Here is a 144,179-nt window from a genome sequence, read left to right as displayed (position 1 = left end):
GATAGATGAAATAACAGATACAAGACTAGTTGTTTTGTTATTCAAACTATGGTAAAGTCAGTATCATTAAAAAGCCTAACTCCAACCCACTCTAAAATGTTTCTTTGCTGATAAGAATGACTCGTGCAATAGTTAATAAAGATGACAAGCTCTTTGCAAGAGACACTCCCTGTTCGTTCATATTTATGATAGTAATTGTGATATCCCAGCCTGATTAATAAAGTTTGTGCTTCACTTTATCTCTCAGAAAAGATTCCAACAGATTCAACCAGCCAGAGTCTCTAGCAAGTATACAAATTGTTTTATCCATGGCAGAGACATGTTCAGATACAGAACTTGCCTGTATTTACTAGCAGCAATAAGAAAGAACTTGGAGGTGCAGGGTGCAACACAACTGAGTTATATAGGAAAGCATAAGGTAATCATGCAGACTATGTCTGGTCAGAAGAATAGTTCTAATAGATCTCTTTAGTCATTTAAGAGGAACACAGCAAGTTTATGAACTACAAACAATCAGAGTGATTCTTTAGTTCAGATTGCAATCATACCCCTATATCATAAAAGTAGGGTGCTCAGAGAATCACAGGCTACTGTCACTGTACCCTGCAATTTTTTGTTGCTAATTTTGTTTTGTTTTTCCTGTTTGCTAAAAATCTCTAGGTTTCTTCAATAACCAGCTGGTGCTGTGCTATGGCCACTCTATCCAGCACAATTTATAAGTCACACTATGTCTCTGAGTCTATCCCAGTGAATAAAGAGGAAAGGAGAGGGTGAACAGTAAAAATCTTCAATGCACAATTATACAAGATGTTCAGACTTTCCTAGATTTTGTTGTGCACCATATGTGAAGCAAGGACCTGCAGACAGAGCTGCCTTATCAAAGCTAACATTGCAACCCTCAGAAAAGATGTCACAGCTGTCCAGTCTAACCTAGGGGAAGACTAATGCAATTATGTCAAGGTATACTGAGGAACCCTTGGTGCTATAAATAATAATAAAGGGTAAATAATAAAAAAATAAAACAGAAACCCCAGAAGTGAGATGTTTTAAATGAAAGGTGATGCTCTGTGAACTTAACACACTGGCCCTTTAGCCTTTCTGTTAACAAGGTAATCTGATTGCCATTGATTTTTTTCACCTCTGTTACTAAGAAGGTGATGGAATGGTGTCCACACAGATGTATTGAATCAGATACTAAACAAAGAGCAACATAAAGAACAATTATCAGCAGCCTTGCCTTCAGCTTGCTGATTATGACATTACTGAAAAGACAAGGTCTGGGTGACTTAAACCAAAAGGAAAAAAAAAGCTGAAGAGGAGAGGGAGGAAACTGATACACGTTTACCATCTGTCTGGGTACAGACAGTTCTTTGCCTTTACCAAAATATGTATTTCCCCTTTGCAGCTCGATAGGTGTCAGAGTGTGATCTAGCTAATTAGTTTGATCATGTTACAGAAAAAAAATAGCACAGAGGCAAGGGCTAAGCAGTAGCTCACGTGTTTTATCCTACCTAGAAAATTCTGTATGGAGAATTTTGTGTTTATGGTTCTGTCTGCCTGAGTATTACTGGGCTTAATTATTGTCTGTGTGATCTTTACGCAGATTTTCCTAAGGGCTTGGGAATACAGAGGCTGCTATAAGGTTCAGAGTAACTCAATAGGCTATTAATAGGCACATATATATCCATGTTTGAATGACGTATGGAGGAATGGTTGGCCAGATTCTCACAGGGTATAAAATGAGAAAACACCATGCATCCACATAGCTCTATTGATTTCAGAGCAGTTGGGCCAATTTACACAGGCTGAGAATCAGGACTGGATAATAGGAAAACTAATGCTGTAAACTCTAACCTTGTGGTATTAGATTTCAGTTTGTCCAAATGGCACAGGCTGTTCAACTTGCATTTCTAGCTGCACAGTTTTACCTGATCCAGCCTGTCTAAACAGTACAGACAAGTAGCTCTGGTGCTTGGCTGCCTTTATGTACTAGCAAAAGTAATGACGCCTAGTATGTAGTATTATTATTTTATGACATCAGCATAGTATGACATTTTCTCAAGGGCAGCCCATATCCCTTGCCCTCCTCCATATTGGCAACCATCACTAATTGACTGTGAAAGTGGAGAATTCAATGGTTTAAGATGATCTCTTCTCTGAACTCCAAAACAGTTTGTGGATGGAAATCAGCTGAAGCAAAACATTGGTTCAATTACACTGTCAAGGGATATAGCTCCTGTACGACAAAGAGGTAAACACTTAAAGGAGCCAATCCACTACTATGTATCACTGATATTATCGTTCTATTTCAGATGTGAGAATCATATGAATTAATAAAAGCTGGCACTGACATGACCTAACCAAAATAAACCATGATGAGCTTCTATTGCTGTAAGGAATGAGTGTTACATGTTTGGTCTGGATAACACCCCAGCACTCTCGCTCACAAGGGTTAGCAACTTCCCCTGTCCAGCTGAGGGTACCATTCAAACTGTGTCATTCACTGAGAATAAGACACACAATTTTGCCCTTGATGTTAAATCAAAGGGCTAAATTGTGTTCTTTCTTAGGTTTAACAAAATTTTCTCATCTCATTCCCTTCATTGGTTTACTCAGGGCATAAAGCATTGCCTAATATGAATAAGAAAGAGAATATACTTGTGTATTCAGTGTCCATGAACCTCTGACTGTGTTTTTTACTGTGTAATAACTGTTGACGTCTCCCAAAGACAGCCTAAAGGACAGGTGTATAAACTGTAAGAATCCAAATGGACATACCTTAAATAGGACCTCATGGTGCTTAGTCTAGTCCCACTGAACCCTAATTATTGAAGCATATTTGCTTTTGCTTCTAAGGGCAAGAGCTGGTTGACCAGGTACGGATGAGACAATATTTAACAACAATTTACTATGTCTTAAGCATGCTGTGGAGTTATCTTCTTGACAGCTGAATAGTATCTAGTGGAAAATAAAGTTGCACATTTTCTCATCACTGAGGAAAAGATTTGGCATCTGTTAATCAACCTGAAATGGTTAGTTGTTTCTTCAGCCTGGGGAAGAAAATGAAGCTTCTTCTAGCATGCATGTGCAGCTAACCAAGAGCTCAGTGTTTTAACATCCTGATCACCCACCACAGAAATTAATTCGATGTTGGTCCTGAGGTTAAGGGTAGAAAACATCGGTTGGGAATTATGCTAAACTATTTTGTAGAGCAAATCATCACATATACAGGTGAATGAATGCCCCTGTGTTAGCTTCTTTCACACCTCCCAAATCAAACACAAACTCTTTCACAGAAAGTTCACCTTTGATATGAGTGTAAGGACCAAGGTTGCAGCCAACGTCCTTACCTCAACATGTCGAAGGGCATAACATTATCAGCAGCTGCAGACAGGAAGAGACATAAAATGATGGAAAAAAGCTTTTGCCCTTTATAAAGGAGACCTAGAGAGTTCTAGAAAGTTTGTAGCACAGGATACTGTAGGAGACTGCATCTTCATCCAGAACTGCAGGAATTTTTTTGATTTGTTTTTTAGAGACTCTTCTTTTGGATACAGGAAAATTGTTATCTTTTCTCCCAGAGCTGAAACACATCTTAGTATAAGAAAATATATGAAGAGCTGAGAGAGTGATCAGAGCTCCACTAGAGTTATTTTATCACATAGGAACGGAAAAGTTATGGCTGATTTCAGAGGGCAACAGCCCAGGACATAAACTTTATTTTGAAACACAGAGGAAAATAGAATACAAATTACTATTCCTAGTAAGTTACTCACAAGGGAAGAATTCCATACTACATACCCTTCTGAACACCCGTGGAAAGACAACAGGCTACAATGAAGTTTAAAAAAAAGATGATCTCATACCTGAAATAATCTGGAGACTCCAGAAAATTACTGGAACTATCACATGTATAAACTGCTAAAATCTCAGACTGAAAGTCTCTGAACTTCAGCTTGTCCACATGCCACTGCAGACACCAGAGGTTGTGGGACAAGTAAACAGCCATAATTTGCTTAGTTGGCAAAAGCATAAATGGAGATTTTGCCAAGTGATGACTATTTGAACATTGTTCAGTGAAATGGACTATTTGCTTGGATCACGAAAATATTCAGAACTGGATTTCACTTGAAGGTCAGATAATTCCCAACAGTTTCTCAGTCAAAGGAACTTTTCCCATAAATACTGAGGGATCCATCCTCTGGATAAGAAATGAACTTAAAACAAAGAACTATACAGTGAATAATTGAAAAAATCCTTGCCTGTAACTCCAGTTCCATAAACTGGGACCTGAATTTCCAGCTGAGAACTGTTTAGAAATTGAGAAAACAAGACTTTTATCAGAAAGTTTTGCTTAGGGCGTTGATTAAACATTTTTCCTGATTTCCTTCACTTAACTCCCAGCTTCTGGCTGTGGCCAGAGGCATAATTATTGTAATTAAGGCTGGTTATTGGATCCAACCCAAGATGTAAGAGGATATACCATGTATAAATATATAGTTCTTCTTAATTGTCTTCTATTTAAGAATTTCAAGGTGCTTTAAATTTAATCTTATAGCACTTTGGTGAAATGGCTATTATAATCTTAGTTGGACAAATAAAGAAACTGAGGTAGAGACAAGATTTATGTATGGTCACAACGGAGATATGAAATAAATCAGGCACTGGAAATGAGCTTCCTATCATATAGACTTGTCCTTGTTCTTTTTCCATTAGCATGGCTATTTTCTCAAACTTTTCAGCTCATCACCAACAGATTAAAGTGATTTGGGGAATCATCCAAGTCTCTGGACGTGACTTCCAACTAAAACAAGGACAATAAGTATAACGAGGCCAAACTTTTACTGACACCCAAAACTCAGCATTGGACTTCATTTCATTCAGGAAGGAGGTGACACTGGGAGAAATGTGGGCAGAAGATGAGAAAAATAAATAAAGTACCAGAATGGAAAGGAGAACCTGACCAGAGATAAATGATTCCTCTCCTGAGATGTGTTTTTGTTTTATCGCAATGACCTTTCAGAGGAAAGATGAAGCCAGCCTCAGGTAAAAAGAAATAGCCACATTTCATCTACGGTTAGCCTTCGCGACCTCTGAACTCTGCTTTTCTATCTGAACCTATTTCCATGCACCATTTCTCCTCACCACAGATAAGAGACTTCCAAGTGCCAGAAAGAAACTTAGAGCTTTCACACAAAGGTTAGCAAGCAGGCATGACTACTCTTTAATTTGGGAAATTATCCCCCCTTGATTTTTAAAATATCGCCCCTCCTGTGTGCCACAGGAATCTTATAAACAATGCAGGAACAATCGTGACACACTGCATATTTAAACGTGAGAACACGTGCATACCTGTGCGTACGTGTGCGTGCACACGCGTGTGTGTATGTATGTTTGTATAGCATATCTCATTATCGTATCATCACTTTTCAGCTATCTCTACACAAGAGTCAAGGGGTTTGGGAGCACACACAAAAAAAGAGAGATTTCTAAGAGAGCAGGAGATTGGGCTGGGGTCATCCGAAAGGGTAATTATTGTTAAATGTCAGGTTAACTCTGAAGGCCTCAGCTCATCCAACTGAGAGCAGATTAGCCCAGATGGAGACATTTTCAACACGGTTCTGTCTGACCAATCAGCGACAGCTGGGATTAACCAAATACCTTCTCTCATCTGCTTGCTCACAGAAAGGTCAGTTTCTGCTCATTGCTTCCCTTTTAAGATGTGCCTTTTTTTTTTTCCGTTCTTTTCTTTTTTTTTATTTGTGGTGGCTATATGCAGGAAATCAGGGTCCTTTTATCAGCAAATTAAATATTCAACATCTAAAACCCACTTTTTTTTTAAGAATCAACTTCATTCACTTTCAAGAGCTCTTTTATCTTTTCTTTTCCTTTTTTTTTTTTTTTTTTGTAATGCTGCATACAGATAGATAAAATATATATGTAGCTATCAGCCCCTCAGCCTGTGCAAAGTGATGTTGCTTCATGGACTTCACTGAAGGTATATTGATTTCTACCCACTGAGAATTTGGCCCGGTATTTCAGTATCGTTGGATGACTGCTACAGGACATGGATTATTTTTTCTTGTTCTTTTCTTCTTTTGCCTTCCTTTCTAAAAAGTAGTATTTGGTAATTTTATTCTCAGCATTCATCTATTTAAGAGCTACAGTTTATGTCTTCTATCTAAGGGGGAAAAAACCAACAACCCCAACAACAAGAAGTTAAAACAAAACAAAGAACTCTCCCTGAAACCAGCCCTGGAGTGCTTTAAAAACTAATCGTCTTTTATGTACAGCCTCTTTTCCCAGACAGTTTAAATAAGTGCAAACATAAAACTCAGTGATAAAATGAACAGAAACTGAAACAAAAATCACCCTCAGAATGTATTTCCCAATAATTTGTCTTCAGATCCCTACAAAGTTCTTCCATGCCTTAATTATTTGATTAAGAGCGAGATCCTTTTTGTCTCTTTTTAATTCTGTTTCTGGCTTTCTGATGTGGGTTTTAGGCAGAAATATCAATAGCCAAACGATCTGAAAATTTTACTGGCTTGAGTGTCACTTACACTAAGACACCTATGTAACAGTCTGATAGTACAAAGGGGCCTTTAAGAAGCACATAATCACATTTACATCACCTTTAAGATTTTTTTTTCCTTTCTATTTCTAGGAGTCTGTAAAAAGGACTCAGTGGGAAAGAATATTTGGCTTTATACAAATTATTATAGTGAGAACCTGATCCTGATCACTGATTATGCTTTGGTATTGATTTTTCAAGTGAAGTGATCTGACCCTGGAAGAAAGGGAACATTTCCTCATAGGGTAGAAATGCTTTCCACTTCTGAGGGACCTCAGTGTAGAAATTACAGGGAGTGCTGGGCACCAGACAGGAACAACACTTGATAACTTTTGCTCAGGGTATTTGCATTAGCAGAACAAAGCCTGGTGAAAAAAGGTGAGAAGAGGAGAAGAGGAAATTGAGAAATGGATCATTGGAAAACCATTTCTGAAAACAAAATGAACAAAATTACGGTTTAACATCTGAACAGAAGTTGGAGAGATTCTCACATTTAGGATATGTATAGTAGAATTGGAGAAGGACCTGCAAGACACACTGAGACAGCTGGGCAAACAGACTGACTGAGAAAGTGGTTTATCAAGTGTTTTGCTTCTGTGGTTCCAAGGAACTTCCAAGTTCCTCTGACTTGGGCTGGAACTAGAACCTAAAATATGAAAATAATGAAATAAGACTCCTAGTCTGGAAACTGCAGTCTAACTCGGTATTCTTCAGAGATATGAAATGCACAGATAAAATCTCAGTAATCATTAGGGACTGAATCATGCCCTTGAACACAGACCCCTATAGGGGCACAAAGAAATGAAAGATCCAAAGCTTACCTTCCTCATAAACTGTCCAGACTTTGTGTCCAGACACAGACAGAAATACCTGTCATGAACACATGCCATGATGGAGCAGGGGCTGTACCTTCATCCCCAGCATACATCCAGTGGAACAGAAAGGAGCAGCTAGGGAGGAATACAACATGACCAGCTCAAATTTTTTCCCTCTAATGTGCATGAGGTTGCACTCACCCATCTTATCTTCTAGTTTAAAAGGACTATTACTACAATATTAATGGGAAGGAATGAAGTAAATAACTCAAATTTACAAAGCAGGTTAACTGCAGAACCAAGTCCTGATTTCCCTTATCCATTACTGTTTGGCTTATGAATATCACTGGTTCTCTGCCTGCCACAGCACAGTGCTTCCCTTTGCAGCATATATCCTTCAGTCAAGCAGGTAATATCATCAAAATCAATTATTATTTCAATTAAATAGCCCTGCCCATCATCACCACAAATTAAATGGAACTACTATTCAAGTTGAAACCATTTATTCATTTAAAACATGTCCACCATTACTCTATCTGCCAAGCCTTAGAGCTCTACCATGAGTTTGTATCTAGATGCAGTTGGGCTTTCTCCTTCTTCCTTAAATATAAGGCCCTAACAGGCATCAATTACCTGTGAATAATGCTAAGTTTTTACTACTCAGGCACTTCCACATATCAACCTGTATTGTACTATAATGACACAAAACTGTTTCTATAGTAAATATCATTTTACTCCCGATCATTTTATGGATAGGAACAGAAAAGCAAAGGGTGAAATGATTTGCCCGGTGGAAAATAGTAGGTCAGTGGCAGCTTTCAGAGCAGAACCCAGGTGTCTGGCATCGTAGGCTACTCGTCTACCCATTGAACCACACTAATTCCCAAGAAGAGCTCAGCCTTGTTATTTTTAAGCTCACTGTCCTACACAGCTGCTCTTGCACTTCTTACACTGTGCTTCTAGGAAATTAACATATTTAACAACATGTCACATACAAAAATTAAATGCCTTTGATAATCATTTGAATCAGGCATACAGGGAGACCAAATTCTTTTTAGTATTCAGAGCAAAGCATCTTATCAGAGATCTACTTAAAATATAACACAGCTTCTTTATGTAATTGTATTAATTTAATAAGCCACCGTTTCAATAGCAGGGGATTTTTTTCCCAGAATCCTGACAAGAAAAAAAAAAAAACTGAGAAAGCTTTTAGTAAACTTAGAAAGAGAAGAAACAAAATTAATCTGAATGTCAGACTCAAAAATGCAAAAAGCAAATCAGTTTATGTGTAAATCAAGTAGACTCATACTTGAAACTAAATTCTAATCTACAGATTTTTTGTTTCATGTACACTAAAACATATCTATCTATTATAGACATATAGATATATCTCAAGTCAAGCAGAGAAGATTCAGTGAGGTTACGAAAACAAGATTCCACAGGAAACAGCTGAGCTCTATTCTGTTTTCCAAACCTCCCAAGTTGTAAGGTTGTTTAAGAAAATCATATTAATTTACTGCAGAGTTAATTTAATAAATGAAAGTATTTGAGCAACTGACCTTAGTGTGAATATAAATCATGGTGTTTGAATTCACATGGAGCAGGAACAGACTCCACCACAGATTATTTACAAAAGCGTAGGATGAACTTTGGGGTACAACATGCAACTGGACTGTAGTGTGTCATACCCTGTACTGTACATCTTGCCTTGCCCAAGGTATATTCTAGTCCAACTTAGCGCATACGAGTCTTGCTCAGCACTACTTTGCCTGTTACATCTGAGGGGAAAGAAAGGGTCTTCTGTATAAACAATCTGGTTATAACACTGTTAGTACTTTACTCACGATAAAAAGTGATGATCGATGTATAACCAAGGTAAAACACATGTAAACAAAATGTAGGCAATACAGAATATTAATGTGTCTATGATCAGTCCAGGACAAAACCAGACAGATGCTACTGTGTAAGTGCAAATCATGATTTGCTACCAATTTTTTTATTTATTTTAATAACACTTCTTCTTAATTGCAGGGCAGACTTGATATGGGAAACTAAAGATATGCCTTGACAAAATCTTTGGAAACCGAAGCACACCAACATGAAACATCTCCACAAGGTCAAGCTTGTCTCTTTCAACCCATATATAAAAATATTTTTGATCCAGATTCTGTCATCTAGCTACCATATTGCATGAGAAAGCTGAAGAAAAAGTATGAAGTAGTCATTAAATGGGTATTACAATTTTTATCATTTTAACAACAGACTTAAATCATAATCTAGGATCTTCCTGTTCATGGAATTATATCAGAAAAGCAGACTAATGAATCAGAAGTAACTGTATATAATTTAAAATAGAAAATATTTTCTGTGCAAGAATTTTGTGCCTTGGCGTGTCTAGAAGAGGTATATCTTAGCCATCTAAACCAAAAGTCTCCCAGTACTAAATAGTTAATATTTATAGGTAACTTTGCAATCATTGCTATCAACAGACAAAAAGCTACAATAATCCGATTGCCATCACTTTAACCAAAGCCCGTGTCGTAAACCTTGTAATTTTCTGCTGTCATGCTCAGGCACTTTCAACACATTTAAATTAGAAAGGACTATGCTAATTTTGCTTCATAGCCAGGGTAATTGTTGTAAGACATAATTATCTTTTTTTTTTTTAAAGGATCGTTTTATTCTCCAGAGTTGTTTAAATTCAGTCTCAGTTACTGCTCGTCCTTTCATCCCTACACTGCATTCTGGCTCCCACCTCCATTAAATTATTCTTTTCATCTTCGTTAGCTGGAGACAACTTAACCCTCCTTTCTGATGGACATTTCAGGCCCTGGCATAACTCTATTAAAAGCAGGAAAGTATGCTAAGGACAAATCTAGTTCTTTGTTTCCTTCTGACCTTTCTGAAGAGTCATCAGAAGGTTTGACATGTTAAGTCATCTTTGATGTCAATTTAAAGTTATAGCCCAACATACAGCCTTCTTGGGTATTGATACAGCAGAGCTTTGCCCTTATATGAACAAAGAGTTTAAGTTTGATGATATAAAAATACAACTAAGCACAAAGAGAATACATGAACTTTCCACCAGAATAAAGGCCACTGGACAGGGCACTCACTACAGCTTATTTCCAAGTCTTTTAGACCAGGATCTTAGTAAGAGTTTCAGCTGCAGAAGCAAACAAGAGACATAGATGGTAAGTCCAGCTAGCAGACGTGTGACTCTGTTAATTGGTCAAGTCTGCTCTATCACCTGCTCAACCCATTGGCAGGTACAACAAATCAGAGCTGCCTTACAAACCGCTGCCTTGTGCTGCTGCTGAGAATATCGTATGGTATGTCCTTACAGCAAGTAAATCGACTGCTCCCTTGTTATCAGTGGTTGTTCCAGGGCACCTGGAGCTAGAGCTAAAGGAAACAGTCCTGAATGAAAATACCAGTGATACTAGTTACTGATTAAATGCTGGGAAGTGAATGGAAGCATTGTTTGTGGTCCAGGTGGACTGACATTGGCACCATGACATCTTCTGATGCCAAATGGAAGACCTGAGCACAAAAAGGAGAAACATTTAGGCTTGATGCCAGCAGACCTTGGCAAGTCATATACTCTTCCGAGCATGTCAGCAAGTCAGTTCCTGGGCATGTTAAAAGGCGTGCCTCAGTAATTGAGAATCTGATGCCTCATCGGAGCTTCAAATGTCTCCTGTGGGGTTGGTCTGAAGAGTTTCCAGTAGACAGATTTTTCTTTCCCTTACATGCTTTTTCTCTACTAGAAGTTCAATAGTATAGCAGGGCAAAAAGGGAAGAAATCTCTAGCAACAAAGGTTCGGGTCTATTGTCTATTATAGCAGTGATTGTCACCACACATCAGTTGTCACAGATAGGACTCATTAAGGAACACATTCTCTGTGTTATCGTATTGGTCCAAATGAGGTAGTAAAGAGGCAGTGCAGTTACCTGACCACAGGGTTAACCTCTTCTCCTTGTGTCCGTGGAACAAAAAGTTGGTTTGGGGGTTTATGGCAGAATAACTTTTTGCCCCATTCTTTAGCATACACCTACAGGACCTGATTTGTAAATGTAGGACTTGACTGTCAGCATTGTTGTCCCCATGATAACCCCAGTGCTTCTTTTTCTTGTGTCTTTTTATACTATCATGTCTTTCTGAAAAAAAAGTTTCCACACTTTATTCAGGGAAGTGGAGGGAGTGTCTGTTCTGTTCTGTGTATGTTCCCATACTGGTTTTGTCATCATGGCATCTGAACACTTTCTAGTTAGCAACATGATTATCACCTATCTCATACCTGTTTACTTTTTTTTCCTCTCCCCAAGGAAAGACATTTAGGCAGCAGAGTAGCATTGCTGGACTCAAACCTCATTTTATTGTCAAAGCAATCAATTCTGCTTGCCTATAATGAAATGATAACTAAATAATCACTAATTCAATTGATGAGAGTCAAATCTGCTTGCACTATTCAAATATATTTGTACTAATATATAGCTAGTGAATAGCTATGACAGAAAACTTCTCTTAATTACATTAAGGATAACTCTGTTGATTTCCCTAGAATGACTGGACCTTTACAAAAGAATCAAACTGAGCTTTTTAACTGCTGTTCCTTTACCATATCATGACATCCTTAGGGGTATGCCTACAGCTGCAGTCAAGTGAACCACATGGCCCTTGAATATCTCTGCATGTTACTGATCAGCTGATGAAGGAACCAGGATCTTCAGTCCCTGCAGTTTTATTTCTTGTTCACATTTGCACAGAGCTTAGATTCTTGAATGGGGAGAATTACAAAAATCATCTGCCTAAATGACAAACTAAAATATCTTGGGATATTCATCCATGCCAGCATTGGCTGAGAAAAAGAATACTAATGAAGGAGAATGTTTCTAATTAGAAACCTCTAACAGTGTCCTGGGATGAACGAGGAGTGAAAATTGTTTCCCTGGAAGCTGAACTCAGATGTTTTGTTTACGTACACACACGTGTATACACGCACTCACACACACACTTCATTTTCAAATGCCACAAGTCATTTATATCACTGTTAATGACTCTGATGAGTTACATGTGCAGTCACTGCTCCAGGCTGTGTCTCCATGTTCATATGGCATTAGGGGTTAAGTTAATTCCTACTGCAGTTTTCATGCTGGAAATGCCCAGGGTTAGGCAGAGATGGCTGGGACCAGCAGAAGTACTGGACCTTATAAAGCTGAATCAAGCAGCAGACCTTGTCATCTGTTCAGTTGCAACTGCCACTTGGAAGTGCTTGCAGAAAGCCAGGCCCCATATTAAGGTTCAGCACTTACTCCTCTGCTCAGCAGGAAAAGCTGATGGTGTTACTGGTAAACTTGGACTTCTCATGAGAAATAGAGAAAGATTTTACAACAGCCATCAAAAGGTCAATCAGATCATTTCTGCAGTGGCCTGAAAATATAGCCTCATGGCAATATTCCTGTTCCAAAAGAGCTTCTTCTGTATTCTGGAGAAAGTAACAGGTTTTGTTCCCCTTCACTCAACACTGAGATGCCCATTGTAAGATAAAAGTCATCAGTGAAGCACAGACTGAGCAAGCTGTAAGTCACTGCAGAGGTGTGTAACTGGAGACAGTCACATTTTCTTCCATCTCAACTCCCCGCTTCCTCTCTTCAACTGCACCTTGATCCCCAGTGTTGTGTTATGCCAGAGCACCCGGGGAGTATCTGTTTATGGACATTTATCAAGCAGCAAATAAACCCGCATGTTATTTGTAAGCATGGCATTTTCAAGAGGTATCCTTGGTTGTTTAACAACATGCAGTGTTTTTGTAACTGCAGAAAAGGTCCTATGGGCCATTAAGCAATCATTTATTGGTTAAATATCTCCATTCCCAGTAATGAATTGATATTTTGTAAGAACAAACATTTCCCTTCAGTTTAATTTTCAGATTTGGAGGTCACAATGGTGTGTACTCTGGAGAGGGAATAAAGTCTGGGACCATGACATTAATACACTCCCAACTTTTATTTCTTTTGCCAACTGTGACTAGACCTCCAGTACATTAATTTCCCTGCTTTTCTTAGGCCTCTAGCCTCTCAAGGAGACATACATGTGTCTTCACTATTCCTCTTGTCTGTTTAACTCACTTACCACTGATTTTTTACTTACCATGAGATAAACATTGAATTCCTTTAATTGGGTGTTATAATTTCTGCCCTTACAAATTCTTGAGTATAGGACAGCCACAAGGTTAGTTTGCTGTATAGTTTTCTGTTGTTTTGTTTAGTTCTGTTTAATTGAAGAATTACAGTCCTGGATTAATAGTCCTGGAAAATTTATTCCCTTGTTTGTTCCGCCACAGGGACTCATACAGATTTTGCAAAAGTGTCTTAAGAATAAATCATGCTTTTCAGTGCAGGCTTTTTTTTTCACTTTTCTGAAGAATGTGCCTTTGAGGATGAGGAAATAGTTTCTGTAACCCCTATAATCCTTCTTTTCTCTTAGAATACTCTGGATCTAGCCAGTGTCAGTGACTCTGATTTTTTTGACCCCAGTGGACTTCATGCTCTGCACTTTTCCAGGAGCACCTCAGACTGTTTCATTGACTTGAACAAAGTATTTTTAGCCTCATGCTGCAAGTGGTAAATCTGAAGTATGAAGATCTGAAGTGCTGTAGGCCGCATGGCTGAGGAGAGAACATGAATGAGGAGGGAACATGAATGAGCATGGGCCAGATCCGTGGCACAATGTCTGGCCCAACACAGCATGGATGAGTCAAAAGACCCAATCTGAGACCTGATTAAGGACCATGTTACCAGCTTCCCCTCAACCCCATAAAGTTATGATCTAATTTTTTATATTTTGCAATGAATGGGATCATTAAAAAGATTAAGGAAAATGTGGTCGATTGGGCAAAGCAGGTAGCTTTGATTCTATCCTTGGCTCTACCACTTAGTTTCTGGGATGGCCTCTGGCAAGTCTTTTTGTCTTTTTTCTCCCTCAGATGGTTAATTTACAGTCTCTTTTTTAGCCTGAAGGCACAGTGGGGCAGTGACAGCCTCTGCAAAATGTTAGTCCAGTTCCTAGCATGATGGCTCACTGCATAGAGGAAAAACTATGAGGCACAACCATAATATTATTTTTATTCTACTATTCATTACATTCACTGTAAGCACCCTTGCAGCCCTTCATTATTGCTTTTACAGAAGAATGAGAAAACAAGTCCTGGAATATTCACAGGGTTTGTAGCTATATATTTGTAATTTGCTGAGCTGGAAGGAATAGTTAAGGCAGATGTGCGTTACATGGATGTGAATATGACCCCACTAGTCCTTGCTATTAAAGGCCATCCAATCTCTAGCAAGGAAGAGTGAGTCCAATTTGATACAATTGCTGCTAGAGTCAGTGGAGATGGGCCAGGTCTTTGTAGAATCTACATACTCCTGGATGCCCACTCTTTACTGGCATACACAAGGACAGAGCCTGCAAACACAGCAGAGAACAGAAGCAGCTCCATCACTTCAGAGAAATCCAGTGTCATAGCCACAAGGGCCTTATGTCGAGGCCAAAGTGGAGTAACTCAAGGTTGATAACTGCATAAGAGTGAGACATCTGGTACCAACACCATCCCCACCTCTTCCCAGTACATTTGGCACGTGATTCTGGAGCCTGGGTGCAAGACAGAGTGACTGGGAGCAGGGCAGAGTCCCTGCCAGGTCCTGGGCGCACACAGCCTTCTCTATGCAAGCACAGCTGGGTCAGAAAGCATTGAGGCAGCCAGCACAAAGGAAACATCTCCTAGTTATCAGCTGCCAGCAGTGACCCAGCATGTTGGAAAAGGGTGTCACAAAAAAAGGACCTACACCCAGATGAGCTCTTAATAAGCAAGTGCAAATCCAGAGTAAATAGACCAATGGAGCTGTGTAGAGGTGGCACTACCTTAACTCATTGGTTCTTTACTCAAAAGTTATTTTGCTGCACAAACGAGCATCAGGAAGACCACCTATTGATTCGCTTTCTTCCCTCTAGACACTTACAATCTATCAAGCATGGAGAGCAAAAGAGAGAGCAAAAGAGAGAGAATGAATCCACACTGTGGCACAGCAGAAGTCGCTTCATCCGTGTGCCAGAGAGAAACTCTTTTTTCTACCTTGCTCGGCAAGGGACATTTCCTGCATTGGGGCAACACATCTGAATAAATCCTCTTCTCCCTATTAAGTCATCGGAAGGGGCAAGAGCCTGTTTCAGCCTCCCCGCTTGGATTTAACCTCAATGGGTTAACTTCATAAAACTGCAGCTCTTTATTCCAGCCTGCGATTTCCCATCATACTTTAGGACCAGCGAACCGTCCCTTCATTGATGGCACCTTTTGGCTTCACAATAGAAGCCAATTTGTTAGAATTCTTCACAGGTCAGGGGCTGCGTGAAGATGTGGAGGGCGCAGCAGTGGCCGCTGGAAAATGAAGTTGTATTCGCTTGGCAAATTATACGTCTGCTGCACTTTATGGGCCTTGATTTCCTTTCCCCTCTCCCTGCCTCTCCCTTTCCACCCCCCTCCCTTCAGCCCCTCCCTTATTCTCTCTTTCTTTTTTTTAAATCGGAGAAGCGTGTATGTGAGCTATCGTCACATATCCAGTTAATGTAGGTTAATAGATTGATTCCAGTGACACGGATCATAATGAACAGTAAATTGTTTTATCTCTTAAGTCTTATTTGGTCAGCCAGGAAAACATATGAGGTAATATGGCTTGGACTAAATGGACCGTATAATAGATCTCCCTCTAAAGAATAAGGACAGGGGTGACAGCGCCTCTTATGATTAATGAAAATAATAATGGTCCTGAAATTGAAATTTTTCTAATTTTTTTTCCTTCTTCTCTCTTGGCTGCCACCAAAAACTTCAGCCAGCAGATGATTTGTGCACAATAACCACCTCTGACTTCTTCCTCAACTCCTAATACAAGTTTAGGGAGTGCTGGGGAGGGAGAGTTGAAGAAGGATGGATGGTTGCGTACATTTCTAAGAGCTTGGCTCAGCAGTAGAGTAGCATATAAACACAAACTGTTTGCTTTTAACCCTGGATTTGAAGCAGATGCTTTCAGGTTCTTGTGACTTGCCCAAATACAGGATTTCCAAACGGGTCCAAAGGAGCTGAGGCTGGAACATCCACATCATTAAGGTGCTTTGAAAATACCAGAATAAAATCTTAAAGCTTCAGACACTTCTGCTTGTTTATTTATGCAGGAGCCCCTTCCGTTATTGCTTATGTCCAACATTCAGAATGATTTGTCATTGTTAATGAATATTTACACTTGTTCAGTGTCGGTGCTGTTTGCCATAATAAATGTATAAGAAGGTTAGTTCCACAGCTGAAGAAACAGGTTTGGGCAGAATCAGGCCTTCTACAGACCAGTAAAGTCAAGTTTTTTCTTAAGGGTTTCACCAAAGTGCTTCCATTTGGCTCAAAATAACTTTCAAATAATACTTACGAGCATTTATCTTGAACAGCATCAGATGACCTGGCAAACAACACGAGACCTCTGTCACTTATAGACAGATAATCTTTATCTAGCAACTATTAATAAGAATGGGGAGAACAAATCCGAATGGGATCAGTAAGGTATGTGCACAAGTATCAAACACCATAACACAGCATGACCAGAAGAGTCATTCAGTGGCACTGGAGAACATTTGTGCAGGTGTGTGCGCAATTCCCTTGTCTCTTCCAGTAAAGCCATAGGTGAACAGAAATACAGCACTGAATATAAATTTAATCTTCAGTCCTTTCTCCAGGAAATCCATATAAATTAAAACAAAAGCAAGGATCTAGAGAACTGTCCCGTAGAGCATCCTCCTAAATGAGCATGGCAATATGAATCAGTGTAGGTATGGCCAGTTACAGCCAGATCTGGATTTTGCACCACTTCACTACTTTTTATGGTGCTTATCTTTTTTTCTTTCTTTTTTTTTATTTTTTTGTAACTTAATTCTTTTTAAGACTATAACAAACAACAGTAAGTGCCTTGTCCCTTTTATTCCCCTTTTATCTTTGTGCTTTATGGCTTCCTTGTTGTATCTGTTTTCATTCTTATAGGATCAATAAAAGGTTTGTAACATTGCAAAGTTTTGGAAACCAGAAATTGCACTTAGGGAGTGGGATAATAGGGATTGTTTCCTGATGCTTCTGCAGAGAAGAAACAGTTGCATCCTTTTTTTTTCCTTCTTTTTTTTTCATCTTCCAATATCTAATCTCAATATCTGCAGTCATGCTTTTGAGTTTTACACTGGCTGTCAGCAGGCAATCAGTTCAGATGTTCAGCTCCTTTGGATTAACATCAAGCTCTGCAGTTTGGGTATATTAGCAGCAGGGTCAATCACGGCAGCAGGAAGCAGTCTGTGCAATAAAAAAAAAAAAAAAAAAAAAAAAAGAATAAAAGGAACCCTCTGAACTTCAAGAGTCTGGAAAACCCAAACTGAGACTAAACTTCATAAATATCCCTAATCTCTGGTTTAGAAGCCAGGATTGTTTATGATTCATGGCATTTGATGACATTTAACAGCATGCAACCCATTACAGCCCTTAAGTCATTACACAACACGGCAGAAAATGTCATCAGGTGCCACAACAACAAGGCAGGTTATTGAAGGAGCAGGGTTCAGTTCAGATTAGTTCAGACTTCTGACGGATGCTAGCCTAGTTCCAGACTGAACCCAAATTCTGCTTGTCAGGCTTATCTCTCTCACAGATCATCCTTGCTTCTCTTTATGTTGTACAACTTACTCCCCCATGGCTCAAAATTCAAATTCCCAGCTTCTGGTGGAGTACTGGGAAAAATAATGATTATTCTTATCCATGGATTGCATTTATTTTTCTAAGAAGAGCTGGGGTCAGTCTGGATACTCTCTGAATATGCAGAGGGTTACTTACATCTGACATTATGTCTTAGTGATCTGACACCTCAAAATGCTTCTGCTGGTCCCCACTGGCACACCAGGTCTGAGAAGATACAACTTCCAGTGGTGAAATCAAAGTGTTAGGCATTGGTAAGGGAACCCACAGGGTTAGTGAGCTGCAGCAATGTGTGTGAATAATGTGCTTCATAGCCATGTTTCAGGGCACTACAATTAACCTTAATAAAGTTACCAGCATCTGGAAACAAATGGGGCGTTAAAAATCTGTATGAAATATTTAGCTGGAGATCTTCTCATAGTGAGTGGAGTGTGACATGCCAAGTCCTAATCCTCTGCACCAGGGGAGAATTTCCTCCAAGATAAGGAAAGTTTCAGATTGCTAGGAATAAACTGGAATAGGTAGAAACAGAAAGAGTTTTTATGGTCCTGTGCTGATTTGAAGAGCCAGCTTCAGAAAATATCACCTGTATTTCTTAAATTTGAACTTGAATAACAAGATGTGATGACTACCAAGGTCAAAGTCCACACCATCCAGAAAGCTGAGAAGTGCCTGTACCTTTTTGCATACCTTTAGTGCCTAAACCCTATCAACCTTTCAAATCAGAGCAGAAATTTCAGAAAAGTGCTGTGGAGCAGTCTGAGGACCTCACTTTCCAAATGTTGCTGATGTCTTCATTTCCAGTGTTAAAAACATGTGAAGCATCCACAGAAGGGCAGGAGAGTGAGCATTAAGGGTAAGTAGATGGTGACCAAAGGAGACAATGAATCTCTGCAGCCTGAGAAAACTTTGGCTGTTAGATGTCGTTTTGTGTTTCCATTTGATTTATCTGAGCCAATTTAGACTCCTTGTACCTAATTACAACCTATCTTTTAGAAGCTTTTAAGTGGCCTAAAGTTACATACAGTAAGACACAAAGGCAACATTTTAATCTGTTGATATTGTGTCTTGTCTAGTCAAAAATACAGCAGTCATATACAATTAGCTTATTTATCTTGGGGAAGTCTTGGGGTGTAGATATTTGATTCAATGTATATATCATGCATAATAATAATATACATGCATCATGTGCATGTGAATATCCCTTCCTTTAATAGTGAGAAGAGGTGGGTATATATACACATTTACACATAACACAGCACAGCATTATTTTGTCTCTTATGGAAGAAAAAAAGATATTAAAAAATCCAATGACTGATTTTGCTTCTTGAACCAAGTCAAATATTTTCTTGTCAGTATGCTCATAACTTCAGACTGCAGAGGTCATGGCCTTGACTTTCTCCTTCAGATGGTTTGTGAGTGGAATGTCCTTGAGATTAAGGTTCCCTTTGTTTTCCTTGGGAGGGGCTTTGCTTACACTGGCAAGCATCTAAGACATGCCAAGGTCCTCCAGACTCTGTTTATTAGATTTTTATCTTCTTATCAGAGTCTTCCTCCTTAAATCATGTCAGCATTTTACCACTCTTCAGGGATTCCTGGTGTTTTATTGTCTCTGAACTGCTTGGGGGGTGGGGGTGAAGGAAGATATCCTAGCAAAAATAACATTTATATAATGGCAGAGATGGGGAAGATTCCACTGTCTCCTTAAAATTCTCATCCTGACCAAAGTTACCGATAACTGGCAAATTCTGTGGATTTAATTAAATCTGTATTTAAACAAACTCCCATTGATTTTGTTGAGAGTTTTGTGCCTGGTGAAGGACTTCATAATTTGGTCTGGCATTCCTGCTCAACTCTGACATGAGAAAAACCCAACACAGTTGGTTACTGTCATTATATTGTTTTTCTTGGCAAAAAGTGGAATGTCTTTTTGTTATTATTTTCAGATTAAAAGGTACATTGTGACTTAATGTGATAATACTAATATATATTCAATCTACTGGATTCAATTTCTACTAAAATCAGCCAAATCTATCATTAGAGTCACATAAGTCTACGTATAATTAGAGTTTAATGTGTGTATACAGATATATACTCTAAAAGGTATGCATCTCTATTTTATCTTAAATTAAAAATCTTAAAGACCTCTATAAATCTTAATGTATAGCTCCTCCCAGATGCTCTGGAGTAAAACAATTATGAAAAAAATCCTTTTCCCAAGGTCTCAGCCTGGGAGTGAATAAATCCTTATCACACACAAAGCAAGAGTGGGTCATCTCTAGCTTGAGTGCTTTATATGGTGCAGGGGAATGTAAATGATTCATGATAAAGACATAAGCAAATCACAGTTTGTGCTACATGTGCCTACAGATTAACAGCAGTTGGATCTCAAACAGTTTGAAAGCACATGAGCCTGTGGTGTGAAGTTGAAGGCTCACTTTGAGTTCCAAGATGTTGGTGAAGAAGTTAACCCTTTTGAGAAGATGACCTGGAATAGAAAACCAAAGAGAAAATTCAGCCACTGGTTCAAAATATAGGAACAGGTCCCCACACAGTGTAAAAACAACATATCATCATTAAAGCATCAGCCTGTTGGCATCAGTTAAAGATGTGCTCAATCTGGTAATATAGCAATAGCCATATTATATGCATAGACAGACAGACCAAATTTGTACTAGTCTTTGAAATATATTCATCTTGGGATTGCTGTCACACTTTGTCAGGAGAATGAATCAGTGGGACTGTTCATACTTTTCTGCTTTAGGTAACTATTCTTTTGATAATGAATTTTTAATGATAATTGCTCTTCTAAGGAGAGCATTTTCCACCCTTGTTAAAGCAATACTTTCTTGTGGAAATGTGCTTTACATTAATGCTTCAAGACTGGTGTACTTTTCCAATTGATAAAGATCTCGGTGAAGGACAGACCTGAAAATTTGGGATAAGTGTCTAAGACACAGAAGATAAAAATTAATTGCAAAGAAAGATGTATGAGGTGTTAGTTCTGATGCTCTCTACAACATGTGAGAATAACTTTTTTAGTCCTAATGCTAAACCTTACCTCAGCTAACCTGCTATATTTCATAAAATGAGTGAGAAAATATCCTTTTAACCATCTTTTATGCAGATAGTGTAAATCTTCAAAATAGGTCCGGTTCAGGGACAACCATAAATCAGATCATTCCATGGTTTGATAACAGAATCATTGACCATTTAAAAATAAAGTCTTTACGAACTCAACCCAGTTAATGTCAAAGTTACATATACTTGCTTTACTTTTACAAAGAAAATTTAGCATTTCTTCAGCATTAGGTCTGGGAGAGTCTTTTTACCAGCAATAACCAGTGAAGCTATGGTTAAAACAAACCCCATTTTGCAAAGCTATTCAGTCACTAGGAGAAGTCCTAGACATGCAAGACCACATGCTCAGCCAATCTTGCAGGAACACATTTATGCTTACTGTGCTGTCCTGAGGAGTAACAAATGCCTGCCAGAGCTACGTGAAGGAGGAACTCACATTTTTAAGGAAGTAAATACAACTGCAAACCAACAAACACCAGTGGGATGAGGTTTTGTCATTCCTGAAACAGAAATAATGGATGGAAAGTTCTGAGCCATGCAAGGGGGCCAGTGCTGCTTGTAACTACCTGATTGTGATGGCTCCAGGTTATTGGCTCAGCTGTGCTGCAAAAGCAAACTGGGTATGTATGCAAGGTCCAGTCCTCAGCTACAGATTTGATCCAGAATCAGCAGGACTGGGAAGGGAAAAGGGGGAGTGCAACCATGCATGTGGGCAGATCTCTGTGGAAGTGTGAGCATGAAAGACTGCATCACAAATTCAGAAACATGGTGCTACTAAACTAATCTAGCAACTGAGAAAATGTTAGGATTGTTTTGGCTTTCATTTACTGTAAAGAGCTTAAACGATAGAGAGGAATTAGTGTTCACTGAGTTCCCTCCATTGACATTGCTTCACAAGAAGGTGCCCTCTGTATATAACTTGAGGAAGTGTAAATATTTTACCTGCAAGTAGTTTCATGACAGTTAGAGCCATGTGCAGGAATTGTTGCAGCATGTGCCTGAGATGTGACTCTCTCAGTGAAAGTCTATTTACAGGATATAGCATGTGATTTTAATTGCAAGTATGTTCCTTCTTCCTTTTAAATTCCTCATGCTTTCACATATACCATTAAAAGATTGTCATATGAGCTTTCTGTGCACTCTTTGGCATGTCTTCCAGAATGAGAGGAGAAAAAAACCTCCCTGTTAGTACCAACAAAATCACATACCAAAAATGAGAAACAGATAAGACAGCAGATTCAGCATGAAGCAGATAAAAGGAGATCCAGACTCTTGGGCCTTCCACACTCCACTCATTCTTTTACAGGCTTGGTTTTGTTCTCCCTCTTTTCTCTGGGATTACCTTCATGATCTGACCTCACCTCCAAAAGTTGGGTGTTTGGCTCCATTACCTAGGAAAGCTGGGGAAAGGACTGAGCAAAGGATGAGGGATTCAGGAAGGGTGTTGGTGGCTTTAGCACTCACCTTTGAGAGGGCAAGTATCTTTCTAGGGACTGTGGGCAGCTAAGCATTGCCTACGAAAGTGCAGAGGGAACAATAGCGCAGGTTTCAAGGCGTTAGGCTTAATAACACTCAATAATTCAGGCTTTCAGATTTATGTGCACCATATAAGCAAGCTCAAAATGATTTTACTATTAAAAAAATTGACTGTATTTTTAACGAGCTCACTGTATATTTCAGTGGGAAACATTCACAGTCCCCTCATTCCTGTTTCAGGATGGCGGTATTTCACTAACTGTCTCTTTAAAAAGAGACTCATGCTGGAACAAATGATGAAAAAAGGCAAACAAAGAATTGCATAACTACAATTTGAGTTTTGCCAGTAATTTATGACAGTGTCCGCTAGTTTTGTACTTCTTTTGCCTTTGAATGTAGTTTATTTCTTAGCCAGAATTGTTTCTGGCCTTGATGAAACTTACAACAAAGTTCTAGTTCATTTTTGTAGGACAATTTATAGACAGGAATCTCAAGGAAAAAATATATAAGGAATGTGATATTTGCCTTAGAGTAGATAAAAACCTCTCAAACAACCCTGACACCATAATTTCTGCATGTCAGTGGCTATCCACATTGTACCTAATCCTTGTCATGAAAATGTCTTAGTGGATATAAGGAACAAAAAAATTAATCTAAGACACAATGTCCCACTAAGGAATCAGATCCAAACTCCCCTAAAAGTTGAGAGGACTTTGGTGTGGGCAACCACAAAACTGAGGTGCTGAGTTCAGCCACAAGGTTACAATTTATATTCAGAACCACATAAATTTTCTGTTCAGGAGTGAAAAAAAGATAATCTCACATGTTGTTCTCCTGAAATAAAAAAATGATCTCATTAAAAAAGTCATCATGATTTGACCCTGTGTGATGTGCAAAAGTAATAGTTGAGGGTCAGAGTCCATTCCATGATGAGTATGATCCTGTATTTTTGGCATAATTTGAATAGTACTTTCCTACTTGCTTTGCATTGTACCTTTCCCATGTGATAACGCCTTTTAGACTGTCAGAACTAACTGGAAAGTAAGGGACAGATCGACCTCACTAGCATCAGCACAGTCTGGCCTTGAAAAAACAATGAACAAACTTTTCCAATTGGCAGGCTAGGTTTGAAGAATTGTCACATTTCATTTTTCTCAATCTTCCTCTGTGCTCCGAGTTGATGTAGGAAGAGTCTAGAGGTTTCCAGCCTAAAATAACTCCTTCATAAGCAGTTGTATAAGAAGAAAATCTTCATAAATATTAATAACTCCGTACACACACATTTTATGTAATTGCTTTTATTTGTGCTATTGAGAATGCTACACATCATGGCAAATAGTCTGACGGGAGACCTGACATCTTTCAGGTAAATGACAAGAGTTGGAAAACCTGCTGAAGAATCACTATATTGTACTCTAGAAGTCATACATCATGTATGCTCCACCATGCATACCAGTAAAAACACAGATGTCTTCTTCAGTGCTTGTTCAGAGTGAGGAGCTTTCACTGGATTTGAAGGGGAGCTTCATATTGCTCCTGTAATGCATCTCTGCTTTAAACGTCTCTTGTTTCCAAAATCATGTGTGAGCAGAAAGTTCAGAAAGCTACATTCTCTCAGTGGTAGTAAATTGTGAGTCTGTTTGCTTAAACCTACTTGCTGGGATTAGCTCTGTCCTACTTTGTACGTTCTGGATTGAAGGTTAGACAAGGGTCAAGTAGGCGATTTCAACACTATCTGATACAGGCTTACCCTCTCCAGTAAAAGGAAAGCCTTTCAGCCAACCCAGTCTAATGCTTCCATCTCAAACTCCGCTTTGTTTTGTTTGTATGTGTAAGGAGGTTTGAGGGCAGGAGGGCACAATTTTAAACCCCAATTCACAATTCCATAACATCCATCATTATCTGTCTATGTGAGACTATTATTGCCTTGCTTACAAAGCCCACTGTTCAAATACACCCAATTCCCCAGAAAAGACCATGTTCAACTGGACTGTTCCATTGTTGAAATCTTTCTAACTTTTTCACCCATGTGCACACTTATTGTTACAGGAAAGACCAATACTCTTACCTTAGCCTGGGATTATCTAAATTTCCTCCAAAATCTGGAGCATAAAACCCACTGAAATGTGGTAGGGAATAGACATGCAAGTCTCAATTAAATAACCCTCTCCAATTTTTTAAAGACCAAACCTCACCCTCATATTTGAATCAAACATTGATTTGGTGCCGGTGAAGGAAGATTGACTAAGAGCACCACGATCCACCCTCTAGCTGGAAGCTTTAAGGGATGGATAGGCAGACAGGTAGTCAGACAGAAACACTGACCTTTCCCCCTCACTCATTTAAGACTCAGATATAAGTCCCACTATAAAGAAACTATGCAAAATGAAGAGGTCATAAAGAATTAATAATTATGGCCTTAAATTTTATTAGACCATTTCTTTGGCCTGAAAATACCAATGGGTCAAAGTGTGCTTTTTAAAATATAAAAATTAACTTTTATTCAAGAGACAGAGATAAAACTTGCAGTTCTGAGGTATATTTTCTTATTAAGGTTCTTCTTCAGGTATGCTCAGGAAAACACAGTGAATGTGAAACTTCCTATTCCCATAGTCTACACAAAGCAAATTCTCCATGGATGTGTTCAGGTTCACACTAGGCACCATGGAAACTAAAGCTGTGCTTTGAACCCCCAATGTCAGCTCCCCACTCCAAGTCCTCAGCCTCATTTCTCTCATGGCTTCATTTAGATGCCATTTCCTTTTGAACAGGTTACAATTTCCAGTTGGTGGGGGGAACGTCAACCTTAAATACATTGTCCTGCAATTTAGATTCCTTCTTATTCACAAAAAAAAAAAAAAAAAAAAAAAAAAAAAAAAAGAAAGTGAAGGAAAAGAAATTAAAAGAAAAAGGAAAAGAAGCACAACTTTCATAGGCCAGGAAGATCAAAAACATACAAGCTACCTCTTTGGAGGTCAACCTGAAAAGATAGACTGGTCCTCAGAGTAATGTGGTGGCCCCTCAACATTTATAGCATGTAGTTGCTGAGGGAGAGAATTGAATTCTGACCTTCCTAATTCAGCAACAGAGGTAAGAAGAAGTCTCCAGCACAGTGAAATTACACAGCACATAAAGGAACTCCCCCTTCAACATTATTTATTTGGGTGAACTCTGTATCACAAAAAAAGGCTAGAGCATGCTTATTTTGCAAAGGGATCATTTTGTCCAGTTCCAAAGCAAGCACATTAGAAGAATTCCACATACCCTTCATAATAAATCCACCCAAGGCCCAGCACCCACTTGCTGTTGTCTACAGCGGTTTTTTATTTATTTAACCACCAAAAAAAAATTGCACACATAATGAGACAATGTCCTTCTCCTACGAGAGGAGAGTTCAATAGTTTAATTTTTGTTAACCAAAATCCCTTGTACTAAGGTAAATTACATTGCATTTTCTATTACTAGCTCTGTTAATTGTCAAGCAATAAGAGTTTATGCACTCATCCAAAGCAGCAGAGAATTTCCCATAATGTTACAAAATAAAACCTGACAAAGCACAATAATCTTTAGTTTATTGATGTGCTACTAGGCTGTGGAAAGCATCAGATCTGTAATGTGCTTTTGGTTAGGAAATTGGGGCCTAGAAAGATATATTGGGAATGGCACAGGTTCCAAGAATATATATACATATCCATGTGTGTGCATAAACTAGGGTGTTTTTTCTAAGGAAAATGATGAAAGACTTTAACATCTACAGTAAAGGTTTTAAGACTGAAAGAATAGCAAACAGAGTGTAAAAAGGGTGTCAATGCAAATAGAACTTGTTAGCTAATAGTGCTTCATGTAAATAGTATTTAAAGACAATGTGAAAACCAAGTAAGGGCAACATTTAGTACCTTGGATAGGATATTAGTCATTTCACTATGTCCAGGTTGCCCCTAACGTCTGAAGTTAGTTGTGTCTAACAGTCCTGAAAGAACATCTATCCACGTGTACATGTGTGCACCCAAAACCTGCCTGGCTTTAACTACACAGCCTCACTTCACTGAAGGCTAGAAAAACTTTTGGGAAGGTTGCAAGTATGATTTTAAAGCTATATTAAAAATAGGTGATGATTTGGGAAGCTCAGATTTGAGCCTGAAAGAAAACCAAAACAACAAACCCATGAACTTTGAATTCCTTCTTTTTGTAGTGTGCTGTGTACTTATGGGCGTTAGGAAGAATATAAAAGACAAGGGCTAAACCAGAAGCATACAGAGTCTTTGCATGAAGACAGGGGCTTGGTCAAGCCATAGTTTGAACACTGACAAACTAGGAGCCAAGTATCTGTGGCTGGCAGCATACTCAGGCTTGGTTTGTGGTATTGCAGTCCAACGGCGTCTGGTCATCTGCAGTCATACAGAGTCAGCTCACACCTACAAAAGACCATGTAGACATACCATTAGGGGAGGTTCTGCCCTTCTTTCATGCCCTCTTTCAGGATCTTTCTCAGGTATGAGATTGCAAAGTGCAGGCTGCTTCTGACTCTCAAAGCCTGGATCCATCATTTGTTTTTTTTTCTAGTCTTGATAGAACATATTTATGTCAAGGACAACAAAACAGGGTTTTTTTTCCATTTTCATAGGAAAGAATTAAAGGGTACTTGTTTTCTATATCTGCCATGGTTTGGTGAACAACTGATTATGAATTAGGAGGTTCTTAGTAATGCAGAAGTAGCTAAAATTTTAACTTTTCCTGTATATTTTCCAGTGAGAACCATCATGGCTCTTGCCCTTTAACAGGCAATGATGGAGGATGATCATGTACATTTCTGCTTCTCAAAGCATTTATTTTAATTACAAGGGATTATAAACAAATAGGGAGAGGGAAGAGATGGGGGGGGTGGTGTCAGCTCTATTGTCCTGATTTTGCATTTAGAAAATAGAAGAGAAACAGAGAGAGAGAGATTCTCTACTTTGCAATAAAAGATGGCAAGGTGATAAATTAGTGCTCTCAACTGAAATTGATTACTTTGTGTTCCTATCCAGTTCATATGGCAGCAACACAGATGCTCTGAAACACGGTAATGACACATTGGAGAAATCCTATCAGGTTGGCCTGGTGGAACATTTTTCCCTTTCCCACCTCCCCCTGGCTCAAAGGATAAACCACCATGTGCTCTGCCTACACAAGGGAAAGTTACACACACTCAACATCTCCAAGACTCCCTCTTGGAAACTCTTCAGCCAACCTAAAGAGCCTAAATGCTAAAATGACGAATGTCAGTGATTTTTTCTCTTTTGTGCCTGGATACAGTTCTAATACTCAGAGGAAGCAGCTTATGTAGCAAAAGGTTGAAGTAACATCTAGTCATCTTAAGGCAATTAAACCTGAGATGGTGCAAACAAAACAAGCAATGGGGCGTGGTTTATCAGCATTTTCATTTGAATTTAGCCTTCCAGGATTCCAGCTGATAAATTCAGAGGGAGTGACGCAATGGGTATTGGGTTTTAAAATAATCATTTGGATTTCTGTAAGGGCTGATCTGCTTCGTAACTACTATTATTTCATCTTTACTAAGCTGGGAATTGACTACTTGCATGGTGTGAGGTTTATGACCATTACGTCCTTCAGTAGAAGAAGGAATCCTGCTCACATGCAACAGGATAGCTCTTAAATAGAAAAAATATCTTGAGAAAAAATGTTGAGCAATTTATTTTTCTCATCTGTCAGACCTCCATGTACTGAATATGTAATTAAGGAAAGGTCCCAACGTGATGGACCAATCAAGAGCTGGAAGATATCAGAATAGCACCCTAAATTTCTACTGTAGATAACTAGGCTCTAGAACTACTGAGAGCAGCTGGAATGAAGGAAGGCCCATGGAGGAATATGAGATTTAGTGTAATTATTCAAACTTATAAATGTCATGAATTTCCAAAGTGATCCCTTTGGTAGAAATGTTCTCTTTGGTGTGAACCTACTCTCTCTTTTCTTCACTTGACTTCAATAGCAATGATCAAATAGAGTCAAGAGCCTTTCTTAGAGAGAAAAAGTCGGCCAAAGGACTGAGTCCTCTTTACCCGCATATATTGCTGTATATACCTTAATGTCCCAGCATTTCTACTGATTTAAATCAGCTCAGGCCTTGTTTCCAAACCCTTTATCCTGGCAAAGGAAGGACAGAAAGCCTTAGACATCTTTGATCGTGAATGTAAAATGCCTAGTAGTCACTGCAACTTGTCCGACCAAGTGGCCTCAAACCAAAGCTGCTCATAAACTTCAAGCAAAGGAGAATCAGAGTTGTCCTTTAAAAGGAAGTCTTTCATTTAGCAGTGACTGTATAATTTAGATGAATGGGGGGAGCCACATAAAATTATACTTACAAAAATTTAAGCAGACTCTTGTTGAGGTAGTTTTCTTACATTTCCCTATATTGTATAAAATAATAAATTATTTGAATAGTTCTATTATCTGTCCTTAACTGAAACGTACAGTGCCTGTCCTAGTTCCTCAAAAAGCTTGTTAATATGCAATCACCTAGTACAACTGCTAAGTTTTTAAAGGTCACCTATGTTTTATTCATAAAGGGTGGTTTTCTGGAGGGAAAAAGGTTACAGTGTCATGTAATATCATATTCTGATAGAGGCTCAACTTCAAAAATGTATTTCCTAACAGTTTGTAGTGAAGAGAGGTAGATTTGTTTGGGAGCTCTTAGTTTGACTGAGATCTGCCATGTTCCGCAAAAAGTTTGCTGGATGGGAGCAGCAGATCATTTTTCAGACATATTTCAAATATTTAGGCATTACCAACGTCTCTCTTGTTTCCTCACTACCCATTTCAGGGCAAGAGTTATAATGGACAAATTGCATTTGTTTATTTCCATTTAAAATAGTATTTTAAATGATAGTAGTGGGAGACTGTGAATAAATTTTGGGACTGGAATTCAGCATAATAAGTGTAGTCTAGTGGAAAAAGCACAAGCCCCAAAATGATGGGTGGCTGTCCAAGCTTTGTCATGAAATTCTGATCTCTGTGGCATCTGTCTCTGTGGTAGGGTTTTTATACCTGCTCTATGACAATGGAATATAGAGTGTTCATAGGTACCTTTATGTTTCACCAGGCCCTGCACATTTCATAATATATTGAGTATTCAGCTTTCATCTGAGAACAGATTCCTAAACCAATGTTACCTCCAACTTATGCCTTAGATGGCAACTGTTGTCTTTATTCTAGAAGACTCAGTTCTGTCTCTAAGGGACAGAGCAGAAAGATACTCTGTAATTCAGCCCAGACCCAGGCTATAAATTAGTTTCTACACTTCCCATGCTGTAGAGGCATTTCTATCTGGGTAAAGATTCGAGCCTCTGTGTCAAGGCTACCTGGCTCAGAAGACCAAAACTGGATTTTGCAGAAATACTGATCCGTAAGATGTAGGAATAAGTGTTACGGTTTCCACAAAGCAGATGCAATAACTTTTGGGGAGGTGTGTGATGGAAGGACATCTTATTTATTTGTCCAAGTGTCCCATATTTGGTTAACCAGCTGATATATGCTCTCCCCTGGGAAGCCCTCACTGAAGGAATTAATTTGTTTTTCTGTATGGATTTTTGTTTGCCACAAAATGGGTGGTATGGCTCACTATTAAAAGCAGTTCATATAGGGAATGTGACCCGAGTGAGTTAATTGGCCTGTTTCAATGAAAAGCTCCTGATTTGAAAGTTCCAGCACTACTGGCAAGGGTGCCAAATTCAGTGAGGTTATGAAAATAAATGTGAACCCTTCAAAACACTTGAAACACAGGCAATTGATGTAATAAACCCATTTTGCTTAGGACAGAGTAAGCTGACTGTTGTTATTCACTCTGTCTCCAGCCGAACTCAGAGCTAAAAGCCACTTTACTTGCTGATCTGTGGATCTGCTGTATTATTAGCATTTTATTCAATTTTGGGAAACGTGACTTTGCATTTGTAAGTGGATGGTGAGGCTCTGCCTTTTCCAAATGGACGAGGTCCTTGGAGTTATTAAATTATTGAGGAAACAGTTTGTCCCAATTTTCAGACCTAACTTGGCTTACTAAACAAATTTCAATGTAAATAAGGTTCTAAATCTATGCATTCATTAGTACTGTTTAACAGCAATGACATTTCTTTGGCAAGAAAGCTTTCTTTGAGAGCCTGTTTAGCCTCAGGTCACTTTAGCTGAGGCCCCAGTGGCGAAGAGAAAGAGAGGAAAAAAAAAGTGTTCATGTCAATAAAAGTTTTGTTTTCACTTTTTCTTTAATGACCCAGTACAAAACTTTAGTTTGGCAACTGATGGAAAGAAGAGGGCCAGAGTAAAGAATGTGTAAGGCAAAATTGTATGGAATCTGGAGAGCAAATAAAGCTTTTTTATGCTATGCTTTTATTTGCCATACCAGAACATCATCTTAGCCGTGACAGAATTGCATCAGTGTGAAGATACAGGCCAAGAAGTGGTAGCTTTGATCAGAATCACTCTCTGAGTGTACACACAGGCAGACATACATACACACACCCAGACAATGGGGAGTAGAGTGGGTTCATGAAGATCAGTGAAGGAAACTTTTCAAGGAGTAGAAAGGATTTGGCTGATAAGCAGCTTACAGGCATAGATATCTACTATGTAGACAGTCTCCTCATGCTCCACTTGAAGTCTGCATATACTCAGGGATCTATGTTTGGAGACTTGCTGTGAGCTCTAAGAGCAATTTCCTATCTCAGAAGATCCCCCATAGAAAACTCAATTATTCTAGATTTCCAATGAATGGGAGAATTTTATCACATTTCTTCATTCCCAAACTTTTGCAGAGTGTGTGTGGTATCACTATAGTCATTGCTGCTGTCATTCTGTCATGTAGCATGCATTACGCATTTTGCAAAACTTCTTTGTCTCTCCAGGTGACTATAAAAGTTGAAATATTATACAAATGGCCACATTTCAGCTTCTTGACTGTGGACTAGGGTAGCCTAGAAAAATAATCTGCTACATATTTCATAAATATACATAGGTATGACTTTTTGGGTCATGGGAGAATAAGTCTTTCTAACATGTGACCCATCACTCAGAAATGCTGAACTTCTGTCTCTTTTACTGTAATACTTGTGTAATCTTTAATTTATTTTTCTTTAAAGCACTGCTTTGGTATGGAAAAGGGGTATTTGCACTCAGACAAGTAACAAGAGACTAGAGGCCAGGTCCACACTGAAAACAAGGCACGCGTGTTCCATCCCTAAAAAAAAAGTCTTGCTTGTAATTTCAGTGTAAATCTGTGTTCATCGGTATCTTTGTGCATCTGGTCTCAAACAGCTAACAATATACATTGCAATATACAAACAAGACAAGAACAAGGATTTGAATTCACATTTATCAAGTACAGACTATCATGTTAACTGCTGGACTAGCCTTCATTTTTGTTATAAGCTAACCTGTTTGAGGGATAGTATTGCTGATTACTAGAGCACTAAGACCTGCAGCATACATGTAGTGTTTGTTTTCAGTCCAGTCCTAGGTTGATGTCTTCTGCCTCTCACCCATGAAAGCAAAAATATTTCAAGCATGAAGTGCAGAAAGTTTTTTTGTCCCTTTATCTTTTCTTTTCTCTTTCTGCTTGAGAAGCCAAATGCAGAGCCTGCGGTTGGCAAGTGATGAAGGAAAAAAAAAGAATGGAAAGATCTCTCCAGGAATGTTTGCTTCCACTATATTTTCTTTCCTATAACTAATTATTCTGGCTGGACAAAAAAATAAAATAAAACACAATAAAGCACAATAAAAACCTGGATGTGTATTGGGTTCCCAAGTTATTTAGGAGCCAAAATTTTAGGTACATGAAGGGTAAGAAGAAATGGTCCTCTTCAGCGCTCAGCCAAAATATCAACATCACACTTGCCAGTTATTCTCCACCATGATTATCTGATTGGCGTATATACTGATAATTCCCATCCTGCTCAGAATGGAGCACGCACACTTCAAACAAACTATTCCCTAGTGCTTGGCTTTATCAGTGACTCAAAACAACTACCGTAAAACACGTCAGCTAAATTTCCCCCCTAGGTATAGCTGTGTCTCAGGTTTTATGTGCCAGCCTCCAGCAGGTCTGAAGGGGAGGAAGAAGGGCGCACTATTTCCAAGCGTTACTATAAGGCTACCAGAGCTCCACTAGCTTCCCATTATTATTCCTCCCTCTCATCTTCTAGAGCTTCTTAGCTATGGCAATGGATGAAACCCTGGAAATGATTAGGAGTTTCATGGTTTTCCACAAATTCAACGTTTTTGCCTCTGTCACCCCGGATCTTCACTCTCTGTCTTTTCCTAATGAAGGACACTAGATTTCTCCAGGTGAGGGAACTGGTGTAACTAGAATTTATTGAAGGTACATATAGCCTTCATTTTCAGGAGTAAGTCTAAGAACTATAAAAGTGGTTAAAATACTTATTGTTTTCATGTATGGGACCTTTAAAATACTTCAACAGGGAAGAGGAGAGGAAATCCAATTAAAAAAACTGTTATTATACCCTTCAGATATTGTTCTCCTCTGTGAAATATGTGTCTAAATATCACAAGAAACATACTTGGATGATATTCTTGACTTAGCTTAAGATATCATGCCTATAGGAGAGTTAATGATGAGGTATTTTGGGACAACTCTGAGTTTTATTTACCTCATGACTCTGAGCAGGTAACCTCCATCAGGGCCCAGCCTTCAGATTTACCACAACTCTTAGCATAAAAAAAACCCACAACCCAAGATTGGGTTGAAGTGTGGATATGTATTAGAAAATTTGAGATAGAAATCCAAATGTAAAAGTGGATCAGGGCTTAGCTGCATGCTCCCACATTTCTGATTGTACTAGAAATCCTGTACTAGCATTATTTCAGCTTCTCTTCATTTATCTGACTGTAGAAAATTTAAATCTTTGAGAAATGTTTTCTTTCAGATGTGTTCCAGGTTTTTATAGACGCTGAGATCAATAAGATCTTCTGTGCCTTAAATGAGCTGTCTGACTGTATCCTATAACGTAAGGGCCACATGCAAGGCACAGCCACACAAAACTCACTAAGTGCATCTTGCCTAAATATCACATGCTGCTCTGTAGTTCTGGACTGTTTTCCAGGATAAAAACATTCAGATAGAAATGGATAAATATGCAGATTCTTATTTCATTCTTACAATTAAAATCTCAAATCGTTCATGACTGCTTTCTGCCCCTTTCCACTTAGCTTTAGGTATTTCAATGTCATGGCATATGTGATTTTCTGTTCTCTGTATATTATTAAAAAAACCCAAAAATCTAAAACAGCCCATACTTTTAAAAAATGGGCTTCTTTAATATGGCAGAAAACCATTCCAATGAAGATGCTGTTTTAAAATCTTTATTAATTATTATCGTGATAGACATTTCCAAGAAATTTCAATTTCAGAAGCCTCTACGGTCAACTAATAACTTATTAAATATTACTCAGTCATTAAATATCTTCAGTTTAAAATGAATATTTAGGGGATAGACATCTGGTAATATGTCTTAATCCTATTTTTAGATTAGATCCTCTTAAGAAATTCCCATATGCTTTTAGATAAAGCTTGAACCTTGCTAATCTTTCTGAATATTCTCTGCCTGCTTCTACGTACACAACAGCCCCTAAAAGCTGTACTTAGGGGTCGTGTTTAGGTTCACATTTCACAAGGTAATTGCACTCCCTCATTTTCATGTGTTTTAGCACTAGAACCACAATAAGGGAGGAGGTGGAAGGAAAAAGCAGGGAGAGTCTAACAATAATGCTTGCCTATTAATGAAATTACTAGAAACGGACTAAAAGTCAGAATCAGAAATAACCCTGACATTAATGGAATGCTTATTTGAATCAACTGGATAGAAAACTGCTCAGTGTGTTGGGACTAACTAACAGATACATCATTAAATTAGTTCCCAGCATTTAAAAAATGTTTGAAGTGATCCCTAGTATAAACCAATGGTGGGTGGTGAGTGTCTTTAGCAATGTTCCTGGATTTTAACAGCATTGCTTTATCTAAATATATTTCTTAGAGTCACAAACCCTAAAAGGTATAAAATAAAGTAGATTGAGATGGATTAGGTTAATTAATGGGTATGAACTGGCCTTTCACCTCAACAATTGTAGACAAGTTCAACCTAAGAGCTTAAATCAGAGTTTGCTGTTCTAAGCTCTAGTAGACATTAATTCACATCATATAATTTGGCAGAGTTGGCCCAGAAATGAACTTGCCATGGATTTGACCCTCCAAGTCAGAGATGGGGCAGCAAACAAAGAAAAAAAAAGGGGGAAAAAAAAGGGGGGAAAAAAAAAAAAGAGAAAACCACAATGTCTCCCAGCTGCTCCCCTGACTTGTGGATAAAACAAGAGCATGTTTTGAGGATTTACCCGCACAGATAGTACATGCTTCTGTGTGGAGATGAACATTGCAGACCCAAAAGGCAAAGCAAAGCACTGAGGGGAGTCGTGGGACGCATTGTGGGGTTTCAGTTGGAGACTTGGTTTTAGGACTCATGGGCTCTTTTGGGGAGACCGTGCCTTAGCAAATGTGTGCTTTGAGCTCATGCCGACAGACTTTGCATGTTCACACAATTTCTCTGCACTTACAGCGATACAAGGACCACAGCTTTACAAACATCAGCACATTGCATAGGCAGTCAGACAGGAGTTACAGCATCAGACTAATTTCTCTGCTCTTATTTGCATGCCTGCAGCTCTGCAGGGGGTCGCACACATAGAAATGGAAGAGAAATAGATAAAATGCATTAATCCTTTTGTTTTGTTTTTATTATCTACCTGGAATTCAGGCATGAAACCAGCAGATCATTATTCACTGATAACTACACAGGCAATAGCAAACTGTTCCATGAATAAATCTTTAGCCTGAATAAAGCAACGGCAGTCGTAATACACATTTAATGGATTTATCAGTTTTACATTAAATGCCTTTTATTTGAAAGAGCCAATTAATTTCATAGATGTTCCCTTTAGGTCTAAGCAGCACAGTTTATGGTGGCGTCCTGCCGCAGACAGGTTCACCTGGGGAACACCATGCGTTTGCATGTATACATGAGCATCCATCATGTTTATTTGACTATAATAAGCAAATATAGTGAACACCACCCCAGGAAAAGCAAACATCGGAGCCTGTCTGTCTTTCACTTTCCTTCCTGGTGCCCCACTTGACCTCTGGCGATGCAGACCAGCAGCAGCACCAAGCCCAGAGCGCCTCGCAGTGTGGCAGCAGCTCTGCAGAATGGGCTGGTAGGAATCAGATTGCTGTGAACAGCTGAGTGGCAGACGGATTTAAGGGAAGCCCTCTGTCAAAAACCAGGCCAGAAGAATAAGATGAAGCACTCCTCTAGGCCTGCAGGACCACAGCAGTTATTAGCGAATATTTGTATATTTGGCAGCAGGATTATTGTTTCACGGCTAATGTGACTTTTTTTTTTCCAGCTCAGTGTGGCTGTAATATACATCACAGCCTTTTCATGAAGGTTATGGTTTAAAAAGAAAAAAAAAAAATGAAAAAGAATGTGGTGTTCTAAAAATAGGTTCGTGCATTTGGAATTGCGTTCAGAGACCAGCAACCACTGATACCATCACAGCCTGACTGCTTTTAACTTTTCACATGCTGTAGGCTCTGTGTGCAAGCCACCTGGAGCAAATATCCTCTATTTATATGGATTTGGGATACACAATAACAACAAAGGGAAAATATGCAGGGGACTGACAATATCTGGATCATTACTGCAGTTAAATCTGTCAAAAATACGTTGCTTAAATAAATTTTGTCAGAAAATGGGGCTGGGCAAGGAACAAAGCCATGTACAAATTAGTTATTTCCCAGTCTTACTTTTCCATCTAGCTCTGCTAAATAGTTCATGCATTAATAAGGCTCTTGAGTTCTTTCAGTACTTTCAATAGGACCTGCACCTTAGAGGGAATTTCGGTATGAAATTCTGTTAACTTGCTGTTCTTTAACCAATTTGAATTGAATTCAGCCAATTACTGTTTCACAGTTCAGTTAATACTTCTTTAGCTCTCTTGTATTTATTTACTATAATTCTGTACATAACTAAGTCTATTTTTGTTTTTGTCTCACTGCATTTTCTCTACATCTTTTCCACTCACGATAGGGTTCACAGATGGCTGTGAACCTTGTGCTGTCCTAGAAAGGAAGGTTTCCCCAAAGTCAGTCTATGCATGGGGAAAGATGAAGTCTGCAAAAGCAGAAAAGGTTGTGCGATTGGGAGACCAAATATGCAGAGGTTTCATGCTGTCACCAACTCTGAATAAATGCATTACCAGAGAGAAGACATTCCCCTGCCTCATTACACAGTGCTCCTGCTGATCAAAAGAAAGGTAGGAAGATATTATCAATGTATGAAGCCACTCTGCCCTTTCCCCTCCCCTTTTTTTATTTAGCATGTCTCTTCCAGTTTGCTGAAATTCTCTAATTGACATGGCTTACTATTTACTAGTTTTGCAAAACACAAGCTAAATTTGTACTGGTAGGATTTTGCATTCCTTGCCTCAGGAGAAAAAAAAAAAAAAAAAGTGAAAAGACCAAACAGACAAACCATCATAACCCAAGTTCAGCTCAGGTGAACACAGAAATCCAGGTCAAAATCTTGTTCCACTAGGCTCTACAGTATAATCAGGGTAGAAAGGTCCTAAAATACTCAGATTATTCCATTTTGTATTCCAAGTGAGTGAGCAATTAGAGAAAGCTCCATAATTGCATTAACCAAGCACAAATTTCTTACTAAACCTTTTCATTGGGGACTCTCAACATTCAGTTGCATTGAACTAAGGCTTAGTGGAAGTATTTCCCTTTACAAAGTTAGATCCCTGTCTGGATGAGGTTTTATACTTACCTGACATACAGTCTGGGGTCCATTTGCCACAGTGTGTTAGAGACAAAGCTTCTTAAAGTGGCAACTGGGCTGCATTTTATATAAATACTGTATCTGGCATCTCTAACAAATTTCACAAAGAGTGAATAATCTACATAAGTAGGAATGAGGAACGGGAAAAGCACTGGCTACTGATAGGGACTGCATGGCATGCAAAATTGGGTCACTGACTTCTGGCCTTTGACAGTCTTGAGGTTAGATCTGGCTTACATCACAAGTGAAATGATCATAGGGGTTTTGCTTCAAAAATTAACACTCAGTTTGATTGAGTTTGACAGAAATAGCACACAGATGCCAAGAACCAAGTCAGACAGAACTGGGTTGTTTGGTGGTGCATCTGTTGATGGCAATGCTGCATTCTTTCATTTGCCCTGAGCCAACAAAAAAAAAAAAAAAAAAAATACCTGGTTCTGATCTGTGACATAAGAAACTATTGGGAAAGGACAGCATTTTTGACAGCATCTGCAGCATATAGAATACAAATTGTAAACAGGTTGGTGGGACATAGGAATGAATATACCATTTTTACAAATTAAAGCAAGATTTACTCTCAGATTAGACCAGCTTAAAATCTGCCTGATACAAAAGTCACTTAATCTCACACTGACATTCTACTTGTTAGATATTATCTAGTGAAACTCCAAACCTCAAAGTCCAGCTAGGAGACAAACTTTCAATATTTGTGTGGTCTAAAAATCAGAAAATATCTGGTCCATCAGTCAGAATACATCATTTGTCTGTAAATCAGCAGAAAACTTGGATAAAAAACAGGAGTTCTGTGAGGATTTTAAGTGCATCCTCCTTTTAGCCAGATCCAAATTGCCATCAGGATAAGAAGTTTTTCTCATGGTATTTCAGCCTCCACGTCTGCTCCCAAACAGGAAGTGCTGAAATGTGTACAAATAACTTAATAAAAAATAATTCGAGACACCACAAATAAAGAGAAAAACATTACACTAACTTTCTCATCCTTTAAAATGACTTGAGCTCCATGAGAATGAAATACAAGAAGCTCCCACAGAACAGCTCCCTGTCCCTTCTCATAGAAATACTCAAACGTGACCTTATGGTAGGTTGAGAACATTGTTAATGCTGAAAGAAGGGGTTCAAATCCACTCTGCAGATTTAGTCACAAAGGGTGGAGTTTTTTAGGTTTTTTATTCTTGGGGCCTAGTCCTGAACTCCTGAGTCAAAGGAATAACCATTAGTCGGAGAAAGCTAGCAATGTAACTATATAGAAAAAAACTGGTTCTGGCCTCAGTTGTACTTTGAGAAAATCTGAGAGTTTACAAGATTGGCACTGACTTCCTGAGGAGCTGGGAAAAGTGATCTGCTTATTCCCAGCAAGACTGAAACATTTCATCCAAACAGCAAAAATATAGCTTATTGCTGTAACTACCACACTTCTATTTTACTTAAATGCAGAATACTTTTCATTATGCCAGAACTAATAAAATTCTAGCAAATGTATCACTGTAAGCCTTCAGAGATGGAACCAGTTCTTTTTAGTTTTGGTTTGGTTTATTGCTGGATCACTATTATAATGGGAGATTTCATATACCATAATTCCAAGGAAGGATCTGGCTCGTTTTTTAGGATTTCTTACCAGACAGTAGGTAGGGCCACAATGCCAAAGAGACCCTTAATGACTTCTCCTGTATAATAGACTGGCTATGAATTTAACGGTACATTTGAGATGCAGAGGTGGTGATCAATTTCCTGCTTCTAAACAGGTATGTAGTAAGAATAATTCAGGGGTGACATTCCCTCGTGTGTTTTTGCTGATACACTTCTCAAATCAATTCCAAAAATTGTCCCTGAAATAGTGAAGACTGAACTATCATGTATTCATTTTGCCACGTAGACACTGAAGACAAACAAAAGCACTTGGCTGAAACATGTTATAAGACCCTCAAAGCTCTCCAGAATATCCTGTGAGTCTAAATGAAGGGCTCCACTAAACAAAAACCAAACCCAAAAGAGTTTCTCTTGTGCAAGACAAGGAAATTAATTTGATGCCTTGAGATGCAAAGACAGGACATGGAATAAAAACACAGACCCTGGTTTCTCTTCCTTCTGCAGGGGGTGGAGGCAGAAATCTTCAGGTCCTGGATAGTTGTAGGGATGTCCTCTTTTCTCCTGTCTCTGTGGATGCTCCACTTTTGTCCTGGACTTTGTAGGCCGTGGTTTCAGAGATCAGGAAAGCTGGAGGATTTGGGCTGGCTGGGAATCCTTCTGGTCTGAGGCACTGTCAATGTTCAACATTGCCTGCTCTCCCTACCTAAATCAGCACTGTAATGGTCAGCCCGATTGGGAATGTTTAAGTCAGAATACTCTTCTGATCAAATAATTCCCTTTTTTAAGGAGAGATTTTCCCAAGGAAAGTGTCCACTTTGCCAACAAACAAAGAAACCACAACCCACTGAGGAAATCTAGCCTAATGGAAGAGGCTTGTTAATGGTTCTTATTAATGAGAATGGTGTTTTGTAGACAGACCCAAGAGCTGACATCAGGTCTGTACATAAAATGCTGGGCAAACACACCTAATTTCACTTGCAGAGAGTGTGAGGTTGACAGAGCCTTCCAAGAGGAAATCAGTCCTAAGCCAGTGTGTTTTCTTTTGATTCTTCCAAAACCCAATGTTTTCTGGAAATCCCTTCTGGAAAGAAATCACAGCTTTGTCTTTTCACACTCTTTTTGGATGGGAAAAAGTCAGAAACATGGAAAAGTCTGCACATCACCCAACTCTAGCCATATGATTTAGGATTACATGATTATAATCAGGATAAAACAAATTTCAAAGTGTTTTATGAAGTATTTTGCTCATTCTGTTTGTTTTGTTTTTCTGTAGGGAAACTGAGGCACAGCCAGGAGAACAGATTTGAGTAGGAGAGTTGCAGGGCTGTGAACAAAGTTCAGGGCTCCCAATTTCTGTCCAGCTCTCAAAATACAGGGCCGCTTACTACAGAGAGCATGGCCCTACTGGAAACATCTACACTGCCTTTGATAGCCGTACGTGAAAAGGCAACCAAGTCCATCAGACACTTGCACTCAAGCTGATAGCATCTCTTTGGTCTGTCCCATATGGCACCCACACTTGAGTCATAGGCAAACCTGAGTTTGCCAGCCCTCTCACATGCTGTTGTCCCTGTCTTTTACAAGGGCTTCCTGATATTTTTAGACTATTGAAGAGCCTGTAATAGACTATATCTATTTTTAGATATTTTCAACTTTTCTGAGCTACCTAGGCAGAACCCATTTCTGTGGTGGGACACAGTGTGGGCAGGACTTCAAATATTACAACAATTTGGCCTTCATACTCCAAAATAGATTCAGCTTAGTTAGCTACCTGTTAACATCGACAGGTCCCAAAAAGTACTGATCACATGGGGATGTTTTGAAAACATTGTACATTTAATACATCTACACAGCAGATGTCTGCCTGAAATTTCTGCTTGCCCAACAGCACAAATTCCTAAATGCTCAGAAATTTGGGAAGTAGCTACTCAGCAGAGTTGTCCGCCACCCAAAGTAGTAGGAGCAGCAGGTGTGATGGAGTTATATTTCATCAATGTGACATAAAACATAGCTCAATGACTTTATTTTAAATACTGTTCTTTCTAAAGCGTTCCCTTATAAAACTACAAGCATGGAGCTGTCAACTGGGGGAAAAGGATACCTTTAAATCTAGCCTGGCATGCATGTGTATATTTATTTTTATAAGTGAAATATAAACGGACATGCTGAGTTCCAAGTGCTTGATGGATAAAGGAATTAAATGATTTCATATATCTCTCTATATAAATATACAAAAAACTTTCCCCGATGGGTCACAGAGGATTTCATGTGGATGTGAACTCTGTTTACTGTTAGTATTAGGGAAATAGTGGCTTTTTAACAAGTTACTCATGCCTGGAAAAAATCCCAGTATTGCAAGTTGTCCTAGATTCTCTGCCAATTGTCCGTGGGAATCGTCAGGATGGGAAAAGTTCAGATGTGTTTTAAAGAACCAGCTTAATGGAAAATGGGAAGGAGAAAAAAAAGCTACTGTGTCAATCTCCTGGGTAAGAAGAAGTAAAATGTGATTTGACTGTTTTATTTCTTCTTTTTTCTTCTTTTTTTCTTTCCTTAATGCTTTTGGATTTTATTCTCACCCATGCAAAGAGTTTTGTTCAGGCCATTTGCCCTAATGAAAAATGGCTTTGCTTCAGTTCTTTGAGCAAAATCAACACCAGAGTCTCTCTCTATATCATTGGCGTGTAATTATAAACTCTCGGGATTCATTCTTTCGAGCCCGTCAGAGTGTTTAGTGTTGTGCAGATGCCCAGGGAGCCCTGGGCTCTGCCTTCAGGGATTTTACAATTCAGAAGTCGATCCCACATGCTTTTGCTTACCCCACCAGCATGCAAGGAGAGGGGCCGCAGCAAGCCGTGTGCTGGGGTGAAGGTTAGCAAAAGGGCTGAGGACCGACATCCCCCATGGGGCTCTTTGAGGAGAAAGAGTCAGCCCCTGCAGGATCCTCCCCCAGCACTCGCCCCCCCAAATTTCTCCAATAATCACTTTTTTTCCTGTTGCAACCAAGACTTTTAAAACTCAGGGCATTGATCCTGTCACTCCGGAGACCACCAAGTGACTAACAGTACTGGAGCGAGAATCCCTCATGGATGTCACATTTCAAGAAGCATTAACCCACTGATTTAGCTTTAAATAGCAATGGTGTTACAGAACATGTCACTAATTATTTGCTTTCCAGCAACAGTGTGGTGCCTTCTGGTACGTGCACACACAAAAAGATGAAGGTTAAGTAGGGGGCTTTCTTCAGCTTCGAATAGACACATTGTGTCATCGTGACACCCAATAAATCCACCCGCCATAGGGGGGAAGGACTGCGCTCTTCCACTTAAAATCCCAGGTCCAGATTTTTCAAACTCTCTTTTTTTCCCCTTTTTTTCCTTTTTTTCCTCCAGCAGCTTGTGCAGACACCCCAGCCTGAACCTTGCAAAGTGGAGGGGGTAAAAATCTAGAACCCATATCCGATCTCCGTGTCACACAACCAGCTTCAAAAACCCTATTTTGGAAACTAAAAGGAGCATCCAATATCATCTGGAAACAAGCTGTTAGTCTGGATGCATTTTTAAGATACAGTGTGGGGGGAAAATATGGATTTTGTTGCAGATCCAATATTTTTTTCTTCTCAAGACCTAGCCAAAAATTAGCTTCATTTAAAATAAGATTAGTCATTTATGGGAACTGGTCGTACAGTTTGGAAATTTTAAGGGAGTAGAGAAAGCAGCTTTCCAGTATCTTAAATATTTATATTTGAATAAAAAATTATTGAATACATCTAGCAGCTACAGAATTTGACATCATTATTTTTCTTACATAAACTTTTGCTAAACAATAGCACTGCATGTTCAAATTTCCCCCCCTCACTCCCTCACACCCCGGCACTAGTATTCCCTGATTTTGGGGGGTTAATTGCATTGGTTTTTTTCAACCACATTTTGGGATTGCAATGGGAGATGCTGTTAGTCCCACTCAGCATATTTTATATATATAAAACTGAGCTGAATTCTTTGGGGCTACTTTTGATTTATAGAGTTAAAGGGGTGAGGGGATTGCTTAGATGATGCTAGAACACAAAAAATACTCATTTGCTTGGGGGGATTTTTATTATGATTATTGTTATGTTTACTATTACTATTACTATTATTAGAACAGGAAACTAATTCTTCATGTGAGACAAAGCCTGTTACCATTTTCACACACACACACACAAAAAAAAAAAAAAAAAGCCCAGCGTCAAGCAGCCCAGGAGTCTGTGTCATTCGCATTGCACAGTTTTTATTTCCTTTTCTGGCCCCAGCTACGCAGGATTACTGTGTGATGTTTCTCCTCTGCAGCATGCCGCTGAAATGAATAAGATGCTGTTTATGACACTGCTCGCAAAGGGACATGACAGAGTAAGAACGTGATGCAGCCAGGTTGTGCAATATCCTCTCAACAGGGGCTGAGCAGGGGGCTGGGATTGCTACTGCTTCTGGGGAAAGGGATGGACTCGCCGAAAACTGCTGCCGATGCTCAGAGCATCCTCCCGCACGAAGCTCAGCACAGCAGTGAGGCAGGGCCAGGCAGGGTGCTCCGAGCTTTTGGAGGAAGGTGACATTCCTGCAGTGGCTTCAAATAAGTGTAGCAAGAAAGGTTGAGAGCAGGGAAATTTATTTTCTAACTACACACAGCAGCAGGCTCAGAAGTTCCCAGTGGCTGTCACACAACGAAACCTTGCTTAGAGAAGGGGCTGTTGACGCTGTGATATCACCTTGCCTATTTTTGCCATATCAGGGATGACATAATTTGTCACCTGTATGCAATTTGTGGGGCACTTTTGTCACAGGTCATTTCTGCTACTTAAAAACCAACATTAAAAAATAGAGCCAGGCAGATAAGATGGTTGGTGGTAAACCTCACAGGAGTCAAAACCCTGAGAAGCAGGTCTCCAGATAACTAAGTCTCACTTTTTCCACTGAAATTTTTATTATTATTTCAGTGCTGCCAGATATCCCTATTATTTGTTATTTTTAATGCATTAGTGAAGAGGAGCAGAGCCACAGACAATTCCAGGGAATTTCTGTGCCTTCCTTTTTATTTGGCTTTGGTATGAAATGAAAAGTTGTTAGTCTGCAAAAAACACACTTTCAACCAGAAAATATGTGCAGCTGAACAAAAAAAAAGTTGTACTGTGAAACATCAAAATATTTCCTTTTGATTTTGCTTTGTCATTTTTAAAATTACATTTAGCATACATCTTGCAATTTTCAAACCCTCTTGTCTGTAAAATGTCGAATTTTTCCACCTGAAAACATCAAAATGGATTTTATTTTTTTTCACCTGAGTAAGATATTTAGACAAAAATACTTTCCCTTTCCCACTAACCCTTTCCCACTAATAATTTGACAGCTTGGAACAATGAAAAAATTGTTCAGTGAAAATTATTGCTGGACATTTTGAAGTCTTTTATCTGGATCAGAGACCTGCTGTGTGGGGTGCAACTCTGAGAGTCTTGTCTTGAAAACAAAGTGACCTGTTCATCAGCTGGTGTTTATACAGAAAATTTTCAACCCAGGGGTCAAAATCAGAAGTACATTAGAGTCAGCATTTGTTTACTGGCAGAAGATCAGTCTGTAAAATAGTGGTTGTGTAGATTTTCAGCAGCTTCAACTATTCTTTTGACTTTTATCCAGACTAGTAACGGGTGTCCAGGTTTCCAGCTGAGTGTTCAATGCTGGAAATACTTTTGCTCTCCAGCATTGCTGCCTTGCCTGCCCTGGCCAAGGCACGCACAGAGCACAGCCACTCAAAGGCATCTCTTCCAGGAGGAGTTCCCAGCTCAGGACAACCTCTGTCAACAAACAGTGATTTCCAATGGCACAAAATTCATAATCTTCCATTAAAACACCTTGCTATGTGAGCATTCAAACACTTTAAAGAGGAGAACCAAACCCCCTTTTTACTTTGTAGATGGTGGGGGTGTTCCCATCACAACCTGCCTAATAAAAGCCCCTACCAAGGCTTTTGCAAGGCTCTAAGATTAATATTGATATAATGTCTCTATATTTCTACTTGGCACCTGTTGAATTGTTGTACTTGCCCATTAGCACTCCATTTAACATCAGAAGTCAGTTAATAAATTCTTCCTTCCTGCATAGGAAATTGACTAAAAGACACAAAATTAGCTTTTAAATTTTAAAGAATTAAGATCTCTACAACTCACTTTTTCCCTTTATTACATTACCTTGAAAATGAGTGTCAGGCTGCATTCTCAGCAGTGCTATAACCTGGTAAGATCCTTTTGCCTTTCAGCCCTTGCATTTAATGGATGGTGCGGGGGAACAATGTGCATCTTTTCTCAGCCTTTGCCCTGGGGCAGTTCTCAGGAAAAAGCCCGGCTTGGCCAATTGTCCAGGCCCGAGGCCTAAGAGGTCAGCGAGTTCAGGCTTTTGTGCTGGGATGGTCTTCTTGGATTTCTTTACAGTCTTTGTCTGGTAACAGATAAATAACTGTTGGTTTGGGGTTTTTTTTTTCCTCTCTTCTGCAAACAAAAAGGAGTATCAGCCCCCAAAAGGGTAACAGAGTAGAGAGGGAGATACTTTCCTTCTTGGACAGTTTTTGTCATCTTTATTTTCAGATCAAAAAAGACAAAAGATCATTAGAAACATCAGTTAGCTATTTTGACATTTTAGCAGCTAATCCTGGCTTTGTTTGTAAAGTCTTTCTGAGAGACAGACTATATACTGGGACCCCAAACCACACATTCATCACTACGTATGAATGTTCAGATCTTGATTTTGGTCTAATGAGAGAAGCTCCATAACTGCAGCAACAACATCAGCCTGAAACTCCAAATTGAAATGAAGTAAACTTTGGGCTTGGTGCCCAAGCCACCTCCAAATTTCCCAATTTCTTTCCATTCCTGTTTCCACTACAGAAACAGGATTATTGCAGAAAAATTATTACAGTCAGTCAGCCTGTCTCTGATAAGATGTTACATATTCAAACTTCAAAACAAATTGCTTTAAAATTTAGCTATTTATATGAAAAAGAAAGTTAAAAAAGTTAGATATTCAGTGTTTGGGTGGGACGTGGAGGCTGAGGAGAGGCTACAGATGCAATTAAATACAGTACCAGTGTAATACAGACACATAATTACTGCTGGTGGACATCTTTATTTCAATTTTACTTTTATCTTCTTTTGTTTTTAATGGCTGCCTGTCTTGCCAATAGTGTCTCTTTTATCAAGCAGTCTTCAAGGATATAGGTGAATCCCACTCGTCTCGCTCTTGGGAATAACCTTATTTACCATTTACTAGGCACTCTCAGCTCACGCTTCTCTTTAGTCCAGCCAAAGTTTTGGGTTAAAAGAGGAAGGTTTGGCAAACCCCCGTTACTCCATGGCCTTGTTGTTGAAATCATAGAAGTCCAGAACCAGGGTGTGGAAAGCCGTATTGTATAAACACCCTAATGCATGACACATGACTAAGTGATAAATCCTGACACGTTTACAAAACAAAATGAAAATCTTCATTTGTCTTTAGGAAAGGGAAGTGCTCCCACGTGTTTAGACATCTGCACACTCAACATGTGGCAATTATTGCGCTGAGGAATTGGAGCACTTAACTGCTGTGGCAAATTACGGCTCTAGTGATCAGTACCTTCTCGACACCACAAACAAAGCAATTGGTGGTTTTAGGTCTATTCAAGTTGAGGGATGCTTCTGAATAGCTTAATCCCATCAATATAGATTTACCTCCAGCCCAAGCAGTATCAGTTGTTTCCCTTTCGTTTCCATTTCATTTGACTGTACATAACCATCGTATCCTAAAGCAGTTTGTAAGCCCTACTTTTGTATGTTTGCTTAAGTACTGAAATTAAATACACATAATGAAGCCATCTGCAATGAGCAGAATTAATAACTGGCATACCATATTGCTCTGAGATTGTTGACTATACAAACACATAGTACACACACACCCCGATCTCCAAAGAACTTGGCATTTCTCAAAACTTTACAGTGTTTGTTTGAATGTATCCCAAATTCATAGTTCCCATGGGATTCTTATTTACTTAGACTGGAAAACTCTCCACTAAGTTTATCTCATAAAATAATCTTTTAGGCTCCCTGTAAAAGGTCTTCTATTTTAAACAAAATTTTAAAAATGCAACGTAATATACACTTTAAATAATTTGTTTGGGAAAATGGTCAAATGGGGATTGTAAAATGCCAGAAATTATTTATTGCAACGATGATTCCTCTTGTATATCTGGATATATCAGTCCCACACATATGAAGCATCGCTAGCTACGCCTTTCAGAGTTGCCAATGTTTGTTTGTGGGTGCACAGTGCTCCAGTGCACGGTTGTGATGACCTGGTATTATCTCCCAGGATTTTCTGTGAAAGCAAAGAGAAGCTAAGAAGCAATCAACACTGGATTGTACCTGTCTTCTATACAAACATGTAAGGATCGGATTATTAATGCCTTCTCAGGCGAACCTATGTTTGTCTTTATTTCACAAGCAATTTTCATATCAGACTGAAAAATCAGAAGAAAAAGCTCTGCTGAGGCAAGGTTAAACTGAACTTAGCCTTTGAACTTTTACCAAGAATGTAAAATTAAGTTTAAATTCACTTTTATGGAGTGACCTCTTTTGACAAATTATGACATATATGCACACACACACAAGTACATGCAAACACAAATATACTTACATAATCCAATCAAAACATCCATTTAAATTACCATTAATGGATTGCACATTCCCACATTTCCTTATAAACTGAATGTCACAAAGTGATAGTGCTTTGGTAGCAATTGTATTATATCAAGTTTCTTTTCAGGTTACCAGAGGAAATCTAGGGTTTTCAGTACATTTTAAGAGGAGGAACAGAAAAGAAAGTTAGTCTAAAATTAGTCTAAAATTGACATTTGTTATTTTTTCATGCTGATTATTACAGTGGCAAAGGGACAAGTGAAAATGTGCTATATTGTATTAGGAACTCTACAAACAGAGAATTTGAGTCTGTACCCTGAAAAGCTCAGAATCTAACAGAAAGGGATAAATAACTCCAATTAAATAAATATCCATTCAGGTCCTTTGTTTTGTGGGTTAGCTTGATTATTTATATCCTTCTGGGTTAAAAGAGAGTTGTTTATCTATTTGCTTTTATCAAGTTAAAAAATATCTTTTGAGAAAGATTACCTGGTTTCCCCAGGGGATTAAAAAAAAAAAACAAAAAAAAAACCAAACCACAACACATTGTAGCCTTGGAGCAAGTAAATAGAAAAGTAGAATAGGAAAATAAAGGAAAAAGCAAATTTGGCCTTGAAGGTATCAAAGCTCTAGTGACAAGTGAGAGGTAACAAACAGTGTAGGAAATTGCAGCCGTGGTTTAGAGTTTTCTTTTCTTCATTCCATCATTTCAGACTCTCTATTTCCTTTTGTTGACGTGAATTATCAAATGCCCGGGGCGCACACCAGGCACCTGTTGCCTTATCAGATTGGCAGCGAGATCTGACTCCCTAAGAGGATGTCACCGACACCTCTTCTCACGACCAGGAGGAGGTGTGCTGGGATCAGCATCACCCCACGCCAGTCACAGCAAGGTGTCCTGGGCCCACCTAAGAGGAGTTTCACTTAGATGTGTGGGAGAAGCTCAGCTCCTGACCACAGCAAGCCTGCTAAAAGCCAGACCTACTTTTTGCCAAAGTGGTTGGGAAGGCTTTTTGTTTCTCACAGAAAATCATCCAAATTCTGGGGTTTAATTTATATATATATATATATATAAAATATAATGCTTTGGGGCTGTTACTAACTGCACAGAAATAAATCACTTTTTGTAAATCTACTTAAGCTGTTGGCTAGGGAACAATTTTCTGTTTGTCACAGTTAATGATGTGCGTGGACCTGAGAAAGCCCTCTTTGGGCCTGCTAAATTATTTGTCATAGCAAAGCTGTGTCACCACTGGTACATCGTGCCGTTTCGCCCGCAAACATCTGTGTTTCAGTTGCTCTTCCTGCTGCTGAGAGCATCTCTGTTGCCCTCGTGTGCATTAACACCGTGCCAAGGAGGCAGTGATGCAGCCAGCTGGGCCAATGCACGCTCAAGCAGAGCTCTTAAAGAGCAACCAGGAGGCCTTTGTACGGGGGGCTACAAAGGCTCTTTTTATTTGTAGCCCTTCTCAACACAACCAGCTCATTGCTGATGCTGCAGCAATTGCAGACTTTCCTCCAGGCGTGGCGTCACTGGGCTGAGCATTGCCCTGGTGCGATGCAGAGCCCCGGAGCTGATAAGTTCTGTATCTTCCCCCCCCAACCAGCAAAAACCCCTGCAGGGGCTGCATCAAGGGGGATGTCTTGCTGGGACCCCTCCTAAGCATGGAGTATAGCCCGTAGGCCTGGAAAGGGAAGACAAAAGGAGTCTCAATGCCCCAGCAGTTACCACTAGGCTGATCCCATATGGAGATCCCATCATGATGCCCCATGAACAGGATTTTGGGAACCCCTCCTCTAAGGGACACCTTTTGGTGGAGCAGTTATCATTAACAGCTAAAGGAGGTCATTGGCACTGTTTATTCAGCACATGAGGGTATCCTACTCAGGCTAATGTGAGGAGATTCCTGTCTTTATTTGAAGTGATGCATGGTAGGTAAGCATTTTCCAAAGGGGGAAAAAAAATAATAAAAGGAGAAAAGATATAAAATCAAACACCCAAACAAAGAAAGGAAATAAAATCAGGGCCCTTAATCTTCCTGACATAGCCAGAGTATTGACAGAATTTCCCAACAGTAGATCCTTTACATAAATGCATAGCAGCAAGTGAATTGGGATGCATTTGCAGTACTGTGTGCTCACCATGTCTGTGTGTTGGGTCCCCTGCCTCCCTCCATGCTCTATTTTTCCTTAGGGGAGGGATGGAAAATGCCAAAGAACTTGCCCGGAGCATGGCTACAGGAAAATAAAACCTGCATCTGTAAAAAGGAATACTGCTTTTTCACCTGAGGATTGCATGGGCAGGCAAAACAACCACGTGCAATTTGCACATTCGTAAATTGTGCAGAGAGCCATGGCAAGGATGCTCAAGAGGTGCAAGCCAAACAGGGAAGATGTGCTTGAGTGCTTGAGTTTCACCAACATTTGGGAGTTTCACCGAGTTTAAGTAGCCTGGTTTGATAAGAACAGTTTGAGCAAAATCATTAATTTACTTAGGAACAAGGGGAGAATGACTTGCATCATCCTTTTGCTAACTCCAGAAAAAATATACGTTTAACTAAACTGAGTGGCACTGATTTAAAACGAATGTGAGGAGAATCATGCCCAATGGGTTTTAAATTTTCTATTAAAATGCTTACTTGCATTTCCTCAATAAATACAGTCTATTTTAACGCATGGGAATTAACCTCTTTAATGGTGCATGCTTCCTTCTGGTTGATGTGGGAGCTGGGTATTGATGTGTGGGTAAAGATTATGTACTCGCTTCCATGGGACTGGAGCTGAGTGCAGTCTGGGGGGACTGCTGGGAGCTTTATGGCAAGCAAAGAAATTCCTCAACTGCTCTTCACTATATTGAGGAAAACCCAATTAAATCTGACCAGAGACAGCTATAATTTTCTGTCCTGTTCTTCTGATATTATTACTGTGCTATATTTTTTCACTAACTTCCTCCACCTCCCACCCTCAAGGGTAGCATGTCTATATATTTCTGTTTTCTACAGTTACACTATGTTTGGGACATGTACTCACCCCTTCTTCCCGGAAAAGCTCTGCATCATGGACAAAGAAAAAAATTAAAATAAAATTATGATATATCCCTAATGTTTTGCAAACCTTTGTGGGTCTCAGATTTCCATACACATCACTGTAATTTTCCTTCATTCAAATAGCAGAAGACTACAGGACTTAAGAAGGGTGCTAAAGGTCTCAGTTTAATTTGGGTAAATTTGTAATAACTTCTGCAATTTCTCACATGTAGGATCAGACCTGCCATTTTTTTGTAATGATTGAAAGCAAATCTGGATGGTCAAACACACAACTTCAGATAAAATCATACATAAACCCTAGCAAAAACTGGATTGGCAGCTAAATTTTATATATGGTCTTTATCTCCATCTTGCCTCATGTTTTTGAACTCGTAGGAAATTGGTGACACTTAGAAGCAGATGTGAGTTGAGTGAATTGGCCTTATTTGCAGTAATAAGAAGGAAATGTGCGAAAATGAGAGCTAAAAATCTTCCCTAAGCAATCCCAAACAAAACATTTGACTCTCTCTGGAAAAAAAGAGAAGACAACATACACATGACAGATGTTGGTTACATTTTTAGTCACATCACTTAATGCATCAGCAGAAGGAAGTCAGAAACTATGGAGCCAAGCACAGCAAAGGATCAGCAGAAAAGTGTGTAAGGTGGCTCGATTACCAAAATGTTTGAAGACCCAGGACCGTATTTCAGTGAACTTGCTTAACGTCAAAGTGAATACCTTGTGAAAAAGTGAGTTTTCATTATTAATCCCAAAGTTTGCTCTGAAACCTTGGATTTATTCAAACCCCAATTCTACAGCCAAACTCCAGAAGTGGAGGTCCACATGTAACAAAGCCAAAAAGGAAAAAAGTTGTATTGTGCACCAACTTTTGAAAAGTGCAAATGAAAGGCAGGAGATGTTTCCATCTCCAGTCACACATTGTAATTCATTCCTTTTTCGTAGCAGTTTTAGAAAAATGGACTTTAACTTGCAGAAAAATGTAATCCCTTTCTTTCTGTTGAAAGATAAATTCAGATGTGTGGATTGACGGTGACAGCATGCCTGGCCTAGCGCAGTCTGCCCATGGCACTAGGGCTGTATATTTTACTCCTTCATGGTAAGGGCAGTTGAGGTATCACATAAAGAGTTTGCTAAAGAAGACCTTCACATGCTCTCCCAGGAAGAAAGCCAAAGGTCCTATTTGCCTAGAATGGATCGATCAGATCTTTGTATATCTAGTTTAAAGGATACTATCCTGATAACTTTGCCAGACTTTGCATTTTCCATATTAAAGGTGACCCAGAGCCCAGAATTTAATTCACCAATAAAAAGATGTAAACAATCAGTTAAGCAATTTCGGGGGGAGGGAAAAAAAAAAAATCAACAACAACCCCGCACATTTGGCTATTAGAGCAATTGAAATTAAAAATTATTGTTTTCTTCCTTTAATTTAGGAAATCTCATTATATTTATAGCTGATGTCACAGCAAAAACTTTTACTGAGAGCAGCATCGATTAAAAAAAAAAAAGCAGCCACACCAGGTGAATGGAACAATAATAAAATATCCCCCCCTAAATATTACCAAGTTCTCATCACATATCCCAGGATTAAGCTGTGTGAATGGGCAACAGGAAAAACCCAGGAGTATCCGATTACAGGAAAGAGCTGCTATTTATTTATTTAATTTCCACACCCTCACCACCACCACCCCCCTGCCCCCCCCCCCCCCCCTTCTTACTCTGGAAGGGGAAAAAAAAAAAAGCCCTTGTAACCGACTCCAAGAGCTGCCCCTGCTTGGGAGTTTGAACACAGGAGGAACAAGATAAATTCCTCAAAATTCTAATTGGGGAACAGTTGACTTAATTGGTGGCCATTTGGCAGACAATGGGAAAGGAGCCCTGGCTGGCGCTGATGGCACCCCAGGGGGATATAACCTTGCAACAGGCCAGAAAGCTCTCAGGGACAGATTGTTTCCTGAGAAGAAACCATGAGACTAAGGGTTGGATTAACCCTCCAACTGTCAAGCTTTATTAGGAGTAATCAGGCTAGATATAGCAAGGGTTAAACACAGGAAACTGAACTGGCAATGATGTCATATGTCTCTTTAAAAACAAGGAAAGCAAGGAAAGGAGAGAGAGAAGGACTGGGGGAAGAAAATACATCTAAATGAACCACAACCTAATTCTTTCTGGTTCAGATGAGGTATCCCCTGGCTGTTGGCTTTGCCCGCCCCACAGTGTTGCACATCACCTGCTCAGAGTTTCTGCCTTTCCCTGGGTTTGCAGGCTGTACTTAATTCCCGATGGCTTCTTTTGCACAAGCCGGAGTTAGCACTGAAAATAAAGTGTTGCTGGTTTCTAAGGGCCTGATCCTGCACTGTGCTGAGCAGCCAGAGCTAAAAGCCCAGAAAGGATCAGATATTTAAAGGTGCACAAAGAGCCTTTAAAAGTGGCTTTGTGCCTCACTCCCAGGGTGTGCAGATTTGCAGAGAGCAGGTTTATTAAATCAGCAGATTAAATCAAAATTAAATCAGCTCCCAAAATTTTGGGATTTGTAAATCTGAGGCAGCCTGAGTACTTGTAAAAACCCCAGTGACCACTCCTGTTCCTTGCACGCCCCAACCCAGAGCCTTTCCCAGTTGGTCCCTTCTGGCCAGGCTGTGAGTCAAATTTTCTGGATGGAAAGAGCACTTTGTCATGAGAATATTTTATTTAGGTACCTGAGTTCTTTAGCAAACACATCAAGAGCATCCCATCAGCTCAGCTTTCATCTTCTTCAATGCATAAAATGGCAGCATATTTATATTTGTAACACATGTGTACAGCAGAAAAGAAGGAAAGAGGGTCTGTATTATGTGTATATTATTTTCATGATTTAAAATAGAAACAATTAACCTCAGGGTCAGGCATTCCCAGGCAGTTAATGACCACCTGGATTAAAAGCCCTCAGCTTTGCCTCAGGCCCTCAACTCCTGCAGTCAGTCATTAACTGCTGGAGATTCCCCTCCTGTCAAAAATCATTGTTTAATTATAAAGATGGGACTGAACCCAAATTGTCACTCTCTTTTGCCCCTGAATTTTGGAAAAAGTCAGAATTTAAATTCAGATCCAAGCGTTGCTGTTCAGGGGCATCTCTGCTTAATTATAAACCTATCAGTTAATTACTGGCTATAAATTTCTGACACCCAATTGGTTATTCGACAGCTTGCTCACACTGTAGCAGAGCCTGTGTTTTGGTCAGAACAGAGTGTCCATGGCAACCCACTGGCCAATATGGGGAAAAGGTAATTACTGGACTTATTTCTCTAGTTTCTTCATCAAAGTTCCTGCCAAACCCTGTTCAAAGTAAGCAATGTTGCCCTCCACTTGGGGAGCTTCTTGCCTGCTTCTGTCTGGGACTTAAAAATCCTCCGTTTCCCTCAAATGCGGCAACAGGTTGTTACTTCCAGGAATTTTTCTTGGTCACTGTTGCTGAGATCTGAACAGGTTAAAGATGCCAAGGGCAGCAAGGGGCTCCAGTCCCTTCTCTTATCATACCAGGCTTGAGGTCACTGCCCTACCAACTGCGAGCCTCCAGCAAAGCCAACAGCGTAACTAACTTTTTTCTCTATTAAACATTCCAAGAAAGAAAAGACCAAAACTATAATTAAAAAAAATATTTTTTTTGTTAAAAAAAGAGAAGAGTAAAGGATACCTGGGCATGTGAAGTATTTCACCTGTGTTTGAAACCAAGAGAGGAACCGCCGGCTGAATACCCACTGCGGAGGGTTGACCTTTACAATGGAAGGTTGCAGAAATCCAATTTGATCTGTAGTCACCTGTCTGCCTCTGCCCCTTTCCTGAAATGTCAATCTTGCAGGGAAATTTGGTTATATAAGAGAAGAAAAATCCTCGTAGGCAAAAAAAAGAAACTGCTCTTAAATATAGTCCTTTCAATTCATATTCATTTCCAGTTAGTGCAGCAAAGCAGGCCACAAGGCTTCTCCATCGAGGAAATTTGAATGGAAGTTGCTCGTACGGATGTAGTCAGCAACTGCGTAGTTCAGTGGAGATTTTTAATTTAGGACTAAGAGAGAGAAATTGCCAGCAACAGATCCAATGCAGCGTGCAACACAGAATTTAAAGGGGGAAAAATGTGTGAATAGCATTGTATATCATTTGGAAAAAGCAAATAGTGTGTTTGATTCTCACTATATTTCAGCAATGTAATTGAGCAGACATATGTTCAAAAAGGGTTCAGGTACCAAAATAGTGCCTCAGCACTCTGCAGGCACCGAAATCTGAAATCCAAACTCACAAGCTGGGAACTCCTGCCCAAGCAGGGATTGAGTTGTCCTGAAAATCCCCCAGGAGCTCTGCCCAGCCCAAGCTGAGCAGGTGGGACTCTGCCACCCTGCCTCTCCCCTGGATGCTGCGTTGCTCTGAACCAAGGCAGCAAAGATTAATACAGCAGGGAGAGGATTCAGGGCGCCAGCTCCCGGGAGGATCGAGGCATCAGTTTGCTGCCCTGACTCAGGCCATCTCATGATACACCTATTCTTTGCTTTTCTAATTATTATTTAACTAATCAGCAAATTATTTGATCAGAAAGTAGAGGTTTGATTTTTTGATTTGATTTTTGATTTTGAGTTTTGCTTTGAGCCTGAATTTCCCCAGGGTTTTACCCAGGTGCCAAAACCTGGCTGAAACCCTGCCTGCTTCCCCTCTCCCCTCTGTAGCTAGCAGCTAAAGCAGATCTAAAAAAACCAGGATCACACCCAGACTGATATATTGTCTTTGTTTTCCTGTTGCCTGGCAGTCCAAGCAAAGTCGGGTCCCTGAGACTTGATCCTTACAATTTGCATTCTCAGTGTACAATCCTGCCTGGCACTTCCCATCTAATAACTGCGCCTTTTGTTTATCTATAATCCACCCCTGTCACTGTATACCTGTAGTGCACCTTTATCTCTAGGCCTCGTATCTCCTGTACAGAGACCATTCAGCCCTGGGGCTTGTCAGTTTTATGATTCATGGGTATATTGTACCTAAGATCCTACAAAGAAGGTCTTGAAGTAATTTAAAAAAAAAAAAAAAAAAAAAAGGAAAGAAAACAGGTATTTCAGATGGCATGCTGTGTGAAAGAAATCCCTTATTGACTAGTCTAATCTTGTATAATGTAATCTAATAATAAAGCCTGTTCCCAGAGGTACTGCTCAATAGATGTTATAGTGTTAAAACATGTTTTATGCTGTGTTCTGAAACATATTAAGTGTAACAAAATTGTCCAGCTACTTCTTACATACCAGCTACTAAATATGGCATGAATGCTGTCAATAAAGCAAGCAGTTACTGTATTTTAGATTTCTCTGAGGCATAGGATTCAGTTATACTTTCAGTAATCAATTAATTGGCTGCTCATTACGGCACAGATTGCTTGCAGCCTTTCAGGCTATGCTCCCTCTCTGTGCTGGGACTGTGCAGAGCATCCTGCACGCTGGGGCAATCGGTCCAGAGGATGCCAGGCCGCTGCCTGCTGCTTTAGGTGCACATCATCCCTCTGGGAACCGCCTCACAGCAGGGCTGGACAGAAAAGGCCCTGTGCCACTGTGCAATGCAATCCTCCGAGGCTTGAGTGCCTAAATTTTACTCAACACACTGAAACAGTTGAATAGGATGTGCAATGCTTCAGGCTCTCCTTATCTCCCTATCTTTTGGAGCAGCCTTTGCCTCAAGCATCATATCAGATTCTTGTCTTGGACCTAAGAACATAAAAATATTTTTCCGGTGATTCTCTCCATAAAGAAAAGGAAGGAAAACTGTGTTCCCGACTCACACTGTTGACATAATGTAGTGACAGAGATGCCACACAAAGAATTGCCTGACCAAAGGGATATCCAGCCGTGGGCTGGGATGCACTGCAGGGATGGGAATGATACGCAGGGGGGGGAAAAGCAGCAACTCCTTCAGCTGGGCTCATGCCACTGGAAATGGCCATGTAATGACACCCCAACCACCGCTCATCCTAAAAGGTACCAAACAGCACTGAAACAGCAACGTTCCTCTGCGTGAGGAGGGGATCAGTGCCTGCTGCCTGCAACCCAGCCTGGGCAGAAATTTCCAAGTGACCTCAATGACAAAAGGATCTGTCTTTTGGAGATGCTTTTCAAACTCCAGATCCCACCCTCTTTCTCAGTACATGAATTTTCTTTGAACAGCTGCTAGTTTTTTCAGTGTAGTCACAGATTAGAAATTATATGTCTGGGGTCTCTTATGATTATTTTTACTGGGTGTGTGAATCACACAGAGTTGTTTCCGTTCTTTGATTAAATGAGTGTGACTCTTAGAACCAAGTTTTTAATAATAAATGTTGTATTTACAAATTCATAATTTGCAAATACTCTCCAGACTTCTTTTAAATTGCTGTTTTCATGGAGACTTCTCTCAGCAAACTGACTTGTACAAGTTTGGTTTTATTTGTAGAAAGCAGACACAAAATAGGAGTGAAGGTAAGAAAAGATAATGCTGTTAGGGCTTTTTCCCTTGAATGAAAATCTTGGAAAATTAGTTGTTAATCCTGTTATAGGTGTAGGGAAGATTCAAAAATAATTTTATTGTTGTCATAGAAATGACAAATTAAATCTAATATATTTGGACAGTAGCAATACTACTGACAGTAATATTATACTACTGATAGATTTTAATAGCAATAATCAGTACAAATATTATTAGTGATTTAATTGCCTGATCTGTAGATATATTGTACACACACTAGAAATTAGTAAAATGGCGAGCAGAATTATGTACTGACATCTATATTTTCCATATAATCATCATAAAAGCACACATGGACTCTATGCGAAAAGGTATACACATTCTCCTGAAAATTATGCCAACAATTGTTTTGAAGTGCCACAATATGTATTGTTTGTTCCAGACCTGAGAAATAGAAGAGTACTGGCCATGAACAAATATGAATAATTAAAACAGATTCTCAGCATATTTTATATATGCAGTTGCTACTAGCATGTGAGAAACATTGCCTTAAAATATGTGATGTATCATGACACAATTAGCAATTATTTATCACAGTAACAATGCAAATTGTGTCCTCAATATGCTTAATTGTATATTTAAATTAAATACATGCAGTCCATGTAAAGTAGAAATCAATCAATATATTGTAATTAATATAATCATATCTCTCTAGAGGTCTGGCATGTGTGTTAGATATAGACGGAGATGCAGATTGTATAGCTTCTTAATACAACAAGACGTTCATGTGGTGGGAGGGTCTGAAATACAGACAGTAAATACAGGTATCTATTAAGTAATATTAAACACAGGTACATCGTTATGGACCATGAAATTGCTAGCCTTTATGTAGTCCCAGCCTCTTTTCAGAGTACAGTGGAATTATCATGCTAGAAAACATTATGTGTTGACATCCAATTGGTACTTAACAATAAAACAATTGCTTATTAAATCTAAATTAAATCCTGTTTAAGATAAATTTAATTTAAAGTGTGGCTTAAATGGCTCACAAGAGTGACAAATGCCCTGAATGAAGCAGTCCCAAATCGTTTGTACCGCTTTATTATTTCAGCCAGCTAGCAGTTTATTATTTTTGTATTATTATTTTAATTTACTGATATCCCGTCTGCTTGCATAGAGCTATTTGAACAACCAGAACTACAGAGCTGTCAGATGCTTTCAATTCTAACCCAGGGCTGCTAACATTCCTCAGAAACTTTCGCAAGCAGAGTCATTAACATCATTTGACCATTTCATTTCAGGATTCATTTTACACAGCTGGAGCTGAGCTGTTCTGTGAATAAGACATGCCTATAATTGACAAAACACAGGACTGACCCTGAGCCAGCAAAAAAAAATATAATATGTTACTTACATCAGCTAAAGGTGCTTACACTTTTGGAGTCTCTTGCAACAGATTTTGTTTTCTCTGTGTTGGTTTTGTTTTGATTTTGTTTGTTTGGGTTTTTTTTCGGAAAAAAAAACAGCTGCAAAATAATCCTTATGCAGTGTATACTTTAAATAGTACCCAGTAATAATCTATAACTGATGCAAGCTCTCTGGGCACGGTTACCATCACAATAACATTTTAGATTCTTTCTTAAAAAAGTGACTTTTCCTCCTTAAGCAAAAAATCAGACAGGTATGGTCTGCATTTTATATTCTAGTGAATGGAAACCCTCAGCACTCCAATTCCCTGAAAATTTTCCACATTGATTTGTAACCTTTGGGGGAAAAATTCTTAATTCTCCATGGTTTCTGATCACTTAGGCTTTTCTGGGCTTGGGTAACACAGCATGCCACATGTTTTCCTAACAAATTGCATTCGGACACTTTCCGACACTTTCATTATTTTAACTCAGGTAATAATTAGTCACTGTCAGAGCTAAGACTTAGGTTGTGCAAATCAGAATAAATTTACCTTGCTGTAGCAGCAGTCACAAATGAAGCAATAAATTAGAAATAGCAAATTGTTACGGACTTAAGAGATCACAACTCAGAATCACTACCTGAAATCCAGGAAATGTTACAGCGCTGCCAAGATTTCCTTGAGAGCTTAATTTTTCCAGATAACTTTGTGTTTTGAGAATGTTATTGCAAAAAGCCCTGGAGATATTATACTCACGACATTCCCTAAGAAAACACAACGGGACTCTGCTATTGCAAAAAATAAAATGACCGAAGACTGTTTCTTATTAGTATGAAATGCATGTCTTTTGAAGGTCTTCAGGGTTCAGAGTCTCTCCCCCTCCCAAGCTTCCCTCTCCCTTATCCTTACAGTTTGTATAGATTAAATGCATAGTGCAACCCCATGGGTTCTCTGTTGTAAAGCTATGTCTAATATGAGGCCACTAGACACTGTCACATAAAATCCATTAAAGTCCATCAGATGCACTGTCTTGGTAACATTCAGCTCATTGTCATTGGGCTGCTGCAATGAAGCATAGAGTGCCTGCTTTGAAACTTGATTAAAACAATTCATTAAAAGTAAGGCAACTAATCAGAACACAAGGGTTGTCTTCATGGGACTTGAAAAGTTCATTAGTGCCCCCACTATGAAAAACAGGAGCAGGAAAAAGAAAGAGGCAGAAGAGAGAAAGAGAGAGCCCTTCTCCTCCTCCCCTCCTTTTTGAGCTGATATCTAGGGGCTGGGGAGCCAGTGTCCTTCCCTAGTGCTTTAATTGGTTTGATCTGATCCTCCAGCATCGTCCGGAAGCCTTTGTTTGGAATTGTTGGTCATTATGGTTTGGTGCCTCTTTTTTTCATTTTTTTTAAATAACTATAGAAATGCTACCAGGCAGTTTTTCTCCTGATTTCACCTCTCTCACCAAACCCACCAATTTCATTACACAAATGCCCTTCTGTACAAAAGCACAAGGAACAACAAGAAACAGCAGCTCAGACTCTTTTACAGTGAACGCTTGGCTTGTTTTCTTTCAAAAATCTCCTCCAATTTAATTTTTAACCCCCCAAAATAAAAACATTTGAAATTGAAAATTGTTTTGAATTTGTCAGAACAAAGCAGTTCTAGAAACCATAATTTATGCTTTTGAATTGCCAGAAAAATATTCAAATTCGTCATTTTCTTTCTGAACAAATTTCTTTTCTATTTCAAAATGAAAACAGCTCCAATAAATGAGTGTATTTTGGCCAAGCTCTGGTTTTGACTCTAAAATTCTGACTGACCTGTCTGAAACTCATCAACATGGGTACCTGAGCATAAATATGATCTTTCTTCAAAGTGTCATTAAAAAGAAAAACAAAAACCCTCACACAAATGACATCAGTGTGTAGAGGCTGCTTTCTAGCACTCTCACACAGTGTTTGAGGATGCAAGAGGCTGCTGCAGGTCTGGCATATCATGTCGGCTGTTTGCAGAGGTGCGCTAGCTCCTAATCTGAACAGGTAAATAGCAGTAAATTCACAGAGCCTATTTCACCGGTGTTAATGTTCTTGTGAATAGTAATAGCGGAGCACCACTCCAGACATCCTTCAGGAGGGCTGTGATTTACGTGATATGGGAAAGGTCTATTCTCTTTGTTCAATATAAACCATAAACAAAATTTGTCCAAATGACTATTATGAAAAGTAGCTTCACAATATTGCATGAATCTTTCCACATCCTATATCTTAGCTAAAGTTTATGCCTGGAAGATGGACTACTTGTATTGCAGGAACTCTATAGATTATCTCCATTACCGATTAAAGAGACTGTCTTTTTCCGTGCCTCCTGCCTATCCATTTGTTACCTCCTTAAATGAGTGAAGGGTCTTTTGATTAAAGGGTTCTTTGCTCAGGAAACCACCGTATTTGCAAACACAAATGCATATATACACTCTAATGAATAATGAAGGTTATTTATTGCTTGTGCTTGAAATAATGGTTGATTTTGGAGTGCCTTTCATAAAACCCACATCAGAAAGTGTGTTATGTCCTGACATTTTCATTGCAGTTCAAGTAAAACAGTCCTCGGAAATTGTCTTGCTACCAAATTGCAATCATAAAGGCATGGCTTCAGACTCTGAGAATCACTTCAGATTGTGAACTTCTGGATAATATATAACATAAAGAGTTTAATTGAATCAGCCAGTTGGGTTTTTGCCCAGAAAAGTAGAAATTTAAATGCTGATGCAGCTTTAGCTTCCAATGACACCAGTCAGCACTCCTTAGATTGGATTGTAAATAATCTTATTTGAGGATATGCAGTATGATGGGGATATTCTTGTCTGTAAACTTGCTAGCAAAAGTAATTAAATAATTCCATTGTGTACTAAGACATATGAAAAATCACTGACCCCAAAGAAAGATTTGATAAGTATTTACCAGCAGCTAGAAGAAAATACTGACTTTTTAGCAACTCTTGTCTTATTTTGGAGTTGCTAGGACAAAAGAAAACAAAAGAATAAATCAAAACACAGCAACAGCAAAATCTGTTTCTAACCCATGTTCGAAGACATTTGTAGCAAATGCTTTTCAGCCCACTTGGATGGCAGTGCAAATCCACTGTCTGAATGCACGTTTGGTTCACATCCCAGTGTTTAAAAGTTCATCTGGATTGGTGTCCTGAACATCTGAAGTGAGGTATTTCAATCTTCAGCTATGGCTGATAGAAACAGAAAAATAAATACAAATAGGTCTCCCACCTGAACCAAAATAAGGTATTGCATCCATTCAAGATCCAAAAAAGGGAATCTGGTCAGTGTTTTTTACTGAAAACAATAATTACCCCAACTCACAAATATCTCAAAATTTTTTCTTTTCCAGAAGTTTCACACTTGCTTAATGAGAAATGCTAAAGTGAAAAATGGAACAATTTTAAACTGTACATTTAAACACTTGTGACACCTTTAATACTTCCTTTTGCCTTTTTTTCAGAGACAATATGAAAATGAAAATAAACAATTGAAAGAATTAGGGGGTAAATAGAAGAAAGTGGAACAAAAGTTCAAAAAAGTGAAAACAGTGGTTCTGTTAAAAGCACAATGCTACATATTTTAAGGGTTGGGGGTTTAAAACACAATATAACTTTCATCTACAGTTTTTCAAGAAAGTAAAAACCTGAGTGAAGGGTTTTCATGAGATATTACTGATGTTCTCTGATCTCCAAGTTCAGTGAGGTGCAGTTATTCAATGCAAGAGGCATCCGATCTGAAGATCTTAATCAGAGACAGCTTAGTTAGGATGGGAGACAATGGGCCTGTTTACTGTAGCTGTTAGCGTATGTAGGGAAGCTAAAGAATTTGTGTTAAGTGTGAATTAAGAATTCACTTCAGATGTTCTTGTTTCTCTACCCATACTACTCACAGAGCTTAAATGCTACATCTGCCTTCATCCATTCTGCTTCATGCTGTAGCATTGTTAGTCCATGCAAACTCAGCCATGTGTGCTAGACTGGATTACTAATTCAGTTCCACTGGATCTCTAAGAAAAGAATTTGAGAAAACCTTCAGGCGTTTCATAAAATGATGCAGAGCTCCTCTAAGACGTTGAATCTGTACCCTCCAGCATGGGTACTTTGCTGCCAAAATTGTTTATGGAAAAGTTGTGACATCAGAGACTGTTGATTTGTAATTTTAAAGATCATGTTTCACCTAGAAGTATAAATGTGGCAACTTTATGGATCTAGTCAAATTCCGGTTGGAGACATCTTCCCTTCCTAGCACAGTTAGCCACAGTCACTTCATTCTACTTGGAAAATGCCTCCCTGTCATAAGAGCCAAAAATATGTGTCTTTGGGAACATTCACTCTTTCTTCATTATTTTCATTAAAAAGCAACAAAATAGCTGTTTGTCACTACTGAAACTTTTTGTTTCTGCAAACTGCAGAGAGCTCTCAAGATATCTCATCAAGCTTCATTTTATAATACCTTTACTTTATTTCCCTGCACAGTCTTTCTGTTTCTTTTCCCTTTGCTTGTTTCTTCATGATGATTAGCACTATGCCTACAAGGAAATCATCTGTAGCTGGTGCAAACCTCAATGCACTTGTTTCATTCAACTGAAGATATGACCAACCGTGTCTTTCACCAGAAACACTCAAGATACCTCCAAAATATTAAATTTGCTAAATAAAATATAGATGTGTCTCTTTTTTTCCAGTTATCATCTTATCAAAAACCTCTGAGGACTGAAAATGTGATACACAAGAATATTTGGACAATGTATAGGTCATCTTGGTCACTGCACAATGTAACAGTGTGACTGCACTGTGTTCATTTTTTTAGTAGCCCAGATGCCAGTAGAGACCACAGAGCAAGGGGAAAATTACACCAACTCTGCACTTATTTTCAGTGCAGAACTAGGCATACCTTCATCTGCCTCTGTAAAGTAATACTGACCTTCATTTTGCCACAGGTCTGTATCAAAAGTAGCTCAGCCAGGATGGTGAGCCAGCACCCCTGTTTCTCCCCAAAACTTATTAGCCACCAGACCTACTTCAGCTCCAAAAAATGTGAATATGTATCCAAAATCAACTTTGCAGATGGATTTTGCTTCCATTAAATTCCATGGTGAAAAAAGCCATATATAGGGTTTAATTTAATTATGGGCATAGAGCACTTGCAAAAAAAAAAAAAAAAAAGCTTCATATTTGGATTTATGGAATTATTTTACTGAAAAAGAATTACGTTACATATTTAAATCCCTGGTGGCTACTAATGTTTTATTAAATACAGTGTAAATCCAGCTGCGACCATGCAATAAAACCTCCAAGGGGCAAAAAAAGTGTTTTATATTTGATTTCTGCACGCAACAACTTGGTCTCCTGAATACTGCCCATATGCCATTATACTCTCCTTGACATTGATCTTTAATGGGGGCTCAATATGCTGAACCCTTGCTTAAATGTACAGAAGGAATACGGTAAGATTACGCACCACCTCTAAAATTTCATATATCTGGCCCACTCACAAAACAAAACCTTGTGCTAAGCTATTGTACAAAAGTATTTAATGTCAGTTAATAAAATACACAGAAATTCAGTTTGTAGCAAGATAAGTTTGATTTCATTACAGAACTTCAGGAAATAATGATGTGACTCTGTGGACAGTCACCCATAGCAATTAGCTGGAGAGTAAATCCATTTGTTTTTTTGGTTTTTTTCATCAGGACATGCATTTTCACTCTCATGTGCCCAGGGTTTGAAAGGTTTACATTACATAAAATTAGGACTATATAAACTGTGAGCTTCATCTGTTTTCTAATATGATTGCCCCTTCCCTTGAACAGAGTAGCCTAATTGATAGCCTCCATTGTATGCAATGCACGTCAATAAATACTGAACATGAATGTGAATCAATATTGTGTTAGTACTGGGATTAAGCAAGCTATTTTCTCCCCCTTTTTTTTTCTCCAGAAGAGATGAATATAAGTAAATAAAATGACTGTTTGTCTGAAATTTTGCCTGGGGATTTAGTTTTTCATTTCCCTGTAGAAGCACATCAGCAGTCACTCTGGTCCCTAGTACTTGGGCCCAATGTGGACAATAGAAGCAAACACCGTGGGGAACTTCTGCAAAGGACGGCGCTTTTCACTAAAAAACCAGGTGTTGTTCCAGAGTCAAAGAGATTTAACTTCTGATATATTCTTTTTTATTTTTTTTCAAGGCACAAATTAGAGGAAAATTTATGAGAGCCTAGGCAATAATTTATAGGACCAATATTGACTGCTCTTGACCCTGTGTGTTATTATGCAGTCTAAACAATGCCAAATTGCTCAGATGAACCAATACCATGCCAAAATCCATAGACACCTGATATATATTACACAAATTTTTAAAGCATGGCAAAATCACAACCTGGTGATAAATGACCACAGTATTTTAGATCCATTCTGCAAATGCAGAGCACAAGAGCTTCATCAAGTCTCTAAGGTTTTGAGAAATGAGGACTGGAAAAGGAAGTATATAATGTTAGGACCTGTTAGCCATTAGTTCAAAGTTCAGATCTAAGCCCAGAAAGACAAGAACTTACAAAAAACTCTGAACCAGTCATTGCCTATAAACACTCAAGTGCTTCAGATGTAGGCTACCCTACTTGCTAAAGTGTTTGACATTGCTTTACATGCCCTCAGGGGAATTGCCTCTGCTTTCCGAAGGGTCAGAACTTGTTATCCCAACAGTGACAGGTTGGTGCAGAAACCCTGTGCATCCTCCTGCCCCCTTCCAACAGGCACTGCTAAGTCCTGCCTTGCACTTATTGTCTCCTTTGTGACCGATAGTTTTGGATTTGTTTTTGTTTTTCCAAAAGCACCTAAGTGAAAATAAGTGGATCTTAGGTGTTTGAGAGACTTAGAAATTTAAAGTAATTTTTTTCCAGAAACATTTAACTATACAATCACCTCCAAGACCTGATCTTCAAAAGGGCTCAACACTAATGTAAATACCAAGGTTAATGGCCAAATTTTCTAACTAAACACTCCAAAGTGGTGGCAGTGCTTGGCTTTTAGAGGGCTTTTAGCATGAATATGTTCATCATCTGCATATTTATTTAGAAGGTAGAAACATTTCCATATAAATCCTTTCTGTCCCAATTTTTTTTTACAGAAGTGAAATCTATGTCAGCCAGATCTGAAATGACTGCCCTAACCACAGGTCTTGGTAGCGAATAAGTCTTATTCAGTATTGCCATTGTAACTATTATTTTATACTGAATGTTTTCATCAGAGGAGAGGCTGGGACAGGGGTCCCCCATTTTACTGCCCTAATTGAACGGTTACAGAATCATTCCTGTACTTGCTTTAGTTGAGGTTTCAGTTGTTGGGTGTTTTTTCCATTGCACAGAGATAAAATAATTGTCATTTACTCCCAACTAGATGTATGGGTATTTCTATACTGAAAGTTAGCAAAAACTTTTTAATTATATATATTTGAACATACATATGTATGCACATTTATGCATGCAAATCTGCATTTGCTAAGACTGTATGTTATGTATGCACAAATGCATAATACCCATCAAGTAAAAAAAATTGTAGTCACCTCTTAAAAATGTGTTGCATTTATTGCAAATGAATTTATTTACCTTTATACATAGAAAAGTACCATTTTTTAAGGATGTATTTTGCAGATTATTTTTCCAGCAGCAGCAAACCATTTCTGCACAACTACTCACACTAGATGAATTATCGTTTTCCTAGCTTGAATCTACAACAGTTAATTTAAATGGTGACTTGTGGAGAATGTATGGCTAAATCAAGTCTTCAGTTGGAGGGCTCAGCTTAATTTTATGTGGCATCTTATGTCACAATATGTCACATCAGTGTGGCTGCATGGGTGGATGGGATACTCTTAAAGAAGGCATCACTCTTATATGGGTTTTTCTGAAAAGCCAAAAAACCAACCAAACAAAAAATGTTAATGAACTGGATCTCCATGTGTCAATCTGTTCTTATGGTTAATTAATGTACCAGTGGAGGAGTTTAAGGAGAAAAGAGGACACAGGTTTGCACTGCACAGTTATTTCACATGAACCTTTAGAATTCCAGTCCATGCTGACAAGGTCTCTTAACCTGGAGTACTGTCCCAAAGTACCTGGAACATTAACATGCCTGCAAATTTCAACTTCTTTTTTTTATTTGCCTCCCACCCCTTTCCCCTTTGTTGCTATAGTAAAAATGTTTCTACTTTTCTACATCTGTCTGCTGTTGCCAACAAAACACTGGAGAACAGGAGGTGATCTTTCTGTTTTCGTTCCAGCAGCCTGGCCCTGAATGAGTTTAATCGGCTGAGAAACGCGACTGAAAAGGGCTTTGCTACCCTTTCTAACTTCACTGCGCTCAGGCTTTCTGTAGCCTAGAGAGTGACACCCTATGCCTTATTTCACTGTGGATTATTTAGAATGCTTCAATTGTGACTTGTCAATGTGGTCCGGGGTAGATCAAGGCAAAACCTCCGACAAGAAAACAGCAATGTGAATATGATGTGACTGACTGCCGCACAATGGACTAATACCTCTTAATTTGGACTTTTAGCAATCGTTTACCATCCTTATGCCCTTGAAGATTCCAAATCCACTCTTATAGAGAAGAAAAAAGTCTTTTTCTTTTCTTCTCTCTGCCTCCTCCCCCCCCCCCATAACTCAAGTGTATCGATCAATGTCTCCATATGCATTTAATAGCTTTATTTCAAAGCACTTTACTCTTAAAAGCCCCTCTCACCAAGGCATACTATTGAAATACTGGGCAGGTGTAATTAAATGAGCCAGTTCTTCGCCCTGGACTGTATCCCTGTTCTCTCTTTGGAATTAGAACTACAAGATGAGGCTCGGTCATTTCTTATCTCTGGGCAGTACTGATTTTGGGTTTTTCTCTTTTTTTTTTAATTAAAAAAAATAATTAAAGTGAAATTAATTGGTTAAAGGTTAATAGATGCAGAGATTGACGTCCTTAGTAAAAGTACTCCACCTGAAATGACAGTGCAGGAGCCTTAATATATTACCAGCTAGTTATGTCTGTACTACACCCAGGAGTAATATGGCCAGGGCATCACTGAATGCCAAGTATCCTGTGACTTTGCTGTGGAGACTGCTTCAAAGTTATTAAGTTACTGCTGGATGCTGTGACTGTATTTGCAATGTTCACTAAGAAATGGAGGGAAACTATTCATGTATTTCGCATGGGAAGATTTCACACAACAGTTTTTTGCTCACTTCAAGACCTAAGAAAAGAGTTCCAAAATAGCATTTCAGAACATCAGTGTGAATAAATTTCATCCATCTCTTTAGATATTGTTTATGTTCTTTATGAGGCACTTTTCACTAACACTCGTCTGCATGAAATTTTGCCCAGAAAAAAAAAGCTGCAAGAGAGCCTTGTGGGTGCTCGTGCACATATATTTTCACCAAAAGGGCTAGAAGGTCAGTTGAAAGCTCTTTGCAATACGGGTGTCATCCAATGAAGACAGAGAAACATAGCTGTGCATCTTAATCAGGCATCGTGAATAGGAGATACTCAAAGCAACAGTCATGGTGAATAGTCTGTGATTAGTCCACAAGCTGAAATAGGACCACATAAACCACATGCCAAATTATTTTGAATTGTGAACATATTTGTAAAAAACCAAAATTTGTCAATAGATAAGTCACGAGCAGAATAAAGGTATAAATTTCTCAGACAGATTGTTCATAAAGGATAGAGTGCAGAGCTACAACCTGAGATGTTATTGAACCCGATGACCTAGAGGTGAAGGGCTGAAGAGCCCATAACCAATCACCTTTGAATTCAGTGTACTAGACTGTCTATTTGAAAATTAAACAAAGACCCAACTGTAGTAATTGTGTCACCTTATGTACTTAAAGTAATTTCCCCAGCTCAGCTCAATATCTGGAGGAGCAAATGGAGAAATTGCCTGTTGTGTCACTTCTCTTCTCTAAGGCTTTATATCTACTCAATTTTTTCCTCAGTGCTTTCCTACTGCTCTTCACAAAAACATTGCAAAGTTCCTTAGAACAGGCAATAAAATGCACAGATGGCTGAGCCAACAGAAATAAAACTTAAATAAGACCTTCACACAAATGTGAAAAGGTGAGACAAAAAAAAGCCCACCTTTGCTAGATGTTTTCTTTAAGCATTGGTCCATTTTGGCTACACCGGATTTACTAAGAAAATATATTTATTTGCCAGATCACTGTTGTAATAGAATTACTTTATGTTTTTTTAATTTAAAAATCTGGAAACAAAACTTGCTATGATGGGTGTCAGTCATCAGGATGTGGCATAAACCTGACCCTCTGTGTGGTTATTGACTAAGTAAAACCCCAATATGTCCCAGAAAAGACTAAGAGCACGGTTACTCTCCTCTGCAGCTAACATTGGCTGTTTGAAGAAGAGGTTTCACTCCTACTGCTCAGGCTTACTGCCTTCTCAGGGCACTAAGTAGGGTTCTCCAGTCAATGAATAAAGCCAGATTTGAAAGCCCTTCCTTGCCCCAAACCCTGACAAGAGTCAAAGCTGCTCCTAGATGAGATTCCATTAGCATTGCTGCCACCGCTCTAAAGAAAATATGTGAGATGCCTCAAGGACCCCAAAGCCAGCAAAGCAGCAGGGCTAGAGAAAGCACTTAGATTGATTCACAAACCATGGTGAAACAGTCTTCTCTGATGCATCCTACTTGACCCCAGCAGTTTGGCTTTGAGATCATTTCCATATCTAGCAACCTCCCACCCTGGTTGAACAGACTAATAGTGAGGGTCAAATTCTGCTAAATACACCATTACCTTCTTGGAGCAGCCAGGGTAAACCAGCATAGATCCACTGAACTTCAATGGATGCATGTTGTTTTGCAACACCTGAAACACTGTCAGAAGGCATAATTATGGTAATAGTAGCCAAAAAAAATAAATTTCCCTATTAGCATGAAGATGAATTTAGTTAGATTCTGATTTTTCAGACTCCTGTTTTTCCAGCATATTCCAAGCTAACAAGTGACTTAAACCAGAACTGGCTTTAAAGTCTCCTTCAAGACTAAAAATAACCCTTCCAACTAATTGTGCTTATGTTACCTCCTTCAGCAGCAATTATTTGGTTTCATCCCAACCTTCCTACTTACCCATAATTACCATCTCCTTTGACATGGTTAACTAGAAGTGAGTATTAATATGGATTTAATGTTGTTTCAGAAATTGGTGGAGCACCGAGGGTGCCAATGACCCTACTTTCACTTTGTACTAAAAATGTGTTGATCTGTGGTTTTTGGCTGCTGCTTGAATTTGACTTGAAGGTTGAAAGTAAACACATCACTCAAGCACATGGTGCATGAATTAAGGTCTTTCTGTCACCAGTCTCTGCTTTTTTTTCCCTACTCCCTGGGTCAGGCACCCCAGAGTCCCCCCCTTTCCCCTTTCCTCTCATGGGACTCTGGGGAAATATTTCTCTTGACATGAACTCCTGCGTGGCTAACACCTGCATTTCTTTCAGTGCTCATTTTCATGGGGGAAGTTTTGCTTTCTTCTTCTTTTTTTTTTTCTCCTCCCCAGAAAATATTTCTCTTAAGAATGATCCGATTTTCCTAGCCACTCCAAACATAGAGACCTGTTGCATTTCCAACAGTGGAAAGCACACTGCTTGACTTTGAAGTCCCTTTGGCCAGAAGATCATCTTCCAAAAATGTGTGCACTAAATGAACAGAGTCCATTCTTTAATCTGCAGTATTATGGGTTGTGATGGAAGTGGAGACACAGCAAAGTCAGGTTTTTCTGTCTCAGAATAATAATAAAACCTAATGTGGCAAATTTCTCTTGTCTTTCAGATATTAGAATGCATTCAACATGTCTTTGACAAGTTTACACCTATAATGGTTTGCTGTGTCAGAAACCTCCCTCTTAGAGGATGCAGTTTTTAAAAGCAAGTAAGATCATTGTCTCTTATAGTTTAAAGTAGTTCCTTGAACATAATAAAGCTATTCTGTAAAATAACTTTCCTCAGCATAACTGTCTATACCAGGGCTTTGGCTGGCATAAATATGTTGGTCAGGGTGTAGGAAGGGGGGATTGTTCTTTTTTTTATTTTTACACACTAACTGACATCTTTATTCTGGGGAACAAAATTAAGTGTAAACCAAGCATTACTGTCTACAGCATTTTCTTGGGGTCAGGGTTTCCAGGGAATAATAGAAGGAGAAAGCTTCCTAAAGACATATCTTTGTGGAGTAGGGATGGGGGTTCCAATTTACTAGTCTTCATCTTATTGAGGGCAATAATTTCCCTGAAGACTTTATTGGCAGGGTATCACTGCAGAAAACGTTTGCTGCCGGCAACCCTATTATTTTCCATGAGAAATACAGTCCCGTGAGAAAGCACGTTCTCACTCTATTTCTGTGGGAAACACCAGGAGAAGAAGAATTCCAAATCCCGCGAGACCAAGCAACTGGAAACAACACCAGAAGCCCTCTTGTTTGTGTAACTTATTGCAAAAATATCAAGGGTGGGGGGAGAGGGGGAGAACATGTTTTCATAAAATTTTCACTTTGCAAGAGCTCAGTTTTTAAAAAACCCTGGATTTATATTTGACAGCCCAAAATCCCAAGGATGTTCAGTCTATTTCAGTTGTCAATTTATGATCTTTAAAACATTTTTAAAATTGACTGAACCTTAACTACATCCTACCTCATCTTGTACTAGCCAAGTTTTACAGATGCCATCTTAAAAATCAATTCAAAGAACAGCCATAAACTTGAAAGCTTCCTATTTGAAGTGTATATGGCAGAATGCAATTTTGTTTAATTTTAATTGACAGAGATGTCAGCCTAAGAGAATATTTTAGAATATTAGTAGGAACAGTAAACTCATGCCTTGACACTTTTATGATATAATGGTATAATTCTCAGGAAAAAAATCACCACTGTCAGGATTTACACAAAAGCGGTACATGTTTTACTTTTTCCTCAGTAAAGGAGTGACAAATGTATTACTAATTACACAATTACTTTATTATGTAGAACCAGTAATAAAATCCTTGATGTACACTCAGAAAGTCAGTTTCATTAAAAAAGATAGCATTTCTTTCTTTTTTTTTTTAAATTAGTATTACAAATTTTCTGGTGAGGTTTCAGCCTGTGGGATGTAGTTCAGTTCACTGCCCTCTGCATTTTATAATACAAAACGCATATTTGCAAGATCTGTTTGTTCCTAAGGAGACAATCCTCAAGTGGTGTAAAACTGCTCTTGCTCCCTATTTGAGTAAGCTGAGAGTTAGGCTTGAAGAAACATGATCAGTTACTGCAAAAGATCCAAACAGAGTGATTTCTGTTGGTTTTCTTGGATACTGATTATTATATGTCTTTATATTTTTGATATGACAAAGCAGCTTCACATTAAGAAACAAATGCATAACCAAAAAAAGGCTACTCATGGTCTGAGTCCAGATGAAATAGAAGTAACAAATAGGAAACTTCCCTAATTTTGAAAGTGGCCAGATTCTGAACCTACCTCTTTTTGCAAAAATCCACAAAACTGAAAACTTAGTCCTTTAATCCCCCACTTCGGGAGTGGATGAAGCCCAGCTTCAAATTATACACTACTGTCTCTTTGCACCATTGCTGTAAAGAAAATTCCCAGGCAACAAAGAAGACCAAAGTGATGCAAAGGCAAACTGAGGAACCTGGCACTGCTGTACAAGATATATAAATGCTCCCTAACTCCTCAAGGCCTGATCTAGCAAACTACTTAAATATGCAGCTAACTTTAAGCACATGAGTAATCCCTTTGACTTTAAAGAATTAGTCATGTGCTTAAAGTTAAGTATAGTGCCCTGCTGTATTGGGACCTAGCCTCCAAAACAAAGTATGGCAGCGATTTAGTGATTAATTACAGCCTACAGATGGACAAGCCAGTTGGGTTAAACAAGAATTGGCCCAACCCTTTGCCCTTCTCCAAAAACAAATCTGAATAAAGGTCAAAAGAGTTTGGCTAAGGATGTACTTACCAAACTTTCAAACCTTTTGAGGACCATCCACCACTAGTAAAGGCTCTCACATTGTATCCCTCCGGGAGTCCCATAGGCGTAGTCAGTTGTAAACTCATTTTCCTATATGGTCAGGCACGCGTGTGGGGGAGAGGAATGAATGACAATGTAGAACGGCCAAAGCTGGTGTCCTGTGACCATGGAGCTTTTAATATGGAGGCAACGGAATCAGGATTAAGAATTGCAGCTGCTAAGATGCTAAACCCCACATACAGCTCCTATGGCTCAGATGTTATCAAGCGTAAAATCTTTTGAATAAAGCCTTACATGGGGCACCATTGTAAACTGCTTTCCCAGTTAAAGCCTTTACGTAGCGGTACGAGGGAAAAGGTTGTATTTTGCCATATTATTTTCAGTAATATGTCAAAGGCTACTGAAATCAATTCCCATTAATTTTAAAGGACTTTCCATAGTAAAAATAATGCCCAGTAAAAGCACTATAATGGAACTGCTGCTTAAACTATTCCACCCCTCAAAGAATGGCCAGCAAGTAATTTTCTTCCATGAGACAATATTGTACAAATTCCAGTGTTCGTTTCCCCTATAGAAGTTAAAGTCAGACACGTTTCTAATGAGTAAGCTCTGAAGGAGTGGGTGTGATTTTGAAGTAGTTTATACTACAGTCTCTGTTTATATTTACTTATATTTAATCCAAATTTCCTCTCTTTGGTATTTATGTCAATCTCTGTATGACATTGGCATCAAATTCTAATCCCAGCACTGCCACTAACTGGAGCTGTGGCTATGAGAAAATTCTAATCTCAGAATTGGCATGGGGAAAAAATGACACAGTTAATATTGTAGTCCATTTAGGAAAAAAAAATTATAGAAGTTATAGTTATTGAGAAAATTGACACAGGATTTATGTGTCCTACGGCCAAATGGATAGGTAAGTCCAGATAAAGGCTCCCCATCAGGGATGTAAAATTAATCTCTTTTGTTAGAGTCCTGTTCAACTTAATGCTCTATTTCTGTCCATGGTGTGCCTTCCCAAAATCTCAGGATTGGCCCCCACACCAAGGAGCTTCCGATTTAAGAAAACATTTCCACTGAAACAATTTTAGATTCCTGGAACCCAAAAGTCATTATCACACCAAGCCCTAACTGTTCCCTGAAATGCCTTAAATTGTCCCAGGCAAGTCCAATACTCAGATCATGTTTTCCTGGATACTTGAAATCTAAGTGAAAGTTGAGTCCAGTAGAATACTTCCTTACAAGAGTCACCCTGATTGTACATGCTAGAAGAGAACAACATGGTGAAACAACCAAACCATTTTCCAAGGTTAGCAGCTACTCCCTAAAGAACAAATGCTGGTCGTTGACCCAATGTACAGATGACTGACTACATTAACTGCATACCTTGTATTAATTCACAACCTGTGGACACCCTCACTTATTTAGCAGATACACAAACCCAAAAAAACCCCAAACTTAGCTGTCTAGCTAATAGAGAACAAAAGGTCCATGATAGAAAACTTCCTCCATACAGAAGAGCATAGTAGAGATTATGTATCACGGAAACTCAAAAGACAACACAGTCTTCAGCAATTTTTCTTTAAATATTCTTGCACTTTTCGATGTTCACTTCCCTGGCAGAAATGTATAGAATTTCACCCCATGCACAAATAACAAGAGTGTTTTCAATCTGAATAGGTTTATACAGTTTCATTGACTAAGGAAAAATAACCAAAAAGAAAATCAAGGACACAGGTTTCCAATACTTTCCACAGTGTATAAGGAACCTTTGTAACAAGCAGCATAACACAAACACCAGTTGCTGACTCCCTGAAAAGTTAAATTAGCAACCACCACATGAGTGGAAACACCATCAACAAGGGAAGACATTATGAGAGAGAAGAAATGGACTGGCAAGAGTAATAGGAAGGCCGGAGATGAAGAGATTTAAGAAGTGAGAAGAGGAAACAAGGAACTGATGGTTTTTTTTCTTTATTTGTTTTGTGAAAGAAATGGATGGGAAAATAAAAGTCTCCATCAGGTTTGTCCCTCCTTATTCACAACAGGCACCTGGCCCATATGAAGGATCAACTGTCTACCTGTAAACTGTTGTGTTTTGATATTAAGCCATTTTAAGCTACAACTTGGCTAAGTGATGTGTGTGCATCTGCCACCCTATAACTCAGCCATGACTTCTATCGTGCTTTGAAGCGAGCACCACACCTGGATTGGCATCACCTATGCCAGTTTTCAGCCCTCTGAGATTTGCATTGAGTTTAGGGGATTATCACACTTTGAAATGCAGGCTTTGTAAACAAAGAGTAAAAATAGTCATCATAAAGCAGTATAGTAATGCTTTGTGCTGCTGAAAAACAACAGTGGAAATGGTAGGTGGCACACCTTTCTCAGGAGCTATTTTTAAATGTATCTAGTATTTTTTTGGACAGCATAAAAAGTTTCAGTCCATGTTATTGACTAACAGGCTATAAAACCTCAGGTTTGGACAAAAAATTGAGCTCATTTTTGAGATCCCTAAAGAGCTTCAAAGCCACTACAAATAACCACATAAATGCCATTTCCTTGATTTTCCAGAACTTTATATAGCTTAATAGATAGAGACACCTGAATCAAAATCTGTTGAAGTCAATGAAAATATTTCCATTGACTTCAGTGAAAGCTGCATTTGGCCTAAAAATGATCCATTATGTGAGGCAAACTTGTCCACTGATTTAATTTTAAAAGAGTTCAATTGGAAATCATCACTCATTCTTCTGGATGCTGTGAAGAAAAAGACTTCTTTATTCCTTAGCTCAGAGTCATTAAGTTTAAGATCTACCATAGGACTTACCACATCTGACTAGCAACTATTAAGTAGCCTTCATTTTTCATTACTTTTGTCCTCTGCACTGCATAAAATCAAGCTCGTTGTGTTTGGGAGTGGGTTGATTGTAAGTCTTCTTCACCTTAGTGGCTTACCCTGCTTTATTGGCTCAAAATTTTTTCAGAAGATGCTGTCAGTAAGGATATTTGACAGTCAAACCCTTCTTAAGTAATATCAACATTACATGTATTCTAGTAACACAAAAGAAAGAAAAAAAAAACAACACAAAACAAACAAAAAAAAACCTACCCAGCTGATTTTTAGTAATATCTAGCATGAGATTTTAAGGTAAGCAATAACAAGAATGTGTCATATAAACATATAAAATAGTGAAATTCTGAAATCTGTAAGAAAATCTGATTTGGCGAACAGTTTTTACACAGATTATCTGTTAGCTTCCATTTCTAACAAACCATGTTATGAGATCATGCCTCTCTGTCTCATCTATCAGCCAGTTTCAATTTTGAAGACAGAAGGAGGAGGAAAAAGTCTTGAACGATAATAAAATCTCTCGCAAGTCTCACAGATGCTTAAATTCTTGGAAATGGGGAAACTTAAACTGGAGCCCCCACACAGAAAAGAGTGAAGTCATCTATGTGAAGCTACAAAGGACAAAGCTGTGAAATTTCCGTACAGTTCCTTCTATTTGGCTTTTGCTTCCAAGCAATGTTTTGGGACGCTCACATTATACAGTTAAAACAAGTATACTATTGAGCAAATATACGAGCTGAGATAAATTGATTTTCCCATGATGATCACACCGCAGTGGGTGTAGAGGCTTGCTTATGAAGGCAAAGTTTTGGGAGGCCAAGTAATCTGAAAAGGCCAATCTAGCAATTCCCGTTTCCCTTGAAATGCTTAGAGATTCACCATTGTATAGAAAAAACTGAGTGGTTCATAGGCTTTGTTGCTTGGAGGCAAATCTCCTCACACAATGACCTTCAAGGTATATTTTTACACCCCCATGGGCTTTCCCATTCAAAACCTACTGCAAATATTGCTAGTCAAAAGGGATTTGCAATGGGCCTAAGATGCAACCTGCCTTCTGCAGCCCTTGTTCACCCTAAATAACAGTTTGCTCCACAAGGATTTCTACTGACTTCTGCAAGGGAATATGACTCTACTCCACCAAATCTCTTCCAAAGCCTAGATCAAAACCCAAATCATGGTTCAACTCCACCATTCTAAAAGAATATTGTTTTACCTAAAGAAAAAATTTTAAAATGAGGAGGCCACCAGATTTAATTCCAGATGACCTAGGGTGTGTCACTAGTCTTCTCAGTGATTCTGGACAGCTCACTTGGTTTCCCATGCCCTAGTTTCCTCAGCAATAAGCTGTACCATCTTCCACCGTGGATCAGTACCCGAAAATCAAAGTCACTACACAATACACAGGCATTATTAGTTGTTATTTTTTAATAGAATACCAAAAGTGGTCTTTAAACCCCAGCAGTAACAAGCACATAGGAGGCCAGAAGAGTAAAATTAGATAAATTGGATCACTTAAGGAAACAGAAAGAGAAAACCTTTCTTTCATTTTTATGTGATACAGAATGTTCATTATGTGCTATATCGACAACATAGTATTTTTAAGTGTCACCTGTTCATTAAAGAGTCATTTTAAAGGCAGCTGATGGGTTCCAGTATCATACAATTCATCTAATGAAAGTATTCATTAGTTTGTATATTATATTTCTTTTCCTGTTGGCCTGGTAATCCTTAAATAAGATGTCCCAAAGGTACTGATTCTGATCTCACATCAGTGTATATTAGTAAATCCATTAAAGTTAATAGGTTATTGTCCATTGATGTAAGAAAATCAAGGCTAATGAGGCTACTTGAGTATGCAAGAATTACAGGATTGGAACCTACTGTCATTTAATATTTTGGAAGGTTATGTGCCTTTTCAAGATAGGACATAATTTTCCTTAACATAGCTTTCAATAGAGGTGCATTAGCCTCTAGTGGCAGTAGAGGTGATATATTGTATCACTAATTTAAAGGATTATGCATGAAAAGTGAATATATTGCAATAATTATGAAGTCTTGTTTGACTTCACTTTTCCACAAGTGTACTTTGTCATGCTTTAAATACTTCATGGATTTGAAAAGCAAAATCAAGATGCTGTAAATTGGGGTGAAATAAAAAGCTTATTAGCACATTCTTAGAGGAGATTTAGGTTTGGAATATTTTCTGTGTGATTGCCACCATTACTGCATTTATATCTGAGCAATGCCTCTACCTATTTGATTGCAAGCATGTGTGAGTTTGTGTGTGCACGCGCGCGCAGAAGGGGTCACGACATTTATTAAAGCAGTCAATAAGGCACGCACAGGACAGGCATCTAACCCTGGAATATATTTATATTTATACTCATTTCTGATATGGAAACTAAAGAGGAAAAATCAATTGGAATCTAACGTTTCATTGTCCTTCACCTTGACTCGTTGGTTTAAAGTAAGCAGTTAAAGAATAAACATTGCTGGGGAGAAATAAATAAATAAATAGATGAAAAAGCCACTCTCTAACATTATTAGGACTTCCAAAGTAAATAAAAAGTGGTAGAGCTGAGAGCAAATTGCTGCAGTGGTGCCAGGGAGAATCCTGATTTTAGCACCGCTGTACCAAATTTGTCATTTAGGAAAGCTCTTGTTCCCTTTATTGAGTTCCACTGTAGTGAACAATTTCTGCCTGCATCCCTCGTGTGTCCTTTTGGTTTATTATCTTTCACTGTGAATTGAGCATCCACAATCAGTTTCACAGGAAGCCTAATTTCACACACTGCTTATACATATGATGAGGACTTCCCTCTCCCTCCCCCCTTCCCCATCCCTTCTCCCAATGTTCTTATCAAATGAAGAATTGTGGATAAGGGTTAGGTGCAGATAAACATGAGTGTAGCACTTCCAGAAAGGTCATGATCCCCCCATAAGGTGCTTCTTGTTATGCCTGACCTTCAGATTTTCATCATCAGCCCGCCTGACAACTTAATAATGCAGAGGTGCAGGATTCATTTCTCCCCTCTGAGAGAGCCAGTACGGGACGCCCTTTTCCCTGATTATTTCCCTGCACTCCCGGCTGCCCTTTATAAGCCAACCAGAACTCCATCAATCATGCTCTTCTCTCCTTTCCTCCTCAGCCCCCAGTCCTGAAAGCTCGAAAGCTGCAATGTCCCCTTTTGTCTTGCGCTGCTACACAGCTACAACAACAACAGAAAAGACTCACCGCCTGAAAACACCCTGAGCAGGCAGCAATCCACCTTCCTATTTAAAGGAGAGTCTTTCAGCTTTCCTCCATGCTGATTATGTTATCTTACAGAATAAGTCTTCATGGGCTCTGCTAACTGTCAAAGGAAGGAAGAATTTTAAGCTGAAATTAGAAGTTTTGATCCCATTTTATTTGTTCCTTTTTTCCTCATTTCTCTTTTTATGTTTTTCTTTCTTGTTCTTGCACTTGTTTTTCTATAGTTTAATAATCATTAAATCAAGGAGAAAAAAACCTTTCCAGAATTATTCCCTCTCTTGTTTTTTTTCTTTCTAAAGATAAGGGAGAAGCAAAGACTTGATGTATATCAGGGTATTAAGCATGTCAGTTTACTGGAATGAAATAACACAGAAAAGTTTGGAAGAAAGTCTTCTTAGGATAGGAGGATATTGATTCAGATCAGATTTTAAAGGCTGCAATAAACTCATGTTATAAAATATGTATTCACTTCACCCCCAGCCTTACTAGTGCTTTTTCAGCCAATGATTCCTAGAGTGAAAACGGGATGATAACGCACCATGAGCATCTGGTGAGAGCGAACTACAGTATGTTCCCTGACAGAGCAGGGATATGCCAAGGCCATCTCCTATTGCCTAAAGCAGCTGCCATTTGTATCTCCAAGAGGGAAGGTATCCCCTGGTAAGCTACAGCTCAGCTGGGTATGAGAGCTACACCGTACCCAGCAAGCAAGCTTAGATCCTACCCTGCCCAGTGGCAGCAGGATGCAAATCTGTGCCCAGCTGGATAGAGAAGTTAATGCGATAGCCCAGCTCACCCATTAAGTCACTGTGCTGGAGCTGTAAGAATAAATAAATAAATAACAGAGCTGCATGAAGCACCGTAAAACCACTCGTTTGCCAAATATCAGCATTGTGGCTGAAATTAAGTTTTCCTCACTCCTCCTGTGCCTGGATGCACTCAGATAGCACTGGTGCATGAAAAAGTCTAAGCTCATGGCTGTGGGTTTTTTCATCTGAACCGCCACCTCCCCATGGAAAGTAAAAACCTCCTTAAAAGCAGAGAAAACAGCCTCAGCACTATTCAGTCTCCCAAACAGGTATTGTGGGAATAATTGGGAAGCCCCTGAATAATGTTTTACCATCTGAATTATTTCATACATCATAGGTTTGGAAAATCCCAACACGGATTTGGAGCCTGTAGTGAAATATGGAATTGCATTTACTGGTTGTGAAAACTAAATATCTCTTCAGAGCCTTCTTTTTCTTAATAAAAAAAATAAAAATCTTTCTACGAAGATCTTCCTTCAAACTAATAACATGTCAAAGACTGCAACTGGCATTGGAAGAGAGCTGGAAAGATTAGCAAATGTTCAGGAGATGCAAGAACATGGAGTGTGCCCTAAATCCCATGGAGTTGATTAGTGTTGCTTCTGACTGCAGTATGTTTTGGACAAAATCCCAAAGGATCATCTGGTTCATTTTCAGGCTTTTCTTCAGTTCAGTCAAGGGTCTAAGGCAAGTCTAAAGAACATCTTAGAAGACTAGAAAACATGAGTCAGAGCTAAAGAGTTGGAATAAAAGCTTAAGAAACAGATGAAAGAAGAAGGAAGAAAGGATAGGAAGGATGAGGCACAGTAGAGAAAAGAGAAAGATCACTCTGAGATTTTGGTTAAGAAAAATAGATGAGTGATAATGATCTATGGTTGGGGAAGAACCTGCCTGAGGGAGAGGGGCAGGTTTGGACAGCAAAGGGAAGCACAAACAAATGAAACAGAAAAACAGGAAGGAAAGCAAAGCAAACTTGTAGATACAGAGGAAAAGCAACAGGAAACCTGCAGTACCCAGTATCCTTTCTTAGACTACTAGGCGCAGGAAATCACACTTCAAAAGGACAGCTAAGAACTGGGGACCTGATAAGAGTGATAAAGATGCCATTGCCACCAGATCAAAGTGTTGCAGGGAGGGAGAGAAGGAGGAAAAGAAAAGAAATAAAGCACAAGAAGTCAATCTTAAAAGAGGCTGGAGTTCTTTTTTTAAGTTTTCATCGCAAAACATGTCCAGCTTCTGTCTCTAAGTGGGGAGGGAGACTTCCTGGGATATTAAAACCACTCCCAAGCCAAGCTCTATTTAAGCTTCAGAACCTACAGCAAATGCAAATTCTTTGCTTGGCACCTCTTCTTCATTTCAGTCCTCATCAGCTGTCACAGCAGTGCCAGTGGCTGTCCCCAGCCCTTTGGCAAGGCTTTCCTAGTGGTCCCTCACCTGGGACCCAGGCTGCTCTGCTCCTCTCCAGTCCCCAGGCTCAATGCGCACAGGGGCAGCACTGGGAGCTGCCGCAGTCTCCAGGTGGCATCTTTGTACGGTCCCAAATGAATGAGGTAGAGAAGGACACACAGGGTCAGACTATTCTTTGGATTTGAGTTTCCCTGTGTGAAACACTGATTTTGTAGGGAGGAGGGAGATTGTCCTCTACTGACATTTGCCAAGGAAAAATGAGGAATAGTTTGGATCCCGACCAGAGGGCCGTGGCTACATCCAAGCCCTTGCAAATTGACTTGGCAAGAGAGGATTCTCTTGAGGAGTGAGGAAAACCAGAGAGATGTCAGTCAGAGAAGTAAACACCATATGCTTGTCTCACAGTATCTGATGGTAGTGAAGTGGACAGAGCAGAGAGGCTGGCAGATCTGAGAAATAGGGCAGTGTAAATCAAGACACATTCTCCTTTCTCTGATTCCCAGAGGAGTTCCACAGACATGAGCAGTGTATTCCTCCTAAATCCAAGCACTCTTCAAAGCCGATTGGTGTTTTCCATACTGATTATTTACGCTAAGCCTTGATTGAATGAACTGTAGGTTACAGAGAGGTGACTTTTTTTGAAATGTATGAGATAAGTCCTTCTTCATGTAGAGGGCAAAGAGTTAGTGAGAGAGAGACTACAGAACCATTTAATATGGTATACTTGGTTTTAAATTAAAAAGTCCTTTGCAACTATTTTTTTTTATTTTCTCAGTACTGAAAATTTTGCAGGCAAACATTGTCCAATATCTTCAGTTTTCATAGTAATATGTTGTCATTTGACTCATGTGAGGGCAGCAAAGGTGAGAGGTTCTCTGGTTCTCCTTCGCTCTACTCTTCTACCTGTTGTCTCCTTCAGTTCAAATTTGTATCAGGGACACAATTCTCTCCCTAGACTTCCCCAGAAATGCTATTAAACAGTGGAGAAAGGCTGCAGAAATGCCAGTGAGACTCCAGTCCATGAGCAAAACTCATTCCTTAAGTCCATCAGTAATTATCCATATGGCATTCAGCCTAACAGGTTGTTATTGTTTTAAGAATCGGTTTTAAGCATTGTGAAAGCTTTTGAAAACACGAAACAAAGATTATAGCTATCAAAATAAACAGCTGAGAAGCCAGCCTGCATTAAAAAAAAAAAGGTAGGCTGTTGATAAGACAAGTTGGTGAGGAAGGAAAAAACTTGCTAGAAAAAATTATTGAACTTCAGGTTAGAGCAAAAGCTTCTGAAATGTGTAATGTTGTATTAACTTATCCCAGACATAATTTGACAGCTATAAGAAGAAATAGCTGAATTAGAAGTTCTACAAGTGCAATCTCTGACAGGTTTTATACCAAATATTTACTTTTTTATTCATCAGGTTAATAAACTCGTAACCTTCTCTTGCACTGGTCATTTCCTGATAGGATCCAATTTTCTCCTATCTGGCCACAACATGCCCATGTGTTCAAAGCAAGTTTCAAACACAGGTATATCTTCAGAGCCACCATTCAGCTCAGACAAGGTGGCTCTGAATCCACCAGCTCTGAGCCATTTCAACTCAAAATCAGGGGGAGATTTACTCAAGTGCTGATCATAAATTTAAAGTATTCAGGAGTGTCATTCTGTTCAGCAAACCTTTCTATTCCTTGCTAGCTCAATCCAAGAGTTTCCTGCCTTTTAGCTTACAATTAGGAAAGCTTTTTGAGCCTTGACTGTTCTGACACAATTCTTAGCTCTAGGAAGCTGATATTTAGAGTTCAAAATTCTTCCTTTTCCTCTGATTCTTCCCTTTTTATTTAACCTGTATGTAATGTACACAATAAGTCTAACTATTTGAGTAGCTAATATCAGTATGACTTAGAAATGACATTCTAGGACATGGATTTTATTTTGTCTGGCAATGCATGTTCTCTCGGAGTATCTAATATGAATGACCATTAAAAAACTCCTCATTCACTGTAGTAAGAGTATAGCAGGAATGGTATCTGTGAGCAAGTGGATAGTAAGCAGATACAGAATATGCCAAACTGAAGAACTTTAAAAAAAAAACACAACAAACAAACAAAACTAAATCGTTTGTATACCTAATGGCTGGTTTAAAAAAGAACATTTTTCTCAGGGAAAATTAATAAAAAATAAAAGCAAAAGAAAATTCTTGCCAAAAGAATCTGAGCCATAATCAATAATACAGAGAAAACTTTTTTGTTGTTTAATTACACTAAATGTTCTGACATAAACAAATTCTTTCATATCAAGTCTAAACCAATGGCTCCTTCTTTACTGCATTCAATTTTTGATTTACTATTTTAATGTTAAAAATTCCTCCTGACAAAAGACATATGAAAAATCCATTTTTTGTCATTGTATTATTTTTATATTCTTTTTTAACGATATGGTATAAAAATCTTATTCTAATAAAGGACATGTGTAGCATAAATACACTAAGACACTTTTATATCAATGGCAAAAATCTGTAGCCATTTAATATCCTAGTATGATGGATAAGAGCTCAAAAATAGCTTCAGAGGAGTAACCTTTGTGCTAAATTAACAAAAATAAATATTAACTTCTGAAATATGTGATAGAAAATCTTTAATGCAAACCCCCCAAAGCATTCATTCAAAAAGATGTATCAGTTCCTAACCTAACTCAAATGAAAATGATCATTTTCATCTGCTAAATATTTTCCCAGGAATAATCATTGCATTTGGTGAAAAGTTGAACAAAAGATCATGTCAGAACTAAGATTTGTGTGAAAAGAACATATCCTACATGAAATTGAAATATCAGTTTCATTAAGACCCCTTTATGCCTTTCTGCTAAAGCCCTTCCTCTTCAGTTCTTCCTAACAAACTGCATCCAGCTTCCTCATGTCCCAGTTCAATGATCAGTATCACTCTGTGGTCAAAAATTTACTTTTTTTTTTTGTGGGACTGTCTTATTTCTTTGCCTTTTTAACCAATGTATTCCAGGTTGGGTCTGTTTTAGTAAACAAACCCATATTTTTGTTTAATAAAAAAGAAAGAAGTAAAACTAGCAGAAAACTACTTTTTCCTCTGTAATAATACATTATTTAATTTCTAGTATTTCATATTAAAAAGGCAGAAAAATAATTTTTTCAAACACTAGATACATTTTCCAATCAGTTTTTAATTGCTTCATTCTGCCACTCCACTGCAAAGTCTTCCTAACACCTCCCAGCGTGATTGTTTCCTGCTAACAGAGACATTTTGCAGACAGATTGAGTGTCAATATTATTAGCAGCAAATTATTCACATTGCGTGAATAGCCTTATAATCCTCATTTACTGTGAATATTCAGGAACCTATTGTTTTTAAAATAATAACTTTTAATAAGCTTTCATGGTTCTGGTGGCACCTTACAGATGTTATCAAGGTTTTAGGGCAGCAGAGATAAAAATGTTATCCTTCTGTTTCAAATAGTGACAGTGACACCAATACCAAGTTTGTCCCTAAAATGCTAAAGACTGCAAAAAACATGTGTAACCACCTTGTGTCCGTACTGTCAGGCACTAGTACTTGTCTGCTTGTGTGGTACATAGATAAAGGTAGGGAATGAGTAGCTGTATCAACCAGTTTGCTGCTAAAATAGCCTTTCAATGTTTATTTTCCAGCTAAGTCAATTAGGCAAGGTGGTGTATCAACATTCAGTATGTGCTGATTTCAGATACATTGGCAGGATTTTAAATAAACACCAATGAAAGGAGTATACATCTGTTAAAAAAAGGCAAGCTCTTGGGGAAATAAATACTAAAGATGGCACACTATAACCCAAAAACACAGGAATTGGAAGACTGCTTTGTTGTTGTGTTGGTATTTTTTCTGCAGATGACTTCATTTCTCAAATAGCGTTGTTGGGGTTTTTTTAAACGCAAAACTTTAAGCTTTCTCAGTTACAATGTTGTCTTGTTTGAATGCATGCATAAATAAATTTTGATCATCTGCTTCAAATCTAACTTTATGTGAAAGAATAAAGAGGTAGTTTCGAGCTATCTAGTTAAAGCACTGAGACCTGCCCCATTATGATTCCAGCTTTATGTCAACATGTGTGCTGCTGTAATTCAAAGAACCTGATTGTCCCAATTCAGGTCAAGGTTTGTATAAATTATGGAGGCAGAATTTGCAAATACATTTTCAGAAGGACACGCCCTGATCAGCAGGGTTATGCTCTGCAGGCACTTTAGCCCAAAGATGTGTGGTTAAAATAGAAGGGGAAAGCGAAGTGTTAAAGGTCAGACAGCAAAATATGACAGGATCAAGAATAAAACCCGGAGAACCTAATCCCCAGATCAGTGTTCTACCCAATATATCTATAAGCCAATAATTATCCCAGTGTAACACCTAAATAATATATTTGATGCATTTGGCCCACAAACTGATGCCTACCTTTATCTCCCCCTCTTGTCTGATTAGTCAAAGCTCTATTCCATGGATTTGCTATTGCCACACTACAAAGGGTTAAGAGATGCAGCCCATCAGACAATGACTTATGGACAGCATTTCTTCTCTTCATCCCCCCAGTCTCTGCTTTATTAAACACTTGATCAGTTGGCTTAAAAATTAACCATATGGTGCTATTTGTAGGGTATAGATTCAAGGCTCAGGAAGGGCATGATCTGTTTAGCCTCTCTGGGCAAATGATTTCAGTGTGAACATCACAGTCTACTTGCTGTCGCTAGTAGAACATGAGCAGCAGAAGACTAGGTAACTTTTTAAACCATGGACCTACAAATAAAGAAACAAATTGCCCTAAGAAGTCATCTGATGACTGAAAACAGTAGCATATAGAAAAAGTATGAGGACCTGTGAGTGCATTGATTTGTTTCCAGCGTGTTACTCTACTTAAGTCCATTCACCATCACTTATTAATTGTAGAGTCTGGAACTGCATGAACTGCAACATCTGTGAGCACCCATGTCAATTCAGAACACTTCTTTCACTCATGTTCATGCCATCCTACTATTTGCTTTATGGAAGCATACAGACAAGTAGATTTTTTTCAGATAAAGGTTTGAGGAATAGATATTCTGACCAGGGAAGTGACTATATTCCCATGGAGTTAATCTTGCATGGATTGAATATTTGATGTTCTTTCTTCTCTGGCTCAAAAAAAGTTATACTAATCCAGTCAAGAGGAAACAAAAATATCTAGGTTACTAATCATCTTAATGCTCAGGATTGTTTAAAACATGAACAGGTTATAGGATGAAATCTGCCAGTGTACAGCCATGCAAATAATTGCTGAAAAAGAATCAATTTTTTAAAAAACTGCACATAAGCAGAAAAAGTATTAATCCCAAAAGTTGCTGTAATATGAATAATTTAAGCAACTCGAATAAGCAATATAAGCATCCTTTGCAATGTCACTGAAATCATAGAAATGGTAGTCAGAAATCTTCTGCACTCTTCTGATTCTGTGACCCATGGGAAGTCATGGTACCTCTCGGTGACCCATAAGTTTGTCTGTAAAACCGGTATTTTACATAATATGAATCAAATCTCAAGGCTGTTCTCAGTCCAGTTAATGTTTGGGAAATGTTCTCAGATTGCTGGATAAAAGAGCTATATTAGTTCAAACAATGATGATGATTATCTTTCAGGGATCTTTATCCTCACTGAGAAGCAAAAAGAATTACTGACCAATTTTTTCTAGTAAATGCTGAACACTTGGAACATTTCCTGTTCATACTCATTCTGTGGCTTTCCTGTGTCTGACTTATGTTTATCTTCATTAAGTGGAATAATGCAAGTCAAAATAGCTACAACTGTCTGCTGGATAGGGAACTGTTGTTAGTTCATGGGAAATGGATCGTAAAAAATGTGCTCCTCTGACTTCAGAGAAGAGGTCTAAATTGATCCATTTCCAGTTCAAAGCTCCTTAAAACATACTGAGCAATCTCACCTGATATTTCATCACCATCATCACATGTCTTTCTAGTTCAACAGGGGTTGGATTACTCTGAAAGTTTTTGTCTCTATCAAAGTTCAACAAGAAGTCCTGATACACATGGGAAGGCCGGGAGAACATTGTCTATACTTACTGGAAGCCCCTTCAAATAAGCAATTGTCCTGGGTTCTTTGAACTTTGGAAGAGGTGGAGATGCAGTCATATAGAAGATGAACTACTTCCCTTGAAGGAGTACAGCACATATCTGTGCAGATTGATGGAGTCATAAGTCACTATAAGCTAACCTGGGTACAGCCTGAGGTAAAGCTGAAAGCTAAAGTCATTCCAAGTGGGCTGGTGGAAGGGAAAAACAAATCCTAGACATTCACATATGAGGTCGTAACTTCTGTTCCATTGCAGCCCATGTATAAATACTTTAGATTTATATTTTAGAAGTTTTAAGTCTCTCTATAAAATGCATTTAACTTCAGGTTTTATTTTAAAATGTCTCTCGAGTCAGTGAGGTGCCACGCTCTCTCAAGGATTTCAGGCAAATCTCGCTTGACCAATCCAAATCCATAAGCCAAACCATATGATTCCAAAATACTTTCAATTGCTTCCTGGATCATATGTCCACATCTGGAAATGATGGATAGTCTCTTCCCAGCTGCAGAAGAGGGAAATTCTGCATTAGGCTAAAAACACTGTGTAAATTGCAAGGGAGAAGGGTCAGCTTTCTAAAATTACAGTGGTCAAGACAAGTCAAGCACTTTAATGGCAGGCTCAGATCCAAGATCAAAATCATTTTACAAATCTCCAAGCAATTCTATTTAGAAACATGCAGAACTTTTTGGTTGGTTTTACGGTGAGGATAGCCAACGGGCGACAGATTCTCAAAGCTAATCTTCCTTCACAAGGGACACAAAGCAGGTGTGCCCCATAAGGATGAAACTGTTCCCCAAATTTGGTTGGCATAAAGCAGGAGTGAACTTTCTGTTGTGAAATGGTTGTAAATCACAGGAAGATTAATAGAAAAGAAAAATTCAAAGCTGAAATGTCAATTTTGAGCTCACCTTGCTGAAATCTCTTTGTCTAAAATACTATTAAAACATTTGTTAGTCAATAACAACAGGAAGAAACTACTTAATAAAGAAAACGGGAAGCAACTATGGAATTTATATGAGGTACAACTGAATTTTAATCAGTCACTTATGTTACCCTATTGTACACCTTTTTTTAACTTTTTACGTATAATTATCCATGCTAGGATGTCATCTTCTATACTCTAATGAGAATCACTCTCATAACTGATAGATAAATAGATAATTCATTGGAAGATATGTCATTATATATTATCATTAGTGATAACACCACATTAATAATTAAGATGAAACAAATAGTCTATTTGTCTGTCCATGCCTCTGAGTCATTACTTCACTAAGTCTTGTCTGGGAAAATCTTATTACTTTCAAAAAGAGGCATGTTGCATCAGACCTTAGGTAGAATGAAAACATTCTTTAGAAAGGACCACAGTATAGACTGCATTTTCCAGAGGGGAAAAAAAAAAAAAAAAAAGAAGTGAATTTTCATGAGGTTTTTTTTCTTATGATACATTCTTCCATTCAGGTAGCTTGGAAATATATGAAAATGGTGAGGCAAAAGAAAAATGTGTTGTCTGAAGATCTCTGAAATTACAAGATCTCAAAGCTAGCGTATGCAAATAAAAATTAATTACTTCTAAACCAAAGAAAACTATGCTGAAGTTTGAGATTGGTATAACTGCATGTTCTTGCCAGATATCCATCTGAAACTCTTGAGTGGGGAGCAAATCTCACAAGATAGCTTTCTCATAATATTTCTAATAGCTTCTGTTTTTAGAGAGGCTAGAGCTAACAGGAAAACAGTACATATCCATGTTATTTTGACTCTTGCAGCTAAATGCTGGCTGGAATACACGGGACTAATTCCAGAACTGACGTAAATAAGCTTACTCAAAGACAGTGAGACACCAATTTACACAAACCATGGTTCAAGCCTGGGAAATTCAGATACATGGAGAAGTTTAGATAAGATACATCTAGACAAATATTTTAGGTATGTATACACATCTATATATAACACTTTCTAAACCACTTTAATCTCAATCTACGTATATGAGCTGCTTAAAAATAAGAAGAATCTGCTTTTGGGAACTGAGCTGGAAAGATGAAAGTTCAGAGAAGCTCCTAGTATGTCTGATTTATTTCCCACCCACAAGTTTAGCCTCACAGTGCCCAGTGAAGGAGGTTACTCTCCCAGTGTCATCACTGGAAGAAGAGAAGAAAAAGTCCTTCTGCTGGGAGGCAGTTCAGAGGTGCTTTGAGCTATACTCTGGAGGATCTTCATCCCCCATTTTCCAAATAGGCCTCCTTAGGAATAACACTCACATAATTTAATACTCTTAAATAACAATCTTCCCTAAAACTATGTCATTTAATAGCCCCAGAAAATCAAAAATATATGAAATAGAGATGATCAGCTTATGCATAAGACTAAACATTCTTGAATTTTAATTCCAGTTTGAAGAGGAGACATACTTCTACTGCTTTGGTCAAGGAGTAAAGTTGTTTGACTCAGTTCCCCAGTCTTTAGAAGGAGAATGGGCCTATCTCCCAGAAAAACATGAAGGTTTCATTAGTATTTGGAAAGCACGTCAAAGATGGATTCTTCAATGTGTTTTACTTGTTCTGGTCCCCCATCTTTCTCAACCTATTCCCCATGCCTCTAGCAGAGTAACATGAAACAAGGGCATTGCAATACTGTGCATTATTCTTGGCAAAAAAATTAACCACGAAGTCCAGGTTTTGTATTTTTTTTTAAACAATATTCACACAGGGCTCAAATTATGCGCATAAACATTGCTAATGTATTTGCTATTAGTCTGTGTGACACCTTATTCCTTTAAGTTTGCATCTTTTGGCACGGACTAGGAAAAGTCGCTCCTCTCTGAGAGGGCTAGTTAAGATGTATCTTGCTGTTTCCCCGTATCTTTAGTATGCAGGGAGTGCAGAGATGGAGATAAAAGGAGAAATGTCTATCTTTGAGTCCTCTGCAATACAGAATAAGTTATCAACCTACTAACATGCATGTCTGAATAGACTCCTTTGGCAGGAGGGAGATTTTATCTGTCCTGACATGCGAATTCCTCCCTCATGTCAATCCATGAAAGTACTAAAGAATAAACTCTCTAGTAAAATGAATGTGGCATACCACTGGGACTTAGAGAGCATCATATTTTCCCCTAGCTACTTTTTTTTAATTCTCCAACTGAATCCTTGATATCCATATAAATTAGTCACTCTGAAGAACTACTTGAAAATCCATTGCTTTAATCGCATAGGCTTGGGGAGGGTGGCTCGCTCCACTAAGGCCTGGGAGTTTGTTGTCTCTCTATTTTTCCTCTTCAACTGAGCAATGTGCCATCACATCCAACCCCCGCACAGAAGCGTTCGAGTAGCATTTGTGCTGGAAGGTTTGCAGCTGTGCAAGTCAAATGAGCAGGCACTACGTTGCCCTCAGATCTGGTAGGCCCCAAGGTACAGATATGAGCAGTCAAAATGTCCTATTTAGCATCGTGAAGTGCCCACCCATGCGCGAGGGAAAAGGATGCAATGTTTTGAATGAAGCTGAACACAGCTGCAGTTATTACATTGTGGGGGCATGAGAGGGAAAGTCACATTGGTCTGTTTGCAGATGAATTATCAATCTGGTTTCACAAATACTTGTCTCCATGCTCATCACCAGTGCGAGGACTCTTCATTCACCAGACTCTATAGCACCTAGAACAAGGCTGCCTCTCTGCTGAAATGGATCCCTTAGTCTTCACTTACGCAATAATTTCACATCAATAGTGGTTGTATGAGGAAAATAATAATCATTTTTATAGAGCAAAACATAACTGAAATAGTAAAAAAAGCAACAAAAAAGAGGTAAAATAAAAATGATCCATCTTTTCTTCTTTTGGTCTCCAGTGTTTATCCCTAGATATTTATGATGTGCTACATGACAACATATTACTGTATTCTGTTGAAGGCAAAAAGTTATACTTTGATTTGCGTTTTGCCTGAGCTTTTGGATTTTCAATTAAGGAATGTAAATACTAGAAAATTCTTACTACTTTTTATTCGTATTTTTAAAGTAGTCTCTTTAGAATCAGGTACACTCCAGACCGTAATACTCTTCTTCACTTTCCCTTATTTTATTTGTACTGCATACATTATTTTCACCCGTTCTTTGTGTGCAGTACATCTGATGCTAGTTGCAGTCCACTGGACTGACTGTTTGTCTTCCATTCCTTTTCATGTCTACATCAGTGGCTGGAATTTTGATTTTAAAACAAACGTAAAACCTCAAAGTAAGTCCATCAGGTACTTAATGGCTTGGATATAAAACCATGAAATAGGCTCATGGACAATGACAGCCTCTCCTCTTCCTCTTTGTGACCTTCCAGTGGATATTTAGGGATTTAATAAGGACCTGCACATTGAACTCCAAATTTTTTAAAAGTATGCAGTGAGGACTACATAAACAAATATAGCAGCCTAATAATCCTGCAGACAAGGAGGGCATGAAAATACAGGAATCAGGTGAAGATACTGGATGAAGATCAGAAGCATATTAGATTAACAAGAAACAAAGGTATTGAGGCATTGCTATGTAACAGGCCAAAGGACTGCCCTCCAGGATTTCTGCAACCAGTCTGTGGTTTCTTCTTATGCTTTTAGATGAGAGACACTCCCTCTTCCTCGAACAGCCTCAAGGGATGGATGATCCACTGTGTCTATTTGTAATTGAACCAGGGATGGAAGAACCTGGAGAACAATCCCAGCATTGCCAATGGGTGTGCTACCACCAGCAGCGCACACTTCTTCCTTTAGCTCTCTAATGGAGGAGTTTGAAGCTTTCCCACAAAAATAAATTAATGGCAATGGGTTCTAATAGCACCTCACTCGTTGCTTTAAAAATAATCATTTCCATCTAGGGTGACATTTTCAAACTTCTGTTTTCAGGTCTCTTCAGCTAAGCTAAACTAAATCTTTTTTAAAAACTTACAGATGAAGAAAAAAAACCCAAAAACAACCAAAAAACCACAGCCCTCTTTCATTTTATGGATCAAAGGATTTCCCAATAAATTAAGACTTTTCATTTCTAATATTGCAAATTCCTCTTTTGAGTGCAGAACTAGAAAAAAAAAAAAAGACTCAAGTGTCAGGTTTGGAGTCTGGAAAGGTGTTGGTGGGATTTTCCTTGGACCTGAAAAGTAGTGAAGGAAATAAACATCCAAAGCACTCTTTCCTTTACCCTGAACGCCAACTGGAAAAGTAGAAAGCCTAGAAACATATGCAGCATCGCATGAAAAGTTAGAAATGCAAAAGCAGCCTGTTAAAGGAGGAGAGTCACACAGTGGGTTAAATCCAGAGTGGAGAAAGAAAACAATACTAATCAGCTGTTTCATATCTGTCTCTCTCTAGACACATATGCACACACACACACAAACACAGCAAATGTGCTTGATCCTGCCCGTTTCTATGCAAGAGCGTATCTCAGAGTAGGCGATAAATCATCCACTTGGGCATGTGCACACAGAAGCCAGTTTGAAAAATACAAGAAGCAGAGGAATTGCCATATTGAATCAGACTATTGGTCCATCAAATTTGGTATCATGCCTCCAGCAGTGGCTAAACCCTGATACTTCGGAGGAAGGCAACCCTCAAAATCCACAGAGCACTTAGCTCGGTCCGTAGGTGGGGGAGGGAAAAATATTCATCTTAACCCCTGCAGGCATTAAATGTGTGTACTATAGAGTGAGCTGGGGTTTTCCTTATGCAGAGCTGCAACTGTAATTACTAGTTTGAAGCAGGACAGCAGAACAATGTTTGCAAACACTCATTCACATAAAAAGCCGCTAATTCACTTTGACATCATTTGTGACCCTTTTCCAGGAAGGTTCATTGGAGCAAGCAGTTTTGTTTATGGAATGCAAAAGTTTGCTAAATACTCTGGAAGTGCTTCTCTGAATGTTTGTTTCAGAAATGACGTACTCAAACTTTTCATTTATCTCTATGCCTTTCAGTCATCCGTACAGGGAACACAAACAGCATCGCATGATACGTACGTTGACTCACGCAATGAAATCATGGCTTGCAAATGGCAGATACTCAAAGTGAAAGATAAAGAAATGCACAACAGATCAAAACCAGTGTATGAGGAATTCCTGAAGAGAGGTGGTACTGTTTCAAATAAACCATCTCGTGACCAAAGCTCTACTTGAGAGACAGCCTGACATTTCTGGAAAATCATCCAGAGTATTTAACCTGACCTCCTGTGTCAGCAAAATTCGCAGGCTAGATACATACTTCTGGGCTGAATCCAAAGTTAGCATAAAGGGAAGAGTCTTCATCACCTGTTTCTAGATGAATTTAAATATGCCGGGTGTCACTGCAGAGTTAAATGTTGAGGAAAAGTTCTTTGCTATGTCCTTTCCTGCCCACTTACACTCACATATTTGATTGCCCCTACTCACAAAGAATTTCCTTGTGCCAAAACTCATCTGGAACAGAATCCCTCTGCAAACCTCAAAATCCCTTCCTTTTTATTACTAAGGAGGTAGCAGGGAACCACAGATGGCTGTCATAAGAAATTGGTGGCGTATATAGTTTAACAGCACATAAAGCTTACATAGGACTTGTCTGTCTTGTTCTTAATTGGAAGTGGGTGTGAGGGACAGAAGACTATGCAGATAGAAAAAGATGCAAAAAGAAAGGGTGGGCTCACAATAAAGTTAAGCTTCTGAGGTCAGAATGATACTGTAAAATTTGTATTATAAAAGACCAAAAAAAACTATGCTAAAAAGACTGTAACTGTCAAAACTTGTTAGCCCAAGTAAGCACTGACTTGGACAAAAAGGTTTATCCCAAAACATTTAGCTATTTAAAAAAGTTATATCTGCTTTTTTCCCATGCCCTTTAGACTTACAGTGTCCCCAGAATTGCAATCCAGACACTTTATTTCATGACTAGCTTTGCTGAAATTTAGTCTAGGCAACATCGCTTAGGTCCCTCCTGGCCTCCAACAGGTCCATGAGTCTCAGGGAACTAGTGAGTCTGCTTGGCTTGAAGTTCTGAACCACAAGTTAACTGCGTTAAAATGGAATAAAACTTTGGTAGATTGGTAACCCTAGGGTATGTAGAAAGAAGGGTATGAGCCTCATCTTGCTTCCCCAAAGCCCTCTCAGCCTGCCCTTTCTTCTCCCACCTCTTCAGATCAGCCTTATCAGCATGAACTGGTCAACGCAGGGAACAGAGCTCAATGCGATATTCTTCTGTTAAATCAATTTCTATTACAGTTACAAGTTGTTTTGTAGCTTCTTTTGTGGCTTCTTTAAAAAAAAAAAAAAAAAAAGAAAAATGTCTCTCCTGTTGTGATTTTTTTTTTTCTCCCCCAGTTCCCTATCTCCTCCCTAGGGCCTCAGCTTGTGCCTCTGTGTAAGTCCTGGGGTCTTGGGTGTCAAATGTCAGGCCTTGTACAGAGCTGTCAAAGAGGAGAATAGGCTGAGATGATTGATGACTGCAAAGCCTGAAATCCAAACCTCTGCTGCAAATGCTTCTTTTACAAAAAAGCTGGGGCAACCCACAGTGGCTATATTCAAGGTCAGCTCGCATACCATTACACCCACCGCTTTGGGCTTCTAACAAGCCAACGCATTCATGGAGGATTTCTCGTCTCTCTGTCCCTGTGTGCATGTCTCTCTCTTTCTCTCCCTCCCCTTACTCTCCTGGCAACCCCCTGCCAAAATTTTCAAGCACTTAATCCCAATAAAAAAAGGCATGGCCTTTTTTTTTTCCTCCCCTCCCTCCCTTTCCTTCAGGCTGCATTCGCTACGAGGAGCCACGGGCTGAAGCTTAATGCTGCACAAGTCAGATGACAAGATTATTAATGGGAGCAGGGCAATGTCATATCTGATTTCATGCATATTCATGAACGGAGTCATACAGCTGGGACCATGCGCCATGAAGAGACAGAGCAAGAGAGAAACTTTTACACCCCCTCCTTGCCGTGAAGAATCTGATCCTGGAGATTAAGAGTCCTGCCTTGCAAAATTCAATTGTTCTCTTTATATGTTAATAAAAAAGGGGAACTGCTCGCATGATAATAATGACGTGGTGCCAAGATGGTACGAATATCTCTTTTTTTCCTGTCACTAAAGTAACTGCCCTGAAGCTGATCTTGGCCTGGAGAACATTTTCTGCAAGAAAAAGGACATATGTTATCACCAAAAACCAGAAAGGTTTCCAAAATGCACCAGCATAGGTTAAAAAAAAAAAAAAAAAAAAAGAAGAAAAGGAAGCTTTGCAAATGCTCCAGCATGCACTCTAGGCAAAAGGGGAGACACTGAGTACAGGAGAACTTTATTAGGGTTCTGATTTGTACTCAGATAATGCCTGTCTGAAAGAGGTGAAACGGGAGGATAAAGTACTAATAGTATTTTACTCAGTCGCTTTGCAGCTAGCTCCTTTTGCTTTTTCAATAGTGTCTTACAAAACATAAGGAATTTTATTCCCATTTTACACCTGGGTAAATTGAGGCATAAAGTTGTTGAGGTTTATTGGTCCCGTATCTGCCTTATCAAAAAGGTTCCCATTAACTTAGCAGGATAGGACCTGTAGGCACTTGAGCTGAAGTCAAGAAGTAAATAGCAGAGCAGTAATGCAGCTATACCAGAGAGTTAATTCCATCTTCTGCTCTATGTTGAGAAATAACATCTTCCTACAGGACACCAGAACAAATAGAAAAATGTAGGCACTATGACACTTAGCAAAAGATCTATGGTATTTTTCCCTTTTCAAAATCCATCAGTATTATTGCTGAGGCTTTGTGAGAATTAAACTCTGTTATACCTGCCTCGCGCACTATTTCTAAGTAAAAGTCTATTTTTCAGGCACTTAAAATATTCCATTCAGCTCTGCAGCAGCATCTACTTGTGAAGAGACAGAGGTACCCCATTCCCTCGGACAGGTGAGAACTAAAATAAATAACAGAAGCAGCGTGTGCAACTGTGAAATCAATTTAGAATTTAATTGCTGAAAACCATCTGACAATAAACTATAACAGTGCATGAAATAGTCCTGTAATGGAAGTGGTGGCTATTCCTGGAGTCATTTAGAATTAGCTGTGGATAAAGCACAAGATTACCGTAGGAGACCAGACTAGATACTGGCCCTAGCAAATAGACAGATGACTTCTTTGCACCTTTAATTGCTATCATTCAAGGCCAGCAGCATATTCTCTCATGAGGATGCCAGACAATCCATGTGATCCAAATGCTCTTTGGTACAAGCTGATCTGAGTTGCCCGTAGGGCTATCTCACCAGGCTTTCTGGCACAGAGTGACAGAATGGGAATGCTTGGGCAGATTCAGGCTTTCTGAAAAGCGGTGGGTTTATTCTGGTTTGCGGAAAAGGGATGAAGACAGGGATTATTGCTATTTTTTCCTAGAGGGTTCATTTTATAACTGTACACAAATACATTCTCAGCTATGCAACCCTCATAGTGAAGTATATATATTTAGAGAGATAGTGTGTATCTAGAGAGGAGCAGGAAATAAAACCAGAAGTATCTCTGCTAAGAACAACTGAAAACTTGCTGGGCTGTGGCTCCAGCAGGTACAGTTTAGCTTGGGTTGGGAAGAGTGGCTGCAGTGTGTAATAAGTCAAGTTTCACAGCAATAGTTGGGCAATACATCTTTACTGGGTAGAGCTAGGACACATGGCAGGAATCTGGCTCTGCCATGGACTAGCAAATGACCTTGAGTGAGTCACTTTACCTCCCCATCCCTCAGTTTCCCCATCTGTAAATGAACAGCAACAACTACATTCATTAAGTGCTTTCAAAGTTGTAATCGACTATCAGATGATAGTGACAGTCTTAAGGATACCTCTTGAGCCCATACATAGCATAACGTTAAATATCAAACTGTGTTTTAATTTCTATATTTGAGGATGTCACCTCCTATCTGTAATCATTTCTCAAGTAGTGGTTAATTTAAAGGACTGAAAAAATGTCATTTTTCTCATTCAAACAAGCAAAGCAAAAAAAAAAAAAAAGCCCACAACTGATAGAGATTAGAGCAGTGGGAAGAACATGACAGTGATATCAGAACAGAGGAAATAACATGTTAATGACATTCAATATTCTCCCCGTGTCAAGTCATCAGCATTTTTATTGCCACTTTTCCTCCGAATACAGTATCAGAATTTATTGAGACAATCTGTCTCCATCACCTGTGATATAATATATTTTATTCAATAAGATACGGAATAATATTTATCTTTCAACTCCAATGACTAGTTTTAAGGGCAATAACAGCTTTTTACACAACAGTTGCAAGTGTAGAGTTTGTAAGTTTTAATGCCAGATCTAAGGGCTACAAAGACTTTCCCACTAGGTAGGGAACAGTGAAACCAGTTTTCTGATTGTTTGCCCTTTGCTACGTTTCTCATTCATAAAATAGCTGGTGCCAAAAGACAAAACAAATGGTCCAAATGTAGCTCCTGTGAGCTAGTTGTTAATGGAAACTGAGGCTAGAAGAAGGTGGTCCTTGTCATAAATTCAGAAACTCAACAGCAGAGCCTGTATTTGATCTCCAAGGGGGAAGAGGACAGCCAAGAAAAACATCTCACATTATTGCAAAAGGAAGGCAAGCAGAAGAGAAGCTGGAAGAGTGAAATGAAGAAGGCTGAGGGTTTATCATCTCTGGCATGAAGTGCCTGTCTGCAGTTTAACAGAACCAAGCCAACTTTTCAACCGGCCAGTCTGGGTAGCAATAACAGCACAGCTTTGCAAATGTAGGTGCCATATCCCTGCTTCTGCAAAAGTACAGGTTTCTCGTGCTCCCTGAGGCAGCTGCATTTTGTAGCTATGGAGTACAGAGCCACTTCCCCTGATTTTGGGGTGATACTACAGAAGGGAAGCTTGGATGCCTCTGCCAGACCCCCACACCACCTTCCCTCTGGGCTTTCTATATCAACAGTTTGGCTATTCTATTTTGATCCTTGGTCAGCTTAGGTCCCTACACAACCACACTGTATCCCTTAAATAGCTGTAATTCACTCCACAGCCAATTCAAGCAGCCCATAAGAACCAGAGATAGAGCTGAAATTGGCTTCAAAGCAACTCTCTCCATGTATGTGAGATATTTACAATCTGGGGCACATACCCTTAAAAACACAGAAGAGGAGGAAGAACCAGAAATGCCTAGTTGTTGTTTTTTTATTTCTTTTTCTTTGGTAGGGAAGGGAAGAGCAGTAACACAAGAAAGAAGATGGAAACCAGCTTTGAAATATAGCCACAGCTGCTCCTGTTCTTGCTCTCCTCCCTTCCCTCAATCACTCTACAAGAAAAGGCTGTGTACTTCAAATCATTTCCTGCCTGCAGCATCCTGATAAAGGCAGGCTTCCTGCCATTTGCCCAGTGAGCTGGCACTCTGTCCTGTGCTTGTTCCCCTTGACATGTCCTAAGGCCTTCAATCAACCTGCTCTGCAGATCCCTTAGTGAGCTGTGATCAGAGACACCAGATGCCATCAAGGCTGAGAAGTAGCTATGCTTGTGCCTACTACAGCATCCCAGGCAGCAATGCCACCCCTTAAAACCACTTAATCCCCACCCAGCCCTGCTTTCCTGCACTCTTTTCCAAGCAGGCCCAGCTTGGCTGACTGGCTCCAAGCTGCCTTCAGCAGATCACCTGCTCTGCTCAGGCAGTCCTGGCTCTTTCTTCTTCAGTGGCATTCCTGTCACCTACCAAAAAGAAAAATCACTCCGGCAAAAGTGAGGCTCATCACTTTCTCACAAGCCAGAGCTTTGGAAAGGGGCTGAAGATCTCTCTCGTTCCCTCTGTGCATCTCCTAGCTCATCAGGGACAGACTGGCATGTGGAGCAACAGCCACAGCAATATCTTGTAAAATTGATGTTCTCAAAAGCTGGTGCTGGAGGAGTGAGGAAAACATCAGAGAGCAGGGAAAAACCTAACAGTGTCAATGTAGAAAAGCAGTTAGGTTTTTACAGCCCAAGTGTCTGTGACTCCACACATGCTGCCAAGAAAAGTTAGGAGAATAAGTTTTGTGCACCTCTGAAAACCTAGAAATGCTGATTTGTCTTCTGCTAATAGTACTCCTCAAAAAACCCTCATCTCCCCTTGTTTGAATAAGGGACTAATTCGCAGTTCAGTGGCTGTGGTAGAAATTTGACCAGCCATGGGCTCACCAGGGTACCCCTCCATCTGTGATCCTCACACTGCCCACCACCCTTGTACCAAAGCAACAGGTATGAGCAGGCCACATCTGCTTGGCAACAGGCAAATGTCATTTTCAAGCACATCATGTTAAGCCTTTGTCCCCGTAGTCACATCCATCTAAACCTACTGCCAGTTTATTCCCTTTAACTAATCCCCTATTAAACAGCCATTGGCAAATATAAACCTTGGTTTTGAAGTTGCCTTTCACGGGCTAATGGAAACGACATCACCGCAGTCAGCAGCCGTTCCTGCTCCCCAGCCACCCCAGCCGAGCTCACCCCGCCTTCCCACAGATCACAGGTTTTTGACATTTTCAGCATTGCAGTGCCTGTATCCTGCTGTCTGCTCCTACCCGGGTGTCCAGGGTGAGGACACAGCGGAGTGGCAAACGTGGAAGCATGGGCTCTTACCTTCTTGGGGCTCTGTGCACCTAGGTGCCTCCTCCTACATACACAGCCACCACCAAGGAGATGGGCGCTGATGGTGTCAGAGGACCTCTCCAGTGCCCACTAAAGTGTGCTGTCTCTCCCTCTCTCCCTCCCCTTTGCTCTCTCTTGCACATACATACACTCCTCCTCTCTTCCCAGCAGTGTGGCTCCTTGCCAGCATACTGCACTGCCTCCGGGTATCTCACACTCCCTTGCTTGGCTGACTCTTTACTCACCTGGCCCCATCGGATCTTTCTGATTTCATTCCTGCCTTCTCTTTAGGCATAAAACTTGTCATTATTACATTTTCCACTCCCTGCTGGGCCATTGCTTTGCCTTCCTAATAATTCAGGATACTTTCAAGTAATTTGGGGTGTTTAATTTGAATCTTTCCTTTCTTCTTCCTCACTTCAGAGGGAGTAGGCATGTACGCAGAGAAAAGGAAGCTGCTACTTCCCTCTCTGCACATTGATAGCCTTGCACGTGTGTATGCATGTCATATGCATGTGCTATCTAGTGATTGATATAGGTAGTCTATATGCATATATATATACATGGTCTGATCACTCTGAAGTTCTGGCCACCTCCTTCTCCTGTGGCACTGAGACATGTTGACCTATTGCTTCCTATTCACTTCAGACCAGGGTGTCTAGTTTTATCCAAATGAGCAGTTGAATTTAGTTTTTGGCACAATTTTTTTACTTCAGAAAGGAAGACAAAGAGGTCCTTCGTGACTAACTTGCAAAAGGCCTTCCCTTAACTCTGCTCCCTCCCTCACACACCTCAGATTGCAGGCAGCCTGGTCAAATGAAACAGGGAAAGCTTGGGGGGTAGAAAATAAATCTGCTACAAATATTTGGCACCCGATCCTCATTTACTGTGCACACATTATCACAGTCCCAGCTCATATAAGAAATCTGGTGTGAGCAGTATGGGCTGGATTTGGCCCATCATATTTATTTCAACAGAAGTACCCACAGAGTTTTATAGGGCTTCAAATATTGCAGAAGCATTAAAAGTAAAGCAAACAGGTGGCTTTTTATTAAAAAAAAAAAAAAAAAAAAAAAAGAAGCTGAAGCTTTATAGGCACATAATATCAGACGATGTACATAGGAAATATAAAATGTGCATGGGGAGGAGGCAAGCAAACACTCATCAAATTTTCATTTACAACATAAGCTCCCAGTCTCATGCCTGATACATGAAGTTGGACCATTATTTCCCAATGGGATCCTGAGAAGGTCTTATTCTGTCCTGAATTTCCCATCCTCCTGGCATGGTGGGAGGCCCTGAATCTGACTTTGGATATGACTGTCTGATGGTCTGCTGTCTTCTCCCTGCACCACTGCAATGGTGGCAGCGCTGTACCCTCACCTTTTATATAATATAAGGAATTGAGCATCGTCAACAGAAAGACAGCTTTATTGGTTGGTACTCCTAAACCCAGGCTAATTTGTCTTCAGAATAGAGTTTAGAAGGTGCCTGTTCTTCTATCATTTGGGGAATTTTGTGCAAGCCTTTTTCATCCTCTTGTAAGCCTTTTATATGCCTAAGAGAAATGGAAGATAAGTCCCACAAAACAGAAGACTGGATTTTGGTCACCAGTGAAAATCAGTTTACTTCATGGGAGAATCTTTAGTGTTATAAAAACATGCACAAAAATGTAATGTGACCTTCCCAAAACAATTTCCAGAGGCCAAACTGAAGAAATGCTGAATATTTTGCTGAAAATGAGCATTGTCCTCAACTCCAAGAAAGCTTTCGAACACATTTGAACATTTAAATTCTATCCCTGTCTGTATGCCTAATGTTTCTTGCTGGATGATTTTAGTTTCTTCAGAAGAAAATCATTGAGATATATAACTTGCAGGGCCTTGGATGAAGTTTGAGCCATCTGAAGCTGTACCCTGGTGACAATTTCTGGTTGGCTTCAAGTTGACCACCTACACAGCCATCCAGCTTAAGCAAGTTGTTTGGGCTTCTGTAGACCACAGACAGAAGTCAGCCCTTTGAAAGGACAGTTCCTCCCTATAAATTACACATAGCTGCATTTCTCCACTGACAAGAGTCAATCTGGTTCCATGGTCATTGGAGAAGTGGAGGTAACTGCATCTTAAAACAGATGTGATTAATTGTCCTGTCAAAGGGCTTTCTCTTCTCCATGGTCTACAGAGACAGCCCTCAAAACTAGTTAGAACACTGACTTTGATGAGGATAAAATTCAGAGTTGAAACCCACCTTTGTGGCTCTGAGTCTCCAGTGAGATCCAGCTCACACTTCCACTCTAGAGGTGCTGTGAGACCAGGGATGTTGCCTCATGTATATCAGGGCATTTCAAAGTGCTGCTAAAACTTCACAAACCTGGGTGCCAGGTAGGAAAAGCCTGAACAACACATCCAGGGGTGAGCTTGGAGCAAACCTGTCTTCCCTATGTGCACCATAAACATCAGTGATGCCACTACATATGGACATTAAAATGCTCCTGCTGCCTAATTTCCTGTTTTCTTTCTCTTTGAAGTAGACGTAACAAGCCCATAACACCTTTCAGGTAGACCCATGGCAGGCAGTAGTGGAGATGGGTGAGGTTACAGACCCCTGTCAGTGCCAACTGGCATAGGGGTACCAGGAACATTTTAAATTTGCTAATCCCTTTTCAAAAGATGCAAATTGCTAAGTCAGTTCTAATGCCAACTTGGCTGCGTCTCTTCAACCAAAGAATTTAATACAGCAGAGGTCCCCTGAGAAGGAAAAATAGATTAAACCCCCCCCCCCCCCAAAACTTTGGTAGTTGGTTTTACATACCGTGAGCCTCAGGCTGCTACTTGAATTTCACTTCAAACGTTTACTGCAAAGTATCAGCTAATTTTTTCTATCCGCCTGGTTACTCTTTAAAGGAGAAAATTTCATTAACAAACCATGGATATAAAATATGAAATCAGAGATCAGCTACTGCAGAGGAGAAGCCAAACATCACTAAAAAGGATTAGTTTCTTTCACTGTCTAGAAATTTCTCGTGGAAGACCTTGGCTGCCCTTTTGATATTAAAACTTCCTAACAAGTATTACACAGGAGTTTTAAATTAGAACTTGCTGTCATTGGGACAGTTATAAACTCTTAAATATGTCCCTTTGCAAGTTGAGCTCCTGCAAAATGCATGTATGCGTGGTGGAAATCACTGGGAAATGGGTGTGTATTTGTGGAAGATTGCCAGTCGGACCCATTAATTACGGCAGGAGTTCTGCCAGCTGATTTATAAAATGAGCACCCAAGTTATTCCAATTAATTCCCATAATTCCACTCTGGATAGTGAACCACTAGTCAAAGTAAAATAAAGTTTGCTCCCAAGTGTGACCTAGGAAAACCAATTTTCTTTCCTACCGTGAATTCAGTAGAGTTCCTCTGGTTTATGCTGGGGGAGAGGATCATTGCTTCCCAGGTTGCTTTCTAATTAATAATTATATATAGTGCAGTTGGGCAAGGTTACAGGCCCCCTCCAGTGCCAGTTGGCACAGAAGCACCAGGAACATTTGAAATTTATTAATCCTTTTTTTCAAAAGATGCAAATTGCTTTAAAAAAAAAAAAAATCATCAGAGAGGAGAGAGAAGTACTGTGAGTTTTAGGCACAACCATGAGTCGGGTGCAGAGGCACCTGCCTGCTACTAAGAAATATTGTCATTTCCACTTCCATGGTTTTCTTTTGCCCTTTACCTTCTGATATTGGCCACATTCCCAGCCATCACCTGAAAGCCTAAACAGTGTTCCAGGAAGCTGTAATGTGCTTGTGGGTGTATGTAAGGGACTTTTGGCTCCCTTGAACGTCTGTATCAGGTCTAGGAATATACGAACTGTGACTAGCATACCAATCACTAGAGGTAACTGGAAACTATTTTCCATGGAAATGTAAAATTTGTATGTGAAAAGTCAAATCATTTTGGTGTTTGAGCATTCTGTTTCAACAGGACATCAAGGTTTACTGCAGAGTGAACATTTTATTTCAAAGGGGGAGAGGAAGAAGAGTATATTGTTAGCTCAGAAACAGTTTCAGACTTTCAAGAGAAATTCCAAGCAGGCTGCTAATAACACTTCAGCAGTATCTGACATAATTGAAAACTCCACTGGAGCCAATCAAGTTAAGCCAGTGTAAAAATGGTGCAAGTGAAAAGAAGCCAGTCACGTTAAAATGGAACAAATTTATAAAACCGCACTTCCTTTTCACCTGTTGTAGAGAGTCTTTTTCCCCCTTCCTGGTGAGTCAATCTATTCTTCATTCTATTTCAATTCCATTTTCTAGTTTTTAAGCCCATGAGCAACGCAGCCCTCTCTGGTTTTCAATGCTTTATAAGAACAAGTAAAAAGGTACTGACACAATATTTTCCCTGAAAATATTTTTGTTCTAAACATACAACTTCTGTTTTGGACTTTAAGGTATTTGCTTTCAATGTATGAGAGTGGAGCCAAACAGAACCTGACTCTACAACCTGTTATCCAATAAACTATGTGAGTTTTCCAGAACAACTTACTACATCTGTTCTATATCATCATATCTTAGGGGGTTCGTGTTCATTATGTCATAATCTCCAACAAACACACAAACAATGTAAAGTTTACTCAGGTCAATTGCAAATCTTCCCCTCCTCCCAAATTTTTTATTTGCTTGTTTTATTCCATTTCTGACAACAATAATCTCCTTTAATTGCCAGTTCTGCCAGTCACACAATGGACCTTGCCTTCTGTTATCTGACCAGTAGAGCTCATAATTAGTGCTTAATTATAGTTTATAGAGCCACTTTGGTCTGATAGGAAAAATATGCTTTGTTACAGTCAATGAAGTATTTAAAGCTATGTCCAGGGTTGGGATAGGTTTATTAAACACTTGGGTAAGCAATAATAAACTAACATTGATTGAGCAACTCGATAGCTTTCTTTTATGCACTGGTTTAAAAAAAAAAAAAAAAAAAAAAGCAAAAAAAATCCAGATAGAATTAAAAATAACTTGGCATGGTAATGGAATGTCTCCGCTAAGAACACACGGCTGCCAGTGGGGTCTATCACGTTGGATGTAACTCAATCTCAGCTCCAGAAAAGAGCACTTTGCAAAATATGTGGCAGCATCATTGCTATTATCTGAAAAGGAGGAGAGAGAAAGAATTCACTAAGGTCCTTCAGTCTGTTCAGAGCTAAATAAAGAATGATACTGCTGAGCATGGGTGTGTTTCTAGGGGAAGCTGCCAGAACTAATGAAAAAGCACAGAGTTGATTTTCTTTTTAATTTTGCTTCCCTGCTTTCCAAGTCTTTCAGGGGAAATTGGAGATTGTCCTGAAATCATGACAATTTTGAGTTTTACATAGCAAATTCCGATACAAACACAAACACATTTTATCTGCCTGCAGGTGCCCTCACACCTATCAGCTAACTGAGACAATGTTATTCTAGGCTTGGTTCCAGTAGGTCTGCCAGGCCACACAGACTGAAATGAGGAAAAGTGAAATAAAATAACAATTTTTGAGAAACAGAGGAGGGAAAGGATTGTGCAACATTATTTCTCACTAGTTTTCATGGCAGGCAGTAGCCTGCCTAACTACATCATTCACCCTTCTATATCAACAAAAAGATTAACAAGAGGTGCCTTTGAAAAGACACAATGATTTTTTGACCAGGTGTGAGTTTCAGAAGGAAAATTATTTTAAAGATCTGCATAAGAATTCAGTATATTCTCGGGGAGGGACGGGGGGCGGGAAGGGGAGGGAGACACAAAACTGTTTGTTGAGTGGGTTACATTTATTGAACATAAACCACCAATTATTTCAATCATATTAGCTCCTCTTCTCATATAGGTATTTTCCTCAGTTCTTCCCTTTTCTCCTCAAAATGTGACACACTTTTCCATTTCGATATGAGGAGATTCCCCCTTTTTCAGGGGGACATAGAATTTTTTAGCCTTTCTTGGGAGAAGAGAGAAAAAAAGAAAGGGGAAAAAAACTGCCAAAATGAAATCTCCAAACAAGGTTTTTCTAAAGTGACAGCAGCATCCTTCCTTGTTTAGCTGTGGACAGATAGACGGCCACTGAAATGTGCAGCTTCAGTCTATAGTCAGCTCATTCCTCTCATAAGTTTTATTTCTTTATAAGGAGGGCGATTTCATCATACTTGAAATAAATAGCTAAACAGAGGATTTATTCATTACATGAGGTAGAATGGTGATTATATTTGAACTTTTTTTATACACCTGGTTGTGGTTATTTAAACAGACTCAGATTAGAACAGAATTGGACATCTCTGAAAGTTGCATTTGCCCTGCTGCTACTGAGTTTTCTTCTGTCTCTTCCCAGCTGATGAAGTCATATTGTTATCAGCGGTATATATAACACTGTAGCATGGTATCACCATATCTTGGGGAAATGGAATTTGCACAGGATGCCTGTGCAGAGCTCATAGATTAATTTCTATTGTCCATTATCGTTTATATCTAATATGAACAGTTCTACACGGCTCGTCTCTAATCCCCATGCTTGTTAAGGAGCTTAAAGAGTAAAATCAGTTGATTTCAGGGCCTTTTGGAGTTCAAGGTCAAAGTTATTATTTCCTTTTTTTTTAAAAGGATGGACTCATCACAGTTTCCAAAGTTCAGTTCTTTCCTGGTTCCCTAATTAGAAACCATACCAAGAGCATATCTGGAGGCTTTTATACATGAGATCAACCCCTTGCCCTGGGACCAATTATGGAAAAATAGCTTTATAAATTTCACTGTTTGAATACCCGATGATCATACATGCTGTCGTGTTCTACAGTGAAGCCACGATAAAAATCATACCATTAGCAATTTTGGTCTATACCATTATCGTAGTTTAAGATGAACATATTCACACCAAATCGTAAGCCCATCAAGCACCACTCAGAGCACAAATACAGAGTCATGACATACACTGGCATGCATGAAGTCACATGCATTGGAAACTTATAGAAAAAAATATTTTGAATTAAAGTTGATATCAGATTTTCCTCTCTCAAACAGCTCACACTTTCCCTTAGCAAAATGCACAGGTTTTTGGAAAACCCAAAAAGGAAACAAACAAAAAGAATTCTTCATTTTCAAGTAAAATCAGATATTGCCACAGAAATTATATGTTTCCCATGATTTTTTTTTTTTTTTTGGTTAGTTAAAATCTGATCATCCTTAGGTATATATAAACATATATTTATACAAATTCCAAATTCATGCACACTGCTAGTATAAAAGCATGGTTACACAAATAAGAACTTGAATTACTGTTTTACAATCTTTATAGCCCCAATATATATTCATACATATCACAAAGGTAGGTATAGATATACATATGTAGACAGCTGCAAAGACAAGTGGGCAGCAAGCACGTGAACCCATTATCAGAGTGTGTCCCTATGTGTAGATGTAAAGCCTCCTATAACCAGTGATTTTCTTTCAAATTTAAGCAGCATCTGAATGAGTTAAAAAAAGGGTCAGAGATTAGAAGGGATTGTTTAGGATTTAGGAGAGAGCTTTACGTTCCCCTTTTTGAGAGCTAATAAAACAAATATAGCAGGAATGTCCCTAAAACACTCTTATTGCTCCCTTTACCGATCAGCACTTTGGTCCCCAAGTTGCTGCTAGTGCTGTTGATCTGAGCCCTGGCCATTGACCTCCTATTAACCTCTGTAGCAACCTACAGATATTTAAACGAAAGGCACACCATGGAGCAGTGCCTGATCTGGCAAGAGACAGAATCAGCTCCCCTGGGCTTGACCCATGTCCCTAGCAGAGGGTACAGGAGAAACCCAGGGAGCCCTTCACTAAAAGGGTTCTTCCATCCCATGAGCACTGGAGACCTTTGCAAGGGCCTGCTCTATCTAGAAGCATGTTAGAAATTCAGATCAGGCAGTATCAGCATTTATCAGACATTTAACTTTTAAGGAAGTGCTGCCTAAGCGTGACTTCATAAGTGGCTCCATGCTCTTGAAACACCACTGAAAGCTTAATGGAGACGGCTCTGTTACTTTCACCAGCCTTGTTTAGTGCTTTACCACAGGACAAAACACTTGACTTCTCTTTTTTTTCTTTCTTAAAGTCCATAATGAAGACCAAATACCACTTCTTCCATTAATTAGCATGGCTAGAGAGCCAGAGACCCCCTTTGATCCTTTGAACTGGTGCTGATACTCAGAGCCTACTGCATCTAAGCCTCTAAGCCATTTGCAGTATCTATCCTCCTCTGCTGTGCACAGCTTACAGAAAAGGGTTGATACTAGGTCAACAGGGTCAGGATCTGCTGTAATCCTGCAGGAGAGTTCATGATAGAGCCAGAGCATATCAAGCCAAAAAAAAAAGTGTTTAGATTACCTCTCACACAGATCTTTTTTTTTCTGAAGTGATTTACCCCCAGGCTTCACAGTTACTCCCAGGGCAGGGCATCCTAAAGGAATATCAAAAGTAGTAGACTCCACAGCCATATTATTTCATTGGAATATTACCAAAGGAAATCCAACTTTGTAAAAGGACTAAAGTGGCACATAAGTGGTCCAGGCCCTCTTCAGCACTAAAAGCTTCTCAAGTGAAAAAAAGAAAAAAAAAAAAAAAAAGAAGCAGAAGTTATTCTATGAGCAGCAGAACAAATGATGACCAGTTTCTTCAAGCATGTCCTACACATTGCCTAAATCACCAGGACACAATACTCTGTGCTGCCTCCCCTCTCCTTGACATTGCTTCAGAGACCCTTCTCACCTCCCCTCCGTATTCGGCTCAGTAAAGGGCCAAATGCACTACAGCTGGTTCAGATTGACCTGTAAACAGTCCAATCCACACATCTGAGCTGCCTGAGTTGCCTTTTTTTCCAACAGGAAAACTCTCCCCTCCACTAGCTGCCAGTTCTTCAAAAGCATTTAGTATCATAATGCTAAATAAATACCACTACTCTGACAAATTTTGTTGAAACTAACCAGCAAGTTCAAAACTCATGGAGGAGAGACTGTCAAATGTATGAACAGAGTCAACAATACGTTACTAAATATTAACAGGTTCTTCCCCAATGCCATTTTAGCTTAATTACTCATATCAGCACCTTCTCAACTAAACAGATGAGTTGCATCATGGCCAAAAGATCATGAAATAGGACCCTTGTTGAGCCAATAAGGGGAAATGGGTAAAGGAGTTCATGACCTTCAATTTGAATCAATCCTTACCAGACTTTAAATTCAAACAACCATTAAAAGTAATTCCAAACAGATTCTGTGTGCCATAATAGTGACTAGCATGCCCAAGAGATGGTATTTAAAGTACCCAGTCACTAAATTTCATAGCGCTTTATAAATAAGTATCAGCACCTTGAAAGCAAATTTAGCCTCTTGCAAATTCTGGGACCAATTCTGAAAACATAGAAATGTTTCTGCCTGCTTACATCAACCCAGCAGCAAGGTTAATCTAAATGCCTGGAAATATTTACTTTTATAAACCCCGTTGAAAAGTAATTCAGTGAAAAAACAAAGGAGAAGAGGAAATGGCTATCAAACTACTTTCATTTCATCTTGGAATAAGGGGTGCCTGTCTTTGCCAGTCCCTTGATGCCAGGGCAGAAGAAAAATATCTATTCTCACCATGCCAGGAGCAAACAGTAGGAGATGGGAATGTGAGAAGCGCTGTGAAGAAGGCAATGTGGAGAAAAGGTCAGTTGGGATGGATAAAGGCAAGAGTCCAGCCAAAGCAATGAACATTCATCCAGCTCATGTCAAAAAAGACATGTAAGAGTTGTAACATATTGACAAATCCCTCACCAAACCAAAATGCAAGTTGCAACTTGAACAGCTCAAGCATGCGATCGCTTGCACAATAGACCCTACAGCACTAATTCCAACCCTACTAAGCCAGCTAGGATACTGCTCCTTTGCATGAAGTACAGATAGCTTAGTTCTGAGAAATCATCTCCCAGAGCAAAAATGCAGAGTTTTTTCCCAGCTCTATTAAGGAAACATGCCAGTTTCAGGCTTCCAACAGGGAAAGGGAATAATAAAAAAAAAAAAGAGTTTATAAATTATGAAAAGCAAGTTGACAGTGTGTCCTTATAAATATGAAGATTACCTATGCTACCCTCATGAATCTGAAAAGTCACAGTTTAAAAAAATGGTAAAAACTACAGATTCAGCAAACTGAAAAATAATGGGCAGGTTTTGCTGACCAGGGAGTAGTCTGCAATTTAGTTCTTTTCTTGTTTAACATTTACTGTGTATTTCACCATCCAGAAATATTATTATGTTTACAGGAAAAGCCCCATTTTCCACAGAAAGGTCCCACTATTGACAATATGAATATCACAGTGAAATACAGTCAGAAACCTTGGACTATTCTCTGAATCTATTTAAAGTCCCCAAGGAAAATCCTCTTTTTCTAAAAACAAAGATATTTTTTATGTCAGCCAGTATATATTGACACACAGACATATACAAGTGTGTGAGCCTGTATGAAAAAGTCACACATCCAGGACCTTGCTTACAGGGTTACCATTTCTAATACCTCACCAAATCAAAGTTTACAGATAAAGTGATGGACTGATCGGTTTAAGAAAGACATAAACATGCAAATAAATGTGTACTTTCTCTCATCTGATGCCTGTATATGTAGTACATTTTGCACTATAAACTATGCTGATCTCAACTGAAGAATCTAGGCACTGCTGTTACTAACAGTTAATCTTGTTCTAAGACATAGCAAGTGCTCACTTTGTCTTGATAGTCACTAGAGTCACTGGAGCCTAAGGTGCCCCATCTAATAAATGGTTTGAAATGTCACAAAGTGCCTTACTCCCTGACTGAAATGAAAGTTTGAAGTCAGGAAAATTTTCACAAATTTAAAATGGATAAAATGCTTCATTACCAAAAGTCAGTTTGAAACGTCAGTGTCAATTAATTTAGGCAACTTTTGGAACAAAAAGACTATGTATATTTTGATTAGAAGCACAAACAACATTGAAATGGGTCACTTAATGCTTTCAGAACTTCCTCCCTTGCAATATTCAGGGCTGAGAATTAAATTGAAGCTGGCCTTTTTTAGCAAGAAAGGAAGGAGAGTTGGACTTCCCTGAAAATTTCCCTGTTACATCTGCTGAACACAACTTTGGTTTTCTCAAGAATTATTTTTTGAAACACACCAGGTTTTCTCTATTAGTGCTGTATAAATATCATCTCCAGTGCAAGAGCCTGGAGGGAGTTCAGGAGTATGACTTAATCAGAATAACTAACATGTATTCAGAAGTTTGGTTTGGAAAGTAGCTGAGAATACTGAATAGATTCAGCAAGCCCTTTGATTAAATAGCTTCATACTTTACAAGGAAGACAAGTTCTTTACACCATAAAACTAATCTTTTCAATCTGAAAAGGTGCCCACCAGATCTGCATTCATCTTCAAAGTCCTGCTGAATTTTGGAAGCATGGAAATAAAGAAATGTTGTAAGGAAAAAAAAAAAAAAAGAGTAATAATTTTGAATTATTGAACAAGGTTAAATTTGCATTTTCAATTTGGGAGATGAAAAATTTTCTATTAGAATGATTTTCTGCTGGAAAAAAAATCACTTTTCCTTAAATAGATCCTTTCTATAGAAAAAGTAATCTACTTTGTTCCCCAAAGTTTGATTTTCTGTCAGGAAAGCTGAAATGATACTTCCTGTAAGCCAATGTTAAAAGTTTTTGTCCAGTTTAGATTGAAGCTTGTGAATTAATCCCACTATGCAAAGCTGGAATTGTAACTGCCTTGTATGGATAAACAAGGTTAAATGCACAAAAGAAGGCTATAAACCAGCTGTCTCCTAAGGAAATAATCCAGATGGAGTCAAACCTGAAGGATTTCATGTTCCCCTCCTGAACCTTGGTAGAAACCTGTAAGATACCTGCAGGAGACCCACAGGAGACTGGACCCACCAATGAATGGGGGGAAAGAAGGGCAAAAAGCCGCCTCCCAGAGAAGCAGGAGATGCTTGTGGGCACAGATTTCAGCTTCATGGCCTGAAACCTACCTCAGGGTAAACAACCTCACCCACTGTGTCTGGTAGATCCTGACAAATTTGCAGGGTTTAAGAGCCACTCAACACCAACATGCAGTGGTATAATTTCATCTGAGCCTTTTCCTTAAATTTTGCTCCCCCCCCCACCCTGCTCAGATTTACACCCTGAGGGAGTTTTTGGTCTGTCATGTGCAGTTTCACATGGTGATCAACTACAGATACCAGGACTGGGTAATTCAAGACTGATTCACAGCCCAGTTCAGTCTGAACAAATGGAGAACGGGCATCGAGAAGTTGTGAATCATCGTGGTCATAGCATCTTATTATCCCTTTGCAGGTCATTTGGTTTTTTGTTATGAAACACCCAAAACAAAGTTTTGAAAGGGTTTTTTTTGTCATAAAAAAAGTTATGAGTTTTTTTGTTATGAAAAAAATCCAAAACGCAAAACTATCAGTTTTCAACAAGTTTTTCTTTGTCTCCTAAAAATGCCATCTTAGGGTTACAGGCGATGGAACACTTCCTGCAGAATACCATGAAATTAATTATAAAAATTATAAAAATAAGGGGTGCAATACTCAGTCCAAGACCTCATCTGACTTTGGATATACAGTGTGAGAGATGCTTTGTTATGCAGCACAGGGATGGAAGGGATAGAGGACTACAGGAAGGGTCACTGCCTTCCCTCCCAGCTGCCCGGCTCTGCAGCAGAAACCCTTGGGTTGCCTCAGGACAGCAAAGGTTTTGCAGCAAATACAATTTTCTTGCTCTGCTGCTAAATCACGCAGTGACTCTGGAGATGCCCAGTGCAACCACCCTGGCCAAAGGAGTTAGCCCACCATTGCAACACTGAGCCCAGCAACCTGTGACCAAATTAAAGAGATGGAAAAAACACTGCCCCAGAGGGATATGACCCACCAGCTTTTCGATTAGTCATGAAACTTCCCGGTGCAATGGCCTTGTGAGCCATTTAAGCAGGGTGCAAACAGAGGCACACCACAATGAATGCTCCCATTGTGAACTGCAATTGGAGTTTGTCATTTTATCTCTAGAGCTGTCTTGTGTTTTCCCCTTTACTCACATACTGAACATACAATTTTCCACAATGTACATTTCCCTTCTAGTAAGCACCTTGACTTTTCTAGCCCAGCTCATATAAAAAAAACACATACAGGCATACACCTTCTTTCCTGGAACAATTTGGTGTCACTTCTCCCCCGAATTGTCTTCGGTTACAGTCAGCTTTCACCCCAGCCTCCACGAGTGGGTGCAGTAGTGAAACCGGGGATGCTCATGCCATCACCCTGCAGCAGCTCTCCGCCTGCCCTCCTCCCCAAGCCCAGCACCGCCGGGCTCAGAGCACCCCACCGCAATTTAGGACCTCGCTCCTAGTTTAGGACTCTCCGAATCCTGGCTGTATCAAAGCCTCTGCTTGCTCCGTGGGAATCCAGAACAAATCCCAGGGGATCAGCAAAAGGCTTTTAAAAGCAACTTGATCAGCGAGTTCAGTTTTGCCTGCATTTGTTACACGGCTTGGAAGGTGGTGTGTTTAACGCAGCATGACGGACTGCGGCTGGGGCTGCCCTGTCGGGCTGTCCTTGGGTGACAGATGCCTGGGGTGGAGACAAAGGGGGCAATTTTGGGGAAAATTCCTGCCCTTCCATGAAAACCTACCCTGACCTTGTTCCTTAACCTCCAGTGATTCAATAGGCTTTGGCAATGGGCAGGGGGAAAGGAGAAGGAAGTCGGGCTCCCAAAACTGATTTCATTCCAGGTAATACTTCTTACACAACAATCTGTTCCTTTCAGAAGGACACAGATTAGGGAAGTATTTGGTCAAGGGGCAGTAGAGGGCACTCCAGGCCAGATCAGGTTAAGTTTTGGTCACTTTATCTCTTCTTGTTGACGTAAAGGCTCGAGGCCATGGCCTGGGGTTTTCCTGCAGAAATGTGTTTACAAGCAGGTCAAGGACTTGCAGACAGATAACCATTAGCAAAACAACTTTTCTATTGACAAAAGAGCACAGAATAGTGCATTGGCAGATGAATTCTCTTGTTTTGTTAAAACAAAAAAAAAAGGGAAAAAAAAGAGAAGTAAAATCAAAGGGCTGCACCCCATCTGATTCTCACAATCGTGTTTTCTAGCTAGGATTTAAGATTGCAACTTTCTCCCCGTCCACTTGCAAAATGACACCGAGGACTTATGACAAAGTGCTGTATTCAGTAATAAATCAAGCTGGGATTTACTACTGGTCAGCAAGCGTGTGAGGCTTGTTAACGGATTTGTTAACTCCAATTCCACTTCCAAATGAGAAATGTCTGCGGGTCTCCAGCCTGAGGAAACGCTCAGCCTGGGAAGCTCACCTGGTTTCAGGTTTCCTTTTTCCTTGCAAGCCTCCTCACAGCCTGCAGCCCTGCTCCCATCCCTTGCCTACCCCCCTCCAGCCCCGAGCAGGTTCATCGAAAGGTTTTGTGAAAGTTCAGGAACCGTTCGAGCAAACCCTGGCCAATTTATGGGTTTTGTGCACAAAGCATGTGAGAGCTGCAGCTGCGGCTCAAGGGAATCCGAACAGAGCAGGCTGAGTTTTGTCCTGGTGTTCGGTGTCTGCTCAAAATCCCCAGCCTTGGAGCTTAAAGTCAATCAATGCCAATATTTCCATAAAAATGTAACCAACCAAAATTTCTATAGCTGCCTCTCCAGCCAAAAGCACTGTTCTGTATGCACATGAAAAGGCAGGATTTTAAACAGCCATGAACACAGCAGACAAAAATTTTAACAAGAAATAGTTGAAAAAAATGCCACTCAAGAACCGTGGTTATTTGCTACCTGTCAGTCAGGGTTAGGATATAACCAGCGGGGGAAGTGGCTTCTCGGAAAGCCTTGTTCAATCTTACTGGAGGAATTTGTGGTCTATTCTGTATACAGTTTGTGGTATCTGAGTCACGACCTGACTCTAAGATATGCTGGATTTTAAATGACAAACGCTGTCTCTCTGACGGAGGCCTCACATTAGTCAGAAACCAAATGTGTGTGCACTTGGGAGAGCTGGGATATTTGATGCCCAAACAATAAAGCAAGCAAAACAAAATGAGCTAAGCCAACCGGAATCAGCAGAAGAGGGGTCGTGTAATTCATCTGGCTATACAAGTGGGTTAAAACTCAGCCTGTGGTGTGAGCAACTTACATATGAGCTGGAGGGAAAGACTGGTGTGTGCCTCCGGGTGCACAACCATGTCTGTGACTTTACACACAATGCAGACAAAGTGAAACTATTTTCAAGGACATGTTGGAAACTGAGGGGAAAGAACAGATGGGTTAAATCGGAGATCTCATTAAAATAGTGACTCTGAGTTTGTTTTCTTTTGAGTTTCTTTTTGTTCTTCCTTCCCCATCCCTCTCTCCCTCATGCACACAACTGGCCTTTGCGTCAGTAAAGGGTCAGGAGGCTCTTGCAAACTTCTGCCTGTGGAAGCTGGACAATGTGGCATGTGCAGGCTCAGCATCAAAATACCACTCAAAACCCCGGCCTTCACCCTGGCCCTCCCTTTTAAAGAGACAGCTTCTGTAAAAGAAGTTATTTTTTCAAAGAAGATCTGCCTTGTCTTTATTAATCAAGACACTAAGTGCCACTCCACCACAGTAGTATTCCTGCTTCTCCAACACTGCTTCCCTCTAGCCCCATTAATACTATTAAAAACTCAATAACTTTTTCTATCGCCTTTGTTTAAATCATGTTCCTCTATGAAGTATAGCTATTAAAAATGCCTGTAAACTCTTCCTATTAAAATGACATTTTAAAAGGCTTGATTTGAACATGGCTATGTCACTTAAAGTGGAAAAGTTTCTGTGAGTTCCCTTCCAAGCTGTTAAAGATTAGCTTGATGTAGATAAGACTATTCCCCAAACTCATTATCTGTCTTCAAAATGCACCTTAAGGACTACTTAATAAAGTCAAGGTTACATGAAGAGTATTTCACTGAAAACCAGTGAATGACTATTAATAAATCTGCATTACAGATTGGTTATTTTGTCTCTGTCTTTCATCTGAGCAATAGATGATCCTTCTGTTCTTTTTCTTTTTCTTTTTTTTTTAAGCAATAACCATGTGTTGCCTCCTTGTACAGGTCACCAACGAATCAGAGGCAGCAGCATAGTAGAGAGCATTTCAGCATGTTTACAATTAATGTGATCTACCCAATGTAAAATATTTTGCAGAAAAGGGTCACATATCTCTGACCAGTGCAAATTAAATTGTGAGGATTCCTGATTGAGCTTACATTTAAAAAGAAAATAATCATGCTGCTCTTTGTATAACTGCGTTTTCATTTCTCCTGAAATCATGTTTCCTGTTTATTTCAATGCTATGGGTATGAAATGTTAATCCCATGAGCTCCAGTGCCAGATAGCAGCAAGCCCATCCAGAAGTGAAGCACTACAACTTTTTGAAATAGGAAAACTATTTGGCAGGATTTATTCTCAAGACTTTCTCATCTGTTGTCCACAGCACTGCAGAGCTGGTGTTTGAAGAGTTAGACTGGTATCGTAGGGTACCGCGGTACCCTGTGCTAAGGACTGTCACAAAGCTTCATCATCACCTGTTTCTGACAGAGCAGATTGGGAAGTTTCTGATAGCTAAGGACTGGAGTCTTAGCTATGAGTTGGTCTCACTGATCCACCCACACAGCAAGGGGCACTATTCTGCCCTGGGTTCACACAAGGAGCTCCATCCCCTCCATGGAGAGGATCAGGCTGCTCCAGGACACACTCGTATGTCTCCCTATGGATGTCCAGGGGAGTAACATGGGACTACAGAAGAAAGGGAGGAAAACCTATCACAGCCAAGCTTGCTTGAGATTTGGAGTGGGAATCTCAGGATTAATTCAATCTATCTTTTAGATTTCTCAGTACCTCGAAGGTCTAAATACTTTTTTTTAGTTTTTAAAACTATTTCTAGTTTCAGTTGAAAGCAGTCAACACAGAAGCTCACAGCTGGTTATGCATCAGAAGGAACCATGCAGTTTTTTGCTGGACTGACTTGCTAGAAATTGTTGATTCACTCTGCATGGAACAGCTCCAAAATACAATCGGTTACCTGTCATTCAAGCATTTCAGAGGAATTTGCATAACACAGATGTTTCCATATTGGCTATGCTCTACCTTGCACAGTAAAGATCATCCTGATTCAAGGCCAGAAACAAATATTAAAAATCTGTAGACATAATCTATAGCTGCTCTTTACCTCTATCTATAAGTACTTCTATGAACTCTATGATTGTTAACTCTGGAGCACGTATTTTTGAGGTGGGACTATATTTTTGCCATATATTTACCTCAAGCATTAGGCCCCTCAAAAACTTTTAGGTATGTCCACAGGGATTACTGCACACAACTGAAATCCTATTCAAGCCCATGATCTGGGCTTGCCAGATGGAGAGCAGCTCTTGTCCAGGAGTCACATATTTTATTAGCATGATGCTGAACCTGAGCCTCTCAGCAGGGTATTTTGCCTTGATCAGAGTAAATTTAAACCTATCCACACTGCCAGCAAAGGCAAGCCCACCACAGTCTGCATGTGCAAGTGTAAATAATAACAGCAGCAGCCAACAATTACTGTGCAAAAGCTTGGATCTGCATACAAACCACAACACAAATTTTAATGTTGAATTTAGGTTCTACAGTTTAGGGGATTTACACATAAATTATCTGGTAATCTGGAGAAATCTGGTAATTAGGAGACAGGCCCTTGCGAGTCTCCTCGTTCTACTTTCCAGATGAAAACTGATTCACTCTGTGTATCACCTTTAGGAAATTTTTACTTCTTGAAACCAAAAAGACAGCACAAGAGAAAAACCATCTCCGCCCTTCTAGTGCTGACCACTTCCACTCTTTGTTGAAACACAGAAGCGTGTTAGAGTGAAGACAGAGCAGTACCAGCACAGGCACTGGGGCTTACAGGACAAAATTCCCCCTGCAGAGCTGGTGGATCCAAAGGAGACATCATTTTGTTACCTACACATGGCCTGACAAAAGGCTCGGAGAAAACAGGCTGAAATAAAATGTAAATCCCCCAGAAGATCAGGGGCAGGACCTTGCAATAATGCTGGGAGCTGGTGTCATCGCTGCCTGGGAGGAGAGCTGGACCACCCTGAATTATCCTGAAGGAGAGCTCTTCCTGTATTTTTAACACATATACCAAGAGATTTAAAACAGGTGAGTGGTATCATACAACCTAAACCTTTTATTCTGCATTTCACATCTTCCTGGTCTATCTAAAGCTCGTGTTACACTGAGTGAATTAGGAGGTTGATTGAAAAGTACATTATATACTAGTTACCTGTGAGATGTACACTTTAAAAGTGAACGTTTAGGGGCAGAGGAAAGGCATATAATAAAGAGTAGTGTACTTTGAAAGGTCTAGGCAATGCTGCAAGAAATGGCATTACCTCACTGTTGTCAAGGCTCAGAAGTTTTATTACCAAGGAATTTCACTTTTGCCTCTTATTCTTAACACAGTGACCAGTTCTGGGACTGAGAGGATTTGCTGATCTAATATAGATAGTGATTTCGTAGGTTTGTTCAGATTTATATAGACAGCACCCTGGGATCAGGAATTACATTTAAAATGTAATAAAATGTTCTTGTGCACTTTTACTCACAAATACTGTACTTAAAAAAGTAAACATCAAATAATCTCAGATATCTTTCAAGAAAATGTTGACATAGCTCCAAGAGCTCATACAGATGACTGAATAGTTTTCTGAGTAAACTTAATAAACTCATATTCTTATTCTTTCAGTGTAGCATGAAGTATCACATCATGGAGAAGAGAGAAAACTAAGCCATATAATTTAGCAGAAATCTATTTTAAACATATATTTCAACATATGAAGATGGAATATAGACATTTATGTAGGCATGTTTTTATTCTACTTACAATCTTACAGTCTAAAAAATGATAACAGTTAAGTTTCACCCATGTAAATGAATCAAATTCACATTGCTAAAAATTCATCCCTGCTCCTAAAGTGAGACCTCAGTCTTTTCCCACTCAGCCACTACATTACAATGATTTCAACGGGCAGGATTTGACCCCCTAATGTATTCAGAAGGACTTTGTGTAAGTTAGGAGTTTTAGTACAATTGCTCCTCTAAGTAGTCAAAATGATTCATTTACATTATCTGTCTTTATTAAACAGTCATTTACCCTAGTGAGTCCCACTCAAGGGAATCTTTATTATTCAGACAAGCCCTTACAGTCATAATGACACAAAATATATAGGAATAGTTAATAATACTGTTATTCCTATCTCTGTGGGTAAACATCAGCTGGTAATTTTATATCAACAATCCATCGAAGCAGAGACAAAAATCTATAGTTTACATGAGCAGGCAACGCATAATAATGTGCCAGGAATCTGGTGAATACTATAAAGCAAGACAGACCCCTGGGAGACACCAAATTTGGATTCTTAATGTATTTTGCCGAACAACATAAAATGAAGTCTTTCTTACGAGAATTAATGAGTCTGCTTTCTGTGGGTTTTAAACATCTACTGAAGGACTGAAACTTCATGATTCATGAGGTTTTGTCAAGTCCTATGTTTCTATGCAACTGTTTTTTTGAGAAAAGGAAAAACTTATCCCTCATAGGCTGCTTCAGATAACAAAGAGGCCTTGGGGTAGCCTCCAAAGGCACTGTCCTGCATCAAAGCAGTGCAAAACACTTCATTTTGAACCTATAGCTGAAGCAGTCCAAAAGTCTGAGTGAATTAAACCCCATTTTTCTCTCTCCATCTGTTTTCAGATGTTCTGTGCCATCCCTTAGTGTAGTACCTCAGCCATGTGCAGGTGAATTAGAGCTGCAGAATGAACACTGCAAGACTTTATGGAGTATACCGCTCTTTGATCTCCCTGGTTTCTGCCCATAGATGAACACAGCAAGCTAAGAACAGCAATTAGCAGTAACAGCTATTAACAGGCTTCACAAAAGACACAAAAGGACACAAGTAGGTGGTTTACAGCGTGGCAGATAAAAACAAAGTGCGTATTTTCTTTTGCACACCACTCCTCCAGCAAGTTTATGCTAAGGGACCAGAGGGCTAACTGGCACACAGTCCACTTCTAGCAAATAGACCTAGAAAAATAAAATATACTGAATCTATGGATAGTCCCTGCAGCAGAGGAAATACCTTTGTCTTGTCCTTAACAAAGACCTCTTGAACAAAATTTTTTGGAGCATACTATTTGAAGAATACTTCAGTGCTTTTTGAGTTAAGACTAAAGAAATCGACATGGACATCACCCTAAACGGATTTCCGTGCATGAGGAAATTCAAAGGAAAATCACACAGACACTGACTTCTTTGTAGAAGCATAGTATTTTCCATTGATGCTATTGCCCAAGGAGAGGGTGTAAACAGCAAAACTAGTTATATTTCTGGACAACAATTTACAAGCCTGTCCTCTACCCCAACCACCTCCGTGAAAACCCAAGGAAAGTACACTAAGCCAACCTTCTGCTGTTTGGTTCTGCCACTCAGACCTCAGTATTAGTTGGACCAAAGGACTGAGCCAGGTCATGTTAGCCGAAGGTGCACCCCATCACACCCCCTGCCTTCCCAAACGCATCTCCCACTGCCTCGGAAATGAGAGTTGGGGCATGAGTGCACTGCATATGTACTGTACGTACTGTAATTATTATAGATCACCCTGACTTTTCATGCTGTTTTAACAGTAGCAGCAGCCTCCCCCCTGTTCCCCACAAGCCAGTCAATGATGTGGCCACGTTTGTTTGGCGTTTTTTTGACAAAAAACACATGCTGATTAGAGTACACCCATCAGATGATAGATTCGTAAACATGGTCTAACAAAATTCATTTTCCAGTACAAATACCAGTCTTTAGAGACAACTCATATGAGTATCGCATCAGGGATATCTCTAAAGCTGACACATTTACAAATACATATATTTAAACTATATATACATATATAGAAATAAGAAGCTGGAAAGAAAATGAAAAAAAAAGAAGAAAGATGCAATAACTCAGAGAACATCTAAGGACTTTTAGCCATAAGCTATTTCTTAAATCAGGAAAGAAAACGTGCATTAATCAGAACATTAGCTCCAGACAGTGCAACAACATCAGGAACATTGCTACTGTACAGAAAGTCATGAATCATTATAGGCCTACAAAACATTTATATAACTTTATCATCATCATTGGCTTTGATCAATAACATAACACATGAAAGATAACAGGTTCATAACTTTCTCCCTCAGTGTGAACTCTGGATGTGTAAAAATCTATAGAAATAACAAAAATAATAATAAATAATTTTTACTTTTTGTCCCCCAGCACCGTGTCTGAGGGCATCTTAAAGCAGATTAGAGACAGTGGCTTATTTTCCACAGGCATTTGATTCTAGTACTGTGTAATCAAAGTAAACAAAAAGTTGCACTGCAAAGGATGGCTGATGATGAATTGAACAACTTCTGCTGTGCATACTGACCATGTCCTCCTGCCCCTGATGGTGGGTAGGGTCTGAGGAAAGAGTAAGCTAGAGCAAAGATTTTGTTCGGTAGATCAATCCCTACATGAACCTCTCCCACAGACTGAATCTGGAGGAACCCCTGGCACTTTTTAGACCCCAAAGCACTCTAGAGTGTGGAAAAAAGCAATTCAATACCAATTTCTTTCTTGCTCTAAGCTGCACCAAAAGTAAATCATTATCCATGTTTGCTAGATGGGGAAAATGAGACATGAGGTAAAGCAATAAAAGTCTAAGAGATCCCTTTTCTGATGACTAAAAATCTGTTCTTGCTGCATTTTCACATTTCGTGACAGTTAGACTACACGTGTTTCCCCACTTTATCCCCTCCCCTCAGAAGTGACTTTATTCACACCCCCAAAAGATAAAAAGATGTTCAATTTGCCCGCTACAGTGCTGCTGCCCTGGGCTGAGAATCTCCTCAGAAGACAACTTTACAATCATTTACTTTCTTTTCAGCCATTGACTTCAAGTGCTTATTCTGAATAAATGGAGAACCAGAAGACATGGATGCTATACAAAATGTTGATCTATATAATGCCTTCTTTAATGTCCTCCCCTTTTCTTTCCAGTTAATAACTCTGGATGTTGTAACTAATCTAACTTGGACCTGGAAAAAGCGCTTGGCTCATATCCCTTAATTGGTATCTTTAGCATGGTGGAGATGACCATAAATTATCAAAAAGTCTGTTAAGTGAGGAATGGGACCCTCCAGCTGAAAGGAGCTTCCATGGCCTTGCTACGTGCCAGTATTTAAGATTGAGTGCTTCAGTGAGGTGGGAGTTATATTTAAAAACTCTATATACATTTATATCAACTTAGCCTTAAAGGGACATTTTATCTTTTCCTCTCAGGGAAAAAGTGTTCTTGGATTCAGTTTCAATTAATCACCTTTTGTTCCAGCTATTGGTGAAATTTCTTATGGCATCGATTGCTTGAGGTTTGCTTTAATTCCTTCCTTCAAGAATGAGTCATGTAACGTATCCACTACTAAGACACATTTTTAAGAACTAGCTGAGGAAACATGATAGACACAGATATAACAAAAAGATAAATTTTCCTCTCCCCCCCTCTTGTCCTCTCACTGAAACACAGTGTACAGTTAAAATCTAAGAGGAAGTCAGCATGTTATTGTAACACCCTTTCTCCACATCTAATCTGTAGAACTAGTCATCTGATCCCAATTCTCTTATTATTGTAGTGGGCATAACATGGATTGCAATCCAGTGTTGGGATAAAGAGCACATAAAACTTTCAGAAACAGTTATCAAGATTTTCCCGTATACTTACAGATGTTAAAACCAGAAGCACAGAAGCAGAGGACTCTTAACACATCGCTAATGGATACCAAGTGCTAAAATGATTTCTAATATGAATGCCTAGAAAATAAAACTGATATTTCTGTAAACATTTTTCTATGGCACTTTGTCCCCCATAAACTCTCCCTAATGCCTATGCTTTTTAATGTTAACTTTATCTTAAAATTTTCAGAATCTGAATCACTAATACTGCTGCCTGACAATGAATATAACAAAAATATCCAAAATTGTATAACAGTTTTGACAAATACTTTTTTTTTGTTTGGAAAGTGGTCACTTTAACTAATCAACACTCATCATTATGTGTCTGGACATGCTAATCACCTAGTATTTTTTCCATTCCCTGATTAGAAGTCTGTAAATTATTGTAAGGAAGATAAATGTGTGATTATACATGTGTTTGAATAGTTCTCAGATTAAAAGTTATTCTTGACAAAAATTGTATATATTCAGTGATACAAAACCGTAAGTATCCACTGTCTGAATATTCACAATAATTAATGATGTGATCTCATTATATACACTAAATAAAAGCTAACGCTGTTATTCACAAAGATATCTGGAAATTTATTTGTGTTATTACTCAATTGCACTTTCAAAATTATTTCTTAACAGAATAGTGAAAGTCATTAGAAAACAAATATATATACCTTATCATACTTAATAGATCACCATATCTTAATTATAATAAGATTAAATATGGAAAAACAAACAAAAGGTATGAGACGACTTTCCCAGCAGCATTAATGTAAGTTTCTCAACTGTGTAAACTGGTGTAAATCAAGTTAAGTCAACAGAACAAAACCAGCTTCAGACCTATGAGCCCTTCTTAGAAAAAAGTACTTACACTTCCTGCTTATAACAATCTTACAACATGACTTTACTTACACTTTTGGGGGGGTTCATTTTCTTTTTTGGAGATAAAGTGAGAGTTTAGGAGAAGGATTTTCTTTCTGTTTTTGGTTTTTTTATTTTTAATAGTTCTCCCTAAAATAATCCTCAACCATTTTTTTCCCTACTAAACAATAATACAAGGTCTAACACTGCATGTCAAAACTCTACCTTCAAAATATTATACAGCAAAGCAAGACAGACTTGTGGTATGTTGGTTTATTAATGCATATATATTAATTTGGTTATTAGTCATAGACACCTCGAGAATTCACTTAGTTCTTTAGACAGTATAGAAATCAGTGGACCTCAACTGTCCTTAATTACTTTCTCTGAAATGTGATAACTCTTCTCAGTGGGTCTGATGCCTACAGAAGCCAATATGAGTCCACAATCTTTAACACTTTTGGACTAAGATATAAACATCGTTATTCTCCTTACTCTTTCCTTTGCTTCCCCAAAACAAAAGAAAATCAAATATTCTGTTTACAAGCCCAATAGACTACAATGCTGGCCCATTTTCATTACCGGCTGAATCAAGATGTGAAATCTGTATATTTGAATTCAAGAGGGGTTTGTGGTGGCATCTGGTCTTGCACTCCATGCAGTAAAGATTTAGCTATAGACAAAACTTAATTTTAAAAGAATGAGAACTCCCTCTTAAAAAAAACTAGAAAAGAAATCTTCAGAATGAATAGGATACTTTCACTTGAATAAATTAGTCATTTATCATAATGTTGCTGAATTAAAACCTCTTCCTTTGTCTTCCCGAAACTTCCACAGTCACAGTGAAATTTTCTACAGTTTTGAGGTAGGGATGAGTCAGAACTTTGTTTTTTCTTTAAAAGAAAAAAAAGGTACTTACAACAGCTTTGAGAGCCACACTCTCACACACACTCTCTCTCCCTCTCTCTGTTAGGCTTCATTTGATAGCTATGAACTGTGGATAAAGAATAAATATGGCTTTTCAGTGCCCTAGGACTCTCACCTGACTTATTTATGTCTGACCTGGTAGAACACCACTGACCTTGGAAAGTTTAATTGAGGCTGGGATTATATGGCACTGCTTGAGGCCACCTGAATTTAGAAGGTGTGACACACACTTTCTCTTACCGACTGACTCTCATCTGCTAGGGGATGCACATGTGGGTGCACAGATGTTTGTATGCACATCTGTGTGCCCCAAACTGAGCCTAACAGTGGGGAAATACCCTGTTGTAAGCCTACAGTGTGTGGTATCATAAGAGAAAAGATTAGTATTGCCAGGCAAACAGCATGAATATGTTAGGGTTGTTTGGTTTTTTTGTGGGTTTGTTGTCTTTTTTTCTTTTCCCAGCATGTTTTCTCTGAGATCTGATTTTTATAGTTGACACTTAACTTTTTATAACTCGATTCTGCCTAAGAACTAAGAACTTAAAGCGTAAAGGAGAAAGAATTATATGGACACTGATTATACACTTGTACATATTGTGTTTAACATTCTTTGATTAAATTTAATTAAGGCATATGATGAATGGTTATAATTTTCACTCCTTTTGGTTTTCAAGAAAGTTATAGATGCTTAAAACTCCCCACATTTAAGTTAAATGTAAAGAGAGGAAAAAAAAAAAAGGCAGAAGAAAAAGATCCATAAGACTGAAAGGTGGAATAAAATGAAATGGCATAGATATCTGTTAGCCAAAGAGTACTATCTTTTCTACTGGAGATTGTCCCTAGATGGATATAAACAGCTCTCATCTGAGTTTCTTCAAGGCAGAGGCCAACAAATATGCCGTATTATGCATGAAGTCTTTTTATGGCACAGACTATTGTCCACTGGAGACCAAGCAGACACCACTAAGCAAACCTCACCTAAGGCCACAGGCCAGCATCAAGCCCAAAGGGGATTCCTCTCCCATCAAAAGCACTCTCCCTTTTCCAGTCTGTAACATATATTTTCCTTGTCATTCAAAGTTTATCAGTGCCAAAACCTTGAGACAGCCTGTCTTGAGCCACACAGGTAGATGTGAACGTTGAACTGTTGGAAAGGTTAAAATATTCCTGGACAGAAACAATGTACAAAATGTCCTCAGAAATAAAACAACTCCATGATGCTTTCAAGGCCAAAATTATCCATTCTATGCCTTATTTCTAATGTGCTGCCCGGACTGAAACTGTGAGCGTTTTCTGTTTGTAGGTGCCATAGGAAATGAAATGAGGAGAGGGTTGCTGTTAAGAGCAGCCACAATTCCCCTACCTCCCTCCAACAGGCTATGCCATGAATCAGGATATATTTTATTATCTTTATAGTTCTATGCAGTGACGTAAAGCTTACCTGAGTCCCCAGTAAAGTGATACCAAGCTCTAGACACATTAAAATCCTGGACAAACTGTCAATTAAATATGTGCTGTTTGCAATTCATGGTCTGATTCCCAGTCTCTATATTACTACATCCTCAAAGATTGCCAGCTAGGGATAATTGCATCTGCACAGGAAAATATCCAAGATGGGTGAAGAAAGCCCAACAGTAAAGCTATCTGCAACTGTCTCTCATCGTCAATGACATCCTACAGACATTGCAGACAAACTGTCTGGAAGTCTCTGGTGAACGGAAAAGATTTTAGAATGAATAACAGACCTCAAGAGGGAATTCTGCCTTTTTCTCTCTTGTTTAGCCATCCCTCTCTTCCCACTTGGTGAAAAAGCAGCCTAAGTGGCAGACCTTTCCAACAGCCAAGAACAACACCAGCCCATGTAGCTGAACTATTTCAACAGCGCTATGATATGCTCCACAAACCAATTCAATACACTGCACTATTGCCATCCGAGAGCCTAGCTCTGATCATCTGGGAAGCTGAATGCTCACCCAAATCCAGGCATTGCAACTACTGATCATATTAACATTTATACTGATTTTAACTCAATTTCCATCCAATTCACCAGCTACCAGCCTTTATCAGAACTACTGGTCAAGATTTCAGGATTCACCGACTTTCTAATACTATGTCTAAGTCCCTAAGCAGGCCAGTAAGCTGTCCCACAAGAGTATAATTAAGACTATAAATTAAATATATATATATGTATATGGAAAGAGTCTCATCATTAATCTAGGCCTGTCAGACCTTCTGTATAAACTGACCTGCATTTATTTATTCTAAAGGGAAAAACAGCACTAATACAGATACATTTCTGAAGCACTAGAGATAATAACAAAAAAAAGTGCCAGGAAAAAAACAAGATTTTTGCTGTGATCCTTATTTATTACATTTTTAATAGAAAGTCGGTGGAGGTCTTATCTGATGTCATTTGGTTTAGGTTCCATGATATTTTTTGTATTTGACCAAATTCCCTTATCTTCTCATTGCTTGTGTTCTGCTCTGCCAGCATCCAACAAACTGATATACTTATCTTCAATTTTATAATAAAGTTTTAGCTTCCACGGGATAAAAAAAGAAAGAGAGTGGGGAAAAGAAAATTGCGTCCAAGATACTAAACATATCAGGCATGTGTGAGTGTCAAGGAATCCAGAAGTTAACCTTCTTCTTGCTATAGAAACTTTAATTGCTAAAAGACATTTAACTAAAACACATGACTATTTTTGTTTTATTTAAACCCTTAGTTATTCCTATTTATATGGTCGAATCAAGAAAATTGTTATGATCTCAGGCACTATACTGTGGATATTTCAAAACAAGGTTGATCATTAGTTTTCCATGATTGTAGTTAATAACCAAAGGTGAAAAGATAACTAGATGTGACAATTCTGAGGCAAGGAATATAAACCAATGGTTAATGAGCCAGTTATTGTGCAAGTGTCCATCTCCTCTTCAGAGCTTTACTTCCCACTTTGTTTTGACATTTTTCCCTTCCTTTTCTTCTTTAGGTTTCACACTTGCCCTACCTTCTCACCATTCATTCTCTCCATAGTTCTACCAAAAATGACCTGAAAATCACTATGAACAGCTGTCTCCTTACTTACTCTGCTTGTTCATTTCTTCTGATGATCTCTTGTTACACTTGACTTACTTTAATTTGATGTGAGCATGTCCATCCTTGGTTTTATCCCTTCCTCAGAGGTCCTATTTTAGGCAGAGTCTCTTTCCTCTCTGTAGAAGCCAAGATCTGATTTGCAAAGCAAACAAACTTTCGATCACCCATTTGCTTGTCCAACTCATAACTGAGGCACATTTGCTAAAAGTTGACAGTAAAGACATAACGCTTTTTGCCATTTTTGTTATAATTAAACAAAAATAAAAGTGCAGAAGTCAAAACTAAATGGATAGAGAGATGGAAGAGGGCAGAGAATGAGAATATGGGTCAAGACCCAGCTTCCCAGCTGAAATAAACAGTCTCATCAGCCGGAGTAGAGTAACACCAATTTAAAGCATCTAAGGATCTGGCCCAAGGTTAGGTTTATTTTGCTTTGATAAAAAAAAAAACACATCAATAAAACTGGAAACAATGAACATGGCCCTAGTACATCAAGCTGGTCTGGGTCTGAAGAAAGGGAGCTAACAGGCTTATTATATAGATGTTATACTTTGACAAAATGTGACAACTACACCTTTTCATTTCCCCAGTGGCCTCCAGGAGACTTAAGATTTAGTATCCTATAGAACACTTTAAGCTTGAGAAACTTCTTACGGTTTCTTATGAGTCCTGGAGGCTGTGAAAGAGATTACAATGCTTTATATTAACTTCTCTCAGCTTGCGAGCGATAAGCTAGTGGACTGATACCAAAGTCTCCTCCTTGTCACTGATCTGCAGAAGTGGTACACCTGAAACTACAAGTCTTTCCTCTCCAAGTCAGAAAATGAGCCATTTGCAACAGCAGCTCCGCATTTTTTCACAGCCCTGCCAAGTTCCAGGCCAAAAGTGTCAGCATTGCCACAGCTTCTGATCTTGTGCAGCCATCAGTTTAAAATGTGCAATTTCCATGCACATCTATTCTGGGCTCAGTGCAATTTCAATCCCCAGGACAGCCAAAGCATGGTGAGATCAAGTCTGCTTACTCTAGTTTGAAGTCAGGTTGACTGAAAAATAAGAAATAGAAAGAAGATAATAGTAAGACAGACCAAAAAAAAAAAAAAAAGCATGTTTGCCCATCCTTCCTTTTTCCCCACCTGACAGACTCTGGAAAATCCTTTAGAATATTTTGTTGTGGGGTAGTGGATGAAAGAATAAGCTGCTATGTTAGGCCTTTTGAAAGGCTTGTATTACCCGCACATGAGTCAGCTGTCCTCAGAGGGAAGTGGATGTGATTTTTGGTATCTTAGCACACAACACAAACAGATTCAGATCTCCCCAACGTTCCACAGGTGGAGATCCACAGAGGAGACATTTTGTGGTGAGTCATCCAAGCAAGGAAGGTTGTGGCTCTGCTACACACTCTTGTGCTCTCTCCATTTCTCAGTTTCAGCTGACGAAGTGAATATTAACATGTACCTCTTGAAACCATGTTTTCTAGACACTCACCTGGAACCTGAGGAGTCCTTCTTAAATCAGAATGAAGTGCTTTGAGCAATTTACTAACTACTCCTAAGTGATCTACAAGCATTGAAACAACACTGATTTCCTCACATCTGAATGCCAAAGATTGGTCCTGACATATTTATGGTCCTTGTCATGATATCTCTCAAAATCATGATGTTCTGGGAAGCAGTAACATCACCAGATGCTCTTGATTGGTGCAATGAACCACCCACAACATCTGTTCTTCCCAAGATTCTTAAAGCAGCACAAGGCTGAAGAGAGCTGGGCCCACTTTAGCTCCTGATGCAATAAATTTCTGAGACCTTTTGTATCCTACAGTGGAGACAAAATTGGAACCTCTGTCCCTGTGCAACAAAATCTACAAAGGACTAATTACCACTGCCAACTGTTAACTTCAAAAATCCCTCTTTTGGTAAACACTCCTCCATAAAGTGGAAGTTTCATATTTTGCACATGTGGGAAAATTTAGTTCTGGGAGATTTCATGCTCTATACCTTGAGGAAATTGGAGTCCTTGCATCAGTCTTTTAGGCTGAGAATTTCATTTTTGAGGATGTGGGAAGTGGCTGAGAAACACAGTGAGCTGAAAGACCACAGGAGAAACACAACACCATGGAAGTATTAAAAGAATCCACAGGATGTCCTGGGTCATGAGGCTACGAGTCGGTCCTGCTGTCCTCTTTGGATAAAGTGCTCTAAAGAAATAGGGCAAACAACTTTTTTTTATTATGTTACTTTTAAGTGTGTTTACAATATGTCTTATCTGGAGGAATAACATTTATCTGGGCCAGCACAGATCTAGGTTGCTTCTTATCTAGAGCCTGTGGACAGTTTATATTCTTCAATAAAATTTCTACCATGCAAAAGGCCAAGGTTGCTCTTATGTTTCTCCTATGGTGGGAACCCTCTTTTTCTTTTTCTCATGCCATGTAGACAAATTTCAGAATTTGCTATGCATCCATAGCTAAAGACGAGATCAAAGACCTCTTTTTTTCTGTCCAGCACTGGAAGCTAAATTACAAGGGCACAGACTGAAATTCCCAGGGACCTTCCGTACAAAACCCTTCCATACAGCACTGTCAGCTTGAAAGTTAAGACCCTGCCACTTCAGCTAACATTTAATGTGACCAGTTGGTCTGAAATCAGGCCAAAATCTTTTGGAAGGTTAAGTAGCCTTTTTTTATTCCACATCTTTATATTTTCTTGAGCATCTAAAATTTTTCAGTCCAAGCAAATGATTCCATTTGAAATGTTGCAAGAGATGTCTGGTTCCTGTGAGGTTTTGAAAATGTTTTTGCATCTGCAGTACATTCACCCAGACAAGCCTCAGATAAGCTTCACAATTTGAATGTCTACCAACTTATCACAAATACATATTTTTACACTCATACTCGGATCTTCACATGTGGAAACAAGAAAAATAAACTCACAGATGAAACAAAACTATGTATATACATACACACACACACACATATAGTTACTTACATGTAGCCAGATACAAATCCAACATACATCATTCAGACAAATAGTGTTACAGTCATAAATCCTATCCGCCAGTTTTCATGACATTAAAAAAAAAAAAAAAAAAAAAAAAAGAATATTTGTATTTGAGTTCCTTTGCTTTTCAATAACTATCAGACCTTGGGTAATGATACTTGGGGGGGGGGGGGGGAGTGTATGTGCGTGTGGGCACACGGACGTACATCTATGCACATGTGTTTATACATAGATATGCACTTCTGTATTTTGCACTTCAGCCTTTTTTGGGGGGTATTTTTTATGCTTATTTACCATTTCCCCTCGCCTGCTTTCTTTTCTCCTCAGACCACTAAGTACCTCAGTTTCAATTGTATCAGAGGCACAATTTGATTTACAGTGTTAAGAGATTTTAAACAATACATTTAACGCCACTAGAGGCCTGAAGCAACATCCTGAAGCAACAGGCTATCTTTCCCTAGGCTTAAAAATTAAGATTCACTGGAGTATGAAGGTCAATGGGAGACTCAGGAAAGGGCAAACAGTCTAGTATGATTACACTGTGTCTGAACCAAGCTGGCTTTCCCAACAAAAATGTGTCAAGTAATACAGACAAGTCATAGATATGAATTTCTTCTCTGTGCTTCTGCCAGTTCTATATTTGAAGAATCCTGCCAAAGAGTTTAGTCCCAAACCTTGTGTTTTGTATTAAATAACAGGATTTAATAGGAACTGTTTATATTTTCATGACATCAGAAAAATGTAATAATAACCTATGGAAAAATTCTTCTTTCCCAAGCTCAAATTTTAACATATCCTGAAACACAGAAACTGAACCACAACTGATACTGAATGACAACCAGCAAGAAGAGGTCCATCTGCTGCTCCTCCCTGCCCTTCTCCACGACTGTGCATCCAGACTGTGGTCCCTTCCTTGCTGGCCTTTTTTCTCAGGACAGTTCAACAGCACACAGAGGACCAGATGAGCTAGAGGTAGTCATTCCTGTATGTTTCCTCTGACCAGTGGACATCCTTGGCCCTAATGAAACCAGGGCACCTAGAAAAGGTGACCAGAAGAGAGACCATAATGCAAACTGCTTTAAGGGGCAACAGTATGCTCCCGACTGCTCTATCCCATGGGATAAACCCAATCCTGGATCTTGCATTTGTGCAAAGCAAATATAAGAAATAGCTCCAACACTGAGAGATGCTAAATCTATAGATACCACTGTGTGCAGTTAAACAAGAACTTTCTGGAGGCAGCAGACCTATTACAAGGGCACAGTAAATGCAACCATATGCTAACACAGTGAAGATTCTAAGTGGCCTGCTCATCCAACAATTGGGAGTAATTGGGAGATAAAATGACTGATTTAGGTTTTGGTCCAGTGTAACAAAAGTAGGAGATCAACACACATGGTTAAAAGCAATTAGAGGTCAGATCCATTGAACTCAAAGATTCAGTGTAAGGTTTTGACTGATGAGGAGGAACAGCTTTATCTGGGACATCTGATGAGTTTACTGTCCCAGATGTCTATCCTACCACTCCTTCCACAGCTATGTGAGCTGTGGAGTCAATCAGCTCCTGAACCACTGAAGTTTACCATACACTGTTTGAAAACCAGCTGAAACTGTTGATGATTTACCATAAAATGCTGTGCTGTAAATGATGGTGTGTCAGGGGCTGACAGACAAGCAGTATAGATATCTTTGCAGCAGAGGCAGGGCTGGAGGCTGTAGCCTCATCAGATGTCCCAAGCAAAGCCATTTTGTCAATCAAAGCCTTTGTAACAGACCTACACATCAGGATTTCGGCGTATAAAATTCACTGTTGTCGAGAGATATGACAAGGCCTCCAAATACATGCAGACTTACTTCAAAATACAGCTAAGTGGGATGTAAGGGGGATGTATCTGCTGCACTGAACCCTGTGCACAATTTCAGTCTAAGGGCTCTGTCCTCTACAAGTAAGATCTGGTCAGAGATAACACATTACCCGAAACCATCTGAACCTCTCACAGATTCTTTCTGCAAAGGAACAGAAATTAAAGTGAAACAATAAAAATAGTTCTTTCCCACTCTCTCATTGTTTTCCCCTTCACTGGACGCATCACTAATGGCTCAATTATGTAATAACAGTAACAACAATAGTAATAAGGGTATGGAAAAAGAAGACATATCTTTCATGTTAGCAAAAAGAACAGTGCTGTCATAATATTAGCCACATATGGTCCAGTGTTAGCTACCAGACCTTGAAAACTGGGAAGAAAAGGCATAAATAGGAAGGTTAACACAGTTCTGGCTGAGTGGGGAAATGAGAAGGCCAAATGTACATTAGTCAAAGAAAGAAAAATAATATCCCAGAAAATGAATAAGAGATAACTATCCTCAGAATAATACTATATAAATACATTTGCTGTAGGTCACATAAAAGATTCATGGCACACACATGTACAGGTCAAATTACCTTTAAATATTAAATTTCTTTCCAGCAGGGAAGAATTTCAGATTTATGCTGTTTTCATAAAGAAAAAGGATGCACCCCATGCATTATTATTTGCTGACAAATGATAGCTTCTGGGTTTGCCTGCAAGATATAGGTTAGAAACTGTCTTTTTCATGATTAAAAAAAAAAGAGTGAATCATCATGAAATTCATCTCTTCCCCAAGATGCTTCTGTTTTCTTTTGGCTCATTAAATCAATATTTTCCTATTGTGGAACTACAGAAGTTTACATTGGAGAACACCTATTAGATCACTTAAAGTAGTCCATTTCCCTGCTAATGTAGTATTTTTATCCCTGCAGCACATTTTGGGCAGTCCAGCTTTAAAAGACTCAGCAACAAGGTTACGCTGTTCCCTGGAGACGTGATTCCACACACATCCCAGTGTTCAGACATTTTCATATTAATAGGTCTAAGCAGAAATAACAGAACCACAGAAACGTGTAATGAAAGTAAGGTATGAACTCAAAGCTTAGCATGCAATGGCACAGAGTGGTAAATCTATCAAACAACTGGTAACAAACTATTACTATTGAATTTATGGTTCCAGTTTGGCCTTTATCAGTTGAAAACAAATGTGTTATTATTTCTTGGCTCTTTGATGGTCTCTGTGGAATGAGCTGTGACTCTTCCAGATGGATAGATGTTCAAAGCGTGTGACCAACTTCGCACGCATGCCCTGAAAACTGAACCAAACTCTTGATTACACTCAAGAAACTCATTCATTTAAAATATGTCTAAGGCCTGGTACAAGCTCATAATAAAGTTATCTTCCAAGGACATTATAATATCTAACTAAAAATACTCTGTCTTCAATAATATACAGATAAAGGCTCATAGTCAGTCTTAATTGCGCTGTGATTCTTCTCCTAATGTAGGAGAAATTGGTTTTCCTTCCAGATGGGTTGAGCCTGTGGAAGCACACCCTTTGCTTTCAGCAAATCTCAGAGTGACACCAAAACCAGGGGGAACACCAGAAGGTGCTGCCAGGTTCCAGCTCACTTTCAGAATGGAGCAGGAGATAAGCAGTAATACTGAATACCGGAAGAAATAAACCCTTTACCTCTCTGGTTCTAATGGCATCTACTTAGAAGAAGAAGAAAAACATCACTGCTGTTATTTTCTCTACCTAGAGAGTTTAAGAGAGTTTTTGCTTTCCACATATACTCAAAGTAATTGCATGGCCCTGTTCATTTTTAGAGCTCTGAGTCATAGGGCTCTGGTGGATTTAGCAACGGTGAACTCCATCATTCCCCTTCCTCCCTCCAGTAGTTTGAACTAATATTTCTGACTGCAAAGTGGCTGAGGAGGTACCTTCTGCCACCCCTACAGTAACCCCTGGCAGAGAGGCAAGTAACCTCCGGCAACCGAGACCACCGGAGTTTGTGAGTCAGAGCCTTCAGGCTATGAACTCCCAAGCAGAGAGGCAAAGTTCAAGGCAGAACATATTGCACAGAGGAAGCTGCCTTCATGAGCTGCACATTGGAAAGTACAGCACATTTTGTCCTCATTCATTCAGGGGTAAATAGGGAACCAAGGCTAAGTCACTTCAAGGGACTTCTGTCATGCCTTGGCTGTTTGCATGTAAACCTTGGTCCTGCAGGAAAATCCCACAGTCAGATTATTGATTAATCTTCCTCGCTGCCTCTCTGGCAGGGTCTAGGGGAAACCTCCTCCCTAGGCTCTATGCTATGTACCAAAAAACCTTCCTGGTAAGAGATTTCGTGAAGTCTTTAGCCACTGGTGTGCTGCTTGTGCAAGTTAGGTCCTATCTGCAAAGGTGGTGGTAAGATTCTCCTCTGGGTCACCACACTCTTGGTGGCCTCACTCTGGTGAAGGCAGAACGAATTCAACCCGCATTATTTCCTTAGGATTATTTTCAATCATGGGATGTCCATCATTTGCAATTAAAACCCTGTTGAGACTTCTTGAACAGGACTTTTTATATTGATTTAAATCAACAGAAATAATAAATACAATGAAGTATACCACTTCAGCCAGAAACTGTCAAACATGGGAGCTTAAAATTCACAGCCCTCAAGTCTTCATTAGACAAATAAAACTCAGTGGGTGGAGAGACCCATGGAAGGCGAATACAAAAGAGGCATGTTACACACGGGTGCAAATTTGTTTTCCTTTCACTGCAAGTGAACGCTCAGGGGAAAATGTTTGCAGCGTGAGCCCAGCTCTAATTTCAGTAATCCCCACAGCTTCTTCTGAGGGCAGGAAAGCCATTCTTTCCATTCATGGTGTTGACTTTTTGTTGCCTCCATGCTCCGGCCGCTCCTGCAGACCATCTGGCAGAAGTGAACTGGCTAACCTCATTTTCCAAAGTGCACACCTCACCCCATTGCTCCAGCCGCCATCCCTCTGCCTAAGGACACAGGCACAGGAGATTTCTTTCTCTTTTCTCTTCCTTTATTTTCTTAGTGTTGAGGCTTTAAGAGGGATAGTGTCTGTCTTTCTTACCACAGGCCCTTGATCTCACTGTGCTCTCTTTTCTCTTTCTTTACCCCCACCTCTCTCCCTGCCTGCTTTGTGTTTTATCTCTGCCTGTAAAGTTGTGTGATTATGGATAGAGAAGTCACCACACAAACAGGATAGAATTCACCACAATGGCTGTTTTGTTCATATACATTTCACTGTCTGTCTCTTGTCGGAGCGTGGCTATCATCTTCTACTAACAATATCCCTGGGTAAATGATAAAGTCAACTCTGGAGTAAAGCTAGACGTTTTATCAGCATGTTCAAACTATCCCCTTACAGCTCTGTACTTGCCAACTGCACATCCTTTTCCTACACAAAGACTCAATGCACATTAAAAAGGCACTTATTGAAGCTGGTGTTTGTTTGCAGAGAGGGTGTGGATCCTGCTTGCTGTGGCAGTCACCCTCCATGTTTTTTCTCTCATCACCCAGAGAAAACTGGGTGATGCAGTTATGCTCTCTGACAAGCTCTTGGCTCAAGTTCGAGGTTACTTTGCTTCTTGCCAGGTCATTCTTCTTCATTCCTCTGCTGATGCTAACTGATGGATTTCCCCTAAGCTGACGACAGAGTTGATCTAATGCCTTGCTGCAGGAGAAAAGTCACCGCAGACACAAGATAAAAGATAGGAAGCTCTGAGGTCTGTGTTGGCTGGTATCCTGAAGCCACAAGAAATTGATAACAGGGGACCCTAATATACTATCCATACGTCAAAAGGCAAGAGAATGATAAACCTCCAAAAGTCTTTCCCACTCTCAAATTTGGCAATCAGATTAATGCTGTGAAAAAATCCACTAATAAAACAATGGCATCCACATCTTGCCAGGCAAGGATTAGCAGCCATCTGTATTGATAAAGCTTGACCTGTAACAAAAAAGTAGATCTGTGAAGCAAAGGTGGTTCTTACATTCATTTATTTCTCTCTATAACATAAACAGCAGTTAAGGTTAGTGGTTTTGAATGTGAGTGCTATACTTTGCCTGGAAATGCTCTTGTTATATTTGTCTCTCTAATGTTGGGATCTGAACAGATTTCTCACAAACTCAATTATTTTTTGAGTACAGTATCCCTTTCTCTCCATCCTTTTCCTTGTGTCCATTTAAAATAAAGAGCCTTTGCGGAAGAACTGCTCTGTCTTCTGAGTTTATATAGCAGTTAGTGCAATAGGACCCTAATCCTGGCCGGATGTTTAAGAGATTAGGAAGAGGAGGAGGATGCCTGTTTATACAGAAGGCTTTCTCTTGTTAGTCAAATAAAGAGAAATTTTCCTATTGGTTTAATTCTTAACTGTTTTGACCTCTTGCATCAGGGTTAAATTTGGCCTTTTGTTCTATTTCAGAGTAAGACACTGTGAGAAGAGATGAGCTAACTGCTTAATTTAGTTTCATAGGGGTCGATGCAAAGGTTTGCACTGCTCACAGTTTCCAGCTTCCTACATCCCAGGCTAATTCCACTCAAGCCCAATGGGAGTTTAGCACCTGAATGAACATAATGTCTCAGAAGTCAAATAAATAAGAAGAAAATGATGAAAGATTGAATTTAAAGGGAATGAAAAACATTTTTCCTTGTCTGAGGATGTGAACCCTTCCAGTTTTGCCTGAACTTAATATTATTGAGCAGAAAAAAACTACACTATAATGATTGCTTATCTCTCTCTTTTCTCTATTTCCCTTGAACAGTGGTTGGGATTTTTCATTTCCGATGTCATTTATAACGTGCTGAGTTTTGTATTTTTGTTTTTGTTTGGCACGTGTGTTGTGAAAATAGGGCCTGTTATAGATTGCACCACTCTTCTTCATCCAAAGCAGCATTAATGGTAAAGTCACCATTTCTCCTTAGGCTGCAGCATGTTCTGATCATGGCTGGATGGCTTGCACAACTACATGCAGACTATAGAGCTCTTTAACACTTGGTCACTGCTCTGAATCCAGTCTATACCAAGAGTAAGCTTAGGTAAAATAACATCTCTAATTTTGAAGGCATACACACTGTCCTGGTTTTGGCTGGGATAGAGTTAATTTTCTTCCTAGTAGCTAGTACAGTGCTGTGTTTCAGATTTAGTGTGGGAATAATGTTGATAACACACTGATGTTTTAGTTGTTCCTAAGTAGCACTTATCCTAACTTAAGGGTTTTTCAGTTTCTCATGCTCAGCCAGCAAGCAGGTGTAGAAGAAGCTGGGAGGGACCACAGCCAGGACAGCTGACCCAAACTAGCCAAAGGGATAATCCGTACCATAGACCATCATGCTCAGTATATAAACTGGGGGGAATTGGCCGGGAGGGGCAGATCACTGCTCAGGCATCGGTCAGCGGGTGGTGAGCAATTTCATTGTCCACCACTTGTCTTTTCTTGGGTTTTATTTCTCTCTCTTTTTGTTATACTCGTTTTCATTACAATTATTATTATTATATTTTATTATTACTGTTATTGTTTTATTTTATTTTAGTTATTAAACTGTTCTTATCTCCAGTTGTTTGGTTTTTTTTTTTATTCTCCTCCCCATCCCACTGGGAGAGGGGAGAAGTGAGCGAGTGGCTACACAGTTGCTGTCTGGGGTTCAACCACAACACCCAGAGTGAGAAACTGCTTCTAAAAATGCCCATTTTCTGGTAATCTCAGCAGAAAGACCAAGGACTGCATAACAGTCTTGAAACCCAAGCAACCTCTAAGTCAAAAATGGTCTTTCTAGGTGAGGGTTATGGCACATTGATAAACGTATGTGTTGGATGTGCTCGACAGTACCTGCCCTGTTCTGTTCATTATCTAACAATGTCCATCTGGAATTGTAGAAATTTCCACAATTTCTGGTTTTTTTCCACTCTGGTCCTAATCCAATTCTGACTCCAATTCCCATTAATGTCTTATTAACCCCTTGCTTTGACAGTGACCAGAATGCTGAACTTTCCCCAAATTTGTCCCAGTGCAAACTTTTCCTGCTCATTTTTCTCACAAAGCCAAACCACCTCTTACCTAAAATCCTGCAATTTGTAACAGTAACATTTATAAGAACCTTCTCTTCTGCATCATCTTTTTAACACATAAAACAAATGCTGTAACGTAATTGACTGACTGTCCCAGGTCAATTCTCCTGGGGACATTAGAAAAAGTTTAGATTTAAGATTCATATTGAAGTGTTGCCATCAAAGCAACATAAAAGGTTTCTGCAATGTTAGATGCTGTTCTGCCTCTGCCTTGCCTAACAAGTGTCTTTAAGACTGCTAAGCAGCTGAACACATCTGGCTTCAGTCACCTAACTTTGCAGGTCACTGGATTGCTCTTTCTGTTGTCTTTTGCCATAAGGATTTTTCCCAACCAGATCGAAAGCTTTTAAGTAGCTGTATGTTTGTGCCAAACGCTAATTGAATGAAAGGGAAAGATGTGAGCCAGATGCAACAGGCTAAATTCCCTCTTGAAGTTAATGGAGTTACTTCAAATTTAAACCAATGAATCTCCAATGAGGATCTGGCCTAGATGTTCAGTTCCAAGAAACAGCAAGACATATTGAAAAATTGATACAGCCTTCTCTGAAGTTAGAGAAGTAGCAGAAGTATCTACGAAAAATATGATATACAGATCAATTAACTTTTTATTAAAGAGATCTATTTCCTGTTACAAGCAACACTTTGTATTCCTCAATTCTGCAAATGAGCAGGGGATTTTGCAGAAGTTAATTCATGTATTTTGTTAGACATACTTTCATTGAGTGTCTTTTATCTGATTTTTTTTATGTCAGTAGATTGACCATTTCACATCTGCATGGCAGTTTATGAAACAATGTTTATCGGTTATCTTCCTCACTGTCAGTAGGTACATGAATCACTTCTTTAAGACACATCTCATTGGTAAGCAGCATTCAGAAACAGTGATGGCTCAGTGGTAGAAATAAGAAAATATGTGGAGCTGTAATATTGGAGATACTTCCCCAACATTATGATCTAAGTTAAACCTGTAAAGAAATAATCTTCTCCACAGCAGTTGCTATTTTCCTATGGAGTCCCCAAATTAATGGGGGAGCCCATTTGAACACATAACGTAACTTTGTCAGTAAAAGTGTAAAAATTATGTGGATTTGAGCAGGAAGATTTCCCATACTTAAGAGGTACTACTATTTTATGTTTCTTTTCCTATTTCAAAGCAGCTTTAACATTAACTGAGATTTCAAAATAAACTTTTATTATGAGTCAAAACAAAACATTTCATCTGCGTAACATCAGAGTATTCATTCCCATGGTGACCTTTTAAACTTGAAAGAATTGCACAATAAATACTGACTTTTCTTTCATAAAAGTCACTTGAAATGAAAAAATAAATCTATGCTTCACTATAGACACATGATATTTCAACATTACTGAAATACTTCATTGCATTGTTTTACAAAACCAAATGTCATTGAAATGGACGTTTTGCTCTAAAAATAGATGTTTTTGTTAAAAGCTGCATTTTGACTCTCCAGAATCGTTCAACAAAAATTCTAACTGGCTTGAAATTGGGATTTCTCCTTTTGAGAAAAGTGGAAGTTGAGGCACTGGGTAAAAACCTGACCACCCGTGAGAGGTTTGCTGTTGACTTCAATACAGCCCAGATTTCCCCCATGGAATTCAATGGCGTCATGAAATTTAGAAGTACTGGCTCCACATTATTCAATGGCAGCAAGAGATTAAAGAGGAGTTACACAGGATGGTGATAGTAGAATGTAATGTATATGGTTCAGATTTAGTACGTATCACAGAATAGGCCACAGAGGTGAAAGGGGAGCTGGGCAGGAATTCCAGCTGAACTAGCTCACTTGTCCCTAATCCCTGCTATCTGATGAACTGCCCCTGGCAAGGGCCACAGTAGTACAAAAATTATGCCAGTGTTCATGTGTCAAAGGTGATAGAAAGCTAAAAATCACTTTGCATCAGATGGCTGTAAAAGATTTCCAAAGTTTGTCCTGGATCAGTTTCCCCAGCCATTGAAGAAACAAAAGTAGAGCTCCCCATCAGAGCATATCAGCACTAATTCCTGTATATCATTTCTGAAAGGTTTCAGCTCAGAGACTCGTTTTGTCCATCAACTTGGCTTAGAGGTGTGTCAACAGGGGAATACGAAGAGACCAGACATAAAAACACTGTCTGGATCAGAAAGCAATCCAGGGAATGAAAGGGAGGAGGGAGAGGAGGAAGGGGGAAGGAAGGGGGGAAAGAAAAAGAAAAAAAGAAAAACACACACACACAAAAATACCCACAAAAACCACAAAAAGAAATTATTTTACATTTACGAGAATAAACTGAATTCCTCTGGTCTGACAGATGAGCATACCTGTCGGTCTACCTACAGACTTTGATAAACATTTAAATGTAAACAAAAAGAACCAACTTGCATTTTCCTTTCTGTTGCCAAACGTAATGCATCATTTTACAATTGCCATTAAGGATTATTGCTATCTTAACACAATGCCTTAGACAGTTGGTGCCCATTGTTTCCCTGCTGCCCCAGCAGAACATCTCAGGCTGCTGTCATTTTTGCACTGATGTTGTCTTTGTCCTGCTTCAGTGCCATTTTCTGGGATATGCTTATTTCAAAAAGATTTCCTCTAGACCTGAAAACTGTCCTCCATGAAAGCATGTCAATCACCACCTCCTTGTGCAGACTTATTTTAAGTGCTGATGGCCTCATCTCCCATATGCATATTCATTCAAGTTCTGGGGTGACCAACCTCATAAAGCTTCTTTTGACCTTAAGGGAGTGTAACCTGGGCACTATCTTGGAGTCCACTTATACCACAATCAACATTTAAATTAGCAAATTCTTTTCTGATCTATGGCCTCCCTCCCCCTTTTCCTCCTCTCTCTCTTTTTTTATAATTCCAGGGAAAGGGAAACAAACCACAAGCATTCATTAAGCAAACAGCTGTGGACTGGAGGAGATCAGAAGTGCAGTCTGGAAACCATGTGTGCTTCTCATGTTACAATAATTGGGAAACGATGATCAACGGCAGGTATGGAAACACAATAGTCATAGGTATGCTGAAAAAAAAAAAAAAAAAAGTATATCCAAATCCTGCTCAGAATAATAGATCCACTCTGAAATCTACTTGATCACTGAAGACCTGGTTTGCAGCCTAGAGAGCACAGACAGGCAGCATGTGAAACTACTCAAGTGCTGACAGACTCCCCTCCCCTCAAAAATATATTTGTATAGAACATAATGCAAATGTCAATTAAAAAGATTGTGTTTAGCTGCCACATTTTATTTTCGTCTCAACCTGTGATGTAATCTGTTCATCTGTTAGCTGTTCACTACATTAGGGACCTATGTATCATACCAGCAATGAATGTGTCGCAGAGTGTTGTGCTCCGAGTTACCTGAGCCAGGCAATTTTATAAATACTCACTGATCTGCCCAACAAAGTCTTGTTGTCTCACGATGACATGGGACAGTTTAACACGTGAATCACTTGACTGTTGTTCACAAATTGAAATCACATGTCAGCATGCAAAGCATTCAGATGTCTTCACATTTTGAAAGGAAATAACCTTCTTTATTTCACAGATTTTTTTTATTCACTTGAAGCACAAAAGACTTTGACTTGTTATCTCCACAATAAACTATCCTAAAGCAGCTTAAGCTATCTGGTCCATGTATCACTTAATATTCTTAAACTGACTTGAGTATAAGGACTTTTGGTTCTATGTTGCATCCATACACCATGGGCATGTTCCAGTGTTCATCAAATGGGCTATGGGACAATCCTGATGAACATTCTCCATCTCAGAGCTGAAATTAACAGCACTGCAGATACTTTGCCACTGTTATTATCTTGTTATAGCATTATGCTGAATTGGAGAAATATCTATAAAAAATAAATCTCATTTTCCACTCAGTCATTGACCTCCCTGTTGAGAACACACACATGCACACATAAAACCAAATTATATTATTAAAATACATCTGGTCTAAGAACTTGGATTAAAACTGATGACTGGGTTTTCATAGGCTTCCCAGCTGACTTTGGCAGTACATGCCAATCACAACTGGCCAAAGTTGTCTTCACCCCAGTACTCAAAGGTTTTATTCCTTAAGATGATGGTTTTTAACAGTGAGTACCCCACCTCTTTACCTGTTTCCCTACTAAGAAGAAAACTGGGCAAAACCAAATTCTTTATTTTTCCACTCTCTTAATGTGGGACAATTGTCTTGACAGTGAGTGATCTCCCAAGAGAGATAGGAAGAGAAAGGGACAGATTCAGTGTTTTCCCTCATCAACAGACAGAAATACTTCTTTTCACATAACCATCATGTGTGACTGCTCTGATCGGATATTTTAGCCATGGACCTTAATCACTGTTATCCTGAGCACCAGGACAGACCCTGTCCCACTTTCTACTCCAGATTGTGTAGAATGACCCTGGAAATTAGTTAAGAACCACAAAATAATTATGCTTTAAATTAAATTAATGTATGCTGGTTTTCTTTCCTTTTTTCCGTTCCCTTTATATTTTATTTACAGTCATCCTTTCATAAACAAGGTCATCCTAAAATTATAAAGATGCAGTAAAACATATGCTTTGGGGGTTTAGTGCTAACCCTGTACAATCAGTCTTTTTATAGGGAAGCCCTAAAATTAAGAAGGATTTTGTCAAGTCCAGAGGCCTTCCCAATGTATTTCAATAGAGCAAAAAGCCTGCTCTAGTGAATGAATACCCTGTTACAGTGAACAATCATTTGGCAGCATAGGTTATTTTAATGGACACATCACTTTAAACGAAGCCTTCACCATCTGTTCTGCCCTCTAATTACAGATGCAAAAAGAACATAATTCACAATTGCATCATAAAAAAGTAAGATATAAGTGATTTAAATGCATGTGTATGTTCTTTATTCAATGCAGCATGCAGCTGTTATGTTGTTTTCATGTTTCAGACACAAATCAGGATGAAAATGGCTCTCCTTTGATAGAGTGAATTCCCTCGCACAGGACATTTTGTGTGCAGCAAGCAAGAATTCGCTAAGGGCAAAATCCCTACTTTTGCACATAAAAACCAACCCTGGACTCTGTAAGAGGAAGATGGAATTTATATCCCTTAGCCAGTGGATGAGCAGGGCTGCAAGACAGCCTGTTCACAGCTACTCCCCTGGAGTACTGACAGCAATAGTAGTCACTGATGCTCCACAAGGCTAATCCAGAGGATATTGAAGTCCCAGAGGGGTTAATCCTTTGATATCAGTGGGTCAGAATACACACACATATATAGAACTGGGGGGGGGGGGGGGGGGGTGTTCCCCTTCGGTGTTGCAGCAACAGATCTCTCCCTGCATTGTCGTGCCTTCTTCCTAGTTTGGCCTATTTTAATTCCCTGAGGAACACAACCCAGTCTTTGACCTGTAACCCAACATTTCAACCCTCTTGAACACCTTGCTACAGGGCAGGACTCATGGCAAGGCACTTCCTCCAGCCCGTTGCACTGAGCTGGGTTTCAGCCTAATAGAAGATTTCACAGTAGCTGCACAGTATATAGCTCAAAAAGAGAAATTGGAGAGTTCCCGCTGAGTAGGAACTCATCTATCAGCTGCAGCAAAAGGCAGGAATATGCA

General features: G+C 39.2%; 1 long non-coding RNA gene across 2 annotated transcripts; it reads right to left on the bottom strand.

Annotated features, from left to right (window-relative positions):
• Positions 1 to 26,092: 26,092 nt before the first annotated feature.
• LOC141948210 (uncharacterized) lies at positions 26,093 to 124,567 on the bottom strand. 2 transcript variants are annotated; one of them, XR_012630392.1, is made up of 3 exons: positions 124,530 to 124,567; positions 72,870 to 73,053; positions 26,093 to 27,136 (listed from the first exon to the last, which is right to left on the bottom strand). It is a non-coding gene; the product is annotated as an uncharacterized LOC141948210 (long non-coding RNA). The 2 variants fall into 2 exon arrangements; XR_012630393.1 differs by having other exon boundaries at positions 72,870 to 72,971; positions 124,530 to 124,555.
• Positions 124,568 to 144,179: the final 19,612 nt, after the last annotated feature.

This window comes from Strix uralensis, chromosome 11, assembly GCF_047716275.1.
Source record: "Strix uralensis isolate ZFMK-TIS-50842 chromosome 11, bStrUra1, whole genome shotgun sequence".
Classification (NCBI taxonomy): Eukaryota; Metazoa; Chordata; class Aves; order Strigiformes; family Strigidae; genus Strix; species Strix uralensis.
Note: the sequence above shows the minus strand (reverse complement) of the source record. Positions and strands in the feature narration are given on the sequence as shown.